The following is a 113,779-nucleotide window of genomic DNA, read 5'->3' on the forward strand; positions in this document are numbered from 1 at the left end:
GATGTTCAAAACAACATGGATGAAACTTGTGTATATACATATAAACTTGACGCATGAATACACCCACATACACACGCACATACATATAAACTCGATCCTCACATAAACACTCACATTAACACACGCACATACATATAAACTTGCTGCATGCAAACACACCTATACACTCTTGCATATACATATAAACTTGATCTATGCATATACACCCGTAAACTCTCACATAAGAATATAAACTTGATGTGTGCATAAACATCCAAATGACACTTGTGCAAACATACAAAATAAAATTCACAAACATATATACAGTTAGTTGTGTATATACATATATGCAAGTGATTTCATATGTGTGTATGCATGAATTTTCACAGTAAAAGGAAGTTATTTCACTTTAAAAGGAAGTCGTTTAATTTCAACGTGAAAGTCCTTTGAGTGTAATAAGCAAGATTATTATTTGTCATGAATCAGGTTATTGCAAACCTTAAGAAACAGAAATAATGTGATTATTAGAGAAATTACATCTGTTGAATTATGAAAATAGATTATCCTAATTCTAAAAAATAAATAAATAAAAAGGTAATGCAAAGGAATGCTCCTGCAAAATTAAAGGTTTATTATGCAATTAAATTATTGGAAATATTATTATGGTTTAATAAATATAAAGTTGCTTAAGTAATCATTTTGAATAAAATATGTTTGTCTAATATTAGTTTTTTTATGTTTGTTTTATTATTGGTGTCACTATTCGTCAAGGGTTATGATCATAGACTGTAAAATATGATACATTATGTTATGATACACACGTGGGTAAAAAGTGGGTTTTCCTGTCACCAATAAACAGGCTAATGCACCAAAATGCTGGATGCCAGCTGCTGTAAAAATATAAGTAGTAGTTATTAAACACAAAAGGAGTGTCAAGATAATATACATAGCTTTTCCATGGGGGTTAACTTGACCAACATGATGAGCAGAGACTTTTAATCAGCGTTTTTTTTTTTTTTTTTTTTTTTTTTTTGTATATGCTGAATAATTAACAAGCAAAATTATACCAAAATCTTGCAATTTTGACACCCACATTGTAAATAATTATAAAAATGTAAAAAACAAAACAAGAAGACTATAGGCTACATTAACATTTGCAATAGAATAGAGGAGTTTAGTTTGAGTATACATTTATATTTATAATTCTGGTTGCTTTTTGAACGTCCTTTAAGGGTTCTATCTGTCCATTTATATTTGTGTATGTAATTACCTAATTAAATGAAAAGGTTTTAAATAAAAACATTTCTTATTTTGAATAGTCTATTTATATAGACTAATATTTTATATAACATATGTTCATAATTTAACATATTTAATCCCTCTATTAATCACATTATTTCTATTTCATAAGCTTTGCAATAACCAGATTTGTGATAAATGTTTGTGAATTTTATTTATTTATTTATTTTTTGTATGTTTGCGCGAGATGTTATAGGTGTGTTTGCATGCAGTGAGTTTGTGTATGTGCGCGTGTTGTTGAGGGTGTATATGCATAGACAGAGTTTATACTGTATGTATATGCGAGTATGTATAGGTGTGTTTGCATGCTGCGAGTTTATATGTATGTGCATGTAAATGAGGGTATTTATGCGAGAATCCAGTTTATATGTATATGCAAGAGTGTATAGGTGTGTTTGCATGCAGCAAGTTTATATGTATGTGCGTGTGTTAATGTGAGTGTTTATGTGAGGATCGAGTTTATATGTATGTGCGTGTGTATGTGGGTGTATTCATGCGTCAAGTTTATATGTATATACACAAGTTTCATCCATGTTGTTTTGAACATCCAGTAGTATAGGTGTATATGCGAGTAATTTATAGGTGTGTATACACGTTTTATGAATGTGTTGATAAGCAAAGTTTGATTTAAATCCTATACGGCACCTCATAATAAACAAAGAAAATGAGCAGACGATAAATGCAGCTCACTTTGCATGCGGATATACCATTTATTTCATTCATAACTGCCACTAGTTCTGAGTGCCTGAGAATGTTTTATATGAAGTGGCAGTTGGTCAAATATTTGTAACATAGCCTGTAATAAATATTAAATAGCCTATTGATAAAGTAAGTTCAGGTGATCACAAGCTCACAATCAGGTGATGTGCTCCACTGGCACGATGATCTTGATATTATTTTGTAGTGTGTGCTGTTTTTCATATTTGCACATTTAAGATTTGAGGTAATAACTTCGCCATAATGGTAAAAGAAATTGAAACATTCCTTTCACCCCAACACAATGTAATAGGGCACTATAAAGGCTAAAGAATTTAATTCTTATTTTAATTGAACACATCACAGAAGGTACAGAAACAAAAATCTGTGGTTAAAGCGCCACCCAGTGGTCAAAACCTGCTGGCGCATCAACTACCACCGCCACCGCGGTATGAACGGCGGCAAAGGGAACAAATTGAAGTAGTGACATCTGTACCTTTTGTAAGTGTAAAATCTTCTTTATTTTTGCTAATTTGTTTTGGCTGGATTTATTTATTTTTGCTTGATTTAGATTTATTTCTGCTATTTACTTGTTTATTTGTCCAGCTTGTTTATTTGTTTGTTATTTTATTATTATTATTTTTTTGTTATTTTGATTAATGAGATTTGGTTTGTTTCATGTAATTCGTGCCCTGCTTTTTTGAAGGTGTATTTTCTTCATACATTAGTTTTGTTTAGTCTATTGATTTTTGGTTTATTTTCTCACCTTTGTACTCATTTGGCTTAAGATTAAAATTTTATGCTGGTTTCCTCTTTTTATAGTTCAAGATGGGATTTAATTGATTTTGTCTTTCATTGTAAATTCTTCTAATATATATATATTAGGGATGTAACGGTATCAGAATTTCACGGTACGGTAATACCTCGGTATGAATGTCACGGTACGGTATTTATTGAATCATTTACAGGAAAAAACAAAACTTATGAAAATACTCCAAAAAAGTGCCAAAAGTGTCAATGACATACAAATTAGTCATCTATCTGTAAGCTTTGAAACAGGAACTTCAATTTTAATAACAAAAAATTATTAAACCATGTAAAAAATAAAGTTTCAATTTAGTATTGTTGAAAACTCATCACATTCAACATTTAATCACTCACTTACTTAGATAGAGATGGGTTTAAAGGAAAATTATCATATAACTATAATCTGGTAAAAGCTGGTATCTCTGGGCATTTACAATGTCCCCTGCAACAGAAAAAAACCCTCTCATTTGGGACTGAGGATTCTGGGACAAGAGAGATATGACTTGGCCCATGTTGACAGCAGTGGGTAACGTTGTGCATTGTCTTTCCCCCACTTGAGAAGACAAACCATGAGTGAGATAGAGGTCTCTTTGCGGTACAAGTCAATGTCTGCATCAATCTGAACAGTGTGCTGTGTTTCTGCAGTCCCCATGACTGTTATTAGTCGTATTCCTCAACTTGCAGGCACGTGCACACATAGGGCTCAACCTGTGCAGTGCACATGCCCTTTTTAGTCTTGGATAGAAAATGCCCTTCCAAATCGATGAAAAGTGCCCCCGCGACGCGACACAACCTCCGTCCAGCCCTTCAGTAGACAACACCGCTCTTGTGAATGCGCGCGCAACCCCCCCTCGGTGCTTTACAATACGCTCGCGACAACACAGCTGATCAGAACGCGCGCGACAACACTGCTATTCAGTACGCGCGCGGCGAAAAACCCGCTTTAGGTTCGATCATTTCCATCTTTTTTTCATCTCCGCTACTAGCGGCACACTCCATTTCCGCATTACTGGATCTGTAGCGACAACAGACCGCAAAGGATTATGGCCACGCCTGGGCTGATGGGAAATGTAGTTTAAGCTACCTCCCATTCGCTTCATTCGCCTGAGCAAATTTTCTCAGAAGACCATTAGTTTTACCGAGTCATGCGACTTCGGTAATATCGAAAAAAATTAATATTGCGGTATGACGGTATTTACAATACCGTTACATCCCTAATATAAATATATATATATATATATATATATATATATATATATATATATATATATATATATATGTATAGAGAGAGAGAGAGAGAGAGAGAGAGAGAGAGAGAGCAAGTTTATAATTTCTATCTTTTGTTATTTTGTTTTGATTGTTTTTTTTTATTTTGTTTTTTGACAGGGCCCAAGCTCCCAGGACTGAAGATCTATAGGTGATAGGATTTTTCTCACAGTGTGTTGTGATCACAGTGCATGTGTTTGTGCATATGTACTCTTTACACTGTGCAGTGCAGTGTTTTCACTTACAGGAAGTGTAGTCTGGCCACTTTCCCTGGCTGGTGAGTTCTGGCCCTTTGGTATAATTCATGATTTTATAAGTTACTGTGTCAATGTTGCATTATTGGTTTTAACTGTGCTTTTATTCAAGACTTGTCAAAGAAATTATTTTTGTACTCTGCCAATGTTTCTGACTCTAATTGGTGGAGCGAACTTGCGCGTGGCTTTATAAGTGGTGCGTATTTTAATTCTATGGGTGAAATTCCCAAAGTGGCATAGTCGGGTAAACTCATGTAATTTCTATTCTACCTGGGGTTTTCTTCCTCTATCTGCCCACCTGCCAACCATCACAAGGGCATTCAGAAGAGTCTGTAGCTGTGTCTGTGTCAGTGTGGAGTCACAGTGCTGTAAATCCCTCCCTCTGCTGGACGCTTCTAAAAGTTAAATTTTCGTTTGAGATGTTTCTGAGAGACATCTGGGGCCTCATGTACAAAGACTTGCATTGAATTCATACTAAAAGATTACGTACGGACAAAGCTGTAAATGTGCGTATGCAGTAAAAAATTCAGATGTATGAAACACTGCGTACGGAGAATATTCTCTTTATACATCCAAATTTACGTGAAACTGAGCGCCGAGCACGAGTGCAAAACCCCTCCCTGCCTCCTCCCCTGTGTAAATATGCTAATGACTCTACTTTGGCAAAACCAAACGAAAAAGTAATGGCAAAAGCAAGCAAGAAGAGAAAATTTGAACAGAATGTGAATTGGAGGTGCTCCTATCGGAGCTAGACCAGAGAAAAACTGTGTTATTTGCAAATTTGTCCTCCGGAATTTTATAACAAAAGGAAAAAAAATAGAGCGGGAGAGTTTAGCTGACGCGGTTAATGCAGTGGTGTCTGAACATCGCACTGTCAGTGAATTAAAAAAGTAATGGTCCCATGTAAAGGTGCAGGTTAAGAGGAGAACAGCGGCGCACTGTCAAAGTGTGGACCCAACAGGCAGGGGTACAGGAGATGCTCAACTAACACCCTTTGAGGAGAGAGTTGCCTCAATTGTGGGCCACACTTTACTGTCTGGAGTGGTATCTGTGTCTGTGGGAGACACAGATGTTTTAGGCATGTCAGCTTCCCAATTGCCTACTGGCCGAGTGCAAGAATGAACATCATTGTATCGGCGCTCTTGGTCAGTTTGTGGGTTGTTGAGGGGGGTTAACAGCCACATCTTTAATGAATAACCGCGGTCTCCGGATATGCAGTTGAATAATTACACTTAATAAAATAAAATAACAACTTAGCTGGAATAATATCTTTAAATACATTACTCACCAAGAAGCCACCGTTCGCGTACCCTGCCACCTTGGAGCCTCCTCGCTGTCTCTCTTTCCAAATTTGGACCCAACTCAGCACAGATCTCCAAGAGAATAGCTCTTGGAAATCTGAAACGGCTAATAAGCCAGTCATCATCTTGAGCCAGAAAATCACTGTGATCCCCAAGAAATGTGCTACCTTCAGGTTCGACCATTTACAATGTCCTCTATTAAGGCCAACACTGCCCTTGCCATAGACTAGGGTTGTATTCATTTGCAAATGCTTCTATGTGTTCTTAATCACATCATTGGTGTTACATATTGAGTAACATTATTTTTGACAATGCTACAGTGTATTGTTCCTGTGTGTGTTTCCTCCATTATCTATCTCTTTCTCTCTCTCCACATGAGCAGAGATCAGGTGCAGCTGTGAGAGGGGCGGCGCCAGCTATAAAGGCACGCCGTTGACGCTCCTCATCGAGTTCTCTTCCTGTTTCCCCTCGCCATTGTTTGTGTCTGAGCAGTTCGCTCTGAGTTCTCTGTGTGGCAGTGATCTGTCTGAAACCTTTTTTTTTTTTCAAAGTAATCTGGTGAGATACTCTGTTAAATACGGTAATAGGACGGTAACCTGCATTAGCGGTGGCTGATTGTTTAATGCCTTTCTACAACCCTGTTTCAAAGTCATTTGGTGAGATACTCTGTTAAATACGGTACTAGGACGGTAACCTGCATTAGCGGTGGCTGATTGTTTAATGCCTTTCTCCAACCCTGTTTCAAAGTCATCTGGTGAGATACTCTGTTAAATACGGTACTAGGACAGTATCATGTGTTAGCTGTGGCTAACATTTACCTTAATGCTGAATGATCAAAGGGAAGGCCCTTTTTCTTTTGTCCAGTTTTCTCCTGTTTTGTGGTTAGTCATGAAGGTTAGAATTGTATGCTTTATTTATGGAAATTTATTTTTGGTATAGGTAAGAAGTTTAATATTAGGTAGCGTACCTTGTTTTGTTTGTTGTTTTGGCCTTTTTGTTCCCTGATTCTGATTTTGATCTTTTTGTTTAATAAATCTGATACCCTTTTTGACAACTTGGCCTGTGTGTGTGTGCGCTTGGGGAGCAGGAACGGGGACTCTGGGTGACCTCTATTAATAGCGGTCATCCTTAATCTTATGTGCGTAGCGGAGTGCATCCGCTACGTAACAATTGGTAAAAAGAAAATTGTTTCAATTAACCCATTTTATCAATTATAAATTAATAGCAATGTTTTTCACATGTGTTGGCACGTTATTTTGTAGTGTGCAATTTAACACAATTCCCTTTAGGAGTTGCCAATGAAAATAAAACAAACACACAAAAAATACATGTACGCCAGACATGAAGTTGGCACGTACCCACGCACGTTCTCATGTTAATTTCATCATTAGTAAATCCAAACGTGAGCGTGAAACCTGGCATGTGCAAAGTTTTTGTGCTTACGCAGAGTTGATACATGAGGGTGTATCAACCTGGTGATTAAAATTATACATGCAGTGCCCTAAAGAGATTAAAATAATTTTCATATCCAAAATTTCCAAGGTACACTTTTTGCTGCTCTTCACAAGAAAATTTTTAACTTTTCAATGGATTTTTAGCAGAACAGGTGGTCCGTTGTGAATTATAAATAGCAAGTTAATAGTTACCAGCAATCTGAAAGTCAGAAAACACATGCAGGCAGCAGGAATTTAATACTCGTGCTTCATATAATACTTAGAGGTCTAATGATGTGAAATAATCAGTCTGTACAAGAGACTGAACATTATAATAAACTTTCATAAACTAAATATATATTATCTTGTTTGTTTTCCAATTAACCCTTTATATGCAATTATTGCTGTGCAATTCTGTAATTATGACAAAGCAGATCACTTGACATTTCAAACAAGACACCACTATATATCAATAAAATCATTTCAATCAATAACATGGTTCATTAAATTATTAAATTAATCCACTTAATCTATTAATCCACCAGTTTATTTATTTGATTCCAAAACAAGTGATTTATTTAAATACTTAAAGTCTAATTTAAATAATATACACCATGAAGAAACTTTTTTTTTTCTCGCTTCAGCCTTTACTTAAAAAAAGAAAAAAAAGAAAACAGTTAAAAGTATGAAAATGAAAAAAACTGCAGAAACTCAAAATAGTTTATTAGTATAAGAATCAATTTAATCTATAATATGGATGAAAATAGTGCCATATGAAGAGAAATGCAATATAGACAGTAATCGTTTAAGAAGCGGAATGTAAGTTTCGCAACCAGTGGTTAATCATATATATATATGCCTAGCTTATGTTATTAGCTCAATTGATTTACATCTAAGTACAGCAGATATGACATTACTGACATGCGACAAAACAGCAAAGAACATGATTAAAATATTTCTCAGAATTAAAAGTTTGTTGCACACATTTAGGATAATGGAGTTACACAGTTCAACAAAACATTGTTTTAGTGGCCTTGAGTACTTTATAGTAAACTTTACATTTTGTTTTTTACTCTGATAAATAAGCATAAAGCAAATATAGAATATTATTAATAAACACTTTTCTAATTCTCTGATTCTTCAGGGTGAGATAGAGAATCACATCTAGGTCTCTGACAGACAGAAATGCTCCTTGTTCAGTCTGAAAGATTAAAACACACATGATCAGAAGAGAAAAGTAAATATATTTCAGTCACATCAACTAGATTTGGGAAACATTTTAACCTTAAAATGTAAAAAACTTAGGGTCTATTATACAACCATCGCAATAAGGCACAAGACATGTTTGGTGTGATTTGTTGCTATTTTCAGACCAGCACAACCATAATTTTCACATTTTGTGCCACGTTGTTTAAATAGCAAATCCATTTGCCCCACTTTGTGGACTCATGGGTGTTCTGGTTTATAAAGGAAGTGTGTTAAGGCGCATTGTTGGCATGTTGTTATTTCAAGTAACTGAAAAACACGTTCGTTATGCGCATGTTCGGGTCCAAATGCTTACACATTGCTTAATACACACATATTTAAATATAAATAAAAATAAAGGAGTAAAATGTTCCAAAAATTATTATTTTCTATATAATTATTAAAACCTTCACCTTGGGGGGTGACAATTTGCTTTTGTATAATGTTATTTTTATGATTTGCAGTATTATTTATTATATGCATATTTATATTTGTTTAATAGAAACAAGTTTAGATTTGTCAATCGGTTTTTGGAGATGTCTGCATCGCCATATGGGGCATAAGATTAGGATGTGTGTTTGAATATAAATATGTTTTTTTGACCACACTTCATTATTATTGTTTACAATAATAATTGTTCAAGAGGCTTAATGAAGGAGGCTCGTTCTTTATCCTCGCGCTGCAGATGAAAAAAAAACTAATTTCCTACCACAGCTATACTGATGACACTCAGATCTACCTAGCCTTACTGCCTGATGACTACAGCCCCATTGACACCCTCTGCCAGTGCATTGATGAAATGAACAGTTGGGTGTGCCAAAACTTTCTTCAGCTAAACAAAGAGAAAACTGAAGTCACTGCGTTTGGGAACAGAGATGAGGTTCTCAAAGTGAATGCGTACCTTGGCTCTAAAGGTCAAACGACAAAAAATAAAGTCAAGAATCTTGGTGTGACTCTGGAGTCAGATCTGAGCTACAATAGTCAAAGCCAAAGCAATTAGTAAATCAGCATACTATCATCTCAAAAACATTGCAGGAATTAAATGCTTTGTTTCCAGTGAGAATTTAGAGAAACTTGTTCATGCTTTTATCAGCAGCAGGGTGGATTACTGTAATAGCCTTCTCGCTGGCCTTCCCAAAAAGACAGTCAGACAGTTGCAGCTCATCCAGAACGCTGCAGCCAGGATTCTGACCAGAATCGGGAAATCAGAGCACATCACACCGGTCCTCAGGTCTTTACCCTGGCACCCAGTTACATTCAGAATAGATTTTAAAGTAGTATTACTTGTCCATAAATCACTAAATGGCCTAGGACCTCAATACATTACAGATATGCTCACTGAATACAAAGCTAACAAATCACTCAGATCATTAGGATCATATAAACTAGACGTTTCAAGAGTTCAGTGTGAATCAGCCTTCAGCTATAGTATACTATGCCCCTCGCTGCTGGAATCAGCTTCCAGAAATAATCAGATGTGCTCCAACAAAAGACACATTCAAATCAAGACTGAAAACATCTGTTTAGCTGTGTTTTTACTGAATGAGCACTGTGCTATGTCCGACAGATCACACTATTATGTCTTTCTTTTCTTTTTTTTTCTTTTATAACCTTATCTTGTTTTAACTTGTTTTTAATCATTGTATTATTGTTTGCTTTTATTTTCTTATACTTGTCTTTTTTATTCTTGTTTATGTAAAGCAATTTGATTTCCCACAGTGTATAAAATGTGCTATATAAATGAACTTTGCCTTTACCCTTTTGCCTTGCCTAAATGTTGTTGTCATCTGGGCATAGTTTGTGGGGGATATATTGTTAATTGATTATAATTTTGTGAGTTTGTCATTAAAGTTTTTATTCTTTTCTCTGTTTCTTAACACCCAACAACTGGGTGATCATTTAAAGTGCTTTCAAGAAAGGACATTTAAAATAATCAAATATAGACAGAGAAAGAGGTATAAGAATATTATTTTTAGATGATAAAATTATAGTAACGCAATCAGCTGCTTCTACATTATACACTGTAAAAAATCGGTTAATTAATAGTTTCTGTATTTTGTAATTCACAAGTATTTTGTCGATTTTCTCTGTTCTGTCGACTTTTGTTGTGGAAAATTCAACTCTACAGTTCAACAAAGCGACTTTTATTGAAATTTTATTAGTCTGAAATATTATAATATATAATAAATATTAACATACAGACAAGGCAATGCAGTGGGGCAGTGGGTAGCACGTTAGCCTCACAGCAAGAAGGTAGCTGGGTCAAGCCTCAGCTGGGTCAGTTGGCATTTCTGTGTGGAGTTTGCATGTTCTTCCCTTGTTTGTGAGGGTTTCCTACGGGTGCTCCGGTTTTCCCCTCAAAGTCCAAAGACATGCTGTATAGATGAACTGGTTATGCTAAAACTGACTGTAGTGTATGAGTGTGCATGTGTATGGATGTTTCCCAGTGATGGGTTGCGATTGAAAGGGCATCTGCTGCGTAATACACATGCTGGATAAGTTGGAGGTTCATTCCGCTGTGGCGACCCCAGAATAATAAAGGGGCTCAGCCGAAAAGAAAATGAATGAATGAATAAATGAATATATAGAGAAATAAATCTTTAAAATGAAAGTAAATGTACATTATTTCTCATATAATCTAGTTAAAGCCGTGTAGCAGATTCATTGTAAAATAACAAAAGTGTAGGTTCAGTAATCATCAGCATCATTTTTGTTCATGCCAGAAGAGTTATACACATTCTGCAATATCACATGAGCAAAAATGCCCACCTTTTCCCCAAAATTCTAAATTTTACATTCTTAAAAGGTTCGTTTACCAAAAATGACACACTTCAACCCCTCAATGTTCAAACCTACTGTCTGCACTTAATTGGTGCACTATATATTTCTGCAATAAAATTGTTACTATATCTCATTTTGAATGATTGAATAACAAGCTTAAAGAATAATTTAGCAATAAATAACACTTACATGTTTGCCCCGGGTCTCGAAACGGAAGTCAAAACTGATGTAAAAGGCACAAAAAAAAAAGATTCATTAGTTTGATCATAATGTTTGTTTTTTTAGTGGAAATAAGGTAAATTTGATCATGATTTTCATCTCAGTTTTAATCATGCAAATCTTTATATAGCGCATTAATTTTAAAGTTATAATTATCAAGTTTATTGTGAATTAGATTAGATAAGTCATTTTATATTTAATACTAAAAATAAGAAATTATAATAGTATTAAAAACAATGCTGCTTATCATTTATTTTATTACTTGTAGGAATTTGTTTGGCTGACGGCTGTGTTGTGTACCTGTAAAACAAGATAAAGAAATATAAGAGCTTCCAATAAATAACAATAGAATCACATTAGACATATACAGCAACATTGATGTTGTTAATAATAAAATGTTATACAGAGCTCTGATTCAACTTTAACAGGTTGCATTAAAATGGTCTGGCTACAATCATTGAGTTTTATTCTTTTAAATATTATAAATGTTTACACCTACAGGTCTGTTCCAGAGGCAGATGGTGGAGTTGTTGGAATAGTTGTCACAGTATGAAAGGAGAGAAGAAACATTGTTAGTTTTAAGACTTTAAGAGGGACGTCATTTATGGTTTGTGATCTTACCTTTGGGTTTAGGTTTAGTGACAGTGAGTTGAACAGGAACCTGCAGATCTCCAACAGAGCAGAAATACCATCCAGAATCAGAGAGTCTCAGTCCAGTCATCAGCACAGTGAAGGAGCTTTCAACATCATCACTAATCTGCACTGATGAATTCTGGAATGTGTCTGTCTTATTCTCTGGGAAACAGCTCTTATCTTTAACTCTGCACCACTGTTTGGTTTTATTCTTATATCCAGAACTGTAGAAACACTGGACACTGACATTACCACCTACATGTCCAGATACACTGCTGTTCATCACAGACAAATCAGGAGCTGAAACACACACAGCAGACAATAAGATTTATTACTACACAGAAACAAACAACGGTAAACACACTGACACTCAAAACACAATGCCTCCACTTCAGAATAAAAATAAGTTTTATTCAAATCAACATTCTGAGGTGTCCTGAATTTTCTTAATAAAATATATTATAAAAGCTTTATATATGCACAGACAGGTATATAAAAAACAATGAACAATACAAAGATTTATTTATTTATTTTTTACATAATTTAAATTGATTATTTAACTGTGTACATTGCGATGTAATGACAAAGCAAGTGAGAATGAGAATAAATAAAAGTGTGCATTTGTATGTTTTAAAGTGGATGTAGCCTGTTTGCATGGTGGGTTATGAGTAAAAAGAAATCTATTGGCTTTAGTTTTTTGGCGGTTTTTCCACACACTAAAAATTACAAGTCAGATAGCTATTGTTTAAAGCAAGATTTGAAATGAGTTAACGCTCCTTAAAACAGCTAAAACAATTGAGACATTTGCCAAAAGGCCTAAAATAATGAGACGAATATTGATTCCCCACACGGTGTGGAGACCACAGTCTCAGCACCTGAGCCATTGGATCTTCAGGCCCAGCCTTCATCGGACGATCCAGCAGCTATTTGAGAGGACTTTTTATGCTTTGTTTCCACTGCTGATACTACCGGCGAGATGCTAACAAAATCACTGAAATGAAATTACAACCTTGCCATATGGTGGGACAGCGGTATGATGGGGCTGGAAATGTAAGTGGCAAGGTGTGAGGTGTTCAAGCCCACATTGAACAGCTGTATTCGGCTGCTGCTTGCTTGCATTGCAGAAACCATGCGCTTAATTTAGCAATAGTGGACTCAACATGCATCCCTTTGGTTAGAAATACATTGAATGCTGTACAAGACATTGTGTCGTTCAGCTTCTCTAAAACGGCTGCAAACCTTTTTAGGTGAAAGCAGCACAAAACAACATTTACAAAAGTTTTCAGACACGCGCTGGTCTCAGCACTATGTGTGCATTAGCACTGTCATCTAAAACTACCAGCACATCTATGTGACAATGGATCAACTGAAGACTGAGGGGGACCCCAGGACCTGTAGCACTGCGATGTCTCTAGGCAGAACAATGGAGTTGTTCGATTTCATTATCAGCATTATTGTGATTCAGGGATTACTACAATATCTGACGCTTCTCAGCAACAGTTTGCAAAACCCAACTTGTGATCTACCGAGTGCTTCTGGTGCGTTAGTGACGCTGCTTTAAAATAAAAGAGAAGATGCAATGTTCTGATAAATGTAGGATTAAGGTTGTGAGCTGGCTGCCAAACTTCACATCAATACCTCTGTCCCTCACATAGTAACAATTCAGACAATGTGGTCAAACACACCAGCAGCATCACCAGACGAATACTGGCAACGTAATCTGTTTCTTCCCTTCATAGATCACCTTGCATCTGAAGTGAAAGGCCGAGTTTGCCTGGCACTCCCACGGTTGAAAGGCCAGTATTTGCTGCCGGACACACTGTCAGAATTATCCGAAACAGTGCGACACAAAATCAAAAATGAGTACGGAGTACTGATGCCAAATCTAGATAGTTCTGATGTTGGACTGGAGCTGTGGAGGCAGTTTAATGATACAACCCGCAGCAGCAGTGACATTTGGGAGGTTTTGAAGAACATGGCGATATTTTCCCCAAATTTGCATTATATACTGAAAGTCCTTTCATTGCATTGTGGCGGATATGTGCATACTTTGCAATAAAATCTTGCAGGCGCCCTTGCTCTAGGTTATGCTCTCTCATTCATTTATTTTCTTGTCGGCTTAGCTGTGGAAGATTGTTGGTTGGTCTTATTATATAATGAAAATACAGATGCCTCAAGCTTTGAATATGAAAATTGTCAAAAATATTTTTTACTAATTCGGGGTCACCACAGGGGAATGAACTGCCAACTTATCCAGCACGATTTTGCGCAGCAGATGCCCTTCCAGCCGCAACCCATTTCTGGGAAATAGGTTATGCTATATTCCATGCAATTATTTATTATTTATTTTTTATAAATATACATTACTGATACTAATAGCTGTGGATGATTGATGGTTGGTCTTATTATATGATGAAAAAACAGATGCCTCAAGCTTTGAATAGGAAAATTGTCAAAAATATTTTTTGAATGAAATGCTAATGGTGAAATTTGATTTAATGGATTATGCTAAACTAAGCTAATTATGACCATACAAGAAATCAGCTGAATGTATTCAAAGATGGTCCAAGTCAGCTGTTTAACTTTTTAAACAGCTGAGCCTTTTTCAAAGAGGTAGAGTGGTTATTAAAGTATACAGGATACCCAGGAGTCGAGTGTGCAGCAATCAGAAACAAACAGCTGTGAACTCACTGCCACTCAAACACTGCTTAGAACATGTGAGTAGTGAGTGAGTTTAAACTACTGTATGTTTATTTCAGCACAAAGACAATAAAATCATCAGAGATGCAAGATCACAATGCAAAGATGCAAGCCTTAGCTCTTAGAAGTAAAGACAAATGCATAATGTTGGATTGTTATGCTGCAGAGCATCCAGAGCCAGAAACACTTCCCACAAGACTCTGTAATTTGATCTGCATCTTGTCTGTGACTTGTTTGGAAAGGGGTTTGGATGCAGACCTGGTGCAGATTGCCAAAATTTCAATGTGTGTTTATTCTGGTAACTTATTTATTTAGGTATTTCTATGACAAGTAAAAAAAAAAAAAAAAAAAAAAACATTTAAACTGCCAACAGGTGGCGACAAGCCTTTAATAACGAGCAAGTGAATATAACGAGCAAAAAAAGTTGATTCAGTTAGAAAGGAATCAAATGACGACAAACTACACAAACGAGAGGGGTCTGGATGCAGACTTGGTGGAGTGCAGTCTGAGCTGCATCCAATGCTTTTTAATGCCCTCACCTAACCCCACCCATTACTCTACACACCACAGTGACGTGACTCACTCCATTGAGTGCATTGTGTCTGACATTGCATCGCTAAGTGATGCAGTCTCAGCTTGCATCATAAAGGCTGCATCCAGATACTGTTGCCTGTTTGCGCCTGAACCTTCTTCTTGACAGAAGAACGGTCATGAGATCGCAACAATTAAATATAGACCTGCAGTAGTCGAAACACACTTTGTGTTTTTTCATTAATCATCACACATCCTACACTTAACTTGTTTTCCTTTTTCAGTTTTCTTGTGTGAACAGAAATGGACCTCTAGCACACATAACAAAACCTTTTACATTATTTGTTCATCAGAAATAATAGAGATTTAGAAAGGTTTTCTTTACCTAATTGTACGGTCAGATACACAAAATAACCAGAGTCTAGTATCCAAGGACCACCGAGGTCCGTGTATGGTCCGTGTACGTTTTGTTCATTTGTTTTCCATTTTCAAACGGAATAAAGGAAATGAAGAAAACGGCAGTTTTTCCGTTTTTCTTTTGCTTACGAGAAAACGAAAAAACGAGATTTTGGCTGGATTTTCGTTTTTTGGTTTAGGGTAGGAAAACGGATAAACGACTTTAAAATTCATTTTACACATGTAGGCGGTGCTGAAACGCCCACTTTCCTCTAATTGGTCAACCAAATCTGCGCTCGTGACGTCACCCTCAAAATAAAAGCCTTACACGCAGGCTTTTAATTATTATTATTTAATTATATATTAACTAAGTTTACATATTCTATCATTTGAACCACACACAGTTAGCAGGCTTACATTCATTGCGTATGTATGAATTAAATAAAAACGTAAAGCAGTATTCTTAGACATTTGTCATTAAAATAAGGTCATAGTTCACTGCCAAGCTTCTTGCTGCTGTGCACCTGATGCAGAGCAAAGATAGTCATTTCAGAGGAGCACCTGGTTTACATGATTGTTTCAGAGCAAGGGCTTTATAATAATAATAATAATAATAATAATAATTATTATTATTATTATTATTATTATTATTATTATTATTATTATTATCAGTTACTAGTGTTTTTATTGTTTGGTGTGTTTTTTTTCTTTTTAATAGTTGTTAGCAGAACCAGAATAAGAACACTTTGGGCCCTGCTATAAAAACAAAGGGTACCATTTGTTTTCATTTATTTCTTCCTATTTTAATTATATATTGTAATTATTTATTTGATAATTAATAATATTTTATTGCAACGCCAAAGTAGGCATGTCTTATTATTTTTTATTATTATTTTTTATAATTATTATTTTTTATTATTAAATTTGCTTTTATTGTAGGCTAGATGGCAGGCTTTAAATATTTTAAATAACATTTACTCATAACCTTACTAATTCGAGAGCCGAACCTAAAGAAGTTTAAGTGCAATAAGCCTGTACAATAAAGGGAGCCGCAATGCATATTTCTAGCGCATTCTTTCACTCAACAATTATTGCTGGAATAATGAAATAAATTTCAAATTAACTAATTAAACACATTATAGTTGATAAAAAAATTGTGTCTAGTAGTTCCGACAAACAGATGAGCTCGCTATGTGCGTTGCGCTAATAATTCGACATTTGCTCTTCTTGAGAAAGTGCTACAGCGGGCCCTGCTATTTCACATATAAGGTTAGTGATACGTATTTTAAATTAGTATTGCACATTATTCATTCATTTTCTTGTCGGCTTAGTCCCTTTATTAATCTGGGGTCGCCACAGCGGAATGAACCGCCAACTTATTTAGCAAGTTTTTATGCAGCGGATGCCCTTCCAGCCACAACCCATCTCTGGGAAACATCCAAACATACACACACACTTATACAGTACGGACAATTTAGCCTACCCAATTCACCTGTACCGCATGTGTTTGGACTGTGGGGAAAACCGGAGCACCCGGAGGAAACCCACGCGAATGCACTACACTACTGAATTAGACACACAATCTATAAAAAAAACTTGATGCTTATTTACATTATCTAAAGTCATTTCTTACGAGGTAGGATCTGTTGTTGTATTATATATTTTCGTTTTAATATGCAAATAATTTTCTTTAATTTGTAATAGGCCTATTGTCCCTCATTGCATAAAATAACCAGCCTTTGTATTCAATATGTTTGTAAATTGTCCATCCAGTTTGACGCAAGCTAAACAACATTTTGGCCTGTTTTGCTTATTAAATGAGTGATTTTCACGGAGAAACAAATCATCCATCCACACAGTTTTGTATAGGACCTGTGTGAACAAAAATATACACTTCATCATAGCCTACAGGAAAATGTATCTGTTTAGAACTAATTTTGTGTTGTATAATTAAAAATATTAAAAATACAATAAAAAAAAAAAAAGGAATAACATTTGAAGTGCAATGCTTCAAAGATTCAATACGCTGCATGCAGAGCCAAAACAAAAACTGGTTTGTTTGTTTAATAAAATAATAATATGAAATTAAAGTGAAATAGTTCCATAACCTGTATTATAACTGTAGTCACTCTAGATGACACATCATCCGTTGCGCCGGTCAGTTTCACCTTTAATCAAGAATGTGCCAGAACCAAATGAGAATATTTACAGATTACCTCGGAATGAGACCTCGGTCTGTGAAGGATGCAGAACACAGAAACTCGTTGAGAATGGAGATGCATGTTAGATGTTTTATATCCCTTTAGATATTGTAAATAAACAACAAGTTTTTATAGAGATTGTGTCATGTCTTTTCTTTGACGCACGCGCTGAACAGCCCCGAAAAGGCGCCTTTATTTAGCCTGTAGCCTAAATAATAGTTTAGATTTTATAACATATAATGTTCCATTACTTTAAATGTATAATGTTTTTTAATATTTATGGAATATATAAAATATATAGTTTATATAAATGCGCTTTGATCATTCAAGGATCATAATGCGTTGCATATTCTTCTTATTCTTCATTAGGCTTGATCCGTAAATTGTGTATTTTATAAACTGCTCGTTTATAAGGACTAAGCTATTATTAACTGTAATTCCTCGAATGGAAAAGTCTTGATTAAAGAAAAAGAGAACTTAATTCGACATATGCATATAGTGCGCTTATTTCTGTGCGCATCACGCGCTTTACCGAATTACCTTTTTTATTATTTTATGCAATAGTAAATACATCTGGCAGCACCGAAAAGAGCAAATGCCAAGTTATTAGCGCAGCGCACAGACAGCTAGCTCGTCTAGTCTGAACCAGGGGTTTTCAAACTATTCATTGCACACCGATCCCATTGCATTTTATTTAGGATAAACCACTTATTTAAAATTAATTAATTAAAAGGTGCGTACTCTCCAATACACCACTGAATTATAGTGTCATAATATTTAATAATTATAATTAAGATAGACACCTGACCTCCATTTAATAAACAATTTATTTGCCATACTCTGTTAATTTGAAGTTTAAAGTTTAAATCATTTATGTTAAACTTAAATTATTTAAAAACTTAAAAAGACTTAAATTTAGTCATTTAAGACATTTTAGGTCATAAGTTTACATACATTGACCGTTGCATTTAGTTGGCCTACACAGCAAATTCATCAGAGTTAAATTCTCGGTGTTGAAGCATTTCAGAGTAAAGTGTTGGCGTTAAAGAGTTAGATTTTGATAAATGAATATAATAAGAGTTAAAATTGATTTTATTCAGTGCGAAATCAAGGAGTTATCTTTTCAACACTTGGTGGTGTTATTTCCAACATCCGGGAATTCATGCAGCCCCAGTCACTGAAGAATTTTCCAGACGCCATTTTCCATCTGAGGTTTAGAACAGCAACTGGTGAGTCAAACTACCTAAATGTTGGTATTTTACTGACTTTCTTTAAGGAAATACAGTTGTAAACATATTGTTAAGTTAATAACTTTAGAATGGAGTGACAATTTTAAACTTCTGCGGTTCATTCATGGTCGTTTGTGTATCAAGCTTAACTGCATTACTATTCACTTCTTTTCAAGAATGTTTTTATATATGCTCACGCATACATAGTGCATAAAAACATCAAATGTACATGTTCAACACATTTCTGTCACGCTTAATGCTATTTTGTGCGTTGTTACCCATCTGTAAAATAAAATCGACACTTCTCCTTTAATTTGAAGCAAACTAGCGAGGGAATCCCCGGAGCAGCCTAGCCTACTCTGCCTGGATGCTAACGGCAACACAGGACGGTTTCCATGAGCTCTGGAGTTTCTAAAACATATCTGGTGAGTAAATGAACATGCTTACTTGTAAAAGGCTTCCTGACTGAAACATATGATTGTTATTCGTGTACGTTAATTTGGTTATTTTAAACACCGCAGCCCTTTTAAACTGGTTCCTTCGTGGCCGTCCATATAAGTTACCGTTAGTTCATAGACTTGCGTGATAACGTAACAGTTACGCTTGAATTATATTAAGTGTTGACAACCATTAAAGTCGGAATGTTAACATTAATGTCTTTAAATGACCGCGTTTGCACTTTCTCAGACATTTGACGTTACACAAGTCTCCCGGAAGTTGCGGGACTAACGTTAACGTTATCCCGCAAATGCACAGAGACTCCCAGATGCCCAAGTAGATGCCCGCAAATGAATGATAATCTCCCGGAAATCGCGCGTCTCCCGCCCGGTCATTAAACACTTTGCACACCCCTCTCCACCGCATCCCTCCCAGCTCTTCAGGTACGTCGCGCGCAAGTCACCCCCACCGCTCTTTAGGTACGTCGCGCGCAACTCATCTCATTGCTCTTCAGGTAACGTTACTCATCTCTCCCGCTAACGTTACCTCCCGCAAATCAACTCTGTATCCCCCGAAAATGACTTTTCCCAACTCGGGATGTCTGACGTTAGTAAGTTAGGCTATGTCTGTAGTCAGGAACATCTTAGTCAAGTTTTTTTTCCCCGCATGATATTGTGCTTAAAACTATAGGCTAAACTTAGCATGTACTGTACACAACATTTCCTTTTTATTAAAGATAATTTAGTGCGTTGTAAACAGCCACCTGTCTGTAAAATTAATCAACTGATTCATATTTGAGCAGCCTAATGATGATACAGGTTTGATTTGTAGATTTATTATCAATAATCAACATCTGAATCAAAAGATATCTGAAAAAGTGTGAGGCATACTTTGTGATGTTTATCTCTTTTATCTGAAGGTTATGCATATGTGTTAGATACTAATGTGTTGTTGTTTTTTAACAGCCACAGTTCTCTATACAATAACACAAGACCCTGTGACGGTGGCTGATTAGAGACGGATGGTGTATTTCCAGAGTTGGTGAAATGACCAAGCACACATTCTTGGTCATATGTGGTGATAATAATGAAGGTATGTTTGATAAAGTTCTGTATTTGTTTCACAATAAGCTAAGAGGGTATTAGAACATTAGAGAATAACAAATGACATGAAGGTGATAAATTTTGTATTGTGGGTGAACTGTTACTTAAATAATGTTTTGCTCTGCTTTGCACTTTTCCTCTTCTGCTTATCCTAATATTTTAGATTATATTTGGACCTGAAACATCTGCTAGACTCCAGGAAAGGTGGCGTCAATACTGGACCTGAAAGGGCCTAACAAGTTGAATCTGGTAAAGAAACACGCACACACACACACACACGCACACACACATGCACGCACACGCTTACAGAAAACTGTCAAGTTTATGAATATTTTTTACACCGTGGCCAATATTTTGGGGAAGTCAGCATCACTAAATGATATAAAATATTTTAAGCTCCTCTAAATTTTGCTCCAAGTGTTGTGTTAAATTTAGGATTCTGGACAGACAGCTGCCTGTTTTTCCAGTTCTAGCCATAGTGGTTAACCTAATTGTTTTTGGAGATCCAACAGTGATATATGTGTTTTTTCTACTTTTCCATATCCTGTCACCTCAACCAGCTAGGAGAGTCAAGTTGTGGATCATCATGAAGATTTTCAAAAGGTGAGTTTAGATTTCTTGAATGTTTAATTTACTTTAAATGTTCTTTTAAATATATCATAGAATTTGATTGCAATTTGTTTTCAAACATTTTTCTTAGTCATGCTGGAGTCTTGAAGAGTTCTTAGATGAGCATCACCCTATATCCGTGCATCAGGAACCACCAGACGAGCGATCAGCAGCTGCTACATCGTCATGGATAAAAAGGTCATCCTGTGGCTGGGAAGCACTTCATTCACAGGACATGCTTGATGAGATTTCCTTGCTCCAGTTTGTTTTCACACAAGTTTACAGCATTTGTACCTTCATTTAAACTGCTGTGTTTGATATGGAGGACCAAGGAAACACCAGAAGTGAAAGATTTGCACGCCAAGTTGTTTAAAATGTAATTTCAGAAGAAAACTATGAGTTCAGAAGAAAACTATGAGTGACGCTATATTGAACTTTCAAATTGCTCTGATAACACATCAAGTTTGGACCAAAGGACTGAAAAAGCCTTTTTGAGCACTGGTCATACATATTTTGTTGATACTGTCTGTACTAATAAAACATTTAAAGCATATTTGACATTGTTGCATTTTAAAAACTGAATGAATTGTTGAAGTGGTGAATGTTTTCAAATAAAATGTTTTTTCTTTTGTAATTTACAGTCTATTTGACCTTTTTACCATATTTACACTCAAGAGAGTTGAATCAAATAACAATATATTACACCAGGCGGTGTTAAATATAGTTACATATTTTAACTCTGCCCAGAGTTAAAATTAACCCTTACTTCGGTGTCAATGTGCCAACCCTTTTGAAAGTGTTGATTTAACTCTATTTTGAGTGGACCCCATGAGACACTTTCAAAGGGTTGAAATTAACACCCATAGAGTTGTTTTGGGTCCCCATATTTTGCTGTGTATTCTGGTCTAAATAAGCTTTTTGCATCTTAGGTGTTTACACACACAATTAAGCAGTTTATACGTACATTTAATGTTATTTTGAAATTACTTTTGATGTAATAAATAATCCTAAATAGTTGGAAGTGTTAACATATTCTTGAAATGTAGTTATTTTATAACTATGAAATTTATTACTAAACAAAGTGAATCATTATGAATTTGCCAAGAAATAATCCACTTTACCACTGTAAAGCAATGCCCCGCACTCACTAGAACGGTAGAACCTGGACTGTATGATATGTTCTGTATGTAAAATAGAGAAAATAAGCAAGATGCGCAGTCTCGTGCAGCCTTAGTGAAATATAGCGCGTCACAGCAATGAACTAAAAATAAAACCACCCTTGAAATGCTGGCGATCTTAATTTTTTCAGCCTACACTGACTGAGAATAATGTTGCACTATTTTATTAACAAATAATTAGAATGTTTTTTTTTCCTTCAACACATTCATCATTACTTTTGCCTGTGCAAGTTTTTTGCGCGCGCTTGAGCGCGAAGGCATCTATTTTCAGGTGCAAGATGCCACTTTGGGTGGCACCAGCACACTCTGCCTCACCTGTGGCTATGTCCCTGCTACAATAATAATAACAACAATAATGACAAAATAATAATAACAAATAATAATAATAAGACAGGCCTACTTTGACGTTGCAATAAAAAAGTATTAATTATCAAATAAATATTTACAATAGGCTAAAGGCATATATTAAATTAAAATAGGAGAAAATCCAATAGAAACAAATGGTACCATTTATTATAGCCCCATGCAGGGTCCAATGTGTTCTTACAACCATTGAATAACTAAGTAAATAATAATAATTACAATACTACTAATAATAGGCCTTATAATAATAATAATAATAATAATAATAATAATAATAATAAATTATTATTTTATACAGAGTAGGCTATTATTTAGGCTTACAATAGCTCTGAAACAATCATGTAAACCAGGTGCTCCTCTGAAATGACTATCTTTGCTCTGCATCAGGTGCACAGCAGCAAGAAGCTTGGCAGTGAACTATGACCTTATTTTAACGACAAATGTCTAAGAATACTGCTGATTTACGTTTTTATTTATTTATACATACGGAATGAATGTAAGCCTGCTAACTGTGTGTGGTTCAAATGATAGAATATGTAAACTTAGTTAATATATAATTAAATAATAATAATTAAAAGCCTGCGTGTAAGGCTTTTATTTTGAGGGTGACGTCACGAGCGCAGATTTGGTTGACCAATTAGAGGAAAGTGGGCGTTTCAGCACCGCCTACATGTGTAAAATGAATTTTAAAGTCGTTTATCCGTTTTCCTACCCTAAACCAAAAAACGAAAATCCAGCCAAAATCTCGTTTTTTTCGTGAGCAAAAGTAAAACGGAAAAATGGCCGTTTTCTCCATTTCCTTTATTCCGTTTGAAAATGGAAAACAAATGAACAAAACGTACACGGACCGTGTATCATCCGTTCATTTGATTATTCCTTTTATTACGGAAAACAAAACATCAGAAAAACGATGAATATTTCGTTTTTCTGTTTATTCTGTAGGCAGAAAAAACGGAAACTCATCTGTTATTCTGCTTATTAACTTAAAACGAAATATTAAAACAAACACAAAACCAAAACGAAATAATGAGTCAAAAAATGGTCCGTGTATGGTCCGTGTACGTTTTGTTCATTTGTTTTCCATTTTCAAACGGAATAAAGGAAATGGAGAAAACGGCCGTTTTTCCGTTTTTCTTTTGCTCACGAGAAAACGAAAAAACGAGATTTTGGCTGGATTTTCGTTTTTTGGTTTAGGGTAGGAAAACGGATAAACGACTTTAAAATTCATTTTACACATGTAGGCGGTGCTGAAACGCCCACTTTCCTCTAATTGGTCAACAAAATCTGCGCTCGTGGCGTCACCCTCAAAATAAAAGCCTTACACGCAGGCTTTTAATTATTATTATTTAATTATATATGTAAACAAAGTTTACATATTCTATCATTTGAACCACACACAGTTAGCAGGCTTACATTCATTGCATATGTATAAATTAAATAAAAACGTAAATCAGCAGTATTCTTAGACATTTGTCATTAAATAAGGTCATTGTTCACTGCGAAGCTTCTTGCTGCTGTGCACCTGCCACCTGATGCTGAGCAAAGAAAGCCATTTCCGAGCAGCACCTGGTTTACATGATTGTTTCAGAGCTATTGTAGGCCTAAATAATAGCCTACTCTGTATAAAATAATAATTTATTATTATTATTATTATTATTATTATTATTATTATTATTATGCCTATTATTATTAGTATTGTTATTATTATTATTTACTTAGTTATTCAATGGTTGTAAGAACACATTGGACCCTGCATGGGGCTATAATAAATGGTACCATTTGTTTCTATTGGATTTTCTCCTATTTTAATTTAATATATGCCTTTAGCCTATTGTAAATATTTATTTGATAATTAATACTTTTTTATTGCAACGTCAAAGTAGGCCTGTCTTATTATTATTGTTTTTTTGTTATTTTTGTTGTTGTTGTTGTTATTATTATTGTAGCAGGGACATAGCCACAGGTGTGGCAGAGTGTGCTGGTACCACCCAAAGTGGCATCTTGCACCTGAAAATAGATGCCTTCGCGCTCAAGCGCGCGCAAAAAACTTGCACAGGCAAAAGTAATGATGAATGTGTTGAAGGAAAAAAAAACATTCTAATTATTTGTTAATAAAATAGTGCAACATTATTCTCAGTCAGTGTAGGCTGAAAAAATTAAGATCGCCAGCATTTCAAGGGTGGTTTTATGTAGTTCATTGCTGTGACGCGCTATATTTCACTAAGGCTGCACGAGACTGCGCATCTTGCTTATTTTCTCTATTTTACATAAAGAACATATCATACAGTCCAGGTTCTACCGTTCTAGTGAGTGTGGGGCATTGCTTTACAGTGGTAAAGTGGATTATTTCTTGGCAAATTCATAATGATTCACTTTGTTTAGTAATAAATTTCATAGTTATAAAATAACTACATTTCAAGAATATGTTAACACTTTCAACTATTTAGGATTATTTATTGCATCAAAAGTAATTTCAAAGTAACATTAAATGTACGTATAAACTGCTTAATTGTGTGTGTAAACACCTAAGATGCAAAAAGCTTATTTAGACCAGAATAGGCCTACTAAATGCAACGGTCAATGTATGTAAACTTATGACCTAAAATGTCTTAAATGACTAAATTTAAGTCTTTTTAAGTTTTTAAATAATTTAAGTTTAACATAAATGATTTAAACTTTAAACTTCAAATTAACAGAGTATGGCAAATAAATTGTTTATTAAATGGAGGTCAGGTGTCTATCTTAATTATAATTATTAAATATTATGACACTATAATTCAGTGGTGTATTGGAGAGTACGCACCTTTTAATTAATTAATTTTAAATAAGTGGTTTATCCTAAATAAAATGCAATGGGATCGGTGTGCAATGAATAGTTTGAAAACCCCTGGTTCAGACTAGACGAGCTAGCTGTCTGTGCGCTGCGCTAATAACTTGGCATTTGCTCTTTTCGGTGCTGCCAGATGCATTTATAGTGCATAAAAAAATAAAAAAGGTAATTCGGTAAAGCGCGTGATGCGCACAGAAATAAGCGCACTATATGCATATGTCGAATTAAGTTCTCTTTTTCTTTAATCAAGACTTTTCCATTCGAGGAATTACAGTTATTAATAGCTTAGTCCTTATAAACGAGCAGTTTATAAAATACACAATTTACGAATCAAGCCTAATGAAGAATAAGAAGAATATGCAACGCATTATGATCCTTGAATGATCAAAGCGCATTTATATAAACTATATATTTTATATATTCCATAAATATTAAAAAACATTATACATTTAAAGTAATGGAACATTATATGTTATAAAATCTAAACTATTATTTAGGCTACAGGCTAAATAAAGGCGCCTTTTCGGGGCTGTTCAGCGCGTGCGTCAAAGAAAAGACATGACACAATCTCTATAAAAACTTGTTGTTTATTTACAATATCTAAAGGGATATAAAACATCTAACATGCATCTCCATTCTCAACGAGTTTCTGTGTTCTGCATCCTTCACAGACCGAGGTCTCATTCCGAGGTAATCTGTAAATATTCTCATTTGGTTCTGGCACATTCTTGATTAAAGGTGAAACTGACCGGCGCAACGGATGATGTGTCATCTAGAGTGACTACAGTTATAATACAGGTTATGGAACTATTTCACTTTCAGCATTGCACTTCAAATGTTTTTCCTTTTTTTATTGTATTTTTAATATTTTTAATTATACAACACAAAATTAGTTCTAAACAGATACATTTTCCTGTAGGCTATGATGAAGTGTATATTTTTGTTCACACAGGTCCTACACAAAACTGTGTGGATGGATGATTTGTTTCTCCGTGAAAATCACTCATTTAATAAGCAAAACAGGCCAAAATGTTGTTTAGCTTGCGTCAAACTGGATGGACAATTTACAAACATATTGAATACAAAGGCTGGTTATTTTATGCAATGAGGGACAATAGGCCTATTACAAATTAAAGAAAATTATTTGCATATTAAAACGAAAATATATAATACAACAACAGATCCTACCTCGTAAGAAATGACTTTAGATAATGTAAATAAGCATCAAGTTTTTTTTATAGATTGTGTGTCTAATTCAGTAGTGTAGTGCATTCGCGTGGGTTTCCTCCGGGTGCTCCGGTTTTCCCCACAGTCCAAACACATGCGGTACAGGTGAATTGGGTAGGCTAAATTGTCCGTACTGTATAAGTGTGTGTGTATGTTTGGATGTTTCCCAGAGATGGGTTGTGGCTGGAAGGGCATCCGCTGCATAAAAACTTGCTAAATAAGTTGGCGGTTCATTCCGCTGTGGCGACCCCAGATTAATAAAGGGACTAAGCCGACAAGAAAATGAATGAATAATGTGCAATACTAATTTAAAATACGTATCACTAACCTTATATGTGAAATAGCAGGGCCCGCTGTAGCACTTTCTCAAGAAGAGCAAATGTCAAATTATTAGCGCAACGCACATAGCGAGCTCATCTGTTTGTCGGAACTACTAGACACAATTTTTTTATCAACTATAATGTGTTTAATTAGTTAATTTGAAATTTATTTCATTATTCCAGCAATAATTGTTGAGGGAAAGAATGCGCTAGAAATATGCATTGCGGCTCCCTTTATTGTACAGGCTTATTGCACTTAAACTTTTTTAGGTTCGGCTCTCGAATAAGTAAGGTTATGAGTAAATGTTATTTAAAATATTTAAAGCCTGCCATCTAGCCTACAATAACAGCAAATTTAATAATAAAAAAAAATAATAAGACAGGCCTACTTTGGCGTTACAATAAAATAGTATTAATTATCAAATAAATAATTACAATATATAATTAAAATAGGAAGAAATAAATGAAAACAAATGGTACCCTTTGTTTTTATAGCAGGGCCCAAAGTGTTCTTATTCTGGTTCTGCTAACAACTATTAAAAAGAAAAAAAACACACCAAACAATAAAAACACTAGTAACTGATAATAATAATAATAATAATAATAATAATAATTATTATTATTATTATTATTATTATCATTATAAAGCCCTTGCTCTGAAACAATCATGTAAACCAGGTGCTGCTCGGAAATGGCTTTCTTTGCTCAGCATCAGGTGCACAGCAGCAAGAAGCTTCGCAGTGAACTATGACCTTATTTTAATGACAAATGTCTAAGAATACTGCTTTACGTTTTTATTTAATTCATACATACGCAATGAATGTAAGCCTGCTAACTGTGTGTGGTTCAAATGATAGAATATGTAAACTTAGTTAATATATAATTAAATAATAATAATTAAAAGCCTGCGTGTAAGGCTTTTATTTTGAGGACGACGTCACGAGCGCAGATTTGGTTAACCAATTAGAGGAAAGTGGGCGTTTCAGCACCGCCTACATGTGTAAAATGAATTTTAAAGTCGTTTATCCGTTTTCCTACCCTAAACCAAAAAACGAAAATCCAGCCAAAATCTCGTTTTTCGTTTTCTCGTGAGCAAAAGAAAAACGGAAAAACGGCCGTTTTCTCCATTTCCTTTATTCCGTTTGAAAATGGAAAACAAATGAACAAAATGTACACGGACCCTGAAGAATTACTAGCATTAAAGTTAAACAACTGTAACACATTAAGCAAACTTCAGACCATATAATAGTGTAACAATGCAATTTTAAAGGTATTATAACTATTTACCTCCAATGTGAAGAAAAACCCCAATGAGAATCAGAGGGTGAATCATATCTGCAGTGTGTGTGTGAGAGAGAGAGAGAGAGCTGATCACTTTATTTTACTCTCCGGGTTTAGAGGAAGATCAGAAATGTACTTTGAACCACAAAAGTGTGAACAAATGAGCAAAATAGTTGTTCTGCAGTCACACTGTAATCCCGAATAAGTTGACAAAACTCAAAAAATTTGAGGTAATCAGTTACGTCAAATTTTTTAAGTTATGAAATTATCTGTTTTAAGTAAACAGAAACATTAAGTTTTGAGTTCGTTGTACTCATGCAATACACTTTACCTAACTTAAAATACCCAAGTTACTCAGCTTATACGTTTTAATTGCAATTAACTTAATTGTTTTAATTTTTCCAAACTTTAAATACTTAGTCACCCAGCTCATACATTTTAATACCAATTAACTTAATTGCTTTAATTTCTTTCAACTTTAAATACTTAAATCACCCAGCTCATACATTTTAATAGCAATTAACTTATTTTTAATTATTTATCTCACCTTTACATACTTAGTCACCCAGCTCATACATTTTGATAGCATTTTTTAAAATTAACTTCTCCATCGTCAGTTTCACAAATAAAATTAGCTATTATTTTAATCTTTAAACCCCATAAATCTGTCAAAATAAATCTGTAATTTAAAACACACAGACAATACCATTTTAGACATTTATTTTTAAAGAAAAAATGTCCAACAGTACTTTCAAATTTGTCTCCTATGCAATTACAAATGTCTTAAAACGATAAAAACTATTAGACATAAAGAGATTGAAAATGAACACTATTCTGAAATTAATAAAAATTACCCACAATGTAAATATGATATCAGACATAAGAGCCTCAAGAAAAAACAACTATAAGTTTGATAAAATTTAATAATACATTAATAAGTGTAAAACTTAGTCTTAAGGCATTCGTTAAAAAAATAAGTGCACATTCTGTGAAGTGACTCGTTTAGTGTAAACTACACAGAAACTGTATATATATATATATATATATATATATATATATATATATATATATATATATATATATATATATATATATATATATCGTTGAAGTCAGAATTATTCGCCCCCATTTATTTTTTCCCCCAATTTCTGTTTAACGGAGAGCAGATATATATATATATATATATATATATATATATATATATATATATATATATATATATATATATATATATATATATATATTCAGTCTTGGTTGAACTATGATTCTGTCATTTACTTATTCCAAACCTGTTTGAGTTTCTTTCTTCTGTTGAACACTTAAAAGGTTATTTTTGACCAAAAAAAAAAAAAGCTGAGACCTGTAACCACCGATTTCCACAGTATTTGTTTTCCTATTAGAAAGTCAGTGGTTACAGGTTGTCAGCTTTACTTAACTTTTGTGTTCAACAGAAGCAAGAAATTCAAGCAGGTTTGGGACAAGTGAAGAGTTAGTAAATGACAGAATTTTACATTTGGACAAACTATCCCTATATATAATAAAATGCATACTTACCAATTAAAGTTAAATAAATGTTTTGAAGTTACTACCCCAGAGACAGTCTTTATTAAATAAAAAAAAGCTCTACATCAACTCATTCTTTAAGGTTTCCATGCTACGAGACTTTTTATTTTCCATCATCCATGCCAAGCAAAACTTTTTGCACAAGTTCAAAGTCCTTTACTATATATTATGTGAAGAGCATACATTAATCCATACAAGACAAGAAAGGTCTGGAAGTGTGCTGTGGGTGGTGTCCAATTCATTCTTCAGGACAACAGAGACCCTCAGTGAATGCAGGGCCAATAAAGCATCTTCAGTCAGCAGGATTATCAATCTAAAAATATAATTCAAGCATATTAATGTAAGGACAGTATCAAAATGACTGAGCCAATATTATATGATTCATCAACTATTCGTGATTACAAATATGTTATTAAGTAAAAGTTTTCAAAACTTTCATCTTTTCATTAAACATGCCTAATTGTGAAAAGAATGAATGAAGTCTTACCAGGGTGTTCCTAAAGAATCTTAAGTCACGCTCACGCAGCAAGACCAAAAGACCTCTGATAAGAGTAGTCCGTCATGAACTGACATCATGCAGTTCCTGGAAATCAAGTATAATAAATGATGAATAAATGATTTTAAATCAATTTTTTAAAACTTAAAAAAAAAAAAAAATTCAAATTATATTTTAATGTATACTTTAACACGTGACCCCAAACATACCTGCTCATCATAAACCTTTAAAAGATTAGCCAGGGTATCTGCTGTCTTGCCAGTTTTGGATGCTGTTTGCCTTGAAATTGTCATCAAATTAAATAGGTGGTGGTCCAGTTGTGCAAAGAATTTGTGGGGAAAATTCTCATTTGTAACATGTTGGTACTCTGCAAACAGCAAAAAGAAACAAGAGAGAATTTCATAAAACAAACCCACACCACAAAATATACAATTCTAGAAAAAATGTATTAATATTATTATTATGTTTCATTTACTTATCTATTTTTTACCTCAGATGAAAATCAGGTGTTGATCAGATGTTGAAAGCAGGATCTTCATGTTGTAAAATGAACTCAAGGTCTAGCTGAAGTTTCACTTTCCTTGCTGCAAAAGTATCATTGATAAATACACTGTAATATTTATTTTATCTGGATATGCCAGGCATAGTAGTACAAAATAAATATTTTACCCACCTTTCACATGCCTCCATTTAAGAACCTATCTGTAGTCAGCAACACCCGACCTTCAATTCTGTATGTACACAAAGTCACAGTGTCATTTAGCTGAGAGTGGAAGTAGTACAATTGCATGATGTCTAACGTTAACCTCCAAAACGGTTAGCAATAGAGCTGATTATCATGTTAGTTGCTTTGATTTGATGAACACAGATTTAATTTAAACAGTATTGAAATTTCTAAAACTGAATAGGACGACAAAGAAATTTAAGGCCTGATTTTAAAAGCTAGAAATAACAAAACTTACCCTATTGTCTAATGATGTAAAAATATATAGACTAAAATATTTATATTTTTAAGATATAAATATATTTTAAGCTACAAAATTTGCACATCAGAAAACTATGTCTTGTTTACCACGTCTTGAATATTTTGTTTTGTTATTATTTTATTTAATGACATAATTTTGTATTAATGTGTTATAGATATGCATACTTTGTTTTTTAGGCTGTTTATATTCTCTCCAGAGTAAACATTTTAAAAAATAGATTGAAAAAAAAAAACTTTTATCATACCTTTAAAATACATTTGACCTAAATGACATTTAAACTCATTTAACTGATCGCATTAATCAGGTAATCATTGATATGCAGAGATGTCGTCTTAAGCGCAAGGAAATATTAAGTGTTGATCAGTGCTGGTGATTGAGGTAAAGTTAGTTTTATATTTACACATTCAGACTTTCTCCTTAATAATATAATTTCAGAAAGGTAATTTTTGCATATTCTTAATGGTGAAATCATATTAGCAGCCAATGACTTTCAAAGTACAACATTGTTCGGTCAAAAAAAATAGTGCATTTAGTGTAATGTTGTTTTCATGTCATACTTGCATGTGATTTCAGAACGAATAGACAAAGAACCATGGTAAACAATTTATGGAGCGAGTCACAAGTTGTTACTAAATGAATGTATGAATATAAAACCAACTTTACCTCAATGTGGTAGTGTAAAATGAAGCTCTGCTCTGTACCTGCTCAGGTGAGGAGCGCAGCTTAAATGTTCTCCGTCAGGCTATCCTCATACATGGATCAGCAAGCAACAAGCTGCGTGTGACAGAGTTAAGTTTTGAGATTACGTTTTTGCGCGTCATCAGAAAATACCGTTAAGTGTTTAGGCGGAGATCATTTGAGTTATGATTAACGTTATGTTTCTTGCGCCTTTCGTTTCCGAAGTGCCTACAGATCGCGAAGATAATACCACATTCACACACTGGATGGAGTTCAGCGCAGCGCCATGACATGCGGTTGTGAGAGCGCGCGTCTCCATGACAACTTCAGCACAGGCTGAGAAAAGGCATACTCGCGCCAAGATTTATTTTTTTTTTTAAAAATGTAATCTGCCGATTTTAAATATTTTTGTCTTTATCACACTCTGTTAAAATTCAGAGTTAACACATTATAACTAACGCTAACGTTGCACTGACTCTAACTTTTTAAACAGCAATGTTAACGTTAGTTAGCAACAAGTGAGGCTAAACATGTTTTCTGTAATGTACGACATGTAAACACACCCTGATTAACTCTACATTACATTGAACTGTTACTGTGATTATATTAATTAAAACATACATTTAATATTTCTTGGATTTGTAAATATTTTACTTACTGTAGTGTGAAGCGAGGCCGATCCGCCATCTTGAAAAAAACGAATGAAGCATGAGCACGTACGTGAACCTGGATGACGTCAGACGCAAAATCACTGGGCTGACAGATTTTGAGTTAATGAAACTTAAAAGAGACATTTTGTATAAATTAAACCCAGCAGAATTGTTCACCTTACTTGAAAGATTAAATTTTTTCAAACTCAAAAATAAGAAAAAGTTCTAAATACTCATCAAGGTTAATTAAGATAAACGAATTTTAATGATTTAAGTTAATAGAACTCAATTCAATTAATTAGTTACAGCATTAGGGTTTACAGTGCAGCAACACATCACACAACAACACAACATCTCACTATCAAGTCTTCAGTTTGTGAACAGACTATGATGACATGAGCAGATGAGAGGTTTGAAGCACACGTGTCAAACTGCACCCACGAAACAAGTGTTATTTTAATTGTGAAAATGTTTTTGATTTATTTATTTGTATTATTTTAGCATTTTTATTTTTAATTCTTTATAAATCACATAAAAATCTTTATTCCCTAACAACAATTTTCTGACAACAAAAACAGCATTCCCTAATTGTTCGTTCTGCACAATCACATTTCTATTTCAATACTATTTTTACCATGTTCAGGTTCTGTGTTTCTCTTTTATTAACGCTCACCCTGGTGCTCCAATTGTATTACAGCGCCATGAATAGGACAACAACAAAACTACACACATAAACTCTGCGGACCCGGTACCGGGTCCGTTACGTCATCGACTTTCGCTTTCAGATTTAAAGGGCTAGCATTGCACTAGACCGCCGTAAGTGGTGTCGTTTGAAAGTGTAGAATCTATATTTTATGCACATATACATCACTTTGGTTTTTATTTTACTGTATAAAAGTTATTTACACTTAAATACACAGTAATTTGGATACCCCAGCTAGATATTTTACATTGGTTCATTTTCATATTTTTTTATATGACACATGTACAAGTTATAGCTCAAATGAAAGCTCTTGCCAGTGCTCATGCAGTTCTAGCATTCTTTTTACTGAATTTTATTCATATGCCAAACAGTTGTTGAATGAATTGTGGTGTTTCCATGGCGCAGAAATGTAAACAATACATTTATGATCACTAAGCAGCCCCAGATAGCACAGACAGCTGTCATCTCTTACCTTATGCTGTGCGCTTCAGGGCCATTTTCCTCTGTTTTTGAGGTGATGTGCATAAGTAATCCTTTTATATGTCTGATGTGGTCCAAACACAGTGAATTATGTTTGATCAAACAAAAGAATAGTGAAATATGTAAACAAGGATCAGTCCCTGTGGCTTGTACAGCACCTCTCATCATTTGGAATGTAATAACTTTTGCATAGATTATGGTAGAGACCTTTTTCTTTTTTCACACTTCACTGTGAAAATTACGTCATCGTTGTCACAGGCATTAATAAACAAGCGAGAGCCATCGAGTGCAAACAGTGCGCCTTGCGTGATGAGATCCTGGTTGAAATTCATAGTTGAAATTGTTGATATTTGCCTATTGCTCTCTTGTGCGTATTAAGCAGTGCGTAAGCGAGGCGCAACTCTGTTTCAGAGTTTAGACCGGGTTAGTTTTGGTCTAATGAAAAATTTATTATAGTTTCTCAAAATAGCGATGCGCCAGTCGTGCGCCTCAGAACGCCTTCCTTTTAGACCAGAACGCCTATGGGCGCACAATTCAGCGCTAATGCATTTGCTATTTAAACAGCGTAGCGCAACGCCTCAAAACGACTCTTGCGTCAAGCTAGGGCCCATAATGTTACTAAGCAGAAAAGAGGTACACTATAAAGCTCTGATACAGATATTGCTCATATTTTGGGTGTAAGAGGTAAAAATCACCAACAAATGACACCACACATACAGTAGATGAAAAATCACACCAATTTATTGTGGATACTCGTGTTTTTGTTTACTGTACAATTAAAATCCACATATAATATTTTTTTTTGTCATTTACCAAAATATAGCAAAACTGTATTCATGTAAACTACACTCTAAAACAGGGGAGTCAAACTCAAATTAAGTCAAAGGTTTGTTTGTTCTGCTATTGTTTTATTTTGTAGCAAAACTAAACTGGTTAATTTTCTTAAGGATAATTTGGATTTAAGATTAAAGATGAGAAAAATATTACAGAAGGATGCATCTTCTTCTAAAATGCTTATGTGTCACCTTCATCCTCCATTTAGTCATGAGTTAGCTCGTTCGAGGTTACAGAAGTAACCCTTCGTTCCCCGAGGAGGGGAACGGAAGTGCCATAGAGTGGATTGATTGAAATCCACGAAATGGGAGGATTCGGATCAGAAGCCACTTGTCTGGAGAGTATTGAACGGGCCAATGAATGAAATTAATTGGCAGCGTAAGCTTGCGCAGGTGTGCGGCATAGGCAATTATCCCAGCATATAAGCGCACCTGAAGCCAGCAGACACTATCCTTTTAAGCTGAAGAGACTTTCAAACAGCTAAGGGACAGTCATTATGGCGACGGAGTATGGCACTTCCGTTCCCCTCCTCGGGGAACGAAGGGTTACTTCTGTAACCTCGAACGTTCCCCTTCGGTTGGGGAACTTCAGTGCCATAGAGTGGATTGATTGAAATCCACGAAATGGGAGAAGTATGGAAAGCGCCACAATGACTGCACCTTACCAACGCCCCCGATGAGGGGATAGTCAAGCAAGCGTGACGCACCCACATCATGGGAGGCGCGGTCCTCCAACGTGTCCCTGGCCCTAATTTATCCTACTTCAACAGAAGTTTTACGGATTTAGATATATTTTTTGGGAAGTCGTGAGCATCTAGATAATTCTAGGAAATACGACAGTACGTTGGGAAGCGTGCAATCCCGATAGGGAGGATGCTGCGGAGGCCATCCGTTACCCAAGGGGGGGGGTAGATGGCAGAATTTACATATGGACTAGCCCTAAAAAAGGGGGAGTACGCATAGCAAAAGAGTGGTTAGCGGAGAGGGAAGACACGGGTCCGCCCAGGGGGGGGGACTTAACCGTGGCGAAATAAGCATATGGGATCGCCTAGTGGGGATCACGCATAGCAGGCACCTATACCCAAAACACGGGCTGACCAGCGGGTAGACCTACAACGTAGTGGGCCAGCAAGTGACTCCTCCGCTGAGTCAGTGCTGGGGGCCACGGAGGAATCTGCAGGGCTCACCTGACGGGGAACTTTACTGACAGATAAAAAGGCGCACGTACCTCCGTGTTAGGGAGAATGGCGCAGCAAGCGTGTTTCAACACCCTACCAAGTTGTTTCCTCAATCACCAAAGGGTTACCTAATACCCTTGAGGAAACCGGCTCCACTCGCAGATTGTAAAACCTTGCAAATGTGTTGGGTGTCGCCCAGCCCACAGCTCTACAGATGTCTGTTAGAGAGGCGCCGTGTGCACGCGCCCAAGAGGATGCAACGCTCTGAGAGGAGTGTGCACGTACTCCCGGGGGACACGGCTGACCTCGACTCGAATAAGCGAGTGAAATGGCATCCACAATCCAGTGGGATAATCTTTGTTTCGATACTTTGTACGGTCCACATAAATGCGCAGAGCGCGAACTGGACAAAGTAAACAAAGGGCTGGGTCTGCCTCCTCCGGGGGCAGCGCTTGCAGGTTCACTACCTGATCTCTAAAGGGGGTGGTAGGAACCTTGGGCACATAACCGGGGCGGGGTATCAGGATGACGTGAGAGTAATCCGGCCCGAATTCCAGGCACGAGTCACTGACTGAAAATGCCTCCAGGTCCCCGACCCTCTTGATGGAGGCCAACGCAACCAGCAGAGCTGTCTTCAGGGACAGAAATCTTAGAGATACTGATTCGAGTGGCTCAAAGGTATCGGATCGCAAACTCGTGAGAACGAGGGCGAGATCCCAAGAGGGCATGAGAGGGGGGCGAGATGGATTAATTCGCCTAGCACCCCTAAGGAACTGGATGACGAGGTTATGCTTTCCCACGGTGCCGCCAGCTACCGCGCTATGATAAGCGGAGATGGCGGCCACGTAAACCTTGAGAGTGGAGGGCGACAGCCTGCTGTCCAACTTCTCTTGAAGGAAAGAGAGCACAACACTAATCTGGCAATTTCGGGGGTATTCTCTGCGAGAGACACACCACTCAGTGAATAGACTCCACTTCAGGGCGTAGGCGCGCCTCGTGGAGGGGGCTCTAGCCTAAGTGATGGTATCAACCACCGCGGGCGGCAGGTTACCTAAGTCTTCCTCGCGTCTATGGACCACACGTGGAGGTTCCAGAGATCGGTACGAGGGTGCCAGACGGTGCCTTGTCCCTGAGAAAGTAGGTCCTCTCTCAAAGGGATCTGCCAAGGGAGGGCCGTCGCGAGGAGTGAGAGCTCTGATATCCAGGTTCGGTTAAGCCAGAGGGGCGCAACTAACAAAACCTGCTCCTCGTCCTCCTTGACCTTGCACATTAACTGCGCGATCAGGCTCACTGGGGGAAACGCATACTTGCGTATGCCCCGGGGCCAGCTGTGGGCCAGTGCATCCGTGCCGAGAGAGCCCTCGGTCAGGGAATAAAACAACTGGCAATGAGCGTTCTCGGGGGAAGCAAACAGATCGATCTGGGCCTCCCCGAATCGCGCCCATATCAGCTAGACAGACTCGGGGTGGAGTCTCCATTCTCCAGAGTGAATCTGCTGCCGTGAGAGCACATCGGCTGCACGGTTGAGCATACCTGGGATGTGAATGGCGTGCAGCGACTTCAGCCGCGGGTGACTCCAGAGGAGCAGACGGCGGGCGAGCTGAGACATGCGGCGAGAGCGCATACCCCCCATGCGGTTGATATAAGCCGCCGCCGCCGTACTGTCCGTCCTGACCAGCACGTGTTGCTGCCCCAGCGCCGGAGAAAAACGGCGGAGAGCAAGGAACACTGCCAACAGCTCTAGGCGATTGATGTGCCAATGCAGCTGGGCACCTACCCACAGGCCCGCAGCTGCATGCCCGCGACACACGGCTCCCCAGCCTTTGCTGGAAGCATCTGTCGAAACAACAACATGACTGGACGCCTGTCCCAGAGGCACACCGGCCTGCAGGAACGAGGGGTCGTTCCAGGGGCTGAGGGTGCGGCGACACAGCACAGTAACAGAGACTCGGTGTGTGCCCGCATGCCATGCGCGTCTCGGAACTCGATCTTGAAGCCAGTGCTGAAGTGGTCTCATATGGAGCAATCCGAGCGGCGTGACAGCCGCAGCGGAAGCCATATGCTCCAGGAGCCTCTGAAAATATTTCAGTGGGACCACTAACTTGCTGTCGAGCTCCCTCAGACAGTTCAGCTCTCCGGAGAGGTGCGCTACCATGGTGACCGAGTCCAGCTCCATCCCAAGAAAAGAGATCCTCTGCACCGGGGTGAGTTTGCTCTTTTCCCAGTTGACCTGCAACCCCAGTAGGCGGAGATGCCGGAGCACCTCGTCTCTGTGCGCAGTCAATTGCTCCCGAGAGTGGGCTAAAATCAGCCAGTCGTCGAGATAATTGAGTACGCTGATGCCCGCAAGCCGCAGAGGCGCTAGGGCACCCTCCGCGAGTTTGGTGAAGACCCGCGGAGACAGAGAGAGCCCGAAGGGGAGGACCTTGTACTGCCATGCTCGACCTTCGAACGCAAACCGCAGAAACTGACGGTGGCGTGGAAGAATGGAGACATGAAAATACGCGTCCTTCAGGTCTATGGCTGCAAACCAATCCTGAGGACGAACGCATCGGAGGATGCTTCTCTGCGTAAGCATTCTAAACGACAGCTTGTGAAGGCAGCGATTCAAAACGCGCAGATCTAGGATTGGCCGTGACCCACCGCTCTTTTTGGGTACGATGAAGTACGGGCTGTAAAACCCGCTCTCCATCTCGGCTGGAGGTACCGGCTCGATTGCATCCTTCGCCAGGAGGGCAGCAATCTCCTCTCGCAAGACAGGGGCGGACAGGGGATTGACCCTGGTGAAATACACGCCCGTAAACCTGGGAGGCCGTTTGGAGAACTGTAGTTCGTAGCCGAGTCTGATCGTGCGTATGAGCCACCGCTAGGGGCTGGCCCGCGCTAACCAGGCAGGCAGAGCCCTCAATCGATGACGTCATCGCAGCAATCGTTGACGTAACCGCGGAGGGGCAGCGAGGAGCGGGTGTGCTGATCCGGGGAGCGCGAGGGTCCCACAGAAGAGCTGGAGGAGAGCGTTTCGCTCTGGCTCCGCACCCTTTCTCCTGAGAGGGGGCTTGGGGGCTGGGAGAAGGGAGACCGTCCCCCCAGCGCCTGAGAGCCGCTGGCGGAGCATGCAAGCCCTGCGAGCTGAGAGGCAGCGCGTCCCAGACTGGCGGGGCTTGAGCTGTCACATCCGGGGAAGGGAGAAAATGCTCTTTGATCGAAACTTTGGTGGCACTGAAAAGTACCGTTGGATTTTGGGCCCCGCCCTCCAGCGGGGAAAGAGCAAGTCTCCTCTTCTCCGGATGGCCTGTCTCAGGGACGCTTCACGGTCCGTTTACCGGACTTAGTGGCGCCCTGGGCAGGAGGGGCTACCGGCTTTCGGCGTGCTCGACGCGTTCGCTTCGCCGGAGGCGGGGGCGGGGCATCGGCCGTTGGTGGGCGCCCTCGGCGAGGAGCAGCGGAGGTGGATGGCTCGGCCGGGGATGGAGCGGGCTTACGGCCCCGCCGATAGATGACTTTGCCCATCGCATCCGACTGCTCGCTCACCGCCTTGAACTCCTGGGTGAGTTCACCGACGGTGTCGCCGAACAGGCCAGCCTGGGATATGGGCGCGTCAAGAAAGCGAACTTTGTCGACATCGCGCATATCTGCCAGGTTTAGCCAGAGGTGGCGTTCCTGGACCACAAGTGAGGACATCGTCCTCCCCAGTGCGCAGGCGGCTGACTTAGTGGTCTGGAGAGCATAGTCGGTCGCCGTACGCAGCTCGTGTAACAAGCCTGGGTTAGACCCACCCTCGTGCAGCTCGGCTAGCGCCTGCGCTTGGTAGCGCTGGTAGGTGGCCATCGCATGCAAGGCGGAAGCTGCCTGGCCTGCAGCCTTGTAAGCTCTAGCTCCGAGGGAGGCAGAAAACTTACAGGCTTTGGATGGGAGACGGGGCGGACCACGCAAAGCGTGGGCGCCACGCGGACAAAGATTGACCGCAATGGCGCGCTCCACCTGCGGGATCGCCTCATACCCCCTGGCAGCTCCACCATCCAGGGTGGTGAGGGCGGAGGCGGACGCAGCGCGGGCAGAGAAAGGTGCCCTCCAGGACTGCGTGAGCCTACTGTGCACTTCCGGGAAGAAGGGGACGAGAGGCTTCGAAGGCTTCGCCTTCTGATCCTCTACGTAACACCCATCTAGTCGGTCCGGCCGCGGGGCTGGGGGATAAACCATCTCCAACCCGACGGCCGAAGCAGCCCGAGAAAGCACGGCCAACATGTCCGCTTCGGGATCCGTTTTGACGGCGCTCGCTTGCCCAGAGGGGGCGAGCGGGTCCGGATCATCGTCGGACAATGAAAGCCCACCCTCCGATGCCGCGGAGGACATCTGATCTCCGGTGTCAGCGAGCGTGAGAGCTACCATCTGATTAGACGGATCACTCCCAGTACCCGAAGCTTGGATGGAGCGCTTGGAGGAGCGAGAGGCCCGCAAGCCCGTGGGCGGCGGATTGTCTCTCGCTGAAGCCCTCAGATCTGCCCGAGCGCCCGCTGCAGAGCAGGAGGCAACTGGGGTGGCTCGCTCTCTTACGAAAGCTAACCGCGATCTCAACTGCGCAACGGTCATGGCATCGCAGTGACGACATGAACCGCCCCCGAGCACCACATTAACATGCTGGACCCCCAAACATGTAATGCAGTGATCGTGTCCATCATCCGGAGCCAGGAAACCCCCGCAACCAGAAACGCACAGTCGGAGCGCCATCCTGAAAAGGACGTGCTGCACGACTGTGTTGCTCTTTTAGGAAGTTTGCAACAATACGCACTGCTCTTGGAGGACCGGACCCAAAGGGACGCCAGGCAAGGGAGATACCCAGCTTGACCGTCTGCCGCTGCGTGGACTCGCTCTGGACCGGGATGCAATCGTTCTCTCGAAATGGCTGTAGATCAGCAGGAGGAACCCTCATAAGCTTGATCAGAAAAGGCTCTGAAGCGAAAAGAATAGCGTCTGCTGGCGCCAGGCGTGCTTATATACTCAGTTGATTGCATATGCCGCACACCTGCGCAGACTTGCGCTGCCAATTCATTCTTAATTGGCCCGTTCAATACTCTTTCAGACGAGTAGCTTCTGAACCGAACCTCCCATACGTGGATTTTAACATCAAATCCACTTATAGTGCTGGAGTTCCCCCCGAAGGGGAACTAAAAAATCATTATATAAGAAAAATTTATTTTTTCACAATTAGTTATTAATCAAATTTATCACAAATGACAACAAATGTTAAATTCCTGAATAATTCATGATTAATATAGTTTTGTAGGAGTTTTGTTGGCAGATGATTGTGTTGTGCTTCTGCAAAGCAATGTAAAATAAGAAGCATAATTAATTAAATGGCTACATGTGTGTTGGGGAAAAATATAAGTATAGAAATATTGTAAATATATGAATGATTAGCTTGATTTAGTAAATCACTCACTAATACACACCTGCAAGTGTGTTGCAGCCAGAATGAATAACTCAATACAGTAATTACATTTTAAGAGTGGCAAATTCATAAAGTAATAGGCTAATGTCAAAGCATGTAAAGTGATGTTACACCCTATTCAAATCATTTTCATTTCATATAACTCCGACAACCAAAGTATTTGGATGCGTTTGATTCTTTTTGAATAGTTAAAAACTTTAAACTTACATTTCTGTCTTAGGTGTAGTTGTTGGAGTAGTTGTCAATACTAAAGATTAGAGTAAAGAGCAGCAAGGGCATTTTAGGACAGTAATAGCATTACACTTTTTGTGATCTTACCTTTGGGTTCAGGTTTAGTGACAGTGAGTCGAACAGGAACCTGCAGATCTCCAACAGAGCAGAAATACCATCCAGAATCAGAGAGTCTCAGTCCGGCCATCAGCACAGTGAAGGAGCTTTTACCATCATCACTGATCTGCACTGATGAATTCTGGGATGTACCAGTATTCTTTTTTGGGTATAAACACTTCTGATCTTTATATTTGCACCACTGTTTCTCTTTAGCCTTATATCCTGAACTGTAGAAACACTGGACACTGACATTACCACCCTCATGTCCAGATACACTGCTGCTCTTCACAGACACATCAGGAGCTGAAAACAGTCAAGATGACAATACAACTTTTTACTGAACAGAAATACACAGCTGTAAATACACTGCCACTCAAACACTGGTTCAGAGCATGTTAGCGGTGAGTGTGTTTCATCTATATTTATTTTAGAACTCAGACAATATAATCATCACAGATACACAAGACTGCTACATTAATCAGAGCATCCAGAGCCAGGAACACATCCCACAAGACTGTAATTTGAATTGCAACTTGTTGGGGACCTATTTGGGTCTGCACCTTCTCTTTGACAGAAGAACAGTCATGAGATCTCAACAATTAAATATAGACCTGCAGTAGTCGAGGCCACATTGTGTTTTTTCATTAGTCATCGCACATCCTACACTTTAATTAACTCCTTTTTCAGTTCCACTTGTGTGAACAGAAATAAACCTCACAAATAACACAACCTTTTGCATTATTTATTTGTCAGGGAAATAAAATAGAGATTTGGAAAGGTTTTCTTTACCTGATTGTACCTTCAGATACAAATAATAAGAAGCGTCTGGTTTCTCACTGTCACCGATCTCCACAGCGCACCAGTAATATCCAGAGTCTGACGGCTGCAGATTCTGCCATTCCACTGTAAAGATACTCTGTGCTGGGTAATCAGTGATGGAAAATTTACTTCTTGGGCCATTTCCAAATGCCAATATAGTGCAAGAGCTCCAAAACATCCCCTGACACCAATACTTAAGATTTTCTTGATATTGTTCTACATATTGACATGGAATAATGCCTGGAAATCCAGATTTCACTCCTATATTCAGTTTATCAATCCAAGCTCCATCTGTAGACAAGATTACATGTAAATGAAAACACAAAAGAACACTCATAAACTGCACAAACACTAATGAAGTAAATGTATAGTGAAGAAAAACTAGCATCAAACAACTGTAACACATTAATTGAACAACAGACCATATAACAATTTAACAATACAATTTTAAAAGGAATTATAACTTACCTCCAATGTGAAGCAAAACCCCAGTGAGAATCAGAGTGTGAATCATGTCTGCAGTGGAGTAAGTGTGTGTGTGTTAGAGGAGCTGGTCTCTATGTTACTTTACTTTTTAGAGGAAGAGCAGAAATATCTAAAACCACACTTGTGTGAACAAATGAGCAAAGTCATTGTTTTGCAGCCAGCAACATCACACATCAACAGAACAACATTTCACTACCGAGTTTTCAGTTTTTGAGCAGGTTAATGAATGTTGAATGACAGTGATGCTTCATCAGAATTAGCTCTTATTCAGTTCAATAATTTGATTTATTCATAAAACTGGCCTAAATACTAATAAATATCAAGGCTGAGCAGATGAGAGGTTTGAAACACAAGTGTCAAACTGTCATTCTCAGTGCCAAGTACTGAAGGAATAAAATTACAGTCTAATGCTTCTTTTGAATTAAATACATGTGGTCATGCTTATTTTGCATATGTATATGTGTTTGCTTGAACCATGATAATCTAATGAGTCCACGCAGTGATATGATGAGACATTCTGTTTGACCTTAAAATGAGACAGGAACTTTCCACCCCTATAATGTCAAATAACTAAATCTGTAACAAGCAAGTCTTGCAGAAAGCCCTTGTCTGGGTTGCAGCTGTGATGTGTGACTTTTCTACACAGAAAAGAGAACTGGAGCAAATGAGGAAAATATTGCCTTATTGTCTTACTAATCACTCTTTTCTCTTGATATATTTTTGCTATTGGAGGAATATACTCCCATCTACCTCACTATTCATTATTTACAATATGTGTTTTTGTCAGATATGACGATGTCTCCTGATATAGCGTACTTCTACTTAACCCCTGTTATAATGTGTTTCTAACTAACTGCTAAAACCACAAGAGCTGTGTGTGGGTGCTGGCTGGAGACAGATCTGCAAGAGGGGCTTCCCCTAGATGGGTGCATACACAGGTCAAGAGTTCATAGACAGGACTATGAGGAAAAGCAGATGTGGGTAGATGCAGCATTTTTATACTGTTCTTTGTGTATGCGTGATGTATGATGCTTTAATAAAATTGATATTATCCTGATAATTCTATAAGGAAGTTATGATGCTCAGCTGTGCTTTGATGATTTTTTGCTACAGTTGCTTGCTGCACCCCAGATGTCAGTAGTGTCAAGTATGTCAAGGAGGAGTGATACTTTCACTTGCCCTTTTGTTTCTGTGTGCAGAGGTATCTCTGTTTGCAGCCCACAGACTTTTGAGAGATGATTCTGCCTGAAAACAGCTGATGGCAACAATAGAGATTGGGGGTAACTGATCAGAGGAGTGGCCAAAAAGATTGAACGCTGCTGATGGATAAAAGGAGGGAGTCGAGAGAGTTCGAGAGCTTTTGGACATCCAGACTGCTTGGCTGACGGTTCTTCAAAAGCCCAGGATCCTGATCTTCGCTTTATTCACTTATGCTCGATAAATAAATTCATTTGATTTTGATTGATTGACTCCTGACCAGGGCCGGAGTGGGACTCTTTTTCAGCCCTGGAGTTTCAAGCCTCAGACCGGCCCACCTCAGTTCACCACTGACTATATTAAAATAAGGTTATTTCCAATTCAGTTTCTAATTACACTATCACGTCTTTTTTGAGAAAACAGCACTTTTAGAACTTCAAATGTTCAACAACCCTTACAGTATTATGTTTTAACAATAAAAATGAAAAAAAAAAATAATAATAATAATTGTTACTCAGACAAGGACCGAACCTAGGTTGACCGCGTCATAATCTATTGTGCTAACCACTGTACCACAACAGCTGTACATTGAAAAGTGACTTATCTAGTTATATCATCATTAACCTGCAGGCTGCATCCTGCTCACGAGGCTACGAGAAAATAGATAAATAAAAATAAGTAGAGAAAAAGAGCAGAGCTGCGGTAAAATAATGAATAAGAAGGCTGTGGTCAAGTAAATAAATAAATTATTTTTAAAAAGTGTGACTGCTGAGAGCAACAGATTCTGGAACTAGGGACACCGGCCCTCGCGGCCAAAAAACGGACCGGCCCACCGGGAATTCTCCCGGTCCTCCCGATTAGCCAATCCGGGCCTGCTCCTGACCGATTATTGAATTGGGGTGGACTAAGGCAAGTGAGAAATAGTCCAACAAAATGGAGGGGGCACCCGGATCGGTCAACAAAGGAGTCTGAAAGGAGGAGTTGATAATTCGAACTCCACACTGAACTTCAGCGGCGTTTCTTCATTCAACACTTGACCCGTCACTAAAAGAAGGTAAGCAGAAGCCTGTTTCTACCAAAATTCTGCTATTGATTATTACTAAAATTGCGTGTTGAATGAGAAACTGAAACTGAAGTAATTAAATATTAAAAGTAAGTTGAGATATATGAGTGAATAAAGCCTAGGCACTTTTCCCCTGCCCTGGTTAAAGTCCAGGCACTTTTCCCCTGCCCTGGTTAGAGTCCAGGCACTTTTCCCCTGCCCTGGTTAAAGTCCAGGCACTTTTCCCCTGCCCTGGTTAAAGTCCAGGCACTTTTCCCCTGCCCTGGTTAGAGTCCAGGCACTTTTCCCCTGCCCTGGTTAGAGTCCAGGCACTTTTCCCCTGCCCTGGTTAAAGTCCAGGCACTTTTCCCCTGCCCTGGTTAAAGTCCAGGCAACGTTTCCCCTGCCCTGGTTAAAGTCCAGGCACCGTTTCCCCTGCCCTGGTTAAAGTCCAGGCAACGTTTCCCCTGCCCTGGTTAAAGTCCAGGCACCGTTTCCCCTGCCCTGGTTAAAGCCCAGGCACCGTTTCCCCTGCCCTGGTTAAAGTCCAGGTTAGGTTAGGTTAGGTTAGGTTACTTTATTTATACCCGAAGGTAGATTTGATTTGCAGTCAAGAGTCCTCATCTTACAACAGTGCCACACAAAGCAACTCACACAGTAACAACAACAAATGCGCATTAGGACATAAAAACATAAACATAAAGGATAAATAAATAATCACTTTAAGTGTCCACCCCCCTCCCCCAAGTAAATATTTAAAATGATTTAAAATATACAGGTCACTAAAACATCTCTGCTTAAATCTTATTTAAATGTCTAATGGCTGCTGGTATAAAACTATTTTTGTAACGTTTCGTTTTACAGCTTAATACTAGAAACCTACGACCGGAGGGAAGGAGCTGAAACTCTGAATGTAGGGGATGAGCAGTGTCATTTAAGATTGAATTTGTAATTCTCTTTAGCTGCCTGGTGTACACAGCTTCTAGATTGGCTAGTGACACCCCGGTCAGCTTACTGGACCACTTAACTATTTGATTTAGTGAGTTTTTATTCTTGACAGAAAGATTTCCAAACCATGACACCAGAGCAAAGGATAAAACGGATTCAAGAAAGGCGTGATAAAATAGATTTATCATCTGTTTATCAATATGGAAATAATTTAACTTTCTCAAGCAAAATAGTCGCTGGTGCCCCTTTTTACACACTGCTGCACAATTCTCATCAAAGGAAAGTTTAGAGTCAATAATTGTGCCAAGGTATTTATATGATTGCACACTTTCCACAGTCTGATTTTTAATGGAAGTGCTCACCTGTGAGTGAGCAGCCTTCCTAAAATCCACGATCATATCTTTTGTCTTTAAAATGTTTAACTGAAGATATGACTCCTCACACCATCTGACAAAGTCAGTGAGTACTGGACCATGACCTGTTTCATCATCCAGGCAACGTTTCCCCTGCCCTGGTTAAAGTCCAGGGATTTTTTCCCTGCCCTGGTTAGAGTCCAGGCTATTTTATAAACTTTTTCCTGTGTTGCATTTTTAAGTGTTATAAACAGCTGATTTTTTATTTTTATTTTTTATATATATAAATATATATATTTTTTTCACTGATTAATTGAAAACATAAAACAACATGGAGGGAGAATTTGATCGTGAATGTGAGGAATATGGCTATCCTCCAGTTCAGGCTCAGTGGAAAAGGGTAGCGGAACTGGCCATAGCACAAGCAGACTCAAAGAAAAAAAAAAAAAAAAAAAAAAGCTACAGCCAGAAAGAAGGATAAAAGCAGCTGAAGTATATTTTGGGATGTACAGATCAGACAAGACACAAACGCAAATTTGGCCAAAAAATTTTGAGGAATGGAGGAATAAACACATATAACATTGAAACAACACAAAGAAAAGCTAGAAAAGATTAAGTCACAGCTGTTAAAACTACAGCTGTAAGAGGCTAAAGCTAAATTACAGAATAAGATGGCCGTAAGACAAAATACACAAATGCAACAAGTCATTGCTCCTCTGACTCATGTACCTGCTATGTCGCCTGTGCAGCCACCACAACCTAGTCCACAACCACTAATTTCTTACACACAGTCACCATTATGCCTCAGCCCAACACAGCACCACAGACATACACACAGCAGCCAAACTAATATCATAGAGGGGGCGACCAAAAAAAAAAAAAAACTTTTGGAGTTGTTTTGTGTGTGTGAACCCAAACTATAGGAAAGATCAATGTCCAATCAGCCATTGGAGATATGGGGACACCAACAAGGGTTGTTTTGTTGTGTGGAGATTTAAACCACTGGCGAGATCAGTATCCAGTGAACAGCCAACCTGCGGGGGGTTGGGATCACCGAAGAGGTGGGGCTGCTGGTCGAGGCAGGAGACCTGAACCAATACAAACTCTCCCATCATCCCCAGCCCCTAAACCCCGGGGGAACCAGGTGCCCACTCAATTCCCAGTGTGGGACCTGGGGGATGAGGCGGAGACTTATTGACGGGACCCACAGAGAACCAGCAGGGGGGGACAGGCCGAACCCCTACTGTAGATAATGGTCAACGCTAGGCCATTAACAGCCTTGGTGGATACTGAGGCCACACTTTCTACAGTCACGAAGGGGGCAGTGACTGATGATATGTTGTCAAGCAAGACAATTGAAGTAATAGGTTCTCTGGGGAAGCAGAAAGATGGCCAGCTACAAAAAACAATACCCGTCACCGTGGCTAACCAGCAACTAAGCCACAGTTTTCTCTACTCAACAATTGTGCCTGTGGCCCTTCTGGGGAAAGATTTATTAGTTAAACTGGGAGCCAGCATATTGGGTTCACCTGATGGGGTTATCATCACCTTCCCTAATGACAGGTCATTTAACTGCTCAAAACATGGGGCGTCACTAGATGGACAGTGGTTACTGTTCACATGCAAGTAGTGGGAGGGTGCTGATTTCTACTAGGTGGAGCTGGACAACACAGGTTGAAGCCCTGACAGTTTGGTCTCCCTATACAACCTTTGGAAACCCAGGATTAACCAATTAGGCATTCACTTACCACCATCTGACCCCCTGCACTGCACACTGTTCTATGACAGAAACGATAAATTATACTATGAAGATGAATGCTTGTCACTAGTGGCCACAAAATGGGTGTTACAGGGAAAGGGTCTACTAATTGGCAAAGAGGGGGTGGTCACCCAAATTAACTGATGAACAATAAAAAAGGTATGAGATGGCTGACACAGCTTTACCAAATGTTTCAGTTGCCATAAATCCAGTGCATGAAGCCGAGGAGTTGGGAACAATGACAAAACCGAAAGTCGCAAATTGGAAAAAAAAATCGAATGTTACGTAAGCCTTATATTAACCATAAAAAAGCCTATAATAACACACTTAGTCATATCAGTTGGAAATTAAACCTAATTTACTTTCTGACATTTAAAAGACAATATAGAATAGTTTCAATTATTAATGCCATACATATATTAAACGACTTTCCTGTGATTGTGCACCTATCACTGAATTGGGTCTAAAAAAAAATTAATTATAGCCTGTCTTGACTGGACTGTAATTGACATCTCCTCCTAGAGTTCTGAGTTTGCTGGTGGCTGTTGTTTTAGAGCAGATGATGGAAGTCTGAGGACAGGTTAGGGCATATAAATTGGAAAAGTCTAAATGATACCAATAGTTGAATCACTTAAGTTAGCAAAAGATTTAAGGGTTAACATCTAACTTGAATGCGCATAAGTGGGTACAGCTGTACATGTCAAATTGCCACAGTGGCGGAGGTCTGGTTTCTTTACCTCCTTGGGTCGACCTATCTCAGGAACAGAAAACTGTTGAGCATTCCTTGGGTCTGGCTCATCTTCATAGTACTGCCGGCATTAAATATAATTATAGATATGACAGAAAATTGGCTAAAATCTGTGTACACACTAAAATGAACTGACTGAATGTTTTGCCTATTGCATTAATGTCTATACATTCTTCTGCAACATGACCCGACTTCACACCTTTTGAGCTTTTGACAGGTCGACAGTATCCTGGCCAGAGTTCTGCGCTTTCCCTGGAAAGCATTTACACCATTGTCACCAAGATGTTATCATGACAAACTAACTTCTTTGATTGCAGCTTTTGTCTTTATAAATCACTCCTGACAAACAGTCTAAAGAACCAGTGGCCAATGCTGCTGATTGGGTAGACCTTTGCCTGTTTAAGAGGAAGTGGAGGAAGCCCACATGGTCTGAACCATACAAAGTCATTGCAAGATTGTCCCATTGTGTTAAGGTTGCTGGGTGATACCTGGTACCACCTCTCATCCTGTGTTGCATGTAATAAACCTAACCATTCTCTTGCAGAAATTAGAGTGGGCCTGACTTCTCAGGTCCAAGAGAGGGAGACTCAGATTATACGAGACACTGACACTAACAGACCTGCAACACACACAACTAATTACTCGCTGCCACTCTGACAAATAGAAAATTAAAAATTGAACAAAATTGAACACCTATTTCAAACACTGGACAATGAACCATTAGCTCACTGTGTAAGTGCTGACTGTGCTTTTGGGGCTGATATAGCAAAACAATTCAGAGAAAGATACAGTGTAAAAAGATTGAAATTAAATTTAAACAACCAAGACAGGATTATCTTTCATCTGGTGACAAAAAATTGACTACTAACAAATTAACATAAGAAGACTTTAAAGCCAGTCTGATTTAGATGAAATATTAGTGTCTGTTATTCAGAGTGAGCAGTGTGTCTGTACCCCGGCTTGGGTGTTGCCTGGACAAACCGGACTTCACCACAGTTTTGCAAGTAATCAATGAAGTGTTTTCTGATGTTAATATGCTGATCACAATCTACAGTTTATAAATTAACCCCTATATCCTTTAAGGGTTTGAAATTATTTTTATATTATTTTTATATTTAAATGTTATTATTATTTTTTTAAATATTATATGACATGTGATAGTTCTTGTTTTAAATAGTTGAAGAATTAAGAGTGTTACTGCATCTCATCTGATTCACCCTTAGGAGTGGCCCTTGAATTGGTAAGAATTGTCACAGCCAGAGAACAACATTTGAGTTGTTGTGTAGCTCAGTGGTTCCTAAAGTGGGGTCCGTGGGACATTAACAGGAGTTATTTCCAAAATCAAATTAATTTTATTAAAATATCAGAATTACCATATAACCATAACCTGCTGAAGATAAAAATAAAAAACAACAACATGCAAATGAAAAGTCATCAGCCTTTCAATTATTATCATCATTTTTTCATAGGGTTGGTGTGTTTACATTAGCTTAACACTGAAATAATGTCAGCTGCAGCATATTGATTTTATAGCACCAAGTTAAACGTTCTGACACCTTTATAGCAGTCAATTACATTAAAAATAAAAAAAACAAGATACTAATCATACTACTTTAGCATCGTTACTACTTTAGCATCACCTAAAACTGGATCGTTTACCCCTAGAGAGGGAGCATACAACTGTTTCAATTTTAATATGTGAAAAAAAAAAATACATAAAAACGTTCTTCTTATATAACATGGCCCTGGACGAATCGGTGACTAGGGCCCTGGAAGGACTGAGGGCTTTGTCTAATGAGATGCAGGAACACTGAGGTATTAATAACCCCATTCATAAGTTGTTTACTGATATGTTTGGGAATTAAAAGGGGTTAATAATATTGATTATGCATTCTCTGGAGATATTTTTGGGGATGTTGGTTACTTGTAGTTGTTGTTGCATACTATGTTTTAGGTCATTGTGTAACAGAATGATTGTTGCAGCAATTAAGAAGAAAGAGGCTCCGCCTCCTTACAGTATGCCACTGCTGGGAATAAGAGATGTTGACTCTAAGGAAGAAGAAGCAGAAGTGTGATCTCTAAAGAGATCAAGAGAGGGAATTGAAGGAATAAAATTACAGTCTAATGCTTCTTTTGAATTATATACATGTGGTCATGCTTATTTTGCATATGTATATGTGTTTGCTTGAACCATGATAATCTAATGAGTCCACGCAGTGATATGATGAGACATTCTGTTTGACCTTAAAATGAGACAGGAACTTCCCACCCCTATAATGTCAAATAACTAAATCTGTAACAAACAAGTCTTGCAGAAAGTCCCTGTCTGGGTTGCAGCTGTGATGTGTGACTTTTCTAAACAGAAAAGAGAACTGGAGCAGATAAGGTAAATATTGCTTTATTGTCTTACTAATCACTCTTTTCTTTTGATATATTTTTGCTATTGGAGGAATATACTCCCATCTACCTCACTATTCATTATTTACAATATGTGTTTTTGTCAGATATGACGATGTCTCCTGATATAGCGTACTTCTACTTAACCCCTGTTATAATGCGTTTCTAACTAACTGCTAAAACCACAAGAGCTGTGTGTGGGTGCTGGCTGGAGACAGATCTGCAAGAGGGGCTTCCCCTAGATGGGTGCATACACAGGTCAAGAGTTCATAGACAGGACTATGAGGAAAAGCAGATGTGGTAGATGCAGCATTTTTATACTGCTCTTTGTGTATGCGTGATGTATGATGCTTTAATAAAATTGATATTATCCTGATAATTCTATAAGGAAGTTATGATGCTCAGCTGTGCTTTGATGATTTTTTGCTACAGTTGCTTGCTGCACCCCAGATGTCAGTAGTGTCAAGTATGTCAAGGAGGAGTGATACTTTCACCTGCCCTTTTGTTTCTGTGTGCAGAGGTATCTCTGTGTGCAGACCACAGACTTTTGAGAGATGATTCTGCCTGAAAACAGCTGATGGCAACAATAGAGATTGGGGGTAACTGATTAGAGGAGTGGTCAAAAAGATTGAACGCTGCTGATGGATAAAAGGAGGGAGTCGAGAGAGTTCGAGAGCTTTTGGACATCCAGACTGCTTGGCTGACGGTTCTTCAAAAGCCCAGGATCCTGATCTTCGCTTTATTCACTTATGCTCGATAAATAAATTCATTGATTTTGATTAATTGACTCCTGACCGATTATTGAATTGGGGTGGACTAAGGCAAGTGAGAAATAGTCCAACAGTACCTGAGGTACGCAAAGTTTGGACTTGTGTGCTTGGAAGTTCAGACTTGCCAAGTTCGACTTCCAACTCCCAAGAACCCGATGACACAAATCAGGTACTTCTTTTAAATGGAATAGCAGTGTTCTTTTATAATGTAATTTACCTCACTGTGGATTTATTGTTTTTACTGTACATTAAAAATAAAATGAATTAATTATGTAAAACACAGCTTCTAATAATTTGGATTTAAGAAAAAGTAAACATAATTCCCCATAAATGTGATTAAGGCATTATGTACATACCATCTTCACTGCATGTTTAGTACATATAGCCTATTACAAAGCATAATTTATGAGAAAATGTGTACAATTAATCAAAGTAAATGCATAATGAAGTTAAATACGTTATTGGTTATTATATATAGATCCATGTGTTTGATTATCAGATTAAAAAAAAACTACAACGGCCATTAGACAAGTATAAAAAACAAGATGTATACAATATAAAATAAAGATATGCAGTGTGGTAAGCAAAGACAAACAGTGTAACGTTATAACATGGTAACATTAACTAAATAAAAACAATTATAAAACAATACTGCCATAACAATACATCTGAGAACAAATAATAGATATAAAAGTAAAAAAAAAAAAAAAAAGTAATACACAAGATGTAATAAATACAGTGGTGGAAAGAGTACTGAAAAATCATACTTAAAAGTACCATTACTAAAAAAAATACCATTATAAAAAGCTGATGCAGAAATCACAGGACTGATTTTTTCTAACTGGCATAGTGTCACGGTTAGAGGAAGGAGGACCCAAATGCAGAATGAGAAAAGGGGTGTTTATTGACAATGTGATATGAAGAGGGGTTTTGGTGAAACAGTCCAATGGTGGGGAATCTTGGATGAAGCAGGTAGACAAAGGAAGACTTGAGTCCAACAGCAGCCTGACAGGACACCAGCAACCGGGGACTCTTAGCAGAAAAGGCTGGATGCGCGCACACACGTGCACAAAACCATAAACTAAATAACTAACTAAGATACAGAAACTATTGACAAACTAAAAAGCAAAGAGAAATGAAATTAGCTTTTAACTTACTGATAATTAACAAAGAAACAAAACCAATAAAAGGGAATTAAACACTTAAAGCTACGAAATAAGATAAATAGAATATCTTAAACAAAACAAACTTGAAAGGATTAACCAGATAGGGATGATACTGAAGGCCAACTGAAAAACCAAAACAAACGTTAGACAAAGACAACTCTCTCACAAACAACAGCACAGATAAACAAGCACAGAATGGCAACACCATGAAACAAGTAGCAAGAAGCAACATGCAACAATGAACCGACGAAGGCATGAGAGAAGAGAGCACATTATAAAGGGAGGAAAGAACATGAGGACCAGGTGTAAACACTGAGACTAACGAGGACTAGACGAGGGTCAAACAAGGGGGTGTGGCAGTAGGAAAGAAAGAGGGAGGAACGAAGCAGCACATGGTGGACACAAACAAAGGCTTAGCCATGTGTTTAAACACAACACAAACATAGACGCATAAAACGTATGTAACCCTTTTCTTAACCTTAAGAATTATTTTTAACTATCCTGTTCAGAAATACCTGGGTTCCCGGCAGTTGAATGGTGAATTAGCCGGTATTTTTACTCCTTTGTACTCTAAAAAACTAGTTTTAGCTGAATTAAACTATTACAGTGTGTATATATTTGCAATTTGTTTGTTTTGTGTTTTTTATATGAATTCAATATATAACAAAAACACAATGAGATGTCAAATTTAGATTTTAAGAGAAATAATAACAATTTATTACAATTTTGTTTAAAGTAAAAAGAAAATAAATAAAATAAAAGAATCAGCCCTTTATCTACATCACAAGAAAATAAAAAAACAACAACAATAGAATAGAATAAAGAAGAATAAACAATTTAAATGGAAATCCCACTAAATAAAGTTTTACTCTTTCAGTCAAAATTTATCACCTTAATTCTTCAAAATAAAATATGTAAACTAGCCTTACAAGTTTAAGTGTTGTTCTTTACTGACTTCTTTTGTTCTATATTTCTTATGTTTCCTTACATTTTGTTTTACCCCAAATCAACAGATGAGATAAAAATCACATTAAAGCTAAACGCTTCTGAAATAACACACCTAAACACTATTAACTCAGATCGTTTCACAATTGTAAACAAAAAATGAATAAAGTGAACCTCCAAATCTTTACAATTTAAATGGTCTCGGTCTAGTTCACAAACTTATTATTAATCAGTCACAGTCATAACAGTCACAAAGTCACTCAGTCAAAAAAAACATTAGTATGCATACTTTAACGTTGGGGCCCAGTTCGTTGGTGCACATTCACAGTTGTATTGTTTCAGAACGATCTCTCAAAATGCAATGATGATGTCACTTACGTCCATCCGATGAAAGCCAAACATGTAATGAAATCCCTCCTGCACAAAGCTGCGATTTACCGCTGTCCCACGCGATAATTCCACGTCCAGCGCTGAAACAGGTCTGTCCAGTTCAGAGCAGCATCACCACCAACTCAATCAGCACAGTCACTGTTCACTCAGGTAAATGTCATTAGCGTTAGCGGCTATGCTACGAGCATGGTGTCCTCAGCTGAGAGCATACACTCGTGTGATACACGACGATCGCAAAGCGAAAACTCCACAGAGAGAAAAGCAAATAAAACGAGCAGAGTCCCAGTCACTTTTACTTTCACTTTGAAGACTTAATATTACCAATATATCGCCTCCCAACTATGAAAACACATAGGACGATCTGCAGCTGCTTCTCACGAGGCTCCTCTCTTTTTTTTTTTCTCTCGCTCTCTCACGCAGCTTACGTTATGATGTCATCTTAAAGGAACAGTAACTGACCAGCAAAATAGTGCTCTCTTAATATGTTGTGTCATAAAAATACAAAAATCAAATGTTGCTGGATTAACTACTTACATGCAGTTAGAAATAAACAAAAAACATATTATAATCTGAGAATATTTTAGGGGTCCCTACATACTCCCCCCACCAAATATCCAGTATGTCCCCATGCTGGTTACTAAATTGCTGCAGATCAATTACATAGCAACCATCTGTTTAAAGGGCACAAGTACAGGTCGGTTTTTACAGGTTGTACACAAAGCATTGGGATTACACCACCAAGCATGTGATTTATTTAAACTCCCATAAACATTAAGCACTTCTGTGGTAAGTGCATTAATACCACAGCATTTAGATGATACAGAATGAAGGTATGGTACACCCAGCTTGTCATAAGTAAATCTGGTAGAAGGTTTTCTCTCCCTACTAGACCTACGTACTTCAAAAGGTACAATCTCTTGCTGAGTTTCATTATCAGTACTCTGAACAGTAGTCTGTGATGTACTCTCAGAAACTTCAGTCATTACATTATCCACTACATCAGTGTTCCTATCTGCATCTGTTAACTGAAATTCAGAGGTTTCACTTTGAAATGGGATAACTGGTATTTCAGACACACGGTGAGCATTGCTATAGTCTAAGCATTCTACAGCTTGTTCAGGAGTTTCACCCTGTATCTCCTGAGCACTTTCAGATGAAATCGGTGCCATATCCTCAACATAACACCCATATTCAGAGTCTGAATCTGAAGAATCATGTTCTCTTGAGAAAACATCAACTGCAATAGGCGGGTTTTCTGACTGAGCAGTTTTAAGCTTCTCTTTCACACTTCTATGCCTCAAATTCTTAGGCAAAGAAGTAGGACCTAAATCTACCTTGGGCTTTAGCCTTACTTCTTGTCCTAAAGGCAAGAGGTGATTCCGGTGCATGACTTTAATTGGTCCATTACCATCAACAGGCTTCAAACGATAAACTGGAATACCAGACAATTGACTTTCCACTACATAAGGATTTTCACTCCACCTATCGGCAAGTTTTTGTTTTCCCTTGAGACCAAGGTTTCGGATCAGAACTCTGTCCCCCACACTTAAACTATGATAGCGAACTTTCTGATCATACCTTGCTTTGTTACTTTGATTCATCTTTTCAGAGGAAACCTGAGCCAACTGATAAGCTGCCTGTAATTCCTGCTTCATTTTGGACACATACTTTGAATAGGAACCAGATGATGAGCTATCAGCAGACACACCAAAGCAAACATCAACAGGCAGTCTAGCTTCTCGGCCGAACATCAAAAAGTAAGGAGAGAAACCTGTAGCTTCATTGACAGTACAATTATAAGCATGTACTAAACGTGCTATGTGCTGGCTCCATTTACTTTTCTGACTAGGCTCTAAGGTACCCAGCATATTCAACAGAGTTCTGTTAAATCTCTCAGGCTGGGGATCACCTTGGGGATGATATGGTGATGTTCTAGATTTCTTAATCCCTAGCATAGTCAGCATTTCAGACACTAACTGGCTCTCAAAATCTCTGCCTTGGTCTGAGTGAATTCGAGTAGGGAGACCATAATGTATGAAATATTTCTCCCACAAAGTCTTTGCCACTGTTGAAGCTTTTTGATCTCTAGTGGGAAAAGCTTGGGCGTAGCGTGTGTAATGGTCAGTAACCACTAAGACATTGCACACATTTCGTGAGTCAGCTTCAATGGAAAGAAAATCAATACATACAAGGTCCAGAGGTCCTGAACTCTGCATATGTGACAAAGGAGCCGCTCTTTGAGGTAACGTCTTTCTTTTGATGCAGCGCTCACAGGTCTTACAGTAGGATTCCACATCAGGCTTCATGTGTGGCCAATAAAATCGATCTCGGACTAGACCATAGGACTTCTCAAACCCTAAATGTCCAATGTCGTCATGCAAAGACTTCAACACTGAGCTGTGAAATTGTTTTGGTAGTACAAGCTGTTGTTTCACTTTGTGATTACTCTGTCTGACAATTCTGTAAAGCATCCCATTATTTACTACCAATTTTTCCCACTCCCGTTTCAGAATTTTCATACTAGGATGGCTACTTCGAATGCTACTAGCAGGTTTCTTATCACACACAGCTTTCCACACTTCGCCAAGTAAAGAGTCATTCCTCTGAGCTGTTTGAAGGTCACTTGAACTAAACAAGGGTAGGTGATCAGCAGCTACTTCCATAACATGAGAGTAAGCTTTGGGGACAGCAGACATGTGTGCTCCAGCTTGTTTCACCACACAAGTGTAAAATCCGTTCTCTGCTCTCTTTTCAAGGGACACAGCTTGACAAAAAGTCCTCACCCCTACAGCTGGAATTTCCTGCCACTCATCGTCCTCACTGCGGTGAGTATGCGGACGCCTCGACAACGCATCAGCATCAACATTTCTGCGGCCAGGTCTGTATTTTAGGCTGAAATTGTAGGTGGTCAAGGCAGACAGCCAACGGTGACCTGTCGCATCCAGTTTTGCTGATTTTGTTATATAGGTTAGAGGATTATTGTCGGTTCTAACCTCAAACGGAACACCATATAGATAGTCGTGCAGTCGATCCACAACAGCCCACTTCAGTGCTAAGAATTCCAGTTTATGGGCTGGATAGTTTCTCTCTGAAGGGGATAAGCTGCGACTGATAAAAGCTACTGGACGTAATCCGCTCTCATGTTCTTGATACAAAACTCCTCCTAGTCCATCCATGCTTGCGTCCACGTGCAAGACATATGGCTTCTGTACATCCGCAAAGGCTAACACTGGCGCTTGTGTCAAACACTTTTTCAGCGTTTCAAAAGCTGTGTCACACTGAGCCGACCATCGAGAACCAAACGGTTCAGAGGACTTATAGCAGGGCTTAGTGTTGCAAACAGGTGAATCTCTGTTCTTCCTGGTAGATGGATATCCCTTCAGCAATTCATTAAGAGGGCGGCACAACTTCGAGAAATCCTTAACAAAGCGCCTGTAATATCCACAGAATCCTAGAAAAGACCTGAGCTCTGTCACTGTCTGGGGCTTAGGCCAGGATACAACAGCCTCTATCTTGGACGGATCAGTCGAAATTCCATCTTGTGACACTATATGTCCTACATAGTTCACTGAAGTCCTACCAAACTGACACTTGTCAAGGGAGATCTTTAGTCCCTCATCACTAAGCCTATCGAGCACTTTCAAAAGACGCTCTTCGTGCTCATCAATGGTTCGCCCAAAGACAATCAAATCATCAAGGTATACAAGCACTTCCAAAAAGTTCATATCCCCTACAGTACGTTCCATGACTCTTTGAAAAGTGGCGGGTGCTCCACAAATACCCTGAGGCATACGTTCAAATTGATAGAACCCTAACGGGCATATGAACGCAGTCTTTTCCTTATCAGCATCACTCATGGGTATCTGGTAGTACCCACTCCTCAAATCGAGAACACTGAACCACTTACTTCCCGATAGACTATGGAGAGCATCTTCAATGCGGGGCACAGTATATTGGTCTGGTGTAGTTCGTTGATTAAGTGTTCGATAGTCGACACACATTCTAACCTTCCCTGACTTTTTACGCACAACAACAATAGGTGAAGCGTAGGGGCTGCGAGACTCAGAAATAATACCACTACTCTGCAGTTCTTGTAAATGCAGTCGCACATCTTCTAAGTCAGCAGGGGCAAGACGACGAGATCTCTCTCTAAAAGGGCGCGAATCATTCAACCTTATCTCATGAGTGGTGCTTTTTGAACAGCCCACGTCCCACTCGTGTAGAGAAAACACATCCTTTCTCTGCATCATTTTCTCCCGTAAGCTCTGTTTTGCTTCCTCAGGCATTGGGGAATCTCCAAAATCAAAAGAAGCAGGTGACAAAGGATTTTGTACTGGTGGTTGTTTAGCAGTCAATTGTGGCACTAAGGACACCGGAAGAACGTGTGCAAGCGGAGTTCCTCTCTTCACCCATATTTCTCTATTAGACATGTTCCTCACAGTCACTGTAACTTGCCGACTGGATACAACAGATGCTGCATGTAGTTCAGGTCTCACATCTAGATGCTCAGAACTTGTGTCACTATCTGCTACTCTGTCAACTAATACTAATGACTCAGTCGATTGACCAGGAAATTTCAACAGACCAGGAAGCTGCCTAACTTGGTTTGGTTTTAGGACAACTGGGTTATGCTTTATGAACCAAACTGTCCCATGCGTGTCGGAGTCATCTTGAGAAAAATCTGTTAGTTGAATAGTCTCAAATGCTTCTCTGATTACAGGATGTATGGTCAGCACATTAAGGAATTCTTCGCCAGCTTGTTTACGACAAGACTCAAGTAGCTTCTTCACTAGACTAGTGTTAGTCCCGAGCAAAATGGCTATTCCTTCTCGCTTTACTGGGTCAGGGCATACAATCGCAAGTGTGTCAATTATTTGATGCACTCCAGCTACACTCTCTGTAAACTCAAGTCTAAGGGGCAAGTACCCATCATAGGGGTATTTATGCGAACTTAAACCCCATATCTCAAGGTTTTCCACAGGCTGAAGTTCCAAGTGTTTTAGATAAGTGTCATAAAAACTGCGGTATAATAGAGTCACCTGTGAGCCACTGTCAAGAAGGGCTTTTGCATAAACACCTTCTATCTGGACAGGCACTTCAGAAACAGGTCCTATCAACCCTTCAGGCAATCTTGGTTTACTGGCATCAAGTAAAAAAGAATCACAATTGGAACGTGTTGTCCCAGGAGCCCCGTGCCGTTCCTTCACTGAACTCCTGCCCAGTTTCCCTGCAAACAATGCATTTTGATCAGCTTTTGATTTACTTTCCTGAGGTCCTCTTGTCCCTTGCATTCCCACTTTTTATGTCCATCCTCACCACATTTGTAGCAAAAGATCCCAGGCACTGGTTGCTGGGTGAGTTTAGTTGGTTGTGATTTGTCTCGTTTCACACTCTCAGAGTTTTTACTAGATGTTTTCTGAGGAGCACACTCAGAAGCACACGTTGCAGTAGCCACATTCAATAGGTGACTCATCTGTGAAGATAGCTCCTTCACCTCCTTCTTCAGGCTTTGTAACTCAGAAGACCCATCTGACTGAGGAGAGATAACAGTGGCAACCGAAGCTTTGACATTTTCCCTTGCAGCCACCCAGTGTTCCTCCTCACGTATTTCCTTCATTAACTGTGTAAAAGATGGGGGATTCTGCAAAGTGTGAGTCATTCTGATTCGCAGAGCAACCATATCATTGGTAAGTGCTCCCTTAATTAGCTGCTCCATTCTAGCTTTGTTTATTCCAGCTACATCAATCCCACCCTTTAACAACGCTCTGTGAAGAAGTTTATCTAAGCGATACAAGAAAGCTGAAAGTTTTTCTCCATTATCCTGGTAAGTGTGACGAAATTTAGCCATCAAGTCAGGCCCACACTCAGTAGTTCCATACGCAGTTTCAAGAGCAGCCAAGTACTCAGTTGTAGTGGCAGATGGCTGGCTCACTTTTAGAAACCTAACGATATCAGCAGCAGGACCTCGCAAACTCTCAACAATGCGTTGTTTCTTAGAAGCTTCAGTGCATTGCCATTCGCTGATCATTTGTGCGGCTTGCTCCATCCAGATTTCATATTCTTCCTCACCTGGAGGAACAGGTTTCAGACCTGAAAACAACCTTAGTTTTCTGTAACTGGGTCCATCATTAGACGCTTGATTACACCTGTCCACTAATTTACCTATGGCATCAACTAAATCCACATTAATATCAGATTTAGGAGAATGCTCCCCCATCAAAATGGCTTTCACTTCATCCATAGACTTGCCCTCCTGCTGCATTAATGTTAACAACTTGGACTGAAACGTGTCATTTTCAGGAGCAGGGTTCTGAACTTGTACTCTACCTACAAAGTGTACAGGCCAGGGTCCAGCTTCACTTTCAATACCTATTTCAGGTGGTATGGTGCTTGGATCAAGATCAGTTCTAGTCTCCACTAACACAAACAAATGTTTTCCAGTCACATCACCACGTCGACCATGAATTTGAGTACGACCAAAAACCTTCACTGTGTTTAACACTTTCTCAATAGTCTCATCACTAGTGTTCAAAGGAACATTGCTTAACACAATGGCACGTGAGGAATTTATGTTCTCCTCTGTACTCCATTGAGCAGTCTGAGAGATATCCATACTTCAACTAATGAGTTACTATGCAAAATAAGCCAGAAAAATATATCAATATTAATTAACACTATTTCAGATAATTTTTTTTTTTCTGCTAAAGAGAAAAAAAATCTGGTAAAAAGGAAAAAAAACAAGATCCCAGCGGTGCCTCCAAAAATGTAACCCTTTTCTTAACCTTAAGAATTATTTTTAACTATCCTGTTCAGAAATACCTGGGTTCCCGGCAGTTGAATGGTGAATTAGCCGGTATTTTTACTCCTTTGTACTCTAAAAAACTAGTTTTAGCTGAATTAAACTATTACAGTGTGTATATATTTGCAATTTGTTTGTTTTGTGTTTTTTATATGAATTCAATATATAACAAAAACACAATGAGATGTCAAATTTAGATTTTAAGAGAAATAATAACAATTTATTACAATTTTGTTTAAAGTAAAAAGAAAATAAATAAAATAAAAGAATCAGCCCTTTATCTACATCACAAGAAAATAAAAAAACAACAACAATAGAATAGAATAAAGAAGAATAAACAATTTAAATGGAAATCCCACTAAATAAAGTTTTACTCTTTCAGTCAAAATTTATCACCTTAATTCTTCAAAATAAAATATGTAAACTAGCCTTACAAGTTTAAGTGTTGTTCTTTACTGACTTCTTTTGTTCTATATTTCTTATGTTTCCTTACATTTTGTTTTACCCCAAATCAACAGATGAGATAAAAATCACATTAAAGCTAAACGCTTCTGAAATAACACACCTAAACACTATTAACTCAGATCGTTTCACAATTGTAAACAAAAAATGAATAAAGTGAACCTCCAAATCTTTACAATTTAAATGGTCTCGGTCTAGTTCACAAACTTATTATTAATCAGTCACAGTCATAACAGTCACAAAGTCACTCAGTCAAAAAAAACATTAGTATGCATACTTTAACGTTGGGGCCCAGTTCGTTGGTGCACATTCACAGTTGTATTGTTTCAGAACGATCTCTCAAAATGCAATGATGATGTCACTTACGTCCATCCGATGAAAGCCAAACATGTAATGAAATCCCTCCTGCACAAAGCTGCGATTTACCGCTGTCCCACGCGATAATTCCACGTCCAGCGCTGAAACAGGTCTGTCCAGTTCAGAGCAGCATCACCACCAACTCAATCAGCACAGTCACTGTTCACTCAGGTAAATGTCATTAGCGTTAGCGGCTATGCTACGAGCATGGTGTCCTCAGCTGAGAGCATACACTCGTGTGATACACGACGATCGCAAAGCGAAAACTCCACAGAGAGAAAAGCAAATAAAACGAGCAGAGTCCCAGTCACTTTTACTTTCACTTTGAAGACTTAATATTACCAATATATCGCCTCCCAACTATGAAAACACATAGGACGATCTGCAGCTGCTTCTCACGAGGCTCCTCTCTTTTTTTTTTTTCTCTCGCTCTCTCACGCAGCTTACGTTATGATGTCATCTTAAAGGAACAGTAACTGACCAGCAAAATAGTGCTCTCTTAATATGTTGTGTCATAAAAATACAAAAATCAAATGTTGCTGGATTAACTACTTACATGCAGTTAGAAATAAACAAAAAACATATTATAATCTGAGAATATTTTAGGGGTCCCTACACGTAGACAACACTGAAAGGACAGACAAGGAAGGGCTATGACACATAGACAATAAAAGCTAAAAATGTACACAAGGTAAAGTAAAAAAACACATTTTTAAAACTACTTACTAAATTACAATTTCTGAGAAAAACTACTCAATTACTGTAATTTGAGTATTTGAAATTAGTTACTGTACACCACTGATTAAATAACATCTTTAACTACAATGGAGAGATGAGATCCAGCAGTAGATCTGAGATGGACTGGCTGATGTAAAGCTGCTCTCGGCGGGGTGGCGATAAGAGAACTCCCACTGACAGCCTAGAGCAGGGGTGTTCAAACTACGGTCCGCGGGCCATCTGCGGCCCGCAATCAGTTTTGTTGCGGCCCCCGAGGCTTTTTATAAATATTAATAGAATCTGGCCTGCTATACAAAAATGAACATGATTCAATAAATAACCACCGGGTGTCACTATGATATTCCTTGATATAGGCAGCAGTTCCTGTTATGAAGTAAAACGAACCGAACAAACTGAAGGAAACAATTGATAATCACGTTTTGGCGAGCCATGGTACAACCAAGAAAAAGGAAAATCAACAGTGAGTGAAGGAAATTTTAGTCACGTTGGGGCAAATAATATTTCTTCACAGAGGTCTGTGGATTATGTATCTGTTTAATTTGCCAGAAATCAGTTGCAGTACTGAGTGATTATAATCTTAAAAGACATTATGAAACAACTTCACAGGTCACCTCTGAATACGTACTCAATAGAAAGGCTGGATCAAGTACACATTCATTAATTTTATCTGTACTTGACAAGATCAGTCTTCCGGATGAGACTTTAAACCGGGGTCCTGACTCTGTGGTCATTAAAAAATCCCATGACACTTCTTGTAAAGAGTAGGGGTGTAACCCTGGTGTCCTGGCCAAAGTCCCTCAATCGGCCATTACCCATCACGGCCTCCTAATCATCCCCATCTACGGAATTGGCTCTACTGTGAATCTCTCCACTCCACCTATAGCTGGAGTGTGGTGAGCGCATTGGCACCATTGTCCTGTGGCTGCCGTCGGATCATCCAAGCACATGCTGCACACTGGTGGTGATGTGGAGAGACTTCTCTCATGATTGTGAAGCACTTTGGGTGTATGGCCATACACAATAAATGCGCTATATAACATCAATTAGTTACATTGGGAAAAATATAAGTATAGAAATATTGTAAATATATGATTGATTAGCTTGATTTAGTGAATCGCTTACAAATACACATTAGTGTGTTACAGCAATATTAATATCTTAAATACAGTGATTACATTTATAAGAGTAGTAAATTCATAAAGTAATAATGTCAAAGCGAGTGAAGTGTTTTATTAAAATAATCATTTCATAAAACTCAATAAAAGTATTTGGATGTGTTTGATTCTAGTCAAAATGTTTAAACTTACATTTCTGTCTCAGGAGTAGTTGTCAATACTGGAAAGTAGAGAAAAGAGCAACAAGGGTATTTAAGGTGCAGTAAAAGCTTAACATTATTTACTGCTGACTGGTTTGTGATCTTACCTTTACGTTCAGGTTTAGAGACAGTGAGTTGAACAGGAAACTGCAGATTTCCAACAGAGCAGAAATACCATCCAGAATCAGAGAGTCTCAGTCCAGTCATCAGCACAGTGAAGGAGCTTTTACCATCATCACTGATCTGCACTGATGAATTCTGGGATGTGTCAGTCTTCTTCTCTGTGAAACACTTCTTATCTTTATATCCGCACCACTGCTTGTTTTTAGCCTTATATCCAGAACTGTAGAAACACTGGGCACTGAGATTACCACCTTCATGTCCAGATACACTGCTGCTCATCACAGACACATCAGGAGCTGAAAACGATCAAGACGACAATATGACATTTTACTGAACAGAAATAAAATGTGAACCTACTGCCACTTGAAGCACTACAACACATTTGCTTCACGGCATGTTAGTAGTAAGTGTGTTTAATCTACATTTATATTATCGCACAGACAATATAATCATCACAGATACACAAGATCACAATGCAAAGATACAAGACTTGTTTCAGAATGGCAGAAGTTAATTTAATTCAAGTCTGCGATTGGCATACTTTTTAAAATAAATATTATCTTTCTACATCTGAATCTATGTGAAACTGAGCGCACGTGCACGAACGCTTGGAGTTTGTCAGAAGTAGTGGGTTTTTGTTTGTCCACCCACCTCTTGAGGATTGACCACAAGTTCTCAATGGGATTAAGATCTGGGGAGTTTCCAGGCAATGGACCCAAAATTTCAATGTTTTGGTCCCTGAGCCACTTAGATATCACTTTTGCCTTATGGCACGGTGCTCCATCGTGCTGGAAAATGCATTGTTCTTCACCAAACTGTTGTTGGGTTGTTGGAAGAAGTTGCTGTTGGAGGGTGTTTGGGTACCATTTTTTATTCATGGCTGTGTTTTTGGGCAAAATTGTTAGTGAGCCCACTCCCTTTGAGGAGATGAAACTCCACACATGAATGATCTCAGGACGCTTTACTGTTAGCATGACACATGACTGATGGTAGCGCTCACCTTTTCTTTTCCAGACAAGCCTGTTTCCAGATGCCCCAAACAATAAGAAAGGGGCTTCATTGGAGAATATACCCCAGTCCTCAGCAGTCCATTCGCCATATTTTTTTTGCAGAAGATCAATCTGTCCCTGATGTTTTTATTTTATTTAATTTTTTTTTTTTTTTTTTTGAGAGAAGTGGCTTCTTTGCTGCACTTCTTGAAACCAGGCCATCCTCCAAAAATCTTCACCTTACTGTGTGTGCAGAAGAGCTCACTCCTGCCTGCTGCCATCCCGAGCAAGCTCTGCACTGGTGGCACTCCGATCCCGCAGCTGAATCTTCTTTAGGAGACGCTCCTTGGTGCTAGCTTCCCTTGATGCCTGATGCCCTGAAGCTTCTTAACAAGAATTAAACCTCTTTCATTGAAGTTCTTGATGATCCTATAAATTGTTGATTTAGGTATAATGTTAGTAGCCACAATATCCTTGCCTGTGAAGCCATTTTTATGCAATGCAATGATGGCTGCACGCGTTTTTTTGCAGGTCACCATGGTAAACAATGGAAGAACAATGATTTCAAGCATCACCCTCCTAAAAAGTCTTTGAGCACTTAGAGACTATACAGCTGTTGTGATATCGCAATTGTGTGGCAATTAAAAAAGCAAAAATTAACTGCACCAAAAGGAAAAATGAACGCATGTGTGATTCAACTAAAGGGAGGTGTGAAATATGCAGGCGCGTGCGACTTTTCTGCACAGCAGAGGTGCTACAGAACTTCACCCACCACAAAGAAATAGTGAAGAAACAGTTGTGCAAGCAACTTGCATATTACTGCATGCTAGACAAATAGGCTCTTTTGTTATTTATACTTTTATGAATGCAAAAGTGGGTAACAGTACAAAAATAATACAATACACTTACCTTAGTAGGCTACACTTACTAAATGTACTTTACTTAAATTAAATTCAATCAACTTAATTCTCATTAAATTACTTTCACAATTAATTGTTTATCTCACATGAAACTTAAAATCAAGCTGGTTCTAACTGTAGACTGTAGCAGTCTTCAAAACACCTAATGTATGGAAAATTTGAAGCAATCCCCTTTATAAACTGCATAGAACTGAAATTGTCAATGTGAATCAGAGTAAGAATGCAATTATTTAACAGAAGAGAAGTGATGATATCTCAAAGTAAAAGTAGACCAGCAGTAGTGTAACAGAAATTAGCTCATTTTATGAATATTAATAATCAACAACAACGGTTTATTCTTAATTATTAATATTCCGGCTTAAGCTTTAGTCAATTTGGTCAAACAGACATATGATTGTATAAGATCCTACCCGGACTCTCAGATTATGAATATTAATTATCAACAATAACGAATTATTATTAATCATTAATATTCTGAATCAATTTATTTTTAATTTGACCAAACAAACACAAGCAGAGCCGCCGCTCTTCCGAGCAGCCACGGCAATGATCTATTCGTTTTTCGTTTAGAAAAGGGAATTGTTGCCTTGGGGGGGGGGGGGGGGGGGGGGGTGTCTGTGTTTCTGTGACTTTTCCTTGTGAGGCAAACAATACAATTCATTTGATTATAAAGGGATTTATTGACTAGTCAGACAGATAACGAACAAACGCACGAACATACATTAAACATAGAACAAAGGTAAACCACGTGGAGATCGACTATACAGGTCTATAAAACATGTAACAAACAGAGAGAGATAGCAAAGCACGGAAATATAGATTTCAGATAAAGAGTGGCAAAATCTGGTTTCAGTTCCACACACACCATTAAGGATCACCAAGACTATAAAAACAAAAACACCTTTTTTGATAAAAGGGGCACAGCTTAATCGCATAACTAAAAATACCTGGACTTTAATGTCTGGAGGACTCTCTCTTTATGCGAGTCTCTTCCGTTCAGTGAAACTCCTTTGATGTCCTTCTTGATGCGTGGAGTTTGCAATACAGTTCGGACGAACACGATCGCAAACTTTAAACTGAGTTTACTTTGCCGGAAAATAAGAAAAACATGGCTGGAAAGTCCAGCGGCCAGAAGAGCCGCTTGCCCCTCAAAGGGGCCAAGAGTTCTTGAGTTCTTTGTTCGGACTCCTCTGACCAGATGTTGGGGGTTAGGCTGGTTATATCTGCGGGTCACGTGACAACTCGTTCAGCATTCTTGACCAATGATTTCAGGGCAAAGTTTGAGCGCGAAACCTTCCTTTGTCTCGAGGCTGCTCGTATGCAAATTTGAGTGTCAGCCCAAAGCATGCGGAGAGGCATTTAATGCCTGGAATTAAATAATGTAAGCAGTGGCATCATGTGTTGTAAAATGTCAGCAGAACCTCATCGGCACCAGACATGGACAAGTACATCAACAATGAAAGCACATCAAAAATACATCAACATAATTCCCACACATTTGCATTATTTATGCTCTAAAAGGCCTAAAACAGGGGTGTCAAACTCAATTCCTGGAGGGGTTGTGCAGGTAGAAAAGGTCAGGAATGAGATACAAAGTTTGCAAACATAACATTTTAGGCCGTACTCACACTAGGTACAGTTGCCTCGAACCGGGCCAAAGCACGCTTGTCCCCCCTCCCGTCTCCCCCGACGGCCCGCGCTCACACCATATCGGGCCTCGGCACGCTTACGTCATCGCTGCTGCTCTGTTCTGTGAGAAGCGCTCTCTATGGCAAGCCTTTTTAGCATTTAAATCTTTGTTCTGACTCCATAAATATATTTAGAGATATGTCTAATTATATTTTGACTATTCATAATTATAATTCCACTGCTCAGAATAACAATTAGAGATATCTGCAATTACAATTGTACTAGTACGAAATCAGATTGGAGATATCTGCAAATATATTATGACTAGTCATATTCCTCCATTGACTTCCATTGAAAAATATTTGCAGATATCTCTAAATGAGTTTTGACTAGTCACAATTGTAATTAGAGATATCTCTAACTGAGTTTTTACTAATCATAATACATTTAGAGATATCTTTAATTCATCATATTTAGAGATATTTACAAATATATTTAAAGATATCTCTAAATAATTTACTAATAGTCGAATTACAGTTGTAGATATCTTGAATTGGATTTTTGACTAGTCAAAATTCATTTGGAGATATCTCTAATTACAATTGTGACTAGTCAAAACTCATTTAGAGATATCTGCAAATATTTTTCAATGGAAGTCAATGGAGGAATATGACTAGTCAGTCATAATATATTTGCAGATATCTCCAATCTGACTAGTCGAATTATAATTATGACAAGTCAAAATATAATTAGAGATATCTCTAAATATATTTATGGATAGTCAGAACAAGGTTTAAATGCTAAAACGGCTTGCCATACACTCTCACCGCAGTAGCACAGTGGAGATTTCTCTAGTTATATCATTTCAGTCGTTTGTTATGCAGTGACATGCAGTCAAATATTTCGCCAAACAATCCTTAGAGATGCAGTGACACGCAGTCAGATATTTTACCGGACAGATCTGCCACTTTTGGCGCTCATAAACAATTATAATGCTCTCGTGCTGCAGGAATGAGGAGGTCTGCTGAAGGCGCGCAGCTGTCATGTTGTGAGGAGTTTGCGTCTTTAATAAACTACGGCAGTTTGCGATCACTGAACAGTAAGAATGATTAATAAATCCATATGAAACAACCCCTTAAAAGTCACGTATCGCTTTCAGTTTCGGGCTTTGGCGCGTTTTGCACTCACACAAAGCCCAAGTGTACCGTGCTCAGGCACACCTCTTCCAACCGGGCCAGGGCCGGCCAAGTGAACCGTGCTTGAGCCCGATTCAGCGCACTCACACTTCTCAAACGATCCGGGAAACGGGCCTGGGCACGGTACGGATGGCATAGTTTGAGTAGGCCCTTAGTTCTGTGCTGGTCCCTGGTTTCTCAGTCAATTTCTCTTTGGACTAGTCTCCTTGTGGGTGTGGGAATGTGTGTGTGCGTGTAAGAAAGGAATGTCTTTGAAGCTCCCGGCCTATCTCTCCAGTCTCCCTGGATAACGTAAGCTGTCACAGATGTCCAGACTTCTTGGAGCCAGGAGTCGTAAAACCCACGCAAGATACACCGTGATAAAATCAATAAGTAATTTATCTGTGGACTGTACGCTACAGTAGTCAGGGCCACATTGTGGTTTTTCATTAGTCATCTCACATCCTACACTTAAATCTACTTTTTCAGATCATTACTTGTGTGAACAGAAATACACATCTATCGCACATAACACAACCGTATACGTTGTTTGTCTCTAAGAAAAAAGAAGCAATTTGTAAAGATGTTCTTTACCTGGTTGTACTATCAGATACAAATAATAACCAGCGTCTAGTTTCCTAGGGCCAGTGATCTCCACAGTGCACCAGTAATATCCAGAGTCTGACTCCTGCAGATTCTCCCATTCCACTGTAAAGATACTCTGCTCTGGATAATCAGTGATGGACAACTTTGTTTTTGTTTCATTTCCATATGCCAATACACTGCAAGAGCTCAAAACTGACCCCCAACACCAATACTTAAGGTTTGCTTTGTGTTTTTCTTTATATTGACATGGAATGATGCCTGGTGATCCAGATGTCACTCCTATATTCAGATTATAAATCCAAGCTCCATCTGCAGACAAGATTAAGCGTAGAAAAAAGAACATAAAAACACTTATCACACACACTAAAGCAAATGTACTGATGAATAACAAGCATTTTGCTAAAACAATTGAAAAACTTAGAGTAAACAACAGACCAGACACAATTTTATTAACACTATTAAGAGAGAATTAAAACCATTTACCTGAGATGTGAAGTAAAACCCCAGTTAGAATCAGAGTGTGAAACATGTCTGCAGTGGTGTGTGTGTGTTCGCGTATAAGAGGAGCTGATCACTTCATTATGTTCTCTGATTCTTGTTTCAAAGGAAGAGCAGAAATACCACAATCTATAAACCACACAACAACATTTGAACAAATGGCCTGCAGTCAGCGACATCACACATCAAGCCTCTAACCATAAGATTAGATTAGATTCAACTTTATTGTCATTACACATGTACAAGTACAAGGCAACGAAATGCAGTTTAGGTCTAACCAGCAGTGCAATAGCAGCAAGTGCAGGATACAGGAATAAGTTATAAAGTGCAGTTATAGAAAAACTATGGTGATATTTACAGATGGATGTACTATCAACATTATATGCAGGTTGTGATAGCTATGAACAGATTTACAATAGATGAATATGAATATATGTAAAGGTTGCTATTAATAATCAGAAGTGTGCAGATAGATAAACTTGATTACAAATGCATATGTATAGTGGGTTAGCGTGCTCGGCACAGACAGTGTTTCTTCTGGATGTTCTCAATGGCTGGCAGTGTGGTCCCTGTGATGCATTGGACTGTTTTCACCAACCGCTGCAGTGCCTTACGCTCAGCAACAGAGCAGCTTCCATACCAGACTGTGACACAGTTTGTCAGGATGCTTTCTATTGTGCAGCGGTGGAAGTTCACCAAGACGGCTGATGAAAGCTGGTTCTTCTTCAGTTGCCTTAAGAATAGGCGCTGGTGAGCCTTCTTGATCAGGCTGGAGGTGTTGATGGTCTAGGAAAGGTCCTTTGAGATGTGGGTCCCCAGGAACTTAAAGGGTCACGAAACACCAAAACACATTTTTTGAGCTGTTGACAGTCGTATATGTGTCCCACACTGCTAAAAACACTATTAGGACACCTATATTTCACTAAAAAGTGTAAATTGGTTGTTTTTGCGTTATTTCAAGCAAATTCGTACTTCCGATTTGAAACGAATTTTTGAAGCTGCGTCACGGCCATGACATAATAGCGTGTATTCCAGCGTGTAGACTGGGCGTCTGTGCCAGAGTGTGTCTTATTACATCTTACAGTGTGTTGCATTAATGCATGAGTAAGGCTTGGTTCAAACCAATCAGCGCGCTCTATTGTGCAACTTCATTAATATTCATTACTGTCAGAGTGTAGACGGCAAAGACGCCACGTTGTGTTGGCAAAACAAGCGTGAAGTGTTGCTTTTATAGTTTGCTGCCGTTAAGTTTCATTTTCATTTTCTCTCTGTGAGAGCTCAAACTCACGCGTGGATTAACAGTGTACGCGACGCGCGACAACAATAACTTACGTGTCTAAGGAGGATTATTGTTTACCTGAGAGCTGTTCTCATCTGCAAACACTGAGATCCGGATTCGCTTGTAGTCTTCTCTTCATAAAGACGCGGCTCTAGTTGCTGGTGATTGTCCTGTCTCAACAGATTTGGTAAGTGAGCGACCAGTGCTCTTTGTTTATTCAGTTCGTATTTTATTCGTATCAAACAAACTATTGCACCGAGTGCAATAGTTAGCACTAACAGTTACAATCAAACTATAACCTCGTGTTGGATTTTGTGACTGGAATAACACACGCGGCTTTCTGACGCTACCTGCCGTGTGTATCTAAGTTTCCGGGAAATGTTGAGTTTTTTTTTCTCTCATTCGCCGTGCGGTATCAAACATTGCAAAAATACACGCTTAGAGCAGCGCCTCGAATCAAATATCACGTTTGTCGGGAGGGACATGAATGAATTCCCTGAATGAAAGAGCCAAACTTCAGTTAAAGCCCACCATTTAATAATTTGGCAAATAATTCGACTACAGATGTCCATGTAAACACAGTCACATTGTCCGCTGTGGTTGTGTGTTTTGACTCTGAAATTCAGCGCGCCCAAATAGACACTCCCATACCAAGCCTCTTTTCTTCCTCTGACACTCCCCCCTAAACAGAGCTGGACACGCCCACTTTTCTGACTTTTTCCAAAGTAGAGATGTGAAAACACACTGCTGAAACGAGGGGGTTTCATGGCCCTTTAAAGGATGAGACAGGCTCAACGGCCATCCCATTGATGTGGATAGGATCATGTGAGCCTGTTCGTCCCTTTCTAAAGTCCACAATGAGCCTCTTTGGTCTTGTTGGTGTTAAGGAGCAGATTATTGTCCGTGCACCAAGTGGTCACATGCTGTATCTCCTCCCTGTAGGCCGTCTCATCATTGTTGCTGATTAGACCAATCACTGTGGTGTCATCTGCAAATTTGATGATGGTGTTGGATCTGTTCACAGGCCTACAGTTCACTGGATCTGTTCACAACATTTCACTTCTGAGTTTTCAGTTTGTGAACAGGTTAATGATGTTTAATGACAGTAGTGTATCATCTGAATCAGCAGGTTCTCTTGTTTAGACCTTTAACTTGATTTATTCTTAAAACCATCACAAAACTGAATAGTTTGAAACAGTTTGCATCCCCAGTAAGCACTTATCCACAAATTACTTACTTTTTTATATGTCTGATACCTCATTTGACTTAAAATAAAACAATATCTCTAGTTATTCAGTTACTAGAACAGTACACTGAGATCAGATTTGAGAACCGGTGAACTGATAATACTGCATATACGTGAACACAAACAGTACAACAGCCTGCTATGACTGAACCAAACTTTGACAACTGATTAAGCTGCAGAGCTGATAAACAGAGGGCTTAAATGAGAAGATAAGACGAAACATATGTTCATTTCCTAACAGAAAATCATAATAAAGTTTAAATATTTTGAAAATACAAGATATGCAGCACTTAAAACTACGGATACTGGAAGTCTGTGCTGGTATTTCTCCTGCGGTGTTGCTATCAGTGAGTGAAGAGTGGAAGAAGAGGGTTGCATTGACAATCCAACACAATGGGCAGCACATTGAACACATTTTATAAGTGGTCAGAAACTCGTAAATAACTCATGAAAGAATAAAGTTATGTTAAAACCAATGCACACCATTGTTTTTCTTGTGAAATTCCCAATATGTTTGATGTGTCACATGACCCTCTTCCTATTGTATAGCCACCATGGTCACCACCCATCTTGAACAGCTTGCCCCCTCACATATACTAATGTGCCACAAACAGGACGTTAATATCAACAACCATTCCCATTTTATTAAGGTGTGTCCATATAAATGACTGTCGGACTATTTCTCACTTGCCTTAGTCCACCCCAATTCAATAATCGGTCAGAAGTCAATTAATCAAAATCAATGAATTTATTTATCGAGCATAAGTGAATAAAGCGAAGATCAGGATCCTGGGCTTTTGAAGAACCGTCAGCCAAGCAGTCTGGATGTCCAAAAGCTCTCGAACTCTTTCGACTCCCTCCTTTTATCCATCAGCAGCGTTCAATCTTTTTGGCCACTCCTCTAATCAGTTACCCCCAATCTCTATTGTTGCCATCAGCTGTTTTCAGGCAGAATCATCTCTCAAAAGTCTGTGGGCTGCAAACAGAGATACCTCTGCACACAGAAACAAAAGGGCAAGTGAAAGTATCACTCCTCCTTGACATACTTGACACTACTGACATCTGGCGTGCAGCAAGCAACTGTAGCAAAAAATCATCAAAGCACAGCTGAGCATCATAACTTCCTTATAGAATTATCAGGATAATATCAATTTTATTAAAGCATCATACATCACGCATACACAAAGAGCAGTATAAAAATGCTGCATCTACCACATCTGCTTTTCCTCATAGTCCTGTCTATGAACTCTTGACCTGTGTATGCACCCATCTAGGGGAAGCCCCTCTTGCAGATCTGTCTCCAGCCAGCACCCACACGCAGCTCTTGTGGTTTTAGCAGTTATTTAGAAACGCATTATAACAGGGGTTAAGTAGAAGTACGCTATATTAGGAGACATCATCATATCTGACAAAAACACATATTGTAAATAATGAATAGTGAGGTAGATGGGAGTATATTCCTCCAATAGCAAAAATATATCAAGAGAAAAGAGTGATTAGTAAGACAATAAAGCAATATTTTCCTCATCTGCTCCAGTTCTCTTTTCTGTGTAGAAAAGTCACACATCACAGCTGCAACAGAAATGTCTCATCATATCACTGCGTGGACTCATTAGATTATCATGGTTCAAGCAAACACATATACATATGCAAAATAAGCATGACCACATGTATATAATTCAAAAGAAGCATTAGACTGTAATTTTATTCCTTCAATTCCCTCTCTTGATCTCTTTAGAGATCACACTTCTGCTTCTTCTTCCTTAGAGTCAACATCTCTTATTCCCAGCAGTGGCATACTGTAAGGAGGCGGAGCCTCTTTCTTCTTAATTGCTGCAACAATCATTCTGTTACACAATGACCTAAAATATGGTATGCAACAACTACCAAAAGTAACCAACATCCTCAAAAATATCTCCAGAGAATGCATAATCAATATTATTACCCCCTTTTAATTCCCAAACATATCAGTAAACAACTTATCAATGGGGTTATTAATACCTCAGTGTTCCTGCATCTCATTAGACAAAGCCCTCAGTCCTTCCAGGGCCCTAGTCACCGATTCGTCCAGGGCCATGTTATATAAGAAGAACGTCTTTTTTTTTATTTATTTTCACACATTAAAATTGAAACAGTTGTATGCTCCCTCTCTAGGGGTAAACGAACCAGTTTTAGGTGATGCTAAAGTAGTAACGATGCTAAAGTAGTATGATTAGTATCTTGTTTTTTTTATTTTTAATGTAATTGACTGCTATAAAGGTGTCAGAACGTTTAACTTGGTGCTATAAAATCAATATGCTGCAGCTGACGTTATTTCAGTGTTAATCTAATGTAAACACACCAACCCTATGAAAAAAATGATGATAATAATTGAAAGGCTGATGACTTTTCATTTGCATGTTGTTGTTTTTTATTTTTATCTTCAGCGAGTTATGGTTAAAATATGGTAATTCTGATATTTTAATAAAATTAATTTGATTTTGGAAATAACTCCTGTTAATGTCCCACGGACCCCACTTTGGGAACCACTGAGCTACACAACAACTCAAATGTTGTTCTCTGGCTGTGACAATTCTTACCAATTCAAGGGCCACTCCTAAGGGTGAATCAGATGAGATGCAGTAACACTTTCAATTCTGCAACTATTTAAAGCAAGAACTATCACATGTCATATAATATTTAAAAATAATAATAATATTAATATTTAAATATAAAAATAATATTAAAAAAATTTCAAACCCTTAAAGGATATAGGGGTTAATTTATAAACTGTAGATTGTGATCAGCATATTAACATCAGAAAACACTTTATTGATTATTTGCAAAACTGTGGTGAAGTCCGATTTGTCCAGGCAACACCCAAGCCGGGGTACAGACACACTGCTCACTCTGAATAACAGACAGTAATATTTCATCTAAATCAGACTGGCTTTAAAGTCTTCATATGTTAATTTGTTAGTAGTCAATTTTTTTTTCACCAGATGAAAGATAATCCTGTCTTGGTTGTTTAAATTTAATTTCAATCTTTTTACACTGTATCTTTCTCTGAATTGTTTTGCTATATCAGCCCCAAAAGCACAGTCAGCACTTACACAGTGAGCTAATGGTTCATTGTCCAGTGTTTGAAATAGGTGTTCAATTTTGTTCAATTTTTAATTTTCTATTTGTCAGAGTGGCAGCGAGTAATTAGTTGTGTGTGTTGCAGGTCTGTTAGTGTCAGTGTCTCGTATAATCTGAGTCTCCCTCTCTTGGACCTGAGAAGTCAGGTCCACTCTAATTTCTGCAAGAGAATGGTTAGGTTTATTACATGCAACACAGGATGAGAGGTGGTACCAGGTATCACCCTTGCCAGCAACCTTAACACAATGGCACAATCTGGCAATGTATGGTCCAGACCATGTGGGCTCCCTCCACTTACTCTTAAACAGGCAAAGGTCTACCCAATCAGCAGCATTGGCCACTGGTTCTTTAGACTGTTTGTCAGGAGTGATCTATAAAGACAAAAGCTGCAATCAAAGAAGTTAGTTTGTCATGATAACATCTTGGTGACAATGGTGTAAATGCTTTCCAGGGAAAGCGCAGAACTCTGGCCAGGATACTGTCGACCTGTCAAAAGCTCAAAAGGTGTGAAGTCGGGTCATGTTGCAGAAGAATGTATAGACATTAATGCAATAGGCAAAACATTCAGTCAGTTCATTTTAGTGTGTACACAGATTTTAGCCAATTTTCTGTCATATCTATAATTATATTTAATGCCGGCAGTACCATGAAGATGAGTCAGACCCAAGGAATGCTCAACAGTTTTCTGTTCCTGAGATAGGTCGACCCAAGGAGGTAAAGAAACCAGACCTCCGCCACTGTGGCAATTTGACATGTACAGCTGTACCCACATATGCGCATTCAAGTTAGATGTTAACCCTTAAATCTTTTGCTAACTTAAGTGATTCAACCATTGGTATCATTTAGACTTTTCCAATTTATATGCCCTAACCTGTCCTCAGACTTCCATCATCTGCTCTAAAACAACAGCCACCAGCAAACTCAGAACTCTAGGAGGAGATGTCAATTACAGTCCAGTCAAGACAGGCCTTAAATAATTTTTTTTTTAGACCCAATTCAGTGATAGGTGCACAATCACAGGAAAGTCGGTTATTATATGTATGGCATTCATAATTGAAACTATTCTATATTGTTTTTTAAATGTCAGAAAGTAAATTAGGTTTAATTCCCAACTGATATGACTTAGTGTGTTATTATAGGCTTTTTTATGGTTAATATAAGGCTTACGTAACATTAGATTTTTTTTCCAATTTGCGACTTTCAGTTTTGTCATTGTTCCCAACTCCTCGGCTTCATGCACTGGATTTATGGCAACTGAAACATGTGGTAAAGCTGTGTCAGCCATCTCATACCTTTTTTATTGTTCATCAGTTAATTTGGGTGACCACCCCCTCTTTGCCAATTAGTAGACCCTTTCCCTGTAACAACCATTTTATGCCCACTAGTGACAAGCATTCATCTTCATAGTATAATTTATCGTTTCTGTCATAGAACAGTGTGCAGTGTAGGGGGTCAGATGGTGGTAAGTGAATGCCTAATTGGTTAATCCTGGGTTTCCAAAGGTTGTATAGGGAGACCAAACTGTCAGGGCTTCAACCTGTGTTGTCCAGCTCCACCTAGTAGATATCAGCACCCTCCCACTACTTGCATGTGGACAGTAACCACTGTCCATCTAGTGATGCCCCATGTTTTGAGCAGTTAAATGACCTGTCATTAGGGAAGGTGATGATAACCCCATCAGGTGAACCCAATATGCTGGCTCCCAGTTTAACAAATAAATCTTTCCCCAGAAGGGCCACAGGCACAGTTGTTGAGTAGAGAAAACTGTGGCTTAAGCCTAGTTCACACTACAGGATTTTAAACATCAGCAGATCGTTGTGCTGTTCACACTACATGACTTGACTTTGTGTCTTTTGATCTCTGTGGTGTTCACACTACGCAACACTCCGTGAACGATCCACAAGAGGGGGGTCACACACTACATGATCTGACAACATTTCATTCCCCATCAGCTCATTCAAGCTACCAAACCACAGCCAATGAAAATTTAAGGGAGGCGTCATCAGAAAAAGCTGAACACTATTGGCTGCTTGTGTGCTGATGACATCACTGACAGCTTTTCAAGCTTTGGAGAAAGTATTTAAAAACATCGTCAAATCAGCTGATTTATGAGCGGATTAATCACTCATCTGCAAGGTTTGAGTGGATAGATACACAGAGAGTTTTTAATTTTTGTAATTTTATAACTCTTTGAAATAAAACTAACATATTTATAACACCCTGCCGTTTTCTAACTATCAGTGTATTTCTTTCTGACATTGTTTTTTTTATTTATTACAAAACAGTAAAGAACTGAGCATTTCTGCCTTAAATTACCATATTGGTCAAAATGACTGCATGCATGTCTGATACTTTTCGCTGTGACTTTAAATATGTGTGCATTTTCTTGCCTGGCAACTTCCTGCTAACATAAACAAAACTTTCTGATGGCAAAAACATCAATTTACTTCAGATATCTTTCAAAACAGCATATTATGTGCTGTGAAATGGCTCCTGTTTGAAAGTGAAAATGAAAGCCAACCCTTTAAGTGTTTTAGTATCTTAACTACATATTTATAGGCTGTATTACCAAAAAAATATTATATTTTTAGGGTAATGGTGTCATTAAATATGATGCCAGACATTCAAAGCTTAATTTTAATATCTCAATAATAGCTTTGAATGTAAATATGTTGTGACAATATGGCGTTTCATATGAGAACGATTAGAATGAGCCGTATGGTAATTCTAATAGTTACAGAATTCTAGTTCCACTGTTAATATAGCCTACTCTCATGTCTGTGCTAACGCAGAATGAAGCCAGTGCACTGATGCCCATTCTGACCAATCACAGATGTTTCTGCTGAGCTCCTGAACACACAGCCATTCAGCTCATGCTTATATGCTATCTCATTGGCTGTAGCTCGTCACTACATCTGACCACACGTGGGGTTGAGTCGGCCGACTGCTCTGGAATATTTAGCATGCTGAATGTTGGATTTCCGTCTGCGATGTGTCGGCGACGCGTCAGCGAGCCTCGTTGATGCGTTGCTCAGTAGTTCACACATAAAGAGCGGTGAGCGCCGAGCACCCGCAGATTTCTTCCCGATCACAGCCCGATCTGTCGGCGAGCTCGTTAACTTCCAAATCGGGCTCAAATCAGGCTTAAAATCCTCTAGTGTGAACTAGGCATTAGTTGCTGGTTAGCCACGGTGACGGGTATTGTTTTTTGTAGCTGGCCATCTTTCTGCTTCCCCAGAGAACCTATTACTTCAATTGTCTTCCTTGACAACATATCATCAGTCACTGCCCCCTTCGTGACAGTAGAAAGTGTGGCCTCAGTATCCACCAAGGCTGTTAATGGCCTAGCGTTGACCATTATCTACAGTAGGGGTTCGGCCTGTCCCCCCCTGCTGGTTCTCTGTGGGTCCCGTCAATAAGTCTCCACCTCATCCCCCAGGTCCCACACCGGGAATTGAGTGGGCACCTGGTTCCCCCGGGGTTTAGGGGCTGGGGATGACGGGAGAGTTTGTATTGGTTCTGGTTGCCTGCCTCGACCAGCAGCCCCACCTCTTCGGGGATCCCAACCCCCCGCAGGTTGGCTGTTCACTGGACACTGATCTTTCCAGTGGTTTAAATCTCCACACACAAAACAACCCTTGTTGGTGTCCCCATATCTCTAATGGCTGATTGGACATTGATCTTGGGTCCAATCAATTGATCATTGGGTTCACACACACAAAACAACTCCCAAAGTTTTTTTTTTTTTTTTGGTCGCTCCCTCTATGATATTAGTTTGGCTGCTGTATGTATGTCTGTGGTGCTGTGTTGGGCTGAGGCATAATGGTGACTGTGTGTAAGAAATTAGTGGTTGTGGACTAGGTTGTGGTGGCTGCACAGGCGACATAGCAGGTACATGAGTCAGAGGAGCAATGACTTGTTGCATTTGTGTATTTTGTCTTACGGCCATCTTATTCTGTAATTTAGCTTTAGCCTTTTCCAGCTGTAGTTTCAACAGCTGTGACTTAATCTTTTCTAGCTTTTCTTTGTGTTGTTTCAGTGTTATATGTGTTCTTTCCTCCATTCCTCTCAATTTTTTTTGGCCAAATTTGAGTTTGTGTCTGTCTGATCTGTACATCCCAAAATATACTTCAGCTGCTTTTATCCTTCTTTCTGGCTGTAGCTTTTTTTTTTTTTTTTTTTGAGTCTGCTTGTGCTATGGCCAGTTCCGCCACTCCTTTCCACTGACACTGAACTGAAGGACAGCCATATTTCTTACATTCACGATTAAATTCACACTGTTTTATATTTTCAATTAATCAGTAGAAAAAATAAAAAATAAAATAACATTTCAGCTGTTTATTACACTTATAAATGCAACATGCAAATGCCTGGACTTTAACTAGGGCAGGGGAAACATTGCCTGGACTTTAACCAGGGCAGGGGAAACATTGCCTGGACTTTAACCAGGGCAGGGGAAACATTGCCTGGACTTTAACCAGGGCAGAGGAAACATTGCCTGGACTTTAACCAGGGCAGGGGAAACATCGCCTGGACTTTAACCAGGGCAGGGGAAACATTGCCTGGACTTTAACCAGGGCAGGGGAAAAGTGCCTGGACTCTAACCAGGGCAGGGGAAAAATGCCTGGACTTTATTCACTCATATATCTCAACTCACTTTTAATACTTAATTACTTCAGTTTCAGTTTCTCATTCAACACACAATTTTAGTAATAATCAATAGCAGAATTTTGATAGAAACAGGCTTCTGCCTACCTTCTTTTAGTGACCGGTCAAGTGTTGAATGAAGAAACGCAGCTGAAGTTCAGTGTGGAGTTCAAACAATCAACTCCTCCTTTCAGACTCCTTTGTTGACGGATCCGGGTGCCCCCTCCATTTTGTCGGACTATTTCTCACTTGCCTTAGTCCACCCCAATTCAATAATCGGTCAGGAGTCAATTAATCAAAATCAATGAATTTATTTATCGAGCATAAGTGAATAAAGCGAAGATCAGGATCCTGGGCTTTTGAAGAACCGTCAGCCAAGCAGTCTGGATGTCCAAAAGCTCTCGAACTCTTTCGACTCCCTCCTTTTATCCATCAGCAGCGTTTAATCTTTTTGGCTACTCCTCTAATCAGTTACCCCCAATCTCTATTGTTGCCATCAGCTGTTTTCAGGCAGAATCTTCTCTCAAAAGTCTGTGGGCTGCACACAGAGATACCTCTGCACACAGAAACAAAAGGGCAAGTGAAAGTATCACTCCTCCTTGACATACTTGACACTACTGACATCTGGGGTGCAGCAAGCAACTGTAGCAAAATATCATCAAAGCACAGCTGAGCATCATAACTTCCTTACAGATTTATCAGGATAATATCAATTTTATTAAAGCATCATACATCACGCATACACAGAGAGCAGTATAAAAATGCTGCATCTACCCTCATCTGCTTTTCCTCATAGTCCTGTCTATGAACTCTTGACCTGTGTATGCACCCATCTAGGGGAAGCCCCTCTTGCAGATCTGTCTCCAGCCAGCACCCACACACAGCTCTTGTGGTTTTAGCAGTTAGTTAGAAACGCATTATAACAGGGGTTAAGTAGAAGTACGCTATATCAGGAGACATCATCATATCTGACAAAAACACATATTGTAAATAATGAATAGTGAGGTAGATGGGATGAGGTAAAAGTCACACATCACAGCTGCAACCCAGACAGGGGCTTTCTGCAAGACTTGTCTGTTAGAGATTTAGTTATTTGAAATTAAAGGGGTGGAAAGTTCCTGTCTCATTTTAAGGTCGAACAGAATGTCTCATCATATCACTGCGTGGACTCATTAGATTATCATGGTTCAAGCAAACACATATACATATGCAAAATAAGCATGACCACATGTATATAATTCAAAAGAAGCATTTGACTGTAATTTTATTCCTTCATGACCCACCCTGTATAACTATGTAATATGCATTAATCACATAGTAAGTCATTCTTCTAAAAAACTATTGAGCTTTAAACATGACATTTAGCATTAGGGGACATTCAGTCATAAAATAAATGCATTTTTGAAATCTGATTAAGATTATTGTTATAAGTATCAAAAATATAAATGGTGTGAATTATATTGGAGACTAATATAAACACTTTGCAGTTAGTTTTGTCATCGTAAGTCATAAAGCTATTAAGCTTCAAAATATGACATTAAGTAGTTATGAACAACTGGATATTTGGTTATAAAATAAATGTAATTTTTAATTTACAGTTTATTGTTGTAAAAGGTGTGCATTATATTTGAGAACTACGTGGACAGTTTGCACTTGGTTTTGTGATTGTAAGTCATTCTCCTATAAAACTATTGAGCTATAAAATATGCTATTTATACTATTAAAATTTATTTATTTATGCTACTGTAAATGTCAGCTCCACAAGTGGGAGACAGAGGGATATGAGTATTTATTTAACTGGAAGGTTCAGTTCAGCCAAAATAGAAAATTCTGTCATCATTTAATCATTCTTAATTTGTCACAAACCTGCTTTACTTTCTTCTGTTGAAGAATAAGTTATTCTGAAAAATGCTGGAAACTTGTAACCATTGTCTTTCCTATTAGGAAGGTCAATGGTTATGGGTTTCTAACATTTTTCAAAATATCTTTTGCTTTTAAGAGAAAACTAAATTTACTTGAAAGTGAGTAAATAGTGAGTGCCGTTTCATTTTATGGTACACTAAGATAAAACGGTGGCCTAGCCTTTTGGTAAGCGGAGAAATTCAAATGGTCATGCCCAAGTCTGGTTTCTCTCAAGGTTTTTTTTTCCTTCACTCTCCTATTATTGGTAAAGTTTATTTTTCCCTCTCCACTGTCGCCATTGGTTGCATGGTTCAGGATCGGTAGAGCTACACATTGATGAATTTGCTCTTCCGTGTTTGGATTCTCAGTAATGATTTTAAACCACACTGAACTGAACTAAACTGAACTGAACTTAAACACTAAAAACTGAACTACCCTGTTCCAGTTACTATGACCATATACGTGAAGCTGCTTTGACACAATCTACATTGTAAAAGCGCTATACAATTAAAGCTGAAAGCTGAAAAAAGCTAAACTAACCCTTTAAGTTTTTGCTCAGTCAGTCTCAAAGTATGCTGAAGGCTGTATTGAAGAAAATCACTTTACAGTTTACAAGATGTACTGGAAAACTGTTAATTTGTTTCTGTCTAGCTCATTTAAATTGATTTTATGTATCCTTTTGTACCAATAACTAGACAACAAATCAATGTGTATTTATTCTGATAACTTATTTATTTAGGTCTATCAATAACATGTCTAAAACCAACACTAAAATTGCCAGCAGGTGTCGACAAGCCATTAATAACGAGAGAGTGATTCATTGAATCGCTAATTAAAATGATTTATTCAAAAAAGCTGATTCAGGTAGAAAATAAGCAAATAACAAAAAACGAAAAGAATAGAAAAGTACTTTGTTTGAAAACAAAATCATACGGAAATTAACATTTTGCATCTTTCTGTTTTGGCTTTAATAAGAAAAGTTTTTAATTGAAGAAGAGCAAAAACAGAGAACATTTGGTTTAAAATGTAAGTTTCCTAATACTACGATCTACGATTATATGAAAGCAATTCACTTGCAATCACTCTAATGAAACAGAAAAAACTGCACTCTCACTCATGCATAACTACTGTACACAAATATAAACAGTAAAAAAAAAAAAATTCCAAAAGGCGATTTTTGCCTCTAATTAATTAATTAAAGTTGAATTTCAATTAAAATGTTGTAGCAAATAATTTTATTTAACTTTCATAATAATGTTTTACTGATGCTTTTTTATCATTGTTTTTTAGTCACCCCTGATGCCTAATTGAACTTTTTAATACAATTTTTAAATTACATTTTTTACTCATTGGTTGAGTTTGTCAATTTTACCCACATTTTAACCCAAGATTTAATGTGTATAGGTTTACCCTTTCAAAATGTTTTTATTTAAATTATTATTTTTTTTTCTTTTACAAATACTATAGTATAGCAAAACCATGAGTTGGTTAACATATTTGTTTCTCATTTCTTTGTAAAAAAAAAAAAATATGGTAAATTGTCTTTAGGGTAATTTGGACTTAAAATGAAAGATTAAAATTAAAGAAATATTAAAGCAGGATTCATCTTCTTCAAAAATGCTGCTGTGTCTACTTCATCCTCAGTTTGGCCATGAATTCATCCTACATTATTCCTAAAATATACACAGAAACCATAATCAGTTTAGGGGATTAAAAGGTTTACAATAGTTATAAGCATACATTATACTTGAACACTATGCCTGAACACTATGCCTGATCCTTGAACACTATGCCTGAACTATGCCTGAACACTATGCAAAACTGAAAACATACATTAATGTAAAACTTACAGTATTACTGGTTTACGGTAAACGACTTTCACTTATTCTAACTGCTTCAGTAAAGGATTCCTCTTTATATCTGTATGTTATTTACTTACAGTTTTGCGATCTTTCATCACAGTGCTGTAGATCACATCCGCTTCTGGATCCACCGATGATAAACGCTGTGAAAAAACATGATCAGATCTGAGAGGAGTTTGCACAACACTGTTTAAAGGGTCACGAAACACCAAAACACATTTTTTAAGCTGTTGACAGTCATATATGTGTCCTACACTGCTAAAAACACTATTAGGACACCTATATTTCACTAAAAAGTGTAAATTGGTTGTTTTTGCGTTATTTCAAGCAAATTCGTACTTCCGGTTTAAAACAAATTTTTGAAGCTGCGTCACGGCTATGAGATAATAGCGTTGTATTCCAGCGTGCAGACTGGACATCTGTGCCAGAGTGTGTCTTATTACGTCTTACAGTGTGATGCATTAATGCATGAGTAAGGCTTGGTTCAAACCAATCAGCGCGCTCTATTGTGCAACTTCATTAATATTCATTACTGTCACAGTGTTTAGACGACACTCACACCACAGTATAGTTTGCTGCAGTTAAGTTTCGTTTGCATTTTCTCTCTGTGAGAGCGCAGACTCACGTGTGGATTAACGGTGTACGCAACGCTGGACAAAAATAACTTACGTGTCTAAGGAGGAACATTGTTTACCTGAGAGCTGTTCTCATCTGCAAACGCTGAGATCTGGATTCGCTTGTAGTCTTCTCTTCATAAAGACGTGGCTCTAGTTGCTGGTGATTGTCCTGTCTCTACAGATTTGGTAAGTGAGCGACCAGTGCTCTTTGTTTATTCAGTTTGTTCGTATCGAACTAAGTCAACCATTGCACCGAGTGTAAACATGTTAGCACCACAACCAAACTTTAACCTCGTGTAGGGTTTTTACCGCATTTTGTGACCGGAATAACACACGCGGCTTTCTGCCGCTACCTGCCGTGTGCATCTAAGTTTCCGGGAAATGCGGAGGTTTTTTTTCTCTCATTCGCCGTGCGGTATTAAACATTGCATGAAAAATACACACTTTGAGCAGTTTCTCGAATCAAATATCACGTTTGTTGCAAGGGACATGAATGAATTCCCTGAATGAAAGAGCCAAACTGCAGTTAAAGTCCAACATTTAATAATTTGCCAAATAATTCGACTACATATGTCCATGTAGGTAACATGTAAGGTGTGTGTGTGTGTGTATTTTGACTCTGAAACTCGCGCGTGGCCAAATAGACACTCCCCCACCATCCCACTTTTCTTCCTCCGACACTCCCCCTAAACAGAACTGGACACGCCCACTTTTCTGACTTTTTCCAAAGTAGAGGTGTGAAAACACCCTGCTGAAACGAGGGGGTTTCATGGCCCTTTAAAGCTACTGTGTAAAAACAGTGTGCTTTGGCTGTTCATTTACTGTGTTTGATTGCGAAATGTACAATTATAGTATAACTTCAGTGCAACTCACATAATGGAAATTCAGAAAGAGTGATACATTGCAAACAAACTGAATGAAATTGATTTGGGGAAACAAACAATTCCAACTAAAACTTCTGACACACACACAAACACATACACTTTCACAAAAAATCTCAGTGTTGAAAATCTCAGAGACACTTACTGTCTTAGTAAAGGAGACAATACTGTAGACCACTGACGCATCATCAGCAGAAGACTGTGAACAAACACAACTGACCATCACTAATCTGAGTTCAGCATCTCAGTGTCTTCTAAGAGTTGTAAAGCAGACAGAATGAAGGATGAGGACTTACATCAGCTTTTTCAGGACTGATAGATGTCATTTGGTTTTCAGAGGGCATCTGCAGCAAACACAGATTTAGATGCTGAATTAATTTTACACGATTACATTCTTTCTCAGAGAATTTCTCAACTGCATCAATATTTATCAGTTACTGTAAATTATAAAACACTTACAGTATTTATGGTATTACTGTTAAAACGTTCTTCTCTAATTTGTTCATTTTCTGTCAGAGTGAGATTTGAAGATTAGTTTTTATAACATTTTTTAAATCAACAGAGTGAGGCATTCTATTTGAAATCTAAGACATTGCTTTGAGTTTAAACAGGCCCCAATTGGGACCTTAATTCTGATTGGTTAGTCATATTATTCTTTGGTCAAGTGTGTTCATATAATATATGACACTAAACTACAGGGTGTTTCTTCTTATATACTGATAAATCATTAATATACAGCAATGAAACAATGAACTCACCTGGATTCTTTCTCATCCTGCAGATTACTATGGCAAAAAGAGCAACGAGCAGTAAAATTGTAAGTGTTGTTACAAGGCATATAATCAGAATCACATCATACCTGTGGTGATGGAGAGCGATGTTTGTTAATGTCATACAGAACCAATCAAAAAGATATTTAGGCCTAACAAATAAAATTGAAGTATTCTGATTACATATAAAATTTTCATCCATTTTGATTACATACTTTTTACATAATTGAACTAAGAAACTTTATGTGATTGATAAATGATTACCTAAATGATTTACATTTTCTAAATGCCAGAATAATGAGAGAATTTTTTAGAGGATATTTTATTAATTTCTAGACAAATGTTTGCGTACATCTCCTTGGTATTTTTCAGCTTTGCTTTTAAACTGTTTGGGTATTCTTCCACAAGCTTCTCACAATAGCTTGAAGGAATTTTGGCCCATTCCTCCTGACAGAATTGGTGTAACTGAGTCAGATTTGTTGGCTGTCTTGCTCACACAAGCTTTTTCAACTGCCCACAAATTTTCTGTAGGATTGAGTTCAGGGCTTTGTGATGGCCACTCCAAAACATTCACTCTGTTGTCCTTAAAGCACATTTTTACTAATTTGGCAGTATGCTTAGGGTCATGGTCTGTTTGGAAGACCCATTTGTGGCCAAGTTTTAATTTCCTGGCTGATGTCTTGAGATGTTGCTTCAGTATTTCTACATAATGTTCTTTCTTCATGATGCCATCTATGATGTGAAGTGGACCAGTCTCTCCTGCAGCAAAACAGCCCAACAACATGATGCTGCTGCCCCCATACTTCACAGTTGGGATGGTGTTCCTAGGCTTGTAAGCTTTCCTCTTTGTCCTCCAAATGTAACACTGGTCATTATGGCCAAACATTTCAATCTTTATTTCATCAGACCACAGGGCATGTCTCCAAAAATTAGTCTTTTTCCCAGTGTAATTTAGCAAATTGTAATCTGGCTTGTTTGTTGATTCTGGTTTGTTGATTTTCCCATGTTGTCACACAAGGAAGCCGTGTGTTTGAGATTTTCCTTAAATACTATTCTACAGTTGTGCCTCCAATTAACTCAAATGTTGTCAATTAGCCAATCAGAAACTTCCAAAACCTTGACATCATCATCTGAGCTTTTCAGAGGCAGAATAAACATATTGTATGTGCACTTGACTTTCAAGAAAAGTTATAACAATTTCTCAAAAATATCTCTCTCATTATTCTGCTATTAAGCATAATAGAAACAAATGTGATAATCCTAACCTACCTAAAGGAGTTTAATCACATTAACATCTGACTTTTTTAAAATGGTTATGTGCCTTTTTATACAGTGTATGTAAACTTCTGGTTTTAACTGTATATAGTATATAATATTATTAATACATTCAATGTGTTTTAAATGCTTCTTTTTAAATCATCTATTGTGTGGGAAATGAAGCTGCATCAATTTTGTCCTCTGATATTAAGTAAACCAATCTCACAAAATTGAACTAATTGGATCTTGCTTTTACAGCTATATATATATATATATATATATATATATATATATATATATATATATATATATATATATATATATATATATATATATATATAAATATTTAATTCTAACAGATTTAGATTGATTCTAAGAAATCAGACAACATACATACATACATACACAAAAACTTGCAAATAAAATAAAAATGTTACAAGCAGTTAAAAATAAACTTAATTGTGATTCATTTCTTGAAAGGTTTTGAAACTAATTTAGAGATTTAATTAAAGCTAATGCACACTTAAAACATTTAAATACTTGTTTTGTTCATCAATGTCTTTTCCAGCGTTATGCTCTGAATCTGCTGTTGGAGAGCGATGGGGATCTTCTCTGGAATTTAAAATAACATTACTATAGTAATAACAGTGTAACACTTTGGTATCAGTTATTTTTCTGAAAGATTGAACAATAATAACACCTACACATGTGATTTGGGTCTTGAACCAGTAGCTGTAGGTGCTGTTAAAGATAAAACTTAAGAGCTTAAACAATTATGATGCCAAAATAAAATTTTTCATAATTAGTTATTTACCAAATTTATAATAAAACTCAGAATTCCTGAATAGTTATTAATTAACCTAGTTTAGCTGCTGCTTACTGTTTATTATTGCATGCAGTTTTGTAGGAGCTGTGTTGGCAGAGGGTTGAGTTGTGCTCCTGCAAAACAATGACAAAAAATAGTTATATGGAATTAAACAGTTACTCTCATGTTAAAATTACAAGTATAGAAATAAACACACGATTGATTAGCTTGATTTAGTGAATCACTCACAAACACACTTTACTGTGTTGCAGCAAGTATCAATAGTTCAATACAGTGAGATTCGACTCTCGCGATATCTTGTGAAAACAAGGGAGAGAGAGATGCACGAGAGTACTCTTAATTCATGCAGTGATTATGTTGATTAACGCTGTGAAAATAAACCATACATTCCAAGCACAGAAGTTAATTTGGACACTTCTGTCTAGTGGCCTTAACAGACCAGGTAATAGCCATGAACTCTCGAATAAAACTTGGTAAGCACAAACTTTATAAAGCACATCAGGCCGAGTTTTACAAGAGTAGCACATCTTAATTAATAAAGTAATTATGTCAAATCATGTACAGTACTTTTTTTAAATGAATTTTTTAATAATTATTTTTTAGGGCTTTCACCTTTATTAGATAAGACAGAAGAGAGAATCGACAGAAAAGCAGAGAGAGGGGAAGGATTGGCGGAATCGAACTCGGGTCCGCGTGAGAAACAGAGTGCGTGTCAACGCACTAACCACTACACCACTGGCGCCGACAGTGCTTTTACCCTATTGAAATGATCATTTCATAAACCTCTGACAACAAAAGTATTTGGATGTGTTTGATTCTTTTAAATGTTAAAAATGCTTACCTTTCTGTCTTAGGTGTAGTTGGAGTAGTTGTCAACACTGGAAAGTAGAGAAAAGAGCAACAAGGCCATTTAAGGGGAGTAAGTGCATGATTATTAATTACAGTTGAACTGGTTTGTGATCTTACCTTTGGGTCTAGGTTTAGTGACAGTGAGTTGAACAGGAACCTGCAGATCTCCAACAGAGCAGAAATACCATCCAGAATCAGAGAGTCTCAGTCCAGTCATCAGCACAGTGAAGGAGCTTTTACCATCATCACTGATCTGCACTGATGAATTCTGGGATGTGTCCGTCTTCTTTTTTGGGTAAAAACACTTCTTATCTTTAACTCTGCACCACTGTTTGTTTTTAGCCTTATATCCTGAACTGTAGAAACACTGAACTCTGACATCATCACCTTCATGTCCAGATACACTGCTGCTCATCACAAACACATTAGGAGCTGAAAATCAAGAAGACAATACAACATTTTACTGAACAGAAATAAAATGTGTACCTACTGCCACTCAAAACACTGTTTTAGGCCATATTAGTAATGAATATGTTCAGGGCTGGGAGTCACAGTGGGTAGCATTATTGCCTCACAGCAAAAAGTTCACTGCTTCGAGCCTCGGCTCGGTGAGTTTGAATTTCTGCGTAGAGTTTGCATGTTCTCCTCATGTTCGCATGGGTTTTCTCCAGGTGCTCCATTTTCCCCCAAAAGTCCAAACATGTGAGCTATCAATGAATTGTGTTAGCTAAATTGTTCATAGTGTATGAGTGTGTGTGTGAATGTGTGCATAGGTGTTTTCCAGTTATGGGTTGCAGCTAGAAGAGCATCCGCGGCATAAAACATATGCTGGATAAGTTGGCAGTTCATTCAGCTGTGGAGACCCTTGATTAATAACGGGACTAAGCTAAAAAGAAAATTTATAAATGAATGTTCAAGGCCAGCCCAAGCCCTCAGGATTTTATTGTCAATCCTTAATTATTCAAACACTGTAAATCTAAAACACACATTATTGACTTAATTTGCTGTAGCTGCGTTGCTTACATAATTCATTCATTCATTCATTTTCTTTTCGGCTTAGTCCCTTTATTAATCTGTGGTCGCCACAGCGGAATGAACGCCAACTTATCCAGCACATGCTTTTACACAGTGAATGCCCTTTTACCTGCAACCCATAACTGGGAAACATCATACAAACTCATTCACACTCATACACTATGGACAATTTAGCATACCTGAGTCACCGATAGCACATGTCTTTGGACTGTAGGGAAAACCGGAGCACCTGGAGGAAACCCACGCGAATGCAGGGAGAACATACAAACTCCACAGAGAAACGCCAGCTGACCCAACGGAGGCTCGAACCAGCGACCTTCTTGGTGTGAGGCGACAGCACTACCTACTGCATTGCCTGCTTACATTATAAAATATACATTTTTAGGACAATTCTAAATATTATCCTGCTGAAACTACTGCCTAGATGATCACACTCTTTTTTTTTTTTGTTTGACTACTTGCCACAAAACTATAATGCTTTTATTAGCATGAATGAGCTGTAATTAATGTTAACAGAAACAAAACGGCTGGGAGCAGACAGTAACATATTATTATTATTAATATTATTATTATTATTATAACTATCAAGATCAAGATGGCGCCGAGCATGGCCGCCGAGTTGCGAGCTCCCAGCAAACTTTGTTTTGTTTTGTGTTTTACTTGTATTTTTGTCACTTTTTGTGCTGTATGTACACACTCTCATTACCCAAGACAGACACACATTTCGGGAAATTGGCTCCCTCGTTGCACAACGAAGACCGTATTTTGAGTTCTTTAACGACGCTCTGTTTACAAACACAGCAACAGAGCCCTTTGTCTGGGTCACACAACCAAAGCGACGAAGGAAACGCAGCCGGAAAAGGGAAAAGAGAACCGGCGTCCTCGTCAGACTGAAACGTCGTGAATTTCGACCTCCGCTCCCCACCATTTTGCTGGCTAATGTTCAATCACTAGACAACAAACTTTGCGAGTTACGGGCGCACATTTCCTTCCAACGAGAAACAAGAAATTGCTGCATTATCTGCCTTACAGAAACTGGCTATCTGCGGCGGTACCAGACATGGCTGTTGAACTTTCGGGGTTCTCCGTGCACCGCGCGGACAGAACGAAATAACTCACAGGGAAAAGCAAAGGAGGAGGTGTTTGTTTGTTTATTAACAACTCATGGTGTGACGAGAGAAACATACACCCATTTAAATCATTTTGTTCCCCTGATCTGAAATATCTTATGCTTCGGTGTCAGCCATACTGGTTACCAAGGGAGTTAAGAGCTGTTATAATTATGGCTGTATACATTCAACTTCAAGCCAACACAAATAAGCATAAGCAAGTAGGAAACCACACACCCGGAGGCAGCGTTTATTGTTACAGGGGACTTCAACAACGCCAATTTCAGGAAAATCGCTCCAAAATACTACCAACATATTTCCATAAACACGCGGGGAGGTCGGATTCTGAACCACTGCTACTCTTTGTTCCGGGACACATACAAATCCCTCCTCCGCCCACTGTTTGGCAAATCAGATCACTCTTCTGTTCTTCTCTTGCCTGCTTACAGGCAGAAACTGAAACGGGAACCACCCACCCTCAAGACATTTCAGAGTTGAACGGACCAATTGGATTACATACTTCAGGACTGTTTTGATCATGTGAACTGGGATATGTTCCGGGCAGCGTGTGATGACGACATAGAAATGTACACAGACACAGTCACGTGCTTCATCAGGAAATGCATAGAAGACGTGGTCCCAACAAAAACTGTCCGTATTTACCCCAACCAAAAACCATGGATCAATGTTGAAGTTTGAACAGCTCTATCAGGGCGAGCTTCTGCCTATAAATCCAGTAATACTGAGGAACAAAAACAAGCAAATTACAACCTCAGAAAAACCATGAAAGCAGCAAAAACTTCAATACAGAGACAAGGTAGAGGGACAAGTTAACACTTATAACGCAAGGAGCATGTGGCAGGGACTTAATTACATCACGGACTTTAAAAGTAACAAATCCGCCACTGTAAACATGGCTCTCCCAGACGAGCTTAACTTGTTCTAACCTTTGAAGCCCAGGACAGTGCGCGCACACTGCGCGCCCCTGTGGCCGAAACCAAAACTGATACTGCCAGCACACTCTCTGTTTCTGTAGCGCACGTAAGGAGATGTTTCCGTCGCGTGAACATCCGGAAAGCGACGGGCCCAGATGGCATTCCTGGATGTGTACTTAAAGCATGCGCACACCACCTAGCGGGAGTTTTCACAGACATCTTTAACCTCTTGTTCTCTTAGTTTGTGGTTCCCACATGCTTTATGACAGCTACTATTGTGCCCATACCAAAATTAGCTAAAACAACTTGCTTGAATGACTGGCGTCCGATTGCGCTGACACCCATCTTTAGCAAGTGCTTTGGGAAGCTGATTAAAAAGCACATCTGCTCTGTACTGCCCGCTCACACTGACCCTCTGCAATTTGCATACAGGAATAACCGCTGATGATGCAATTGCTTTCACCTTGCACACTGCTCTGTCTCACCTGCAAAACAAAAACACATATGTGAGAATGCTGTTTGTGGTCTACAGCTCAGCATTCAACACCATAGTGCCTGCCAAGCTGATAGTGAAGCTCAAGGCTCTCGGTCTTCACAGCTCATTGTGCAACTGGATCCTGGACCTGTGCTCCACAGGGCTGTGTTTTCAGCCCACTCCTGTACTCCCTGTACACACATGACTGTACAGCCAAACACAGCTCCAACATAATCGTTAAATTTGCTGATGACACAACGGTGGTAGGCCTAATCACGGAAAATGATGAGACGGCCTACAGAGAGGAGTTGCACACTCTGACACAGTGGTGTGAGGAAAACCACCACTCACTTAACATCAGCAAAACCAAGGAGCTGGTAGTGGATTTCAGGAGAGAGAAGAGAGAACACACCCCCATCACCATCAACGGGACACCAGTGGAGAGAATCAGAACTTTTAAAGAGCCCATATTATGGGTTTTTGAAAATTCCCCTCCATGTAGTGTGTAACACAGCTCTAAGTGAAGTGAAGTATCCAGCTAAGGCTTAAATCTGTAAGAATACAGTGTTTAAAATGGTTGATTCATCTATAAAAGAGTCGACTCATAGTGCTTCAAACGAGTCGCCTTGAAACCGATTCATTAGGTGTTTCGCCATGACGTACGAACGAAACCAAGTTATTCACGTGCACGCGCAAAACCGGGAGATTTCAAACCTGAGGCCCCGCCCTCTGACGCAGGAACCCAGACACACACACACACACTTGAGTCTCTACCCAAAGATACACATATTGAGTCTCTACCCAAAGATGAAACATCAGCATTATAACCAAGCAGTTGGAAACTTCTGGAAACTGCATGCTACAAAGAATACTTCATCTGCGTTTGTTAAAGGAAGGATCAGTAAAGAGTAACTTACTGATGGACGTCAGGATGGGTTTCCATTCCTCAAGTGTAAGTACGTGCGGTTAAAGTTGTTGCCTCGTTGACTCTAGCTTGCAAATGTATTTAGTTGTGATTTGTTACTTGAAACCGCGTGTACTGTATCCGGTTAACTCGCTATATTCTCTTATCGCGTGCAAAGTCACGTTAAAAACGCGACGCGTGCTGCTTTGTTTATGGAGCTCCGTGGTAGAGTTCTGCATTCCCGCGGCTGTCCCCCCGCCAGATTTCTGCGGCGCGGGAATAAATTTCCGAATAAATCGCGGGAGCGATCGGTAACTGGTTTAATTTGGGACGGGAGCGGGCTGTCTAGCAATATCACGGATATTGCTATGCGAATGAGAAAAAGAGAGTCTGCTTGGTGCGTGTGTGTGTGTGTGTGTGTGTGTGTGTGTGTGTGTGTGTGTGTGTGTGTGTGTTAGTGCGCACGCGCGCGAATGAGAGAGAGAGAGAGAGAGAGAGAGAGAGAGAGAGAGAGAGAGAGAGAGAGAGAGAGAGAGAGAGAGAGAGAGAGCGAGAGCGAGCGAGAGCGAGCGAGAGCGAGCTTTGTGTGCTTGGTGCTGTGTGTGTTTATACAGACATCTTGGCTGTCTGGACTGTATAGCTGGGTGACTTTTGATTGTGTTCTCCCCCACTCTAGCGGGATCGGGCGCGGCGGGCAGAAAACGGAGCGGGTTCTCAGGCTAAAACCTGGCGGGTGCGGGCGGAAGCGGGAGCGTTGTCGTCCGGAGGTGTGTGTGTGTGTTTTTGTGTGTGTGTGGCAGCTAAAATCCACGCCTACACTATCAAGCGTGTATGAACTGTTATTACTTTTTATATTGCTGATTAGCTATTGGCCATTTCACTCTCTGACTGAAGGCAGTCGACCAATCGCAACAGGCTGTCATTGGTCCAATCAGCGCAGATTAGCTTCACGCTAAGGAGGGGTTTGGGAACAAATGAATCACTGGACGATTCATACGGGAGTCGCTGGGATAATTAGGTAAAAATAAATGCAGGTTATAAGACCATGAAAGTGTTTTTTGACCTTGCACGCATATTAGACTGTTGTTGGAGACCCTTACAACCAAGATATGACCCTATTTCATGTATAATATGGGCTCTTTAAGTTTCTTGGAGTCCACGTCGCTAAGGATTTGAAATGGACTGCTCACACAGATGCGGTGCTGAGGAAGGCACAACAATGCCTCTTCTTCCTCCGCCGTCTCAGGAGATTTGGAATGAGCCCCCACATCCTCCCCTCATTCTACACCTGCACTGTGGAGAGCATCCTGTCTGGCTGTATCACCACCTGGTATGGGAATGGCACCAGTAGCAATCACAAAGGCCTACATAAGATTGTGCGAACTGCTGGACGTGTAGTAAGAGGTGAGTTTCCCTCCCTCCAGGACATCTACACCAGGCGCTGCATGAGGAAAGCCAAGAGAATTATCAGTGACTCCAGCCACCCAAGCCATAGACTTTTCTCTCTGCTACACTCCGCAGCATTCGATCACGCACTAGCCGGCTGAAGGAAAGCTTCTTCCCTCAGACTATCAACGTATACACACAGATAGACTCTTCCATTCCCCTCACTGCATACCATCAATAGCATGCACTGCACTTTAACCAATCCATACTTGAAACAATACTGCCTACAACCATGTGGACACCTATTCATTGTACATATCGCTGTCAATTTTACATTGTCGTTGTATTTGTACTGTCTGTAGTTTGCACTGTCTGTATTTTGCACTGTTTTTGTATTTGCACTGTCGTTGTATTTGCACTGTCTGTATTTTGCGCTGTCTGGAGCCAGCACCTAAGCTTTTCACTCATCATAGCACACGTGCTGCTGATGATGTGACAATAAATGCAATTTGATTTGGTTTGAACTATTACTATTATTATTATTGTTATTATTATTATTCAGTCACAAGACGCCACCAAACAGTCCAGAATAGCGGCAATAAAGATACTTTTTAAATAAAAAATTAGATATAAATGGTAATACTGCAAAAAATGCTTATCTTACATATTTTCTAGTTTAAATATCTAAAAAAAAATTATCAAAATTAAATTAAATCAAGATGCATTTTCTAGACATACTGTGTCCACATATCTATCCTATTACTAAATATCTAGAAAAAAATATTGTTGTGTTTTCAGAAATAATTCTACATTAAGTGATTTTTTTCTGTAAAACAAACAAATTAATCTGCCAATGAGATAAGTTAATCTTGAATCATTGAATGAACTATTCATTTTCTTTTCGGCTCAGTCTCTTTATTAATCTGGGGCTCGCCATAGCAAAATAAACCGCCAACTTATCCAGCATATATTTTACGCAGCGGATACCCTTCCAGCTGCAACCCATCACTGGGAAAGACCCATACATTCCCATTCACATACATACACTACGGCCAATTTAGTTAATTTAATTCACCTATAGCGCATGTTGTTGGACTTGGGGGAAAAACCGGAGCACCCGGAGGAAAACCCACGCCAACATGGGGAACACATGCAATCTCCACACAGAAATGCTAACTCACCCAGCCAAGGCTTGAACCGGCAACCTTCCTGCTGTGAGGCAACAGCGCTACCTACTGTGCTATCGTGCCACCTTCAAATAATCTTATTTAAAACCCAAAAACTATATTCTTTTACTTACCCTAATAAGCAGATTTTAATAAAAACCCACATAATTTTGACTAAAACTCTGTCAAGAAAATGTTTATTGATTAAGAAATTTCTAGATATTTGATTAAAGACAAGATAAATATACAAGAATATAAGTGAGGAAAGCAATTTAGCTGTGTAATTTACACAGCTGTGTAATAAGATATTTTGAACCAAATTGGTAAATCAGAAGCTTATTTTTATCACCAAGTTTACAAAAAAAAAAAACATTTTGCTGCTGTGCCACAGTTATTTCATCAGTCATATTCAGTGTATGCATCCTGCAGCATGCCTGTTAATTAAATATTGCATATTTTCATTTAATCATGCATTTTTTTTATATTCATCATTATCCATAGGAATAATATATCTATTATAGGTGTGGGACACAGCTGTGCACAGCTGTCAAACAAGCTTAAAAAGAGACATTTGTGACTGAAAAGCTTGCATCTCGGATTTTAGTCACTTTTAAAAGATGATTTAAGCAAATCTTCAAAAAATCAGATACAGTCAGAAAATCAGAATTGAACCACAACCACAACCAGTATGCAGCATCCACTTGGATGATGCGATGGCAGCCACAGGACAATGACACAAGTGCGCTTACCACACACCATCTATGGGGGGAGTGGAGAGACAGTGATAGAGCGTAAAGAATTCGGTGGATGGGGATAACATGATTGGTAAGGGCCAATGGCCCATGTCCTTTCAATCTTCTCCATCCACCGAATTCTTTATGAGAAGTACCATGGGATTTTTAATGACCACAGAAAGTCAGGACCTTGGTTAAACGTCTCATCCGAAAGACAGCGCCCACAGACAGTATAGTGCCCCCTTCACTTTACTGGGGCATTAGGACTTAAGCCTGGTTTATACTTCTGCATCAAGTGACCGGCGTAACCCATGGCGCATGCAACGCGTGTAGCTGTGCATTTATACTTCTGCGCGCTGTCTCTGTTGGTCTGCATTAACACTTCCGAAATGCTAGTTGGCAGTGAGGTGTAAAGGTTTCTCTGTGTCGAGTTTCTTCGCTGCTTTTTTGCTTTTCCTGAACACTTCCTGGATGTACAAGTGGCTCAAACTCGCTCATTTTGAGGCAGGAACCGGCGGACGTGCAACAACTTTAACTAAACACAAACACAAAACAAAACTTCCATCCGAAGCTCCTTCACGGAACTCCACACCTGTAAACAATCGCTCCATTAGGCTCACACCATTCGCGCGGCTCTCGGTCTCACCCAGACTGTTCAGCGCTACCAAGCCGACCAATCACAGAGCTTTGCTTACATGTAGTTATATTTTTTGAGAGGTGCACGTCAGTGACGCCGACGGCCATGGCGAAGGGCTATGCGTCAGCGCCGTAGCATACGCGTGCATTTGACGCAGAAGTATAAATCAGCCTTTACACAGACTGCAGGTTGAGAACCCCCTGCTGACCTCGCTAACACCACTTCAAACAGCAACCTAGTTTTCTCATGTGGTCTCCCTTCCATGTACTGACCAGGCTCATCCATGCTTAGCTTCAGTGAGTAACCGGTCTTGGGCTGCAGGGCGATATTGCTTTGGCAATGTGCAATATAGCATTTAGACCACCACAATAAACTACTAAAGTTACAGTTGTGTAAGTAATTTACATAAAGGTTATATAAGGAGGATAGGCTTTGTGGGCAAATTTTCTTCCAAACTGTACGAATATAATAAAATCCACTAACCTTAGTTCACTTACTACTTACAGTTAACTTAAATGAAATTCAAGTTATTTCACTTTCATACAATTACTTTCACATTCAATTCTTTTACTCATATGAAATTCAATCAAGCGGATTCGGAGGCAACAGTAAACAGTAATGGATCCTTATTAGGGTTCTTTAGTGAAAAATCTAAATACTCACTACCTAATATATGGACAATTTTAGAAATTTCTGATCTGATTCCCTTAATGAACTTTATGAATCTAAAATTGTTAATAAGAATTAGAGTAAGAATGATTAACAATTATTTGACAGAAGCACAGTCATGATATCTCAATAATACTGTATATTCTTCAGTTAAACAAAGAGAAAACTGAAATGATTGTGTTTGGAAACAAAGATGAGGTTCTCAAGGTAAATGCGTACCTTGGCACTAAAGGTCAAACGACAAAAAATAAGGTCAAGAATCTTGGTGTGACTCTTGAGTCAGATCTGAGTTTTAACAGTCATGTCAAAGCAGTCAGTAAATCAGCATACTATCATCTCAAAAACATAGCAAGAATCAGATGCTTTGTTTCTAGTGAAGACTTAGAGAAACGTGTTCATGCTTTTATCAGCAGCAGGGTGGATTACTGTAATGGACTCCTCACTGGTCTTCCTAAAAAGACAGTCAGACAGTTGCAGCACATCCAGAACGCTGCAGCCAGAATTCTAACCAGAACCAGAAAATCAGAGAACATCACACCTGTCTTCAGGTCTTTACACTGGCTGCCAGTTACATTCAGAATAGATTTTAAAGTATTATTACTGGTCTATAAATCACTAAATGGCCTAGGACCTAAATACATTACAGATATGCTCACTGAATACAAACCTAACAGATCACTCAGATCATTAGGATCATATAAACTAGAAGTTCCAAGAGTTCAGTCAAAGCAGGGTGAATCGGCTTTTAGCCACTATGCCCCTTGCTGCTGGAATCAGCTTCCAGAAATGATCAGATGTGCTCCAACATTAGGCACATTCAAATCAAGACTGAAAACACATCTGTTTAGCTGTGCCTTTACTGAATGAGCACTGTGCTGCGTCCGACAGATTGCACTATCATGTTTTTCTCTTCTTCTTCATTCTTTTATATCACATTTTACCTGTTTTTATGTTTTGTTTTGTTTTTACGCATTTTTATTATTTGTTTTTATTTTTATTTTACTTGTTTCTTTTATTCTTGTTTATGTAAAGCACTTTGAATTGCCATTGTGTATGAAATGTGCTATATAAATAAACTTGCCTTGCCTATATAGACGTGCTGTAGTCAGGACACATTGTGTTTTTCCATTAGTCATCATAGCACATCCTATATTTAACTTGTCTTTAAACTTGTCCGAAATAAACCTTTATCAAACATAACCAACCTTTTACATTGTTTGTCATAAAAAGAGAAAGGTTTTCTTTACCTGATTGTACTGTCAGATACACATAATAACCAGCATCTAGTGTCCCAGAGCCACCGATCTCCACAGCGCACCAGTAATATCCAGAGTCTGACGGCTGCAGATTCTGCCATTCCACTGTAAAGATACTCTGTGCTGGGTAATAAGTGATGGAAAATTTACTTTTTGGGCCATTTCCAAATGCCAATATAGTGCAAGAGATCCATAACGTCCCCTGACACCAATACTTGTGATTTTCTTGATATTGTTTTTCATATTGACATGGAATAATGCCTGGAGATCCAGATTTCACTCCTATATTCAGTTTATCAATCCAAGCTCCATCTGTAGACACGATTAAGTGTAAAAGAAAACAAAGAAGCACTCATAAGATGCACACACACTAATGAAGTAATTGTGTACTGAAGTGTAACTAGCCTTAAAGTAAACAACTGTAACACATTAAGTAAACAACAGACCATATAATAGTGTAACAATGCAATTTTTTAAATAATTATAATTATTTACCTCCAATGTGAAGTAAAACGCCAGTCAGAATCAGAGTGTGAATCATGTCTGCATTGAAGTGTGTGTGTGAGAGAAAGAGGAGCTGATCTCTTAAATATTTTCAAGATTTTAAGGAAGAGCAAAAATATCATCTAAAACCACAAAAGTGTGAACAAAGTAACAATGCAGTCATTCTGCTGTCAGCAACACATCACACATCAGCACAACAACATCTCACTGCTCAAGTCTTCAGTTTGTGAACAGGCTAATGATGAGATGAGCAGATGAGAGGTTTGAAGCACAAGAGTCAAACTGCAGCCACAACACTAGTAGTGTTATTATTAATGTGAAAATGTTCTTGATTCATTTATTTGAAAATTTTAAAATCATCATTTCTATTTTAAATTCTTGATTCATTACATAAAAAGCTTAATTCCCAGCTGACTAATTTCTGACAATTATAAAAACAGCATTTCTTCATTGTTCGTTCTGCACAATCATATGTTTTGCTCAATACTATTTTACCATGTTCAGGTTCTGTTTATGCGTTATTACTGAAACACACCAACTGTTTCTCCAATTGTATTACAGCGCCATAAAGAGGGCAACAACAAAACTACACACATAATTAAATTTGAGAAGTCCAAACAGTATTTAAAGGTGCCATATACTGCATTGGTTTAATAAGTTAAATTGCTCTCTTATATCAACATAGTGGCTTCGATAACACAAACAAATCTCCAGAAAGGTTATTTAATAATCCATAAAATACCCATAGAATCAGAAGGTCCATGATTGACCATAAATGGTTTATGTCGTGAATATTAATGAGCTCCACTCTGCCGCTCTTATGCAAATACACACACAGAGCACAGTGTACACTGAACACAGACAAATATAAACCCAATCAGAGTAACGTTAATCTAATTTGCTCACCAGATCTGTTGTGGATAAAGGCTAAATTATAATTAAACTTGAAAAAAAAAAGAGTGTATTTTTATCTGCATTGTATTTTGAAACTATAGACGAATTACCATGTTTGTAAACATTCAGGATGCGCACGCAGTGAGGTTGCAGAAAAAAATGCGTGCGCTAGCATTGACAGCGAAGGAATGACAACTGATGTGGTACAGTTTGTTGTTTTATTAGAGATAAGTTATATTGATCACATATTATATATATTATGTACATAATGGCTTCAGCGTATTATAACAGCTTGTCACCCAGTGATAAGCACATTCATTCGGCTAAATTAACATTAAAGGGAGCGGCGTTCATCTGACAAGTCCTTTTGCGATAGCATCCTCCCAATGGATAGTGGATAAGAGGAAATGGCCAAGCATCCAGACCAAAATATACGAGTCTTTGGATGCCAAAATATTTGTTTTTTTGTGGTCATGTGCAAAAAATTATGCTCTATGATTACCAGATTTAACACTGTAGTGCTAATAACTGAGGTTCTGCCTATAGCCAAAGACAAGGAAAAAAATACGGTACTATACAAGGTCTGGGTAATCACCAACAAGCAAAACAACTGCATTCTGACAGTGAACTGCACCTGTACGGCAGGATATATGAACTTACACTTTCATGTTTCATTCTTAACATTCAGTGTCTGCAGTTTAATTCACCATATTTAACTCTTTTTTCTAAAATCATTGCTGCAATCAAAAATGAGTAATGTGTATAATTCAGCATAACGTGAACTTACCTGATATGAATAGAAAACGAGTTGGGCATTTTTAATGAAGTCGTCACTCGATTCAGCTCCCTTTTAACCAAAGACGTCTGCGGTTGGCATTAAAAGCAGTGTGGTGTACAATAAAAGTTTTCTATTTTTGGACATCGAATTTGGCATCCTACTGCACAATACCACATATCTGCTATTGCAGCCGGACTCTTTTTGCAACCTGGAACCCATGTAATGGGATGCGCGCGTACTGAAGAGCGGTGTTATCGCGTGCGTACTGATCAGCTGTGTTGTCGCGCGCCTACTGAAGGGCGGGACCGAAGGTGTGCCGCGTCACGGGGGCACTTTTGATAATTTTGGAATGGCACTTTCTATCCAAGACTAAAAAGGGCATGTGCACTGCACAGGTTGAGCCCTATGTGTGCACGTGCCTGGTCTCGTCACAGATTTTTTTTGTCTTCTTGTCATTTACACTTGTGGAATTTACATGAAAACAAGGAAACAGTGGTGTCTGAGGCTCACGGTATGTCTGTTTCCACATACTGATCTATTATTATTCTACTATGCCTAGGTATAACCAGATTTTCATTGCAGGGCACCTTTACACATAAAACTGATAAGCATTTATTTTGGAAAAAGAGGGAGAGTGAGAGACAGAAACACTCATCATACGCGACACAGTTTACTGAAAATCATTTTGAAATTTCAACTGTATTGAACCTCAATTCTGTCAACTCATTTAAGTCTACTTAAAATAAACAATTTATGAAGATAAACAGCATAAAAAAAATAAAAATAAAAATAATGAAATGTAAAAGCACACGCACCCACAAAGAGGTTGTGATGGCATTCGGAAGAGTCTGTAGCTGTGTTTTTCTCAGTGTGGAGTCACAGTGCTGTAAATTCTGCTGGACGCTTCTGGAAGTTCAATTTCAGTTTGAGATGTTTCTGAGCGACATCTGGTGGTTAAACATCATACATGTAGTACTTTGAAGAGATTAAGGAAATTTGCATATTCAAAATCTTCAAGATACACTTTCTGTTGTTCTTTAGAAGAACATTTTGCACTTTTCAGTGATTTTTTATAGCTAAAACTGGCTTTTTGTGATTTATAAAGTGCAAGTTAATGGTTACCAGCAATTTGGAAACATACAGGAGCATGACTTTAAGGGTGCTTTCACACTTGGTTCATCTTGTGTTGACTTCAGCTCGGCGTTTAACACTATCATCCCAAAACTTCTCCTGCCCGAATTAACTCAGCTCTCTGTGCCCACCTCAGTCTGTCAGTGGATCAACAGCTTCCTTACGGACAGGCAGCAGCTGGTGAAGTTGGGGAAATTCTCATCCATTATCAGCACAATCAGCACTGGCGCCCCCCAGGGGTGTGTCCTCTCCCCACTGCTTTTCTCTCTGTACACAAATGACTGCACTTCAAATGACCCCTCTGTTAAGCTCTTGAAGTTTGCAGACGAAACCACTCCTATCAGCCTCATTCAGGACGGTGATGAGTCTGCTTACAGACAGGAGGTTAAGGAGTTGGCTGCCTGGTGCAGTCACAACAACCTGGAGCTCAACACACTCAAAACAGTGGAGATGATAGTGGACTTTAGGAGAAACCCTCCAGCTCTCCCCCCACTGAGCATCATGGACAGCATTGTGGCAGCAGTGGAGTAATTCAGGTCTCTGGGCACCACCATCTCTCAGGGGTTGAAGTGGGACACTTACATTGACTCCGTTGTCAAAAAAGCTCAACAGAGGGTGTACTTTCTTCATCAGCTGAGGAAGTTCAACCTCTAAATAGAGCTGCTGAAACAGTTCTACACCTCCATCATTGAATCAGTCATCTGCACATCAATAACTGTCTGGTTTAGCTCAGCAACCAAATCCGACCTCCAAAGACTATGTTGAATAGTTCAGACTGCTGAGCGAATCATTGGTACAACCTTCCCTACTATCAAAGAACTGTTCTTATCCAGAGCGAGCAGAAAGGCTGCCAGAATCACTCTGGACCCCTCACACCCAGCACACTGCTTATTTGAACTGTTACCTTCTGGATGACGCTACAGAGCACTGCTCACCAGAACAGCCTGACATAGAAACAATGTCTTCCCTCAGGCAATCCATCTCATGAACACTTGATATTAGTAATTGTGGAACAAACATCACTACTTGCCATACACTTTTACACACATATATACTTATTCAACAACACATTTTACATGCCAAATTGCACATACAAGCTGCACATTTAACATTGTATATAGTAATATAGCTCTACATACACTTGTATATTTGCATTCACTACTTACTGCTTTATATATATATATATATATATATATATATAAAATCTGTTTTTTTGTCCTGTCTCTGTAATTCTGTTGCATTGTAAAAGCTCTGTCACGATAACAAATTCCTCATATGAGCGAACATACCTGGCAATAAAGCTCTTTCTGATTCTGATAATGTGATATAAATAATAATAATAATGTGATATATTAAATAATAATGTGATATATTAAATAATAATGTGATATATTAAATAATAATGTGATATATTGAATAATAATGTGATATATTGAATATTATTATGATATATTGAATAATAATGTGTATTTTTGAAAAATAATATGATGTATTTAATAATAATATGATATATTGAATATTAATATGATATATTGAATAATAATAATATGATATAATGAAAAATAATATTATGATATATTGAATAATAATGATATATTGAATAATAATAATATGATATATTGAATAATAAAATGATATAAATAATAATAATAATATGATATAATGAATAATAATATAATGATATATTTAATAATAATATGATATATTGAATAATAATATGATATATTGAATAACAATAATATGATATATTGAATAATAATATGATATATGGAATAATAATATAATATATTGAATAATAATATGATATATTGAATAATAATAATATGATATAATGAATAATAATATAATGATATATTAAATAATAATATTATGATATATTGAATAATAATATGATATATTGAATAATAATAATATGATATATTGAATAATAATATGATATATTGAATAATAATAATATAATGAATAATAATATGATATGTTGAATAATAATAATATAATGAATAGTAATATGATATATTGAATAATAATATTATGATATATTGAATAATAATATGATATATTGAATAACAATAATATGATATATTGCATAATAATAATAATATATTAAATAATAAGATAAATTATTTATATTTTTATTTAATTATGTATATATCCTTTCTTATTACTACTACTACTGTTTACTGTGTTTTTATTAAATATGTATGTTCTGTTAATTTTATGTAAACTTTAGAACTGCTTTGGCAATACATTTGTAACATTTGTCATGCTAAAAAAGCAAATATTGAATTGAGAGAAAGAGAGAGAGAGAGAGAGAGAGAGAGAGAGCATATCCTACATATCTCCTATTCTGTTTGAAATTTCAGTTCCTCTGAAGTTTTCTGTTTGCACTAATTTCTGTAATTGTCTCTTTTGAATGTAACTGGACAGGTAAATATAAACGACCTGTGGTTTATTTTACAGTACTGATAGATATATGTTGACTAACATGGTGAAAAACTTGCAAAAACTCTTCGAAATGCAAAAATTTATATATATTTCATTACATTTTTATTTGTCTTGAGAACAAATACAGTAAATATATACTTAAAAAAACTTAGTTTGCAATTAAAAAACTAAAATAAAAGGGAAAATAACGAAGTGCTGTATTAATTTGAAAACGTAGCCCTATATACATTTATGGAGATCGCAAATTATGTAGCTAGAGTACATATGGCTGCATGTCTTCTTTAAAACGAACAATTCAGGGCGGTATGATGCTGTTCCTTTTCACGCTTACCAGCTGATGCTTACCTCTGTATGGACAGCTTCTCTCCTGTTACCAGTTTGTTCAGTTAGCTCACCATGTGCGTCAGCAGATTACCGGCAATTTTCTGGAAAGGTTGTATGTGTGTGAACAGGCCCTTTTTGAAAATACCGGTAAATTCTTTCTGGCTATTTTCCGGAAAGAGAAGTTGTAACATTACCAGTAATTTTCTAGAATGCTGCTCTGTGTGAATGCAGAAGGAAGGTTGCCAATTGTTAATAAGATGCTTACGATAAGCCGTTGTTTGTTTATCTTCAAGCTCTGCTGCCTTCAGTTGCTTATTGTGTCACATGTGCACATGAAGCAGTCGGTGAGCACCAGCACACACACGTCATGTACATCTCAACATGGGAAAGCGTTCCTCTTTAAGATTTATTTCAAGTTGTTCACAATAAATATCCATCCACAGAATTTGCAATGTAGTCAAATGTTTACAAATACAAACGCAGCCGTTTATGGGTCATTTCTGGTTAATGATGTCAGAATTTACCTGTATTTTGAAATGAGTGTGTAAATGGTCTTTTCCGGAAAGATTCCATAACATCCTTGCCTGTGTGTACAGCGCTCTTTTGAATTTACCGGTAAGGTCGTTCCGGATATTTTCTGGATATTTTCCCTTATCACTGTGTAAAGGGGCTCATGACAACAAGGTTTAAGTCTGGCGAAGAACGGTTCCAAAAAGCAGGTAAGACAAAAACAGAAGCCAAAAAGATTTAAATAAACAAGTAAATAACAGGGTGAGAATGTGGTAAAATCTGAAAACGTGGTAAAAATCAAGAGAGGGCTTTTCTTTTTCTAAATTGATTATAAAAACACTGTTGGTTGGGTTTACGGGAGGAGAAGGGTGGGTCAGTCAGTGAGTTGACAGTGGTCTCTGGTGAATTTACCTGAGAACAAGGTGCGAATGGCACTCGCGAGAGAAATTTGAGATCTTAAAAAAACATTCAGAGCAGCTTCTGGTGGATTCGCTCTACAGAAATGTATATAGTGGTACGCTTTCAGAATGAGCCTGGGTTGGTATTAATTGCGCTACAATTTATCCTAATGATAAAATTATAAAAGTCATTATTTGACAAAATAATGCAGCACATTTTTAACTTACAAAAGTCAAAGTGGTAAAAATGAGCTGTGAAAAATAGGAAGACTATGACACAGTGACATTTAACATGGTTAAAACGACATATTTCTCTGTTTAAACATCGTTGCACACATTCAGGACAAAGGAAGTGAATAATATGGAAGATGATGGAAATAAACTCAACAAAACATGTTTTAGAAAACAAAGGAAAGGAAATCATGATGGGGTCTCATCAGAATTTGCGCTTTGCATTTAACTCATCCTACTTCGGGCCTACACACACACATACCACACAGACAAACACACACACTCACACACATCTTTTGTCCAACTCTCTAACTATTAAGCTATACAATAAAGCTGTTAAATATCAACTCTCCGATTCTTCAGGATGATGTGGAGAAACACCTCTAGTTCTTTGACAGACAGAAATGCTGCTGGTTCATTCTGAAAGATTAAACACATGCAGATAATCAGCAGGCAGAAATGAGAACCAAATATCTGTCACATGAAGAGATTTTGGAAAGATTTAATCCTACTCTACCTAAAAATGTAAACATAAAAATGTATATTTATATAGTCATACGGGTTATAACCCATCACCTTAATATACCTTCAAATAAAAATATGCCATTTGTAAAAATTTATAAATTCTGACATTCCTGTACCAAATTAACTGTAAGTTTTTTAATAAAACATAAATCTTCAACCATTGCTTAAACTGTTACTATTCTGAATTGCTGATGATAATGAAGATTGGTAAAACTTTAGTTGATGTCACAATTCACATGGTTACCTACTGTCTTTTTATTTGCCTATTAGTAAGATATAAGCTGTTCCTTAGTAGTTAAAAAGTATGTTCCCCATCGGGAGGGGAACTTCAATGCCATGTGGAAAACTTCTACTATGGGGATTTCGTCAGAATCCAATCATCTGAAAGAGTAATAAAACCAGCCAATGAAATGCCAATAAGTTGGCAGCGTCCGTGTGCACAGATGGTCATCAATTAAAATCAGTTATTGTATAAAAAAGTTTTCCAATTGGTGAACCCTGCAGAGTTCTTTTGAGGCCCCCAGCATCTGACTCAGTGGAGAAGTTAGGTGCTTTGCCCATTATGTTGTTGGCATGCCTGCTGGTCAGCCCGCGTTCTGGGTGTAGGTGTCTGCTATGCGTAGGGTTGTAACGGTATGAATTTTTCACGGTATGATAATCGTCTAAAACAATACCACGGTTTGACGGTTTCGCGATGCAGACAAACAGCTGCATCTTCATTTGCGTCTTTTGAAAACAGCAAGAGCAGCAGTTCGTCTTTGCTGTGTCACTGTTTTGTCATGTTTCTGTGCTGCTGTGCATGCAAAAGTACTTAGTATGAGAATTATTTCATGCAAAACTTTTTTTTTTTGCGTTTTATTTAGCCGCGCATAAATGTATGCCTATCTCTCATTCCGTGTTGTTCAAAAAGCTTGGTCCACAAACAAAAGCGAAACCTATGCTTATTGGTTGTGATATAGCGAGTTTGAACCAATCTGGGCATGGAGGAGGGAAAATGCATCAATGTATCATGTCTGATTTGTCCGGAGACACAGTGACGAGCGTTTCTTTGTCAAATCAGCGTTGTCAAATGTTGATGACGTAACCGCACTGATTCCGGAGCCTCTGAAAGTCCGCGAATGTTATGTGATACATCACTGGAAAGCTGAGATTCTCTTCTTTATGCCAATCTTTGAATTGTATGAATCGGATCAGCGGATCAAAAGTTATTAAACATTTAAGAGCAATACTTATTTTTAGCCGCGGGCGGCTGTCTCGGTCTTTAAGGGTTAAAACCGTTGATATGCAATTGTTCATGGTATGATAATCGTGCACGTTCAAATCGTGGTAAACCGTCATACCGGTATATTGTTACAACCCTAGCTATGCGCAATCCCCATTGGTGATCCCATATGCTTCATGATGTACCACAACTTCACCACATCGATTGCACCTTAGCTGTCAGCCGTAAATAGCCTTTCAGCTTGAAAAGGGTGAATAGCCTCTTTCAGCTAGAAAAGTGTTTATACAACAACTGATTGTAATTGATGACCAGCTGTGGATGCTGATGCCGCCAACACATTGGCATTTCATTGGCCTATTTATATCCGCTTTCAGATGATTGGATTTTGACGAAATCTCCAGAGTGAAAGTTTTCCACATAGCATTTACATTTCCCCCCTCAGGGAACGAGGGATACTTTTGTAACTGTTGCGATCTTATTCCGCATCCCTAATCCTACCCAAAGCCCAACTTCTACCTTACTATCTATTAATAAACAGGTTATTAGTAGCTTATTAAACTCATAGTGATGAGTTTGTTCTTTCCTACTATGAATTGTGACCTAAACTAAAGTGTTACCAGATGATGCCATTCGGACAATAAACTAGACTATATTTTTAATAAAGTTGATTTGGGTATGACCTTTCCCCCATAACTTTGATAATTCAACTTTTTAAAATAATAATTATATATATTTTTTTGTATTAGTCATACCACATTTACGTTTCATATTCTACTTTTTCACAAACTGTTTACTGTTTGCTATTTTATTCATGCTTTTAGGAGCGTTTGGCAAATGGCCAATGTGTCCTGAAACTTGCCTACAAGCACTTAGTCATTGTTGTTCTTATAGTTGTGTAAATCGCGTCCTTGTTCTCATTTGTAAGTCGCTTTGGATAAAAGCATCTGTTAAATGACTAAATGTAAATGTAAATGACTAAATGTGTAATCTACCAATGTGGTAAGAAAAGTAATCTTATGTCAAATGGAAAAACAAGTTCAAGTTCATTAACTTATGAAGCACATTTAAAAAGTCACAAGACTGTCCAAAGTGCTGTACATACTGTACTTTACACTATTTTCATGTTTGTAAAGTAAGTATAGAACCAAAAGGTCATACAAAGTTTGCACCTACTTGTCTGTCCCAAAGGCAGATGCTGGAGTTGTAGGAAGAGGAGCCGAGGCTTGAACTGAGAGAAGAGAATAAAGTTAGCTTTCAGGCATTAAGAGTAGCATCACTTTTATGGTTTGTGATCTTACCTTTGGGTCCAGGCTTAGTGACAGTGAGTTGAACAAGAACCTACAGATCTTCAACAGAGCAGAAATACCATCCAGAATCAGAGAGTCTCAGTCCAGTCATCAGCACAGTAAAGGAGCTTTCACTGTCATCACTGATCTGCACTGATGGATTCTGGGATGTGTCAGATCTCTCCACTGCGTAACAGCGCTTATCTTTAACTCTGCACCATTGTTTTATTGTATTCCTGTATATATCACTGTAGATACACTGAACACTGACATCACCACCTTCATGTCCAGATACACTGCTGCTCTTCACAAACACACCATAAGCTGAAAACAGTCAAGTAGACAATACATAGTTTTACTGCACAGATAACTCGCTAACACTCGAAACACTAAAACACCTCTGCTTCAGCATTTATAGCGAATATGTTTAGTCTGTTTATTGTTTCAGACTGGCACAATTAAAGACAGGCTGTCAGAATAATGCATTAAGTCATTGTACTGTATATTTGGCCTATACATCGACTTCCAGAAATCAGGTAAGACAAAAAACAGAATCCAAAAAATAAAGCGAATGAGTTCATAACGGGGCAAGAATGCAGTGAAATCCGAAAACAAGGTCAAAATCAGACGAAGGCTTTTCTTTTTCTGGATGGCTTTTGTAAATCGTCGCTTGGGTTTAGGGAAGGAGGGGGAGGAGGAGGAGGGTGGCTGGGTCGGCCGATTGGCCAGCCGCCCAGTCAGTCAGTCGGACAGACGGTTTCTTAACAGCGGCCTTCGGCGGCTTTTTACGCGAGAATAGCGCAAGCACGAATGGCACGCTCACAAGATTCGCAAAAACTGCACAAGTATGTACCTCCGAGGACATATTTCGCAGTCTCCAGAAACGTCGGCAGGGCTATGTTTCCAGAATGAGCCTGGGTTGGTTAATTCAGCAATCGCGCTCGGATCCGCGCCAAAACAATCACTTCGAGATCGCTTGAATAAGGTGGTCTCGGCTTGATTGAAACAAACTCTGGAGCGGATCAAATGTAGTGAGAAAGTGATACAATCTGAGCCCGGTTACATCACAGGGTTTTATGCATATGTAATAGGCATACGGCTATATGTAATGAGAATTATGAGTAGGGTGGGAGGTCATTCCAGACATCCCAAGTCTCCCGGAAGTTTTAGGAGTCTCCCGCAAATGCAGAGAGACACCCAGATGCCCGCAAATGAGTAATAATCTCCTGGAAATCACGCGTCTCACTCCCGGTCCTCAAGTATGTCACGCACCCTTCTCACCCCTGCCCACAGCATCCCTCCTCGCTCTTTAGACACGTGGGGCTCCCTGTCAAACACCACCAAACCACCACCCCCCTGACAGCTGAGCGGGACTCTGCAAAATAAACCGTGAAACTCTGACCAATATGAGGAGAGTTTACTCACACATGACTTGTTTTAGCTCTTTTGGTTGATTTAGAAACTTTGCAGTGTGAAAGCGAAACGCACCAAAAACAAAGAGCAACAATTTAACATTTGTAATCTCTGTTTCAGGACAATTGAATCAATTCACAGGTGTAAAAGCACCTTAAATTACTTGATCTAAGAGATCTTATGGGGTGTAAAGATGCAACAGCTATGAGAGATATGTTGGGGCTAGATGGTAAAGGGATTTAAATACCAGTAAAATCACTTTAAAATAAATTCTGAAATGGATGGGCAGCCAATGGAGGGCCCTTAGAAGAGAGGTAATGACTATTGAGGGTTTTTGATTATTTTACTTTGTTTCTGATCTGATTCACTTGAGAAACTCTTCTAAAAAACTGATATTATTCATAGGAATTAGTCAGATCGATTAGATATTATTTGATAGAAGAACAGACATGATATCTCATCAATTAAATATACGGTAGACCCACAGTACGTGGGGCCACGAGCAATTTAATCAATCACGGCCTACACTTGTCTTTTATTCTCTTTTTTTCAGCTCAGAAATAAACTTCAAACACACTTAACACAATCACAATATTAACACATTATTTGTCTCTTAGAAAAAACAGTAAATTTAAAGACTTTTTTTTTTTACCTGATTGTACCGTTAGATACATATGATAACCATCATCTACGGTCCCATAGCCATTGATCTCTACAGCACACCAGTAACATCCAGAGTCTGACGGCTGCAGATTCTGCCATTCCACTGTAAAGACACTCTGCTCTGGATAATCAGTGATGGAGAATTTGTTTCTTGTTTCATTTGCATATGCTAATATAGTGCAAGAGCTCCAAACTGACCCCTGACACCAGTATTTACGATTTGCTTTGAGATGTTCTTTATATACACATGGAATTATGCCTGGTGATCCAGATTTTACTCCAATATTCACATCATAAACCCAAGCTTCATCTAAAAGATTAAGAAAATAAAACAGAAAAACTTCTCATTAAGTAAAGGTAATGTATACTGAACAATAACAGGAAAAACATTAAGTAAACTACAGACCATATAACAGTATAATTCAAGTCAGTTATGTAATTTAGAGAGATTTAAAATGGTTTACCTGAGATTTGAAGTAAAACCCCAGCGAGAACCAGAAGGTGAATCATGTCTGCAGGGGAGTGTGTGAGTGTATGATAGGTTTCCGAGGAAGAACAGAAATACCATCTAAAACCACACCTTGTGAACAAATGAACAAAGTGGGTTATCTTCAGCCCACAACATCACAAATCATGCCTCACCACAACACGACAACATTTCACTTCTGAGTTTTCCTTTTGTGAACAGGTTAATGGATGTTAAATGACAGTAGTGTGTTATCTGAATCAGCAGGTTCTCTTGTTCAGTCTGATCATTTTATATACATAACGTATCCTTAAACTTTGCATGCGGAAAGACCACGGCTAAACAGGGTTGTAACTCAACTGTTATACTGGACTCATAAAAACTAACCAAAATGTTAGGATTAATATGGAAATGTTTATGTTTTATTTACTTATCTTTAATTTAGATTTCTAACCTTTTATATTGTTTTACTTTAAAAGTTTTAAAAATTGTCAACGAATAAAAAAATTAACAAGCAAATCAGCTAACAAAATAAATATTTGTACACCCAGCTAGCGTAACAGTTTCATAACATATTAGTCATTTGAAGAGTTTACACTTAGATATTGCTTGACAAGCAGGTTTGGCATTCTGTCCCGGGAGAGAACCCTGAGCTCGGAGATAGTTGAGCCCAGGGCTCCCGCCAGGTCCATAGAGCATGAGAGGGGAGTACGAGATCAGGTGGTTCTTGAGAGCTCCCCTTTTTAAAGGAGGAAAGGAGGAGAAAGGGTGTGGATGGGGGGTTTCTTCGGAAAACGAAGATAAGGGAGTAATATCTAGCTTGGCTATTTATAGTAAGTTAGGATAGATCTGATTGGCTAACTAATGAGTGTAGATAGGCGGCCAGCTGCAGTCAATTATATCACGTGTTCCTCTTGAAATTAGTTTAACAACTTCACTTTTGGAAATTTCGTAATGTAACAGGTGTTATATTATTTTTATTAATTTCACTCAAAATTCTCCTTGTTATTCATCAATTATTTTTATTTAATTGTGTATTTTCAAAGTTGTTCTTTAAATATCTTATATTTCAGAGTTAATGAAATCATAGTTGTGCCCCTTTAAGTGTCATTTTCAGGTTCCGCCTGCTCT

At 38.4% G+C, this 113,779-nt stretch overlaps 4 protein-coding genes and 4 long non-coding RNA genes across 12 annotated transcripts; 2 read left to right on the forward strand and 6 right to left on the reverse strand.

The window, feature by feature from the left end:
- Positions 1-6,636: 6,636 nt before the first annotated feature.
- Positions 6,637-43,020, reverse strand: pigrl3.10 (polymeric immunoglobulin receptor-like 3.10). Of its 3 annotated transcripts, none has more exons than XM_073911603.1 (8): positions 42,953-43,020; positions 42,455-42,775; positions 41,654-41,968; positions 11,902-12,213; positions 11,780-11,783; positions 11,543-11,580; positions 11,251-11,284; positions 6,637-8,236 (listed from the first exon to the last, which is right to left on the reverse strand). In XM_073911603.1, exons 1-8 carry the CDS (start codon positions 42,996-42,998, stop codon positions 8,200-8,202), a joined length of 1,107 nt encoding a protein of 368 aa, XP_073767704.1. In that variant the 5' UTR covers positions 42,999-43,020; the 3' UTR covers positions 6,637-8,199.
- Positions 18,076-21,753, forward strand: LOC141378941 (uncharacterized). The gene is made up of 6 exons (XR_012394723.1): positions 18,076-18,970; positions 19,291-19,395; positions 20,374-20,500; positions 20,675-20,760; positions 21,072-21,114; positions 21,212-21,753. It is a non-coding gene; the product is annotated as an uncharacterized lncRNA (long non-coding RNA).
- On the reverse strand, positions 29,960-32,745 carry LOC141378940 (uncharacterized). Of its 2 annotated transcripts, XR_012394722.1 has the most exons (7): positions 32,701-32,745; positions 32,066-32,138; positions 31,052-31,109; positions 30,869-30,962; positions 30,588-30,745; positions 30,370-30,465; positions 29,960-30,195 (listed from the first exon to the last, which is right to left on the reverse strand). It is a non-coding gene; the product is annotated as an uncharacterized lncRNA (long non-coding RNA). The 2 variants fall into 2 exon arrangements; XR_012394721.1 differs by lacking the exon at positions 32,066-32,138.
- A 7,252-nt stretch (positions 43,021-50,272) lies between the features above and the next one.
- LOC141378942 (uncharacterized) lies at positions 50,273-52,193 on the forward strand. The gene is made up of 2 exons (XR_012394740.1): positions 50,273-51,745; positions 51,847-52,193. It is a non-coding gene; the product is annotated as an uncharacterized lncRNA (long non-coding RNA).
- An 11,365-nt stretch (positions 52,194-63,558) lies between these two features.
- Positions 63,559-70,340, reverse strand: LOC110438127 (polymeric immunoglobulin receptor-like). Its single transcript, XM_073931126.1, has 5 exons — positions 70,282-70,340; positions 69,787-70,107; positions 64,464-64,775; positions 64,349-64,376; positions 63,559-63,996 (listed from the first exon to the last, which is right to left on the reverse strand). Exons 1-5 carry the CDS (start codon positions 70,325-70,327, stop codon positions 63,975-63,977), a joined length of 729 nt encoding a protein of 242 aa, XP_073787227.1. The 5' UTR covers positions 70,328-70,340; the 3' UTR covers positions 63,559-63,974.
- Positions 70,341-83,200: 12,860 nt separating this feature from the next.
- On the reverse strand, positions 83,201-100,675 carry LOC137487548 (uncharacterized). 2 transcript variants are annotated; one of them, XM_073931117.1, is made up of 14 exons: positions 100,354-100,675; positions 99,850-100,170; positions 89,793-89,984; positions 89,670-89,717; positions 89,545-89,581; positions 88,758-88,816; positions 88,582-88,618; positions 88,418-88,489; positions 86,609-86,709; positions 86,310-86,359; positions 86,147-86,194; positions 85,996-86,049; positions 84,430-84,495; positions 83,210-84,163 (listed from the first exon to the last, which is right to left on the reverse strand). In XM_073931117.1, the coding sequence occupies exons 1-14, from the start codon at positions 100,397-100,399 to the stop codon at positions 84,158-84,160; spliced, it is 1,137 nt and encodes a 378-aa protein (XP_073787218.1). In that variant the 5' UTR covers positions 100,400-100,675; the 3' UTR covers positions 83,210-84,157. The 2 variants fall into 2 exon arrangements, with proteins under 2 accessions (XP_073787216.1, XP_073787218.1); XM_073931115.1 differs by having other exon boundaries at positions 83,201-84,163; positions 89,670-89,984; positions 100,354-100,448.
- Positions 100,676-105,702: 5,027 nt separating this feature from the next.
- LOC141378943 (uncharacterized) lies at positions 105,703-110,048 on the reverse strand. Its single transcript, XR_012394745.1, has 3 exons — positions 109,994-110,048; positions 106,259-107,493; positions 105,703-105,777 (listed from the first exon to the last, which is right to left on the reverse strand). It is a non-coding gene; the product is annotated as an uncharacterized lncRNA (long non-coding RNA).
- Positions 110,049-110,074: 26 nt separating this feature from the next.
- LOC137487552 (polymeric immunoglobulin receptor-like) lies at positions 110,075-112,742 on the reverse strand. Its single transcript, XM_068213277.2, is given in 3 exon segments — positions 110,075-110,430; positions 112,172-112,492; positions 112,647-112,742. Coding segments are annotated over 3 exon segments (723 nt in total). The 5' UTR covers positions 112,693-112,742.
- Between the last annotated feature and the right edge of the window lie 1,037 nt (positions 112,743-113,779).

Source organism: Danio rerio, chromosome 2, assembly GCF_049306965.1.
Source record: "Danio rerio strain Tuebingen ecotype United States chromosome 2, GRCz12tu, whole genome shotgun sequence".
Lineage (NCBI taxonomy): Eukaryota > Metazoa > Chordata > Actinopteri > Cypriniformes > Danionidae > Danio > Danio rerio.

Coding starts and splice junctions, on each gene's coding strand:
- LOC110438127 (XM_073931126.1), bottom strand. CDS start 70,327: ATGTTTCACACTCTGATTCTAACTGGGGTTTTACTTCACATCTCAG. Junction 70,108..70,281: donor GGTTTTACTTCACATCTCAG/GTAAATGGTTTT, acceptor TCTTGTCTGCAG/ATGGAGCTTGGATTTATAAT. Junction 64,776..69,786: donor GTATCTGATAGTACAACCAG/GTAAAGAACATC, acceptor GATCGTTTTCAG/CTCCTGATGTGTCTGTGATG.
- pigrl3.10 (XM_073911603.1), bottom strand. CDS start 42,998: ATGATTCACACTCTGATTCTCACTGGGGTTTTGCTTCACATTGGAG. Junction 42,776..42,952: donor GGTTTTGCTTCACATTGGAG/GTAAGTTATAAT, acceptor TCTTGTCTACAG/ATGGAGCTTGGATTGATAAA. Junction 41,969..42,454: donor GTATCTGAAGGTACAATCAG/GTAAAGAAAACC, acceptor GACTGTTTTCAG/CTCCTGATGTGTCTGTGAAG.
- LOC137487548 (XM_073931115.1), bottom strand. CDS start 100,399: ATGATTCACACTCTGATTCTGACTGGCGTTTTACTTCACATTGGAG. Junction 88,817..89,544: donor ACTACACCTAAGACAGAAAG/GTAAGCATTTTT, acceptor ATTGTTTTGCAG/GAGCACAACTCAACCCTCTG. Junction 86,050..86,146: donor TCAGTCCTGAAAAAGCTGAT/GTAAGTCCTCAT, acceptor GTTTGTTCACAG/TCTTCTGCTGATGATGCGTC.